We start from the raw sequence: 142,003 nt of genomic DNA on the forward strand, positions 1-142,003 counted from the left end.
TCATCAAAGCTACAAAGACATCATGACAAAGGACATATCACCCCACCCCTAACTGTAAGACTGCTGGGTGAGAGGCCTGGTACTGAGGTCCATCACCATGTCTTAAATTAGTGTTACTTTTGGTATTAAATGATTGCAATATTGTAACAAAGGTAGTCAGCGGAATATATAATATAAAATATATCCATTGCATATGTACAACGAGGTGATAGTTAGATGGATAGATTAGTGTCGCGGACGCACTATGGTCGATGATTTCTGACGGAAAATACTGGAGCATCGTATATTGCAGCCCGGCCCGGCAGCAATTCACCGGAACGTAAAAATTATTAATTCGTGGTCTGCTGGTTAAACACATTGCCTGAGATTTTGTCTTCTAAATGCATCTACTATAGCCATCTAAATAATCTACAATATTCTCGTTTTGGAAAGCCACAGCAATAATATTCAAACTGGCCTCAGATTACCTGTAGTTTAGATCACTAATGGATATCCAAAATGTGTAACTGTACCTAATGCAGTGTCCAATGGGGACAACTAAACTTGTTACTGCCTAGAAAAAGTAGAACATTAGCACCATCTATTGGATTAAAACGGACGCACGGTGCACTTTAGCAATTAACAGCGCCCCCTGCTGCCGCCCCTCGAAACTTTCAACATTGACCCCAACGTTTATATAGATATTTTTTCCCCTCAAACTGGATGCATTGCTTACCCCTTAATATACAGGCATTTTGCTTGCATATTCAAGATCAACCATGGTGCTGTCACGAACGGGTTTTGGCTCTTGTACTTGGAGTACAGAAAAATGTTGACAGTAATATTCGCTACAAATTAAAACCACAAATCAGTACCACCTTCCTGCATGCATTTTTTTTTTTTTTTTTTTTTACATAGAAACTGTTTTTCCTAGCATCAGTTTATGTCCAGGCACGGCGTGTTACACCGGAGCGAGGGAGTGGTAACGCACAGTCAGAAATCTTTTAACCCCACCACCATACCCATTGAGCAATTCGTTTTACATTCAAAAATGTTTTCTTTTTAAATTACGTTGTATTAAGAGGTTCAGGTTAAAATGTCCACTCTATTCCAATATAACTCCTGCTTCCATGGCTGTTTGTGAGCAAGGGGAGGGTAAGGGGGATACTCTTTACTTGCGCTTTCGAAGAAACATTTTTAGGGTAAAGATTTAATAGGCTTGTTGTAATAGGTTTAAATTAACTATTTTGTTGAATGTTCCGCGGCTAAATTAATTTAAAAGGACGTTTATATAGAGCAGTGATTCTCAACTGATTTTGTCCAAGGGACAATTAGCTGGAAAATAAATCACGTCTAAATAATAATTAAATTTTATTTTTAAAAATGTTACAATTATTTTCCATTTCCAATTTCGCGGACCACCTGCAATACCGCTACGGACCACTAAAGGGCCGCGGACCACAGGTTGACAGTGCCTCATATAGAGCATGCTTGTGCTGTTTATCATGTCATTGGTGAAAAAACGAGAACCTCTGATTGAAGAAAGTGAAGTCGATTCTTTTATCTCAAACACACGCATACACATGCACAAAAGAGCCCCAAGACTCGTTGTACCATATTTATTTAACTAATCTCATAGGACCAGAACCAGTGTAGGTAAACGCCACAAAGCGTTCACGTGTGTGCACTTGATTATATTAATTTATTTCCCCATTAGCGTTTTTTTCTTCTTCCGCTGAGCACAACAACGGATGTCCCGTCCGCTCGGAGTGTACTGACACACAAAACAAGCCACGCCATCTGGCGCTAACACCACAGCTGATTGGCTGATACTCTTTCGCGTTCAGACAGATTGTTGTTCGGCTGGAGCTCGATGAAAAATAACAGCTTGTTATACTGATTGTCGCGGATGATTTTTCCCTGGATCAAGGCTACTTTTAAAAAGTTAAAATGTAATTGATCTCGCTCGACTCATTCATATTTGAGGAGGAACGTGAGAATGTAATGTGGATTAATTTGAAAGGATATTGAAGTAGCTAATGTTAGCTGGTGTTGAATTGCTTATTTAAAGAGCTGGCTAGTTTGGCTAGTTGCGGTTAGCTTCATGGCTAACTCTCAAACGAGTTTGCTGTTTATTAAATGAATATGTATGTCATGTTGATTGTAATTAACAACTTCAACAACGCGCGTTAGCCTCTTGCTATCCGGGTTCGCACCGTCACTAAGCTACCTCTATCCATTTGTCTCCAAGGTGACGGGGCTTGTGCTTCCATTCATCTCATTCCGCCTGGTATCTTTCTGCAAGACGCGTGCCACTGTTGATCATTCAAGATCAACTGTGGTGCTGTCACGAAGACCATACTGTGGATGACTGACGTGACGGTGCTGCGTGGCTGTCGCCGCCGGGCGGGCCGATGTTAGGAGCGGAGAACACGGCGGAGTAGGTCGGTCAGGAGATGCCGGAGTGGGGATGCCGCTTCTTGAACACAATGCTGTAGTTGAGGGTATAGAAGAGTGCACCTACCTCTCTAAATCGGCACTTGGACACGCGAATCAACTTTTCTGCCCAACCAGTAGTGGCACATATATGGATGGTGGGGTCGCAGTATGCCCACCCCCTCATCTACCACATCAAAACAGACTGGAGAGAGCAGCAGTGCAGGAGAGGGGCCCATGTTTGCCAGCGCTTCCTCTTCTCTTAACTCATCTTTCCGGTTTGTCCCAGCTTTTCTTCTGGGTGTGGTGGCAGCAGTAGTGTTGCAGCTGTCATGGGGAGGCCTGTCCCTTACATCTTTCTTCTTGAAGCTCTTCATTTATGTGTCATTCGCCCTACTTTGTTTCCTGGCTGGGAGCTTTGTTCTGCTTGTCAGGAAGAGCCCTCTCAAAGTCAGCTGCTTTGACAGACACAAGAAACATTCAGTCCAACAGCTGGAATTCTTCAATAAGCTCATGGTAAGATGTCGCTACGGTCAGAAAATAAGACACAGGCTCCCTCCTTCAACCAGCCACGACATTTAATAATAATACATAAATCTTATATTTGCAGCCACTTGCACAAGGGACACTGTAGGAAACGATCTAATTTTGCTTAATTTGATTATTTATGAATTGCAGATGTATCTGTGCCTGTGCTATTTAGTGACAGGTAAATGAGATAAATATTAGACCTAAGATGCAGTGCCGTTCTACGTAGCAAATACCACACAGTAACTTTGTCTCAGTACTGATTGGAACTAAGCAATAATAACAGTGCAAAAGCTTTTTTATTTTTGACACAAGTATTTTTTAATATTCATTACCTGTACCGCTTGTCCCCATGGGGGTCGCGGGTTTGCTGGAGCCTATCCTAGCAGTAGGCCGGAACACCCTGAACTGGTTGCCAGCCAATTGCAGGTATTTTATAATAATCGTACCTAATTGTTCTGGCCGATTGATGTCAGACATTGTCGTGTAGCGCTGAGCAGAACTAATGCGATGGTTTCAGTGAGCTCAGTGTACATTTACAAGGTTTTCAATTTATTTCTGAAAAGGGACAACAAATAACAGGCTTGTGCAATTTGGCAGATTCGCAAAGGAAAGTGATAGTGTCTCCTCTGTCTGGCTTTTAGTAGCAACACTGTGTTTGTTCGCTCTTGCGCTCAATGACTTATGTTGATATTGTAGGAAAAAAATCGTATGCATTTTCTCTTATGTAAAGGCGTAAAGACAAATTTTCAATTCCATCCTACATTTGTAGCCCTAGTACATTTCCCCTCAACCTTCATATCAATATTTTACTGCGCCCCCGATTGAAGGGCATAAACTGATGTTTGACTGTTTTTCCCCAGACTCGATTTGTGGCCCCAGTACAAGAATCGAGCCAGACTCGGCGAGTGGTGGTGTCGCATAATTTGGACAAAGCACTAAAGGAAGGTAAACGAAGAATTTTTATTTCATTTTTTCGTATGGTGGTGCACAGGATGAAACTCAGGTTGTAAGTCATGTGCACCAAACTTTATTTTACGAGGAGCATAATTTATGAATGTCTTTAGGAAATCTAGTCCCTGTACTCCCATTGCTGTGTGTCTTGCATTTCTCATGTTACAAGTGTATTATTAGTCTTTCTAATTATAATATATTATATTTATAATGTATATAGAATATAATTATAATTCGTAATATATTTCTATTACTATGCCTACTACTTCATGCTGAGCAAATCTGTTGACCTGGCTTTGCTAAATTTCTCAACAACCTCAGCATCTAAAAAAACTGCTGACTGATGGATCTTTGTGCCTCCATGTCATCACAGCCAGACGCTGATATTGTAACTCTTAGAGCAGTGTAACACGTCTGCAAAATGAGTTACAAAACAAAGAAGTAGTTGGCTTCCTTATTTACACAGAGGGGTGTGCATTTGAATCTGTTGCATGCTTTTGGAAATAAATAACATTGGTAATATTAGGCTCAAAAGTTCAGAAGTCTATTTCATGGTGTTTACATCTAGATGTCTTAAACAACTCAGGACAGAGCACCTTTTGTTTGAAGCAAGCCACTTTGCAAGAGAGCAAAAGCAGCCACGCAGGCTCAACCCATGACTGTACTTGCTTCACGGATAAGTTTGTGTTTTTTGGCTCATAAGCAGATCCTTTTTTTCTCTCAATACTTTGGCCTTTCAATCACTTAGGTCGAGGTTCATCTTGGTCTCATCAGACCTTAAAACCTAGCATATGCACATTTGCTTGTTAGATAAGTGTATCATTGTAAAATGTGTATTTACACTGTACAGTAATGGGAATATATTTTTGGCACACAGTTTCATGAGATATTTTCTGTTGTCAGCCCTGATAAAGCTATTTTTTTCAAACCACAATATGTTTTTGATTAAGACGTTTGTTCTCCCCACAGTGTTGGACTATGCCTACAGAGACTACATCCTGTCCTGGTACATTCCTTTGAGTCGTGATGAGGGCCAGTTGTACTCCATGCTGTCAGAGGACTGGTGGCAGATGATTGGCCAGTTGAGATGTCGACTGGCTGATATAGATCTTGTGAACCTGGTGTGTTATGACACCGTCCAAATTTTACATGCACACTTCACTGGTCTCAAGGCTGCATCTTCAAGGTACACACTTCTCCCTTTTTTTTTTTTGTTCATACATTCAAACGACAAGCAAAAATGTACTGAATCCAGAAGTTGGTGTGGCTGTGTGTAAACTTTTAAGAAAAAAAAATTGTGTTGTAATGGAATTTGGTGTTGTAATGTAATGATGTAACTGTCACCTATTTTTTCCCGATCTGACTCACTGTCTCTGGAAATTACATTGTGCCCTCACTTTCTGTCACCTACATAAAAAGTGCAAGTTTTGGCTGATCAACTAGTTGCATTATCATGAAAGGCCAGACAAGCCTTAATATCAGCCCTTCTGTGTAAGATAAATGATGATCTTTAGTGTGTATGAGTTTTCATTCAGAACTCACTGCAGTGCTCGGTATTAATCTCAATAGGACTTTAAACAATTCATTACTGGGCTTATCCTGTTCCCTCTTCATTGTGCATCTTTTGTGTGGACAGACCGGATGAAGGAGCTCGGCCATTCCCTCTCCATCCGTGTTTGGTTAGTCCGGAGTCAGAGCTGACCTTCCTCCGCTGTGTTGCCAGAATACTGCTGCTATGTCTGCTGCCGCAAAAGGACGCAAAGTCTCACACACTACGCTGCTGCCTCACAGAAGTGATCACTACTAAAGGTATTTTAACTTGCTTGTCACTCACTTGCTTGTGATTCTAAGTCAGTACTTTTATAGTAAAACAGAAATCAAGTAATGCGATTTATTTGATTCCCATGTTCAATCTTGGGAGGGGTCGATCTTCACCTGGTAGTATTTGTCCATTCAAAAGTGCTCTTGAGTTGCCAAGTTTGTTAGAGCAGCACCCTTGTCAGCTCACCTCAGAGATTTTCAATTGGACACGGCCAGGCACATTGATGTGCAAAATGTTCATAAACCTATCTTGGTTCAATTTTAAACATCACCAAACATTGACATTTTAACAACAATTTTGTAATCATTTTTTTTCAACACCCACTGCAAACTCGTCACGTATAACACGCAAAAAGATTTGTCATCTATAGCATTTGGGAATAAACAATTGCAACAGCCAAAAGTATATGTAATAAAGTAGAGCTTGAATTGGAGATTCGTTATTACAAGATAATGCCCCGAGCACTTGTTTGTCCTCTAATGCTTTATTTTTCATGAAAATTCGATAACCAAGTCTTCATTTTTTGTGCATGTACTGCAGTGTTGAAGCCTTTAGTGGAAGTTCTTAGCGACCCCGACTCCATAAACAGGATGCTGCTGTCTCAAATGGAGCAGCGGGAGCAGCAGGCGGAGCAGCAGAAGAAAGCTTACACCTATGCTGCCTCTTATGAAGACTTCATTAAACTGATATCAACTTCCACAGATGTCATTTTCCTCAAGCAACTCAGGCATGGCACTAAAATAATGCACACTACATGCACAAGTGATGGAATGGAAAGACACTGCGAGACCTGCAGGTCTCGCTGTCCAATGTACTGAGTGCAATGTACACAAACACGCTTAGCAAACGGTGTTAAGGGCTCATCTTTTTGCAGCTGTGAGCTGATGTTACCATGGGAGCAGACAGTGCGAGGCGATTTGAGAAACCTCAATGGAGGAAAACAAATCCGATTTCTATTTTGTCTCATTAGTCCAAGATATTCTGCCAACTTCGGTCGTATTACTCATGTTCCAATTGCTTGCCACATTACATTATGATTCGAAAGATAAAGAATAATCGTGCATGTAATATTTGTTGTACATGTAATGCTGTAATAATCCTGACATCCAAAGACAGCGCTTTTGCTAAACAACCCAATTTTTCCTCCATCCAGGTATCAGATAGTGGTGGAAATTATTCATGCTACCACCATCAGCAGCCTGCCTCAGCTCAAGAAACAGAAAGGTGCTATTTGTTCTTCTCATTAATATCAGTGTTTTATTTATTTATTTATTTTTATTTAAAACATCATTCAGGAGTTTTGGATTACTTCTGATTTTGTGCCATTACATAGTACATATGTTAGGAATGGTGAAATGTATATCATATGTATCAAGTAAATATTGTATATCTACTACGCACCAACAGAGCGGCGCTACCGACTATGTAGTAATTATTACTACTTCAGTACGTTAATACTTTATTGAAGTCTTATCAGCAATTGGGTTTTGAACCCGCACAATCTATTGAACACGCGTGCTTTTGAGTAGAAAGTGACTGTGACGTCGCACTATGTAATTTTGGTGTTTCTCCATCTTTACGTCTTTCTCTTTCTCCCCCAGAGCGTAAAGGCAAAGAATCAGCAGCCATGAAGGCAGACTTGCTAAGGGCCAGAGATATGAAACGATACATCAATCAGCTGACTGTTGCTAAGAAACAATGTGAGAAACGAATCCGTCTACTTGGTGGACCAAACTATGAGAACAATGAAGATGGAGGAACTGATGACAGCGATGAGCCTTTAAGCCAGAGGGTATTCTTTTTTATTCTCTAACCATCTTGCAAAATGAAGCCTGAATTATTAATATAATTATATTGGCTGAATGTGCATGTGATTGGACCAAACCTCATGAGTCTCATAACAGTCTTCTTTCTCACATTCAGATTTTCCTCTTCGAGGACATCCTGTATAATCCAGGTTACAGGGAACATTTTCGAGATTACATGGAGAGAGTTGATAAAAGAGCTCTGATAAGCTTCTGGGAATTGGTGGAAACATTGAAAACTGCCAACAAGGTGACACGCATGCCAAAATATTCACTTTATAAAGTCGACGAAGGTTTGAATGCAATACAGTATGTGTGGGTGTGTTCTTATATATTCAAATTTCACAGAATGAGGTTCCCCAAATTGTCGGGGAAATCTACCAAAAGTTCTTTGTAGAAAGCAGAGAGATTCCAGTGGAGAAGTTGTTGTTGAAAGAGATCCAACAAAGTTTAGTGGGAAACAGAGGAACGCAAGTCTTTGTGAGACTTCAGGAACAGGTCAAATTTCCATAATTTCCAAAAAGTCAAGCATTGTCCAGACGAGACTACAGTGTTTATTCTGTTCTTGTCATTTTCTAGGTGGCTGAGACGATGAGCGAACGTTACTACCCTTCCTTCCTGGTTTCGGATCTTTATGAAAGGCTCATCAAATACGATGAGCAGCACAGCCAATCACGGTGTAGCACTGAGGAGAAGGAAGAAGGGGTCAGACATGCAAGCAATTTCTAACATGAATGCACACAATCCACTAATGCCTTGGTGTTTACATTCCTCTTGGGTGTAAACAAGGCTGGGCAATATAGTAATATATTTATCTCACACGCTTGTAATTGTTGCACAAATATGCTATACTGTAACCTCCGACTGCACCCCACAGAACACCTTGCAATTTGAGATCAGGCTTTTAATTTTGATTTTGTTGTTTTTTCCTCCTCGTGTTGTGATGTAGTGTCGGGGTCTTGATACTGGAGAGGAAGTGTGTGATGAGGGCAGTAAAAGAATCAATGAACAGGCCAGCTATGCTGCCACTAAACTTTGCCAGTTGTATGACAAATTGGAGTACAAGAGACAAGCCCTGGGCTCTATTCAGAATGCACCAAAACCAGATAAAAGGGTAAGGACATATTCATAAATTGTTACTGTTACAACTAATCATCGACCTCTTGATCTTTGTGAGGGTGTGGATACAATTAGTGCAATGTATGTATGCCAATCCTTTTTAACACAAACCACTTCAAATTGAATTCTTGGCATCTGCAAATAAATCATGAATGCTTTTACCAGACATTTACTATTGTACAAAATGTTTGTGTCCTAGATTGTGAGCAAACTAAAGGAAGAAATAGGAGCCATGGAAAAAGAGCACAGTGAACTCCAGCAGCATATCACCAGGACGGATTGGTGGTGTGAAAACTTGGGTCACTGGAGGGCTACAATTACTACTGCTGAAGTAATTGCTTTTTCATACATATATATTATATATATATATATATATATATATTATACATATATATATAATATATATATTATAATTCATCCTATACATAAGACACTAGCGTGACAAATTTAGCCAACTGATTTTCTACATCGATCATTTGGTAGGAAGAAACCAGGTGCATTAGATCTTGCAATCCCTTCACGGACTTATTTTTTCACAAAACAGTACAATCCCACAATGCTTCTCTTCAAAGCATTGACAAATGACAGTGTCTGGTACTATCTAATGAGCCATTGGAGATTTTGTGGGGAAATCTGTACCGTGGTCATTTTAAAAATGGTAAAACTAATTTCAGCTCTAATGTCGATCTGTGTGTTTCAGGCTACAGAGGAAGGCGGGGAAACTGTAGCCTGTTACAATGTGTGTGTTGACCTGTTAGAAGGTGAGGAGACGGTTAACAGCCGCTGGAGCGTCCAAAGAAAACTTAGTGAATTCCATATGTTGCACCGCAAACTGACTGAGGTAAGACACCATCAAACTCTTAATTCCAGTAACCACATCACTGCAATACTTGCAGTAGTAATTTGATGTACAATATCACTACATTCACTAATTATTGTCTTGTTCTCTCAGTGTTTTCCATCTTTGAAGAAACTCCAATTACCATCCCTCAGCAAACTTCCCTTCAAATCCATCGACCAAAAGTTCTTAGACAAGAGCAAAACTCAGCTCAATACCTTTTTACAGGTAAACCTGAAAACTGTACATTATGTGCAGTCACCCTTAGAACAATATTAAGAACAGAGGGAGGGATGGACGGATACCTCAAAATCAATTGTTTGAGTCAACACAGTTGGCCACATTGTTGGTGACCATATCAACAATTTTCATAATTTTGTATGTGTGTTTGCAGCGACTGCTGACAGATGAGCGATTGTGTCAGTCAGAAGCACTTTATGCATTCCTCAGTCCGTCCCCAGAACACCTAAAGGTAAGCAATTTTTCCTAATTTTTCCTCATACTCGTTAACTATGTTAACGAGCAATACCATGTTGTGATTTTCATTTCTGTGTCTATTAGCTAATCTTATAATTTGCTCTGGGTATTTTCTTAGTTTTGTCAGAACAGACCATTTTGATGGCAATACAATACATTCACGTTGTGCTCCTATCTGATGTTTGAAGGTGATGTCCATTCAGAAGAAGTCCTCTTTCTCTCTGGCCTCCTTCCTGGAGAAACTCCCTGGGGATTTCTTTTCTCATACAGAGGTAGCGACTCATGCAGCGCGTCTGGCCATCATTCGGACTGCATGTGCTGTCATTGCTGCTTACAGGAGGAGGCAGACGACGACAGCGACTTGTCAGATTATGGTGATGAGACAGACGGCAGGAGAGACGCTCTGGCCGAACCTTGCTTTATGCTCATTGGCGAGATATTTGAACTCCGAGGAAGTGAGTCCATCACTTCCTGTATCACCTTTGGTTATTTTAGTCACACTTTATCTTGATGTCAGGCTTACTTTTGTTTTTCAAATGCGTTGAAAAATTCATTCCTCTGTGTATACTATTTCATTTGAATGTGTGTATTTCTGTTCATCTACTCAGTGTTTAAATGGGTCAGGAAAACTCTTATTGCACTAGTCCAGGTGACATTTGGACGAACTATCAACAAGTGAGTAACAAACATTGTGTCAATCTGACGTGTGGACATGGTGTTGTGCATACGCTCTTCAAACTTTTTATCCTGCTCAACTACAGACAGATCAGGGACACGGTGAACTGGATCTTCTCTGAACAGATGTTGGTCTGTTACATCAATGTCTTCAAGGACACTTTCTGGCCCAACGGGATTCTGGCACCACATGTCAATGTCCGAACTGATGCCGAACGCACTGAAACCAAGGAACGAGCTCAACAAAAACTACTTGATAATATTCCAGGTAGCAAACAAATAGGAGTGTGTGGGCATGATATCAAAAAGATACAAGGAGCTGAGTGAATTAAGTATTTGATGAAGTTCAAAACCTAGATGCAAGGTGCAGTGACGGGGAACTTTTTCTCTTCTTTTACCTTGTATATCAGATGCATTAGCAAATCTAGTGGGCCAACAGAATGCCCGTTATGGAGTCATCAAGGTCTTCAATGCCCTACAGGAAGCTAGTGCCAACAAACATCTTCTCTATGTAAGAACACTAACTTTCTTGGTAATTCTTTTTTTTTTTTATCTCTGTAAGCGTAACAGTTTTGTCTTTTTTTAGGTCTTGATGGAAATGCTACTTAAAGAAGTGTGTTCTGAACTCAGAGTAGAAGTTGACAACATGTGAACAAGTATATTTTTATTTTCAGATATTTTGTACTAGTTTATCGTGTGTGGTTTGTGTGTGTGTGCGTGCGTGCTTATTTCATATTAAATGTGGCTGTTTATTTCATATTAAATGTGGCTTTTTCTTTGCAGAACCTGCTGCCAGAATTGTGATGAAGGGATACCCAGAGTTGGATAAAAACAGGGTTTGGATTTTGTTTCAGTGACAGTTTGGGTTTTGTTTCAGTGACGACCTTATTCATTAGTTTATTTTTTCGTCTGTCATAAATGACAACCTTAAAATGTTCCCTATTGTTGCGTGGGAGGAACATTGTGATTGTGCATCTCCAGAGCGCACAATGAGCCATTAAAAATGTTATTTTGTTGCCAATGACAGAGACAACAAAGACAGCCTAATGGAATTCTGAGTGATTTTCTACGACATGTTTTTTGAGTGGATGTATAAAAAATGGTAAACTGAGGGGACGTAAAAGCGCTATGTTGGCACGGACTTTGCCGTTCTAAAGTTAATCGCTCATTACCTACCAAAATAAATGGACAAAGCAGTAGTTGGCTGATCTAAATTGTAAAACTTTACTGTGGAAGGATAACATGCTGGACTGTGTTAATGTTGGTACAATGTGGAAATACATTGATTTGGATTATTTTCACCCAATTGAAACTAACGCCACAATTCACATGTGTGAATTAGCATTTTGAAGCTGTGACATGCTTGTTCTTCATCATTAGCAGTAAACACCAGATCTGTATTACTGCCAGCGAAGATCATTTCTTGATCTATAGCTCAGAAAATGGAAACAAATCGTGAAAGTAGAAAACTCGGTTGTTGAGTCATCATGTTCAAACTGATTATATGTAGACCTTGATTAAATGCAGCAAAACAAATGAGGTTCAGGTTGCTTGTTGCCTTTGACAGGTGACAAACATGTTGAATGCAACCTCTCAACATTCCTGCTACACAAAATCTGAGCAACACTTGTGTTCTGTGTTTGTTGTTAAGGCTTATAATTGTGCAATATAATGCCATGTAAAAGTCGTGATTATTTTATTTATGATAATTATTGATAGATTTTATTTTTACCAACAATTATTTAGAGAACATTTATATAAGCAATAAATACATTAAAAAAAAATCCATGTGGTATTTTGTCTCAAAAATGGTTTATAAAAATGTAAGAATAGTGGTAACAGAGCTTTTGTCGATCTGTATTTAAGTCTAACTACACATGTTATTCCAGTGTTTGATAAGTAGCATTTCCTACAGTGAACTACAGAGTAGCATTTTAATAAGAGTACTGTATGGATGCAGACGTTAGACATGCATTGAAGTCATCAAATGTATTATATTGCGATTAGCACAAGTCGACAAGATGAACTTAAACTATTTGTTGCGCTAACGCTATTATACAGCACAACCAGTTCAGTCTGAAATGGCTACTCTGACCATCATTCATGGTTCTATACAGTGTATAATGTATGGAGAAGCTGGGTAACAATCCTGATCATTTCAATCAGGGAGACAGAAAACATGCAGGACATCGGCCCTCGGGGACCGGAGTTGCCAACCCATGCTGTACAGCAGGGGTGTCCCCAGTCCTCGAGGGCCGCATTCCTCCATGTTTTCCAAGTTTCCCTCGTTAAACACACCTGATTCAATGATCAGGCTCCTGCAGAACGTGAGGATGAACTGATCATTTGAATCAGGTGTGTTTAACGAGGGAAACTTGGAAAACATGGAGGAATGCGGCCCTCGAGGACTGGACTTGGACACCCCTGCCTTACACTGAGTGCCAAAAGTCCCAATGATCGTGAGCAGCAGGGGGTGCCCCATTTCAACCCCTTACACTGAGTGCCAAGCAGGGAAGAAATGGGTATCATTGTTAATAGCTCTAAGCCTAACCCTAACCGTAGCTCTAACCCAAGCTCTAACCCTAACACTAACCCTAGCTCCAACCCTAACCCTAGCTCTAACCCTAACCCTAGCTTTAAGCCTAACCCTAAACTTAGCTCTAACCCTAACCCTAGCTCTAACCCTAACCCTAGCTCTAAACCTAACCCTAACCTTAGCTCTAACCCTAACCCAAGCTCTAACCCTAACACTAACCATAGCTCCAACCCTAACCCTAACTCTAACCATAGGTCTAACCCTAGCTCCAACCCTAACCCCAACCCTAGCTCTAACCCTAACCCTAGAGCTAACACTAACCCTAACTCTAACCCTAGCTCTAACCCTAACCCTAAACGTAGCTCTAACCCTAACCCTAGCTCTAACCCTAGCTCTAACCCTAGCCCTAACCCTAGCCCTAACCCTAGCTCTAACCCTAGCCCTAAAAGAAAGATAGAAGATTCAGTTCACTTGAAAACTGGAATGCACATCACTAGTACAAAACAATGCAAGCAATTGTAGACTGCCGGTCAAAATAGCTGACTGGTTACTGACTCGAGCTCTTGCTCTGTAAGAACTTGGTTCGATCCCAGGTTCGAGAAATTACCTTGATGTGCTTTTGTTGTGCAATTAACCCTTTATTTATTTATTCTTTTTTGTTTAAACCTTGTGTAGTGTACCTATTGAAGGTGTACCTACACATATTGTCATATAAAGCATGATTAAGCTGATTTTTATGTTTTAATTAGCGAATAAAGAAACAAGGAATAAAACACCAGACAAGTTTTAACATAAAATAATAATATTGAAAGCAAATTTCAAACCAGCTCGGCAAGACTTATGTTCGATCCCAGGTGCGAGGAAATGCTTTTGTTGTGCAATTATCCCTTTATTTATTCTCTTTTTTTTAACCTCGTGTAGTGTACCTACACATATATTGTCATATAGTTAGTATAGTACAGTTAACCAAATGTCTGATTTTTATGTTTTAATTGGCGAATATAAAAACAAGGAATAAGACGCCAGACAAGTTTTAACATAAATGTTTATTAAAAATAATAATATTAAAAGCAAATTTCAAACCAGCAATCTAATGTGAAATTGCAGTAGATATAGTGGATAACAATATTTAGGCGTATATAGGTATACACGTTATTTAAAAACGACTATAAGTCCTCCCACATTCCAAAAACATGCTTGGTAGGCCGATTGAAGACTCCAAATTGTCCCTAGGTGTGAGTGTGAGTGCGATTGGTTGTCTGTCTCTGTGTGCCCTGCGATTGGCTGGCAACCAGTTCAGGGTGTCCCCCGCCTACTGCCCGATGACGGCTGGGATAGGCTCCAGCACGCCCGCGACCCCCGTGGGGACTAAGCGGTTCAGAAGATGGATGGATGGATGGATGGATGGATGGATGGATGGATGGATGGATGGATGGATGGATGGATGGATGGATGGATGGATGGATGGATGGATGGATGGATGGATGGATGGATGGATGGATGGATGGATGGATGGATGGATGGACTATAAGTGTTATACTACGATACATGTGTTTACCAGCTCAGTGGCCTAAGAGGAGAGTGTCCGCCCTGAGATTGGGAGGTTGTCGAGTCATGCCAGTGACTATAACAATGATACCCATTTCTTCCCTGCTTGGCACTCAGTGTAAGGGGTTGAAATGGGGCCCCCCCTGCTGCTCACAATCATTGGGACTTTTGGCACTCAGTGTAAGTGTACAGCATTGGTCTCCAATCCCTGGGCCGCGGACCGGTACCGCTACGTAATGAAAAAAACATTACTCTCGTTATGTTGTTGGAGTACAGAAGAGGATTAGGGCCAGTGAAGAAGAAGTCAAAATTGTGACTTTAAAGTGACAATTCCCACTTTCTGACTTTAAAGTCAGAACTTTGACTTTATTCTCAGAATTTTGACTTTAAAGAGGGAATTGTCACTTTATTCTCAGAATTCTGACTTTAAAGTCAGCCCAGAAACAGTGTTAGTTGCCACTGTCACTGTCTCCCAGAGTTTTATTCTGTCATGATGAAATGTATCATAGAAAGTGCAGCATCGTGTTTTCAAAATAAAAGTTCTTTGACTTCCAGTCTGTCAGTTTGCCTCGGATTTGGCTCCACAATTTCCATGCAACGAGTGGTATGGGTACGACAGGAGTTTTTATCCCGTATATTTTCCAATAATGTACAGCAGAAACGTACCAAATCACAGTTTTTCATTTAAAATGTGTAAATCAACGTTATAGCGGTTTAAAAAAAAAAAAAAGTGCAACTAAGGATTCTATTTTGACAGGATACACAGGAATCTACATTGACATTCTCGCTTCGTTAGTGTTTAAGACGAACAAGGCGCCACAAAACAGCGCCACAAACCATTCCACCAGGTAAGTAGTTGCATCTAACGAATTTATGGTCAAGTTTGGTTAACAGCGTGAGACGTTAACGTCCCAATATTTTAATGTACGTGTTAGCTTTGTTAGCTTAAATGTTTGCCTTGATTATTTGGTTCAAGCAAAGAAGGGAGCTAAACCAAAGATATGGGGTTGGATTAGCTTGTACAACATACGACAAACCACAGTCTTAATTGTTAGTAGGCCTACCAACAAGATAAAAGCTGCACTTGCTACTATTTATAGCGTCTTAACGCTGTTTGTTGCTCACCATGGCTTACTGCGGTGCTACTGCATGTGGTTGCCAGACAACGGAAATATAACGAGGCAGTAGCCGGTGTTTTTGTTTTTTTTGTTTTTGTTTTTTGCGTGGAAGATGATTAGTGATGGACATTACAACTCTTGATTGAATCGAATTATTAAAATCAGTTCATTAAAAGAAATACTTCAAAAGATTCGCTCACTAAGTCGTTCAATTTTGCCCCACATCCACAACGGTTTGCATTTTGTCCCTAAAGTTCAATTTTAGTCTTATTTGACTAGAACACCTTCTTTCATCTTTATTGTGTCTCCCAGGTGGCTTGTAGCAAGTCGTGTATTTTGGGAGAAACGGTCTTCTTTTTGCCACTCTTCCATAAAGACAAAGCCGCCAGTCTGCCAACCTAAGAAATTCACGGCAGTTTATTTCAAATCCCTTATTTGTAACTTTTTGTCAAGAACTTTACCACAGGACGCCGTCACAGCAGTATATTTCGCAGTAGGGTTTTAAAAAAATTAGAAAGTGGTCATAAAAATTAAATACCCAATTATATTTCCTTTTGTGCTTCAACAACAATGCATTCAGCCACCTATTTTCTGAACATTTGAATGGCTCTTTTGGGGTAAGTTTGTTTTTTAAGCAAGGTGGTTAATTGTAGAAAATATGAAGTACAATTGAAAACAGACTGGTAACTACTGTCGTGCTGTCGCAGATGAAAATTTCACGGAAAATCCTAGGATAAATACAAAAGAAAAGAGTGGGAATGACATTTTCTGGGCATGTTTTTTTCCATGACAGTATTTTTACAATTTCAGGTGGTACGTTAATACCTATTGCCAGGTAGAGATGGAAGATGAGCTTGAGCTCTTCATCAGGGAGCGTAAAGCAAGACTGGCCCAAGACAGAGCTAGTTTGGAACATGACCCTCCATACATGGAAATTCAGGTGAGTTGGCATATTCATCCGAATTAGGATACACTTTTCAAATAATGACGATGATGTGATAACGTATTGTGATCAAAGGTAGTCAGCAGACTCAAATGTTTGTGGAAAAGCTCAAATGAATACTATATTATTTTAGATGTATTTTTATAAATGATCTAATTTTGTCGTTGAAAATATTTTCATCTGACAGGAAAGACCTCATAGAGGCTATGGGTCCCTGCTCAAGGAGAACATCCCCCCCGGGTTAACTGCTCAAAAGATAGGTACAGTAATTCTCATTGTAAATTTCAGTTCCCTATGATGTGTTTGTTGCAGTAAATTTGCCATTTCAGCAAATTTGTCACATTTTCATCAGATCTCCACAGTGACAATGGAGGTACTGCCTCGGCTTTAAAAAGGTCATCTGGAGTGGAAGGTCCTGTGGTTTATACTGCTCGTCTCCTCACATACTCAAATAATGTTAAGCAATCAATCAGCATTATAACACTTTTTTAATGTTTCATTCAAGTCATGTTTTGTTTGCAAATTTGATTGTTTAATGGGAAACATGCACAGCGACGGATTATATGAGCCAAGGATAGCCACTGTAAAATGGTAACATTTTATTTGTCTTGTTTTGAAATCCCTCCAATGAAGTCTATTAAAATATTGTTTGGTGTGTTTCTGTCAGTGGAAAGCAGCAATGTGGGTCTTCCCCTTGGTGTGGAGTACCAAAAGAAGAAAGACAGGCTTCAGCATGAGCTTCGCATGGACTACAGAAACTACATTGCACAGGTGACAGATTTAGCAGTGCTTACATAAAAGTCATGATTCCTTACAGATAAAATTCCCACGTGCCCAAATAATGACACTCGTTCTGTTATGTTCAACTTCCTCTGCAATGACCTGCAACTTGCACAGTTTGAAAAAATGAATTGATACAGCTGTGTTAGCCTGCAGTTATCGTCAAGATGTAATTAACCATTTACTAATGCACAAGCACCACCCATGAAATTGTGACTGCTGAATTTCTTGACCACTTGGAAGTTAAAAAAATAATACCAACAACATGAGGAATAATTGAACTTTATATCATTAAAAAGAAATCTGTGTATATCCATCTTTTTGTAGCAAGCGGGTGTCCTCAGACAGCACCCCCTTTCACGGAGGGATGTAGGCACTCTAACAGATGTCCGTAAGGAATCTTGCAGAGGTCTTTCTCCTCCTGAGAGTCCCACACATCAGGTCAGGCGACGAGAGACGACGCCTGTGGACCAGGAGTTGGAGGAAGAGCAATACACAGAGCTCAGAAGTCGCAGGCGAATGGGGTTGGACTGCAGTTACAACAAGCCACAACCCAAAAAGGTTCATGGCAGGTAGTTAGAATACATAGCTTTTCGGCTGTTTCTTTTTCTGTATGTTCTGTTAAGTTTGGGCTTTTTTTCAGGGAAGAGAGGGACAGTCCTTCAGGTTTTGTCAGCCAAGGCAGACGATCAAGAGCACTGATCAAAGCTGATGATGCTGAATTTTCGACCAGTCTTTTAATTGGTAAAAAGGACTTGTAGGACGCAGCTAATGAATGAAGTTTTTAATACAAACACATTTTTTCAGGAGAAATTCATACAGATGAAACCTTACAAAGGAGGAAAGAGCGCTACAGAGAGGAGCTGCAGGAACAGATAGCTGAGCAGCACAGAAACAAACAGAGGCAAGTCTTAACTGAGCTTGATTTTGACTGATTTATGATTCATGCTAACAAAACACACTCACATGTAAACAAGTTAATGTATCAAGGAATTTAAAAGCTCATAATGCTTGAACTACAATCACGAGTGCACTGAGCCCTGAATAAATGCACAAGTATGTTGCATGAAATGTATCTCAAAGTAAACACTCTTAAAACAGATTTGCTTTCAAAAAACCTACAACAGTAACTGAAACATCTCAAATCTGACAAAAGCCATGAAGTTGGTGGGTGAGCTGAAGCCTAGTCCAGCTGACTTTAGATGTTTTGCCAGCCAATAAGAGGGCACATAAAGATAAACAACCATTCAATGTTACATTCACACACATGGGCAATTTAGAGTCTTAAGTAAACCTTGCATGCATAATTTTGCAAGGTTGGCCGAAGCTAGAATCCGGTGGGGGGTTTATGCAAGCTCCACGCAGGAGGGTCTGAACTGAGCCAAACCCAGAACCTCTGAACTATTAGGGATATGTGCTAACCATCCAGAGTACATAACATGATACTATTCTGAAAATTATTGAAAATTGTATTGGATTTGTAGTATGTGGAATTAGTAAAAAAAAAGTCATTATGAAGAAAAAGCATATAAAAATTGAAGCACAGGTCATGTTTTTTGGGGATATTGAAAAAGACATTCACCCCGAACATCCCCCTTTCCCTAATCATGGGTGCGTTCAAAAATATGTTTGGAGGGCTGCTTCACTCTGACTTAGGAAAATCAATGTTCTGTTATTCAGAGTTAACCCAAAAAATTAATGCTGGAGCTCCAGTCTTTCAGGCACTACGAGGAAAGGAAGCATTTTTCAGTCTGCTTTCCTGCGGGGCTACAGACATCTGAATAGTTTCAGTTGAAAGTCAGAGGATTTGGATAGTTTTAATTTTAGCAGTGGTTCCCAATAATCAATTATTTGACAGTTAATTGATTTATTGGTGTGCCGCTCAAGTAGTATATGTTTAACCATATACTAAATGTATACTTTGTACAGGGAAAAAGATTTGGAGCTAAAAGTTGCCGCAACTGGGGTGAACGATCCAGAGAAACAGGTCAGCATATGTTTGACGTACCGCTGCACAATATAACATTTAAGCATTGTCATCGGAATGTACTGTGCGGACACGACATCACAGGTCCTGCGATGTTGGACGCAGATAAAATCAGTGTTCTATCTAAACTGAAGGGGTACCTGTATTTTTTTTTTCATCATAGTGCATGTGATCAGTTAATAAATAATGCTCCAAATAAAAGGCAAAACAGCCTTGCTTCAAGTCACTTGTCACTCCCAGCTCTAGTTTAAGTAAGAATTACGTCACTGCACAGTGGCACTCATGGGAAATGTGGTTGACTTAGGCCAAAACACTACCACTTTTGTCCTTGTGGCACTGCTATAATCAACAAAAACTGAAAAGCTCCCTAGGGGGGCTATAACTCTTTTTAAAATCTCGAATTGTGGTACAGTATAGTAGGGATAGGCATTGTTCATACTGCAGGTGTTATTTTGTTTTTTTGCCCAGTGTGGCGATTTTCCCCCCAACAAATGCCACGTCACAAATTGTTTGATAAGACAGTGTGACAAGTAATGATCGACAAAGAAGCAGAAAACAGTCGGTGGCAGGAAAAAAAACTTTTAGGGTTGATGAATATCTGGTGGACAGGTCATTTGAAGCACAAAATCCCTGAAATGGCCACAAATGCTTCACGACAGACCTACACGAGTGGCAAGAATTACTTCCATAAACACACTGTGCCGCGTGCCACTTGAAGGACCAATTCCGTCCACATTAAGTCACTTTTTCTTTTCTTCTTTTTATTGTTTTAATGAGAACGACCACACAAACTACTTAACAAAAAATCTGAATTGCGCATCTTTTCAGTGTAAACAAGTATATTAGTGGCCAATGTAAATGACATACGTTTAGGTCACAAAGCTTTTAAATGACATTTGCTCTTAGGTAATCATCTCCATGTCATAAAGCTTTAATAGCTACCGTCAGGCAAAGTGATTCACAAAGTGAGATGTGTCAGGAAGACTGAGACTTTGAAAAGGTCTTCGGGACACAAAGAGGTGAAAGACAATGTCCATGACAGGCCAAAGTTACAGAAAGTAACAACTGAAGTTTTCAGTCTTAGATAAGCAACTTTGGCAAGAGGCAACGAGGTAATTTCCTTTTGCGCCTATGAAAAGACACTGTATTCTCTTGATCTTCAATGTTGTAATGTAATTATTTGTACGTAGTTTCTATTTTATTTGAAGACTGCACACCAGCTGCAAATAAAGTGAAGCGCACATCTGAAAAATTGTTACCTAGTCTTTAAGGTCAAATGCTAAGAGCGCACCTGTACTGTATAAACTTGTCACCCATACCAGAGTTTAGGTTTGTTCAAGCATTTTAACATGATCAATTAGAAAACAGCAACGATCCCTACGTTTACAAAAAAAAAGCAATGCTTTTTTTTTTTTTTTGACAAGTATCAAATTTGTAGATTACATCTACACTGCCCATCAATACTGAGCAGAGCTTTATGGCTTATGCTGATGTGAGGTAGCCACCTAAAATCTGGTCATAGCAAATTTGTTTGTTTGTCTCTTCACATTAGCCCAACCGAATCAGGCAATTTGGACTGAGCAAGAGAAAAGAGTCTCAGCTGTCACGGCATTCCATGTTGGGTCAAAGCGAATCATCATCCAGCTTCCCTAATCATGATAAGACGAGCGTTAACGGCAGGCTGATGCCTCCACCTGATCTTGCCTTTCAATTTCCACTCATTGAGTGCCATGGAGATGGGCCAACTCCCAATAGACAGCCTGTTGGCCGCCCCTTCCCTAGAGCAATGGGCGCTTCCAGGTATGCATTGTTTGTAACTTTTTTTCCTTCTCTAATTGTTGGAAACATAACTTAACCAGAAGGGCTGCACCTCCTGATAGACGATTAGATCAGGGAGGGTAACCTTTAGTCTGTGAATTTTTGTTTGTTTTAGTTTGACCTGTTGCTGTAGAGCTAATGACTTAAAATCCTTTGAATATGACAAAAAGATTAATTCCACTTTGCTTCATTCTTCAGAATTCCTTTCCCCCCTCCTCATTCCGCTTATGCAGGCAATGAAGCATTCAGCGGTCCCTATCCAGAGCCCCATTACTACTACTACAACAACAACAACAGAAATCTGCCTGACCCAAACCTTGCCTATTGTGAGTATTAAACTCTTCTGTTGATTAGGAACCACACTTTTATCTTAAACAGTCAACTTGACAAGTTTGATATCACTCCCTCTTTAGACGGTCATTTGCCTTACCCTGCTATGGGACTTCCCCTGATTTACTACAACATGTCACCTGGAGGAGATGTGCCAAGTCGGCTTGGTGACTCAAGCCCCCAAAGTGGAAGCAGTTTCCCTGAGTCCTCTCCACTGTAAACATTCCCGCTTCTCTGTTTAAGTCAGTTTAGCCTCAATGTAATCCTTAAATGTTGTTAGTCTTTGAGGATACAATGAGGATCCAGTGCTGCACTTTTCTGCTGCCTTCCTTGTTAAAATAAAACTGACACGGCAGGACTAAGTTCAGCTACGTTTTTATTCTTTTCTCCCAACAACTAAACACACACCCTTGTGTGCCCTCTGTCTCTGGGTTCCATCATCATAGTTTCAACAAGAGTGCATTTGAGCCAGATCACATTACAAATTCTCAACATTGTACATTAATAGGTTAATTGATAGAGCCTTATTATGGGAAAATAAATGACCTTTGAATTGTAAATAATTATTTTTCTTCCTGGCAGGCCCAATACCGAGACTGTTACAACAGGTCCCCATACTGGGCTTATGCTTCCAGAGAAGTTCAGGTCAACAAGGGAAAAGACTTTGGACTACGCAGAATCCCTGAAAAAACAGGTAAGTTGTACTGTAGAAATTCATATCAAATGAACATGCTGACATTCAAACATACGTAACGGTTGTCAGCTAGTACTGTCAGCCTCATTGTATACACAAAAAACTGATGAAGGGATTTTAAAAATAACATGTTCTGTGTAGACAGTGTCTGCCTTCATGAAATGTTATTCTCGCCTTAAATTTCATCCATCCATTTTCTGTCCCACTTGTCCCCATGGGGGTCGCGGGCGCGCTGTAGCCTATCCCAGCAGTCATCGGGCAGTAGGCGGGGGACACCCTGAACCGGTTGCCAGCCAATCGCAGGGCACACAGAGACGAACAACCATCCGCACTCACACCTACGGGCAATTTGGAGTGCTTAATCAGCCTACCATGCATATTTTTGGAACGTGGGAGGAAACCGGAGTGCCCAGAGAAAACGCACGCAGGCACGGGGAGAACATGCAAACTCCACACAGGGAGGGCCGACGTTTATTTCAACATTTGCATCTGCTTTTACTTTGGGAAAACAATGCTGATTTTTATCACAAATGTTAGGGACCAAACCAGCAACTGAATCATCACATTGTTTGTACATTTTCAGTATTTTCTATATAAAATATTCTGGTTTTGAATAAGGGCTGGAAAGTAATGATTTTTTTTATTAATCAATTGTTTAAAAATAATTAGTTGCAGCCCTCATATCAGCCTGAACCTCATGGAGATATATTCCTAATTCGCAGCTCTGTTGATGACACGCATTTTTTAATTTATATAAATGGGAATGAATGTATATGACCAGCACATACATACTGTATGAAAATGTGAGGTGGTTGAAGAGAAGTTTGACGAGGTTGAGATTCATTGATTCATTGCATCTTAGTTTGCAACATGTTGGCAGAACGATGCCAGGGAAAGGAGCAGCAAGCTATTGAACAAGGTAAAATCAATTTAAGACCAGCCCTATACTATCCTTGGATCCCCACGTCTAAAGACATGTATTTATTAGATGTGTTTGTTATACTGTCAGATGTTAAATGCTCCTGTGCCACACCAACACTGTCCCAGTCCTCCTTTGTTTTTTTCTGTAGTGCCTCTCGTCATTTGTTGTGTAGGACCCTATTACTCCCGATCGCATCTTTTATCCTTGTATAGAAATGGACTTTTGTTGTCCAATGGTAGTTCTTAATGTATGATCTATTTATTTGGTCAAATGGAATAAAAAAAATAGTCTTGCCGTAAATATTTATGGTGAATCACTGGTTTGAGCATGCGTAGCGTTGCAGGATTTTCAGCTGACTAACGAATCGCTGTTTATTTTTAAGATTCAGGAGCAACAAGAGCGGAAGCGTTTAGAGAGGGAGGAGCAGGAGCGCTACGAGGCCAAGATCGAAGCTGACATGAAGAGGCATCAGCCTTGGGGGCGAGGTGGAGGTGGAGCTCCACTCAAAGACAGTACAGGAAATCTGATTGGTCTGTCCTACTGTTACCCTCAACGCTTTGCCTAATAATACCCAATTTGATAACTACACTACTCGCTTTTATTCACATATAATAATAAGCCTTTGTTTTCTCATGGCCAGCTGACCTCAAGCAGATGCACAAGTTGAACGTAGAAGCCTGCAGTAACCCAAAACAGCAGCAGAGAGCCCCAGCTGTGACAGCCACCTTCCCAGTTGAACACTCCAACCCTAACATCAGCATCTCTGGTAATGTACCAATGCAAATTATCCATGACAATAGTGCTGGAGCTTGTTTCCTTATTAATCCTTAACTGTAATTTATCTCATTCGCAAATTGATCTTCTACAAAAAACAAAACAACAACAAACCAATGCATGTAACTAGTATTTTGAAGGGAATTTCCTTTTGCAGGCCACCAGATAGACAAATTGATTGAAGACTCTCACACTAACCTGGAGCAGCAACAGGAAGCCCCAGTTGTGTTTGCAGCCGGCCCAGCTGAGAATCCAAACGACAAGATCTCTGGTACTGTAGAGAAAGAAGTATCCATGACGGTCATGCTGTAACGCACTTAAGTAATATTCTTTTTAACACTATAGCCATGAAAAATAGCATGAGAAGAAAATGACTATGATCTTGCTTGAAATACACTATGAAAAATATGCTGTATGCTGTATGTAAAAAAATCAATCCATGTAAACTTGTGGACTGCGTTCCCTAAGCACTAAACCTATCCAGACACAACATAAATATGTGTTTTTATAACAGTAAGGCCTACTGACTTTCCCCCCACAAATTAAAGCCTTTGTGATTTGGAAATTGCATTCTACTACACTAATTGTTCAGCTTTAAACTTCTATTTTTTTCCTTTTTGTGTGCGTACGTGTGTTAGGTTTCAACAATGTTCAAACGCCCCAGATTGCCCCGGGCACTGTGTCTAAGCCTAAACAGCAACAACCTGATAAGCAAGAATACAGAGCTTACCTGAAAATGCAGGTATCTCCTAAAGCTATGTTGGTTCAAGAAGTTCTTCCTAGAAAAGCTAATGAGGTCAATGTGGGGTTTTTTTTTGGGGGGGGGGGGGGGGGGGTGTTGTTCAAACTCAGAATTGAGAGTTGATGTTGACCTGAAAGACTGTGTGAGTGATTGCTACACTGCATACAGGTTTGGATGTTAGTCAGGTCCAATATTAGTCCATCATGTGGAGATTTTGTTGGGCTGCTTATGTACAGAGACATACAGATTGAAATCAGACACCATTGTCTTTCACAAAGATATTCCCTCACCCCTCCAAGCTCCATTTGGCGTACCTATCCAGAAAGCTGCTTCATGATTTTGAATCTAGGTAAAGATATTTTCAGCTGCCTTTCCTTTCAGATAGAGGAGAAGCAGCAAAAACAGGCAGAGGAAAGAGAACGGAACAGACTGGAGGATGAAAAGCTAGAGAGGAAAATGGCAGAGGATAGGGCTCGCATGAAGAGGGAGTATGAAGAAGAACAAGAGAAGCTGAAACAAAAAGTGCTATTAAAAGTGTGTTGACTTTTGTACAAAAGCACAATGCCTCAAAACTTGATTCTGGATCATTTTGTGAGGTGGCTGCAATCTGCATCACAGGAAAAGGCCAGGGAACAGAAGGATATAGAAGCCGAAAAAAAGAAGACTGAAGAGAGGGAGAAAGCAGTACAGAAGAAACGTGAACAAGAGAAGCTTGCTCAGGTATCTTTACTCTGGTCTTTGCTTGGTTACTTGTAGCCTGCAATTCATAGTTTAATAGCCATCATTGGTAGTACAGTATTAAGTGTCCTAAAAGAGAGAAAAATGTGTCACAATGAAATTTACAAGACTATACTAAATAGATTTTGCCCTGTGTGTCATGTTTACCATTTTTCCTGTGGCTTTAGGTCAAGCGGGAGTTGTCCACTCCAGTTCCCACTCTGCAAAAGAGCCCCCAGTCTCCCATTGTTGAGACCCGTCATTCCTCTCCTCCACGCTCAGTGAGTCTCACGTATGCGTATACAAACCATATAAACAAACCTAAGGTGAACGTGATTATAGGCTGCCTGTGATTATAGGCTGCCTGCAGTGAAGAGCAAGAATACTATAAAAAATAATGGGGTTATACAGTAGGCTTATTAAGAAATGACAAGTTTTCAAATTGTTTAGACGTGCCAAAGTACCTCGGCAGCACCCAGGGTTGCAGTTGTTCTGCATCGTACTACATTTCATACATAATGTAATTCAATATCTTCACACGCTGTAATTTAAAAGCCCAACATTTAAAAGCAGTTTGAGATTTACAAGTACTTTTATTTCTTCACTCCAATAATTAAGGGAGCAAGCAATCCATGTGACCGTATTAAAGAGAACTATCGAGAGAAGAACAGTTTTTAAGGCGTAATTTTGGAGGGGGCATATATACATGTGATATTCACAAGATTTTATGGTATGTTTCCTGTGTTGCTAACTCGTAAAACAGAAATACCTTTGTTTCACAAGTGTGACTTGGTCATTCTGACCCTTCCACTTTTTCCATTCATGTCTGAAGGGGAATTATTTTCCTGGCCACCAGTCCCCCCCTGTCCCTGCTTGCAGGAATCAACAACGAGCAGCAGGTGTGTATACACACTACGAGCTTTTGTATTATAAAGTAAAAACGCTGTAAACTTTTTTTTTTTTTTTTTTCCGCATCCATCCGGTGTTAAAGTTGAACTCCCTTTAGGGTACAATTTGGTTCGGTATTCAAGGCCCTTCCATTATACCAAAATGGGAACTTCCTATCCCGTGGTACTCTGCTTACGTTCACATAAATGCTTACGTTCACATAAATGCAGACTTATACAAAGAGGCTTTTATGATGTCCATTAATAGCACTTGGAGTTTTGACTATTTTGGCAAAGACTACTACCACACAATAATTAATAACCCATCTAGCCTTCTGTTGTCTTATACATATGTGACTGCTTTTATAAGAAAAACATGGAACAACAACAAAATGTGAGTTTTGTGTTCCCATTCTATTGTGGCTCTCACAGAATTGACGATATTATGCATTGTTTCTGTTTTCAGTCAATAAACGTGATGTGTACAGTGTACTGTCAGCTTTGCGTCGGGAGATTTGCGCTGAGCAAAAGCGACTTGAAAGTCATCTGCATCAGGGCGGTTATGATGAAATGGATTCCGGAATGTACCGAAGGTCAGATCTCTTTATGTTTCACAATAGTCCGTTTTCAATTACATCCTGGCATGAAACAATTTATCGAGTTGTGGGGTCTTGGAATGTCCCAATCTGATCATGTGATCGTAAATTGGGACACGGTATCGCGACTTTCGGCTAAATTTTTATTTATTTATCTTTTGTGTAGTATATGCAGTGATGGGCAGATGTGTATAGCAGTGTAAATAGAGTTTTAAATTATTAATTTCACTCATTTATCTTTCAAACCGCTTATTCTCACAAGAGTTGGAGGCGTGACCTATTCCAGCATCTAAAATCTTCCTCTCGATTAAAACAGACTTGTACGTCTGCTGGGGCTTGCGGCTCCAGTTCGAAAGCCCCACTCCAGAAATATGGAACCAAGTAATCTTCAAATTCATGACTCGCTTCAGCTCCACGCAGGTTGATGAACTTCAGTTGTTAATTGCATTTTTTTTCTAGAATTGATAACTGCAGCAAATTACGACTGACTGGTTTGTATGTGCATGCCAGATCGAGAATCAAGTCTCAGCTCCGTCGATATTGAGAGGATGGAGAAGCCCAGCAGCCAGAGATCCACATGCACCAAGGGTTCGAGAACAGTGCTTCTAATTAACGTTGTAAAATAGATAGTTTTATGTGGGTATGTGAAGCCCTTTGAGGCGTTTCTGTGCTTAACGCTACATTAATGAATTTCACATTTGACTTGATTTGTACCTTCTTGATTGTGTTAGTCTTCATGAGACTGCCATGTCCTGATGATAAAAAGAAAAATACAGGAATGGCGAATGTTTTACCAAATACAAATGTCTACCCCAATATTTTTACCAGCATTGTTGAACAGATGAGGTTTTCCATTTGTAATTTCTTGAGCGAAAACTGGGAGCCTTTTTTTGTAGTTGTGAATGTAATGTAATCAATTTGTTCTTGCTGCTTGTGGAAGCCAAAAAATAAACATGTTGTGTTTCAGACTATTTTGACGTATACCCAACTCATCAAAACGATCGGGTGAGTGACACAAATTGTTTGTTTTCTCCTGTGAACTTCTTGGAAACTGTTGGCACAGAGTTGTGAATGGCGCTGTCTGTGTTTCAGGAGAGCGTGATAGGAAGACATGCAAGAGGATCTCTCCTCGAGTCGGATAGTGTTTTTCTCGGTAAGAGATGAGCCCTGTACTTGAACTGATGGACTCAAAGCAACTTGCTGTGTTGGTTTTAAGAGCACAAATCATATATCATTCCAATGTCCTCGAGTGGCATTAATAGATTAATTTTCTGCTTTTGGGTATGCTCAGCTCCTTTGGGAGATGTTTTTCCTGTGCCAAGTTCCCCAGAGCCTGAAGAGACACCGCTCACAGCACGGGAAACGAGGAGGCTGACCAAACAGTCAGAGTATTCTTCGGTGCTCACTTTTACCTTACTTGATCTATGTATTTCCGATATTATGTTCATCCCAGTGTCCGTGTGACATTATTACTGCTGTAATGCGATATTGAGGAACCTTACTCATTACTCATCTTTTGTTTTGCATTCTTTAATGATTAGGAACCACTAGACAACACCGCCAACTCCGGTAGCAGGAAGCGGCGAGAAGCAGAGTCGAGCAGTGAGGAAAAAAGCCAGGAAAAGATGTCGCCATGTCGTGCTGCAAACACAGCAGGTACAGTTTGTGACTTATTAATATAAATGTTCAACGCTTTCGGTAATTACGGTGCGTGACTACAACTTCCTGATCTTCAGGAACGGTGGACCTGTCTGACGATGACTCTTTACTTCCCCAAATTTCTCACCTCAATCACAAACATCAAAGTTAATAGAATCCTTCTCAACCGATCCCTGGATGCGACCTTGTACTTCAGAAACGATCACCAAAGAGTGACCATTTGACATCGTAGGAGTCTGTTTACTCTGTCACTGACTTAGCAGATTAGATTTGAAGTTCCTGTTTAGTATTTGACAAACGACTAGGTCAGTCAGAATGTTTGGTCCTGATCAATAGCTTGGTGTCAAATGTTTTGTGACTTTACAGGGAAACCTATTTAATAATTTCTTTTATATTGTTTTCATGCAATGAAAGTTTAAATAAATTATTCTTCAGTATATCTTATGACTAGTTTATTTTATCAAATAAAATTATCATTTTGTGTGAGTGATTATAATAAAGAATATTACCTCCAAACTATTTTTTTTAAAATAGCTTAAAGCCAGTTTAAAGTTGTACTACACAGGTTATACGGACAAATAGGAACTGATCAAATTATGTTTAAAGCTGCAAGTGCAAGACTTTTAGGACGTGAACTGACAGTTGACAAGTTCACTCTGTAAAACAGTGCCTTGTTTCCACCTGACCACAAAGTTAACTTATTTGAAAATTAGCTAATGGTGGAATCATTTCAGCCACATGACATCGAGCGAGAGACAAATTATTTTCAGCAACAAATATGAAGCTACGCTACACAGTGATTGCAAGAAATTTTGGCTTGTGACAAAACGCATAGCCTACAGATGCTACACAAGATGTTTTTCCATAAATCCAAAACAAAAAAGTGAAAATGTGCTAATTGAGGATCCATTAAGTATTTTGTTTACAATCAGATGAGATTTGAACCCCCAAACTGCAGAGCTGACTTATGCCCCCCAAATGAAATTATTTTTGGAGTCATTATTTGATTCTAGTGATTTGTGTTACGAAAGACAGACTAGGGGGTGGGCAGCACACACGGACAATGATTCACGCTGACCATCACACCTATGGACAATTAGTGTTCAATTCACCTCCAATGCATGATTTTGGAATGTGGGAGGAAGCCAGAGCACGCAGAGAAACACGGCGGCACGGGGAGAGCATACAGATTCTACAGGAAAATCGTAGGGCGGATTCAAATCCAAGACCTTATGCACTGAGGTGCATGTGCTATCCAGTCATCTTGCGTAATGAAATAAAGTTCTTCCACTTTAAAGGCGCACTGACATGGGCTTTGCAGCAACAACACCGACCGTCTTCTGGGCTCCCCACTACAGTGTCAAAACACTCTTTAAATTTCGCCTAGTCCAACAGGAAGTTCTACTGCTAGCCTAGCATTGAATGATTTTTGGGTGGGCGTGGCCAAGGCTCGCCCACACTTTTTTTGCTTCACCTGTTCCACATTTTACATTGGGTCTTAGACGTCAGCACTTTAAGAACACATGCACTACATATATACATATAGTGTGTATATATAGATATAGTAAATATACATATAGCTCCCAAGCGTAAGGCACTCTTCTGATCGCAGTGCATCAAAGAAAAGGAAGACCATCACCATGGAAGTGAAATTAGACGTAAAGCGATATGTACTCTATATGAGCTCCAAATGTGCATGTGTCTGCACAAACGTAGTGGGGATGGTATGAGGGCCCGACGTCGTGCTGGACGCTTGGCATTTGCCAGAGAACACCAGGATTGGCAAATTTGCCACTGGCGCCCTGTGTGCTTCACAGATGAAAGCAGGTTCGCACTGAGCACATGTGACGGATGTGACAGAGTCTGGATATGTCGTGGAGGGCGATCATCTGCCTGCAACATCCTTCAGCATGACCGCTTTGGCAGTGGGTCAGTTAAAGTGTGTGGTGGCATTTCTTTAGAGGGCCGCACAGCCTTCCATGTGCTCCCCAGAGGTAGCATAACTGCCATTAGGTACTGAGATGAGATCCTCAGACTCCTTGTGACACCATATGCTGGCGCCCTGGGTTTCAGGGGCCCAGGAGTTGGCAAATGCTTTAGTCCAGGCTTGGGAGGAGATCTCAAAAGACCATCCACCACCTCATCAAGAGCATGCCCAGGTGTTGTAGGGAGATCATACACACTACTGATCCTCATTTTGGCTTACATTAAAGCTGGATTAACCTGTAGTGTATTTATCCACTTTAATTTGTGCATGACTCAGAATCCAGGCCACCATTGATGAATAAATTTGATTTCCATTGATGATTTTAGTGTGCACATTCAACTTTGTACAGAACAAAGAACTCAATGAGAATATTTAATTCATTCAGATTTGGGATGTATTGTTTGAGAGTTCCCTTTATTTTTCGGAGCGGTGTATGTATAGTCCCTGACAGACGTTCTGTCGCTTATACATGATGTAGAAACAAAAGCTCATATGAAAGCTGAAATTCTCCCGAATGAGATCGATCGATCGATAGATACGTTATTGTTCTCTGGGGGGAAAATTCAGGTTTCCAGCAGCGTTCATACCACAGAGTGGGTATATAAAAGACATACTGATGACATGAGTGCAACTCAAAAAGGCTGCCACTCACAACGGCGCCACAAAGAAAACCAATAAGTGCAAAAGTTATTAAAGCAAAGCAACAAAGACAATAACAAAGGAAAAAAGTAACACCAGCTGGTGAGAGGCTTAAATATTATAAATGATCCCGAGGTCCGCCACACAGCCCCCCTCAATACCTAGAAGAACACCCCAAAACACACAAGAAAACCTCCATGGGGTCCACAAACCAGCGTAAGGGCAGATTAGTTTAGCGGGCGAATCGCAGTCAACAGCCAACGGACCGTGGTTGTGAATTGTTAAAACGTCACAAAACAGGCAAACGAGGTGGAACGTATGAAAATAAATTTGCTTCACTGCAGATATATGAATCATTTCATGAACACAATGTGTCACAACATTGGTGAATGAAGTTGTTGTGCTATTAGAGCCATAGTTAATATTTGTATGACTTCCATGAGCTTGAAAGACTGCATCCATGCAGTTCGACAATGATTCATACAATTTATTGATGAAGTGATCAGGAATAGCAAAGAGTCCAGTCTTACATGCCTCCCAGAGTTCATCAATATTTTTGGGGTTTGTCTTCCAAGCTTCCTCTTTAATTCTTTCCCAAATATGTTCAATGATTTTCATGTTTGATTTTCTGGGTGAATCTTGCATCCATTTGTAGGCGCTGTGGTGTAATTCAACTTCAGATTCACCTACTGCCACTTTTCCAGCATCTATCCGTTTAGCAGGCAATGCGCCTTGGCAAATGCCACAAGGTTTTTTTTTTATCTGCCTTTTCTTTTTATTTATTATATATTTTATTACTCATTTATATTATTTATTATTTTCTTTTTCTTTATATTTTTATTTTATATAGATACATGCTATAGACAGTCGGGGGATGTATTGAAATACCCTGCAATTATATAGTTTATGGAGAAAAACAATTTAAAAGGAACATTCGACGTGTTGTCCAATCAGTCATATTCAAACTTGCGCAATGACGTCGGCATGCGGTCGCGGAGGAAAACCTAAGTTTTGGGGGAATTTTTAGCAGCATGGGTGATAATTAGAGGTATCAATGTTTATTATTTATGTCGTCGCTAACACACACTGGGCGATTATTAGAATATGGGCGATAATTAGAATAAATACGGTGTATGTATACATATAATATATAATAAAAATATAAATAAAATGAAAATAATAAATAATATAGCGTTTGTGTGTGTTTTTGTGCGTGTGTGCGTGCGTGCGCGCGAATCAGACACTTGCACATGCTCATATAATACTTGGGGTGTAGCTGGTTGAAGGGGTTAAGTTTATTTCCCCTTCCCATTGGTCGAGAGAAATGGAATCAGATGACGTAGTAGTTCCGTGTTTCTGAGTCCTTCGAGGAGGTAACTGTCGGTCATTGTGAATGGAGACACGAGTCACGACTCGCCGGTTCCCGCTGTCAAAGGTAAGAATGGGACCAGCATGGCAATTGATGGCGATCACTCGCTTGCTTGCCACTAATCTTATCAGTGGCTTTATCTGTTTGTAGAATGAAGTGGCGGTTCATTTGAGAGGGAAGCGTAGAATAGCTTACAATCAAAGTGTTCTTCGTCTCCGTTGTTTGGCGGGCATCAACGGTTGCTCAAAGCCGAGCTGGCACACTTGGACGAGCGGCGGCTTTTGTCCTCTTTGCTTCCGATTCTTCGAAAATAAACACAGGGCCGATGTGTTCATATTTAACTATGAATAACGTGGGGTGAGTCTGTTGTGGCGCAAGTGAACGGGAAATGTGGCAATGCTGAGACTGTGATTACTAAGGTCGCATCTTTGACGTAAAAAAATACATTGACTAATTCACTTGACAAATATTAGTCAGCCAATTTTCCGTAACGCAGTGACGTGTACACTTCAAGGCAGACCCAGTCGAGTCTTTTAACTTCCGATCAGAGTCATTATGCGATAATTAAGGTACGTTTTGTTACGGCTCCCGTAAGACAATTTATTTTGACACAATTTCATTAGCATCTTGCCGCATTAAAAACTGTTTCGTAGTTGCCGGGTCATCACCTGAGAGGTCAATGAGGAGGAGAGCTTGACCTTCGCACGATGGGCTGCGTGCTGCGATTGGTTGGAAGACGCTCATCCGTCCCAAGTTCCTTGGCTGTGCATATGGCTGATTACATCCAGTAGACACTTTTTTTGGGGGGGGGGGGGGGGGGGTTAGGGTTACAGTCCTTTAAAAACAACCATCACGGCATCTCTTGAGGATAAATAACTGGAAATTATGCTTGACGTTTCCTGGATCCTTTTGTACTGAATGTACTGTTTCCTCAAAATTGCCGTAAAAAATATGAATAATTTTGTAAATGTAAAGAATGATTTTTTTATTAGTATTCCTAAAATAACTTATCGCACCGCTCTCAGATCCTTTAAGTCTTGAAGGGCACTGAATCTAAAAACAATGCCTTAAATGGCATTACATTTTCAAATCAATCTTTCAAAAGTCTAAAAGAATGTTAAAAGCTAAGTAGAGTTTTATTATTGTAATTAGTCTCAAACCTAAAAATAACTAATGCAGAAAATTACAGAATGACTCTTGTAGTAAGATTGCGCAATCACAATGTTGGAAACAATAAAACAGCAATGTAGTTTTAGTCAGGATTCTTAAGAAGATCTGTGCGTCATATGTGTAATGTAGCAATTTAGGACTATGAGGGACTGTGGGGAGGTAGGGAAGTTGGCCTTCAATGTCATTTCAAATTGTATCAAAAAGTCATGAATCTAACGTCTATTAAGCTGTAGGAAGCCTATCTAGTAGTTACAATTCATTTTTAGGTGTGATTTAAAAAAATCTGATTTTGGTTCTCGTGGTTGTAATGGAGCGGATGTGCCGTACTCAAATTATTTTCTCTTTTCAAATATCAAATCATCACGTGTCAAAAAAATTAGCATTTATTCAAATGCTTTATCCTTTGTTCATTATTCAAAATGTGTTACCGCTCTCCTCTTCCTTGTTCTCATAGTTTGTCATTTACATAATGTAAAATCTAGAGCTTGTTTTATGATTTCACGACAGTCCTTGAAGGTTGAACACAACCAGTTTTGTGATGCAGGTAGACCTCCAATTTGTTGCAATATGCAACAAAGGAAATGGTGCAAGAGAAATAATCAAACTATGTGTGGAGGCAAGTCCGACTATGTCTAGTCGGACTTGCCTCCACGTAGTTTGGGCTCTGGTACAAGCCCTCTCGAGAGGGGCTCAACTCTCTTCCATCTCTGGAGTTACCCACGGTGAGCGGCATCGAGCAGGTGTGGGCATACTTATTGACCCCCGGCTAGGCGCCTGCACATTGGGGTTCACCCCGGTGAATGAGAGGGTATCCTCCCTCCGCCTTCGAGTGGGGACGGGTCCTGCCTGTTTGTTCCTATGCACCGAACAGCAGCTCAGAGTACCCACCCTTTTTGGGGTCCTTAGAAGAAGTGCTGGAGAGCGCTCCTTCCGGGGACTTCAATGCTCACGTGGGCAATGACAGTGAGACCTGGAAGGGCGTGATTGGGAGGAACGGCCCCGCCGATCTGAACCCGAGCGGTGTTCTGTTGTTGGACTTCTGTGCTTGGCACCAGAATTACAAGGAAATAAAGTTCCTTAGTTCCTGGTACAAAAAGTTCCTTTGTCCTTTGATTTTGTCTGCCATCAGAGAGCACCAGGCTGATGACAAAGACGCACTTTACAGAAACCTCAAAGCTTAAAAGGTCTTGAATTATGCGCTGAAGTTCCCATGTCTTGAAAGGGCATATTGACGCTTCTTGATTAGGTGTCAAATATAACGCTGCTTGTTGCTGCTTGCTTTTGTGACAGGCTTTTATGTTTTAATTTCAGTTCAATACCCTGGGATCTGAGGGACCGTGGACGTCGCGCCGTTGCTGGGCTTCATAGTTCCCCCCTAGCCTTTTAAGCATTTCCCTACCCAATTGAAGCATCCCTATCCCTCCCCCATCACATCCACCACGGTATGGCTTTCCAGTCAGATACTGTCCAGTCTGTCCTCCTTTTTCCAGTCCACCTTGTGGTGTGGCTCTACTCTGTCCTCTCCTTCCTACCATGGTACTACATCACCGGTGCTGGCCAGAGGAACGTCATGTCCAAGCGGGTCAAGGCTCGCTCCACTTCAGGATGCGCGGAGGGACCCTACCGCTCTGTGGACCACTTTGACACGCTGGCCAAGGAAGACCTACCGGGCAAGAACACTCTAGACAAGTTGTTTGCATTCGCAGTGGAGCGCTTTGGAGATTCGCCGTGTCTTGGCACCAGAGAAGTGCTGAGTGAGGAAAACGAGATGCAGCCCAATGGGAAAATTTTTAAAAAAGTTAGTACATACGTCATTTATTCATTTGAGGCTAACCTTATTTGTTTTGTGTACAGTTTTTGATGACTAATGGCTTCGCTTTTGTGACTCCCGTTAGCTGATCCTTGGTGATTACAAATGGCTCTCCTACAACCAAATTGACTCACTCGCCAGTCAGTTTGGAAGCGGATTGGCAGCCCTCGGACAGAAACCCAAAAGCACTATTGCAATCTTCTGCGAGACCAGAGCAGAATGGATGATAACTGCCCAAACATGCTTTAGGCACAATTTCCCATGTGCGTATTTACATTGTCTCTCCTGTGAATTGTGTCGAAAACACAGCGTATACATGTTCACTTTTCTCAATTTTTTTTCTCACTAGTGGTGACATTCTATGCAACCTTGGGAGAGGAGGCAATTGCATTTGGACTGAATGAAACTGGAGTTTCTCATCTTGTCACTAGTGTGGAACTGCTCGAGACAAAACTAAAAGTGAGTTTATCCCTCTGCATCATCATTACCATCCGCTTTGCCCCTTCTCAACTTGCTCTATACACTCCAAATAGTGGTTGTCCTAATAGACAATGGGTCTCAAATAATCACCACAAAAAATAAATATGAATTTCTAAATATTGAACTTGCTTTAGTTTTCACCCGCAGAGCAAATTAAACAGGCCTATTTCCAACATTTGCAGTTGTACCGGCTTTTGTACCAATAGCTTCCTCGCAAATATAAGCCCTAAATTAATTCAAAGCTAATAAAACAAGAAACTGTCAGGATGCTTTGCCCTCTCATGGTTTATTTCCATGCTTAAATTTCTGGTTGTTGGTGACAGCATTTCTCACCGTATGTGTGTAATTTCTTGGGGATTCAGTTTACAAGTCTCTTTTTACTCTACACAAGCTCAGTCAAGCTCCTAGAGAAACTGTGGTGTCCTGTACATAGAGACACGAGCAGATTCGGAGCAAAAAATAAATAAATCTTGCATGAAAGTATTTTGACTCCCCATTTGTGCTCTTGTTTGTCCAGAATGTGCTTCCAAATATCCCCAAACTGAAACATATAATCTATGCGGACCAGAAGAAAGTGACCACAGCAGGCTACCCGGCAGGACTCTCTCTCCACAGTATGCAAGAAGTGCAAGATCTGGGCGCACTGCCTGAAAATAGTGAGTGTTCTGTCACACCTTGACCATGTACAATACTGCATCAAGAGAAATTCTCATACTCAGTTTGAATGTGTGAGGTGTCTTAGCAACTTCAAATTCTAGTTATTTGTGATTGTGCTTTGCAGCAGAAAACACTTTGAGGTATATTTTATTGATTGTCCACTTGAGTGTCTTTGATTTCCAATTGTTAATTTATTTATCGCTGGTCATTGTTACTTTATTCAGGTTCTCCGCCGTCCGTAATTTCAGAGTCCTTGCCTGTAAACATTTTCCGTTTTATTGACCTAATGAGAAGAACTCTAATAACCGTGGGTTAGCAGCAGCAATGTTTCGCAAAGGCTCCAGTTTGTTTTGGATTCTGTGCCCTGTTTAGAGTTTCAACAGTAGTGCTTGGGGTTCATTCCAAGAGGTCAATTTTGGTCACTCCTGATCGTTGCATGCGATTCCAGTCGTCCTCAGTTTATCGGTTGCACCTTTGTGCTAATTGTACACTTGTTAATTATAATTGGTAATCATTATCAATACATCGCTTAAAATGTCAAAATAACGGAGATCAACCAGCTTCTAAATGTACGTAGACATCTCTACTTAGGCCAATTCAACCTCTGAAAACCAGTTTGCCTTTCCATGGCTGACTCCCCAGGTGCCGTTTCTGTCACGTCTGTTTGTTTTCTTTCATAAGTCACCATATTGTGTTTTGCACCGTCGGAAATGTGCACAAAGAAACGGTAAATATTGTAATTGTAGGTTGTTGGGGTTTTTTTTTATAAAAGGATGTGTCTGTTTTGCAGTGGAAAAGGAACTTGTGAAGCCGGAGCCGTCTGATCTGGCTGTGGTCATGTACACCAGCGGCTCCACTGGGCGCCCCAAAGGAGTCATGATTATCCACAGTAATTTGATTGCAGGAATGACAGGCCAATGTGAACGCATCCCTGGACTTGGGTATGTTCAAATATTTAGAAAACACAGCCTAAGGCAGGGGTCGGGAACCTTTTTGGCGGACAGAGCCATAAATGCCCATTCTTTAAAAATAATTTCCCGTGAGAGCCATACCATTAAAAAAAAAAAACGATAGGTGAAACACAATGAAATGCATGTATTTTAATTAAGAACAAATGATTTTTTTAGTGTACTAATGTATTCTTTTTAATAACGTTTTTAACGTCGCCAAAAGAGCCATATCTGGCTCGCAAACCATAGTTTCCCGACCCCTGGCCTAAGGAGTCAAACCTTGAGCTGTAATGGTGAAATCTGGATGGGTTACTTTTTAATAGTTCTAACGAGCGAATATAAACTACCAACCAGCTTCCCAAACTGGCTGCAAAGCTCGACATAAGGAGTTTTGCATCAGTTTCCGGGACAAAATTTGCATTTTGTGTTTCATTGAAACGCCTTAAATAGCTAAATTGAAATTCAACCATAGTCCCAAAAATTTTTACTGGATGTATGCGTGCATAGAACAAGACAATTTTGATGTGACTTTCCCTAAAAATGGGTCATTGTTTCCTTGATTGGTTGTCATGGGCACTTCTTGCTCAGGGGTCACCAACTGTGCTTGAATATTTTCCAACCACAACACAAGATGTGGCCACACAGATCTCACCTCTTTTTATTTCTGTGCCTAAACAGGCCCAAGGACATTTACATCGGCTATCTGCCTCTGGCTCATGTGCTGGAGATGACTGCGGAGATCAGCTGTGTCACGTATGGGTGTCCGATAGGCTACTCTTCCCCCCACACACTGTCTGATCAGGTCAATGTTCTGCTGGGTCTTCTTCAGTCATTTTGTGTGCTTGCTACACTTAGTCGTCATAGGCTCTATGCGGTGCGTTAATTTTGTTTCTTCTTCTTCTTCTAGTCCTCAAAAATAAAAAGAGGAAGCAAGGGAGACTCCTCTGTGCTTAAACCCACACTGATGGCAGCTGTGCCGGTAAGAATCATGTTGGTTTTTGCTCTATTCCCCTGCTCTTAGCTCATCGTTTCTTCTTTTGCCCCACCAAATAGGAAATTTTGGATCGCATAAACAAGAACGTGATGAGCAAAGTGCAGGAGATGAGCTATGTTCAGAAGATGCTCTTCAACCTGGGCTACCAGTACAAACTAAAGCAGATCAGGAGAGGCTACGACGCACCTCTCTGCAATGCGTAAGGAATTGTCTTGCAACAACTGTTTTCATGTTGCTACTCGCAAAGTACATGTAGAGTAGCAGGTTGAACTTGATAAAATTATAAGGTGTGACACATACGTGTCCTTGTTGCAGGCTGTTGTTTAAAAAAGTGAAGAAGCTGCTGGGCGGGCGAGTGCGGTTGATGCTGTCGGGAGGAGCTCCTTTGTCCTCGGCTACACAGAGGTTCATGAATGTGTGCTTCTGCTGCCCTGTGGGCCAAGGCTATGGCCTCACTGAAACTTGTGGAGCAGGCACCATCACTGAGGGTAAGGCTGTAATCGCACAATCACTGATCAGACTTTTTGTCTGTGTGTTTTGGCTCTGGACTTGCACACTTTTGCCTGGTAGAACAAAAACAATCTATTGATATCTGTCTACTGTTGTTCTTGCCAGTCAGCCCAGATATTTTATCATGAAAGTAATACATATTGTCAGGATGAAGTGCACAAAAAATTGTTACATTGCACAAAGAAATAACAAACTAAGACTAACCTAGGTAAAGTAACTAAATGTGCAAACAGAAGGGAATTCTTAGCCCGTGAGGTAGGCATCAACGTCGCCCTGCTGGTTGGCTCTTACTTACCACACAGAGACAGGCGGCAGGTTGCTTGGGCGAGCAGGCACAGGAGATAATTGGAGACAAGCACCAAGACCTTCCCCCTTAAAGGCCTCGGGCCATAACGATACAATACGCAAGTATTTATATAGCGTGTATAATCACTGATAATATATCTTCAAGCATTGCAACAAAAGGTTTAACTGTTTTTCAAATCTCAGTCATCTTAATGGCGGTGCCAACGTTTTTTTTAAATTTATTTAAACATTTGCGGACATTCAGCATATCTATGCACAAATGTAAATCGAACGAATTAGGACGGAAGCAGCCTTTTTTTTTTTCAGCCTCGTCTTTTTCCAATAGTGCTTCATAAGTGATTTTTTTTTTGTCCATGTGAACATAGATTTCGGCAAAACAATTGTGTATAGTGTAGTAGATTTTTTTGACCGCAGCGGATGTGGAGAGTTTGAAGACTAGCCAAAAAAATTGTCAAAGGAGGAAATTATTCTTTGCTTGAACACACACACCAAAAAAAGCAACCAGCAAGAAGTGTTATCTTTCAGTGACAGTGTGTACCTCGCACATGATACGCACATGAGTCATTCGTATAAAAGAAGAACTTGACCACTGAATCATTGTGTTCCCTTCCAAACGCTGTGGAACGTCAAAGAGAGACTGTTGACCTTGACTAGTCGACTGGAAATTCTGACAAAAAGGATACATCTGTTACAGTTTAACAAGGCTTGAAATGATAAAAATCAAGAACTTCAGTTTAGGAGCAGCTTTCTTGCTGTAGAGCTCTCCAGGTTAATCCCAGTGAACTGAAGCCAAGGTTTTATTAAACAATAAGAATATGAAAATCCAATGATTCAACAATTGTTTGGTTAGAGTTAATTGTTAAGCTAATTGTGTGTCCAAATACAATATATTGCATTCCCTCAGTTTCTTGACAATTCCTCACCTATCAGCTCTTAGTGCCACTCCTTCGCTTGTGCAGACAATGTCTCATTGGCAATTAGTCTGAGACAATTTACAGGTTCTTTCAGATAAACATGAGAACACACTTGAATTTTAATATTTATAAAGAAAGTAAAAGCTTGGATTTGCAATTAACAGTTACCGTCCCTCCAGAAATTTGTGCAAACACGGAACAATTAGAACTTGTCTGCTTGTAAGCAAGGGCATCTGTACCAGCTTTTCTTTGAGGATCAGAAACACCTTTCCATAAAATGCACATTACTTCATAGCTTTTGACTTTCCAGTCTTTCTGTAGAAATTCAGTCGTCTCCAAAAGCATTAGAACGGAAATGTCAATTCCTTTATTTTTGTTGCCATATCCAATACAACAACAGTACATTTGGAATGTCCTGAAAAAGTAACTACGCACTGGTGTACACAGCAACAAACGTTAAACAGGTTGCTCAAAGATCAACAGCAGCTGATGCCAGAAATGTGAGAGCTATGAAGAAACACCCAAATGCTGTTCTCGCAAGTAAGGCATATGCCACCAAAAAATAAATGTCATTCACTTCAAGTTAATTTCATAATGTCTATTTCTATACTCCCTTTAAAAAAAAAAAGGTGCTGTCCATGTACCATAAAACAAAAGCTAAACTTCTGAACTTGTCTCGCATGTATTTTATCTTTCGATATGAATCCCTAATGTCTTCAGTATAACACAAAAACAAAGAAACTGACCTTGCTGTTCCAATAATTTTAGAGGGGGAACATATAGTGATGATGATGCACATAATCAGTAGACACATGTTCTTTTATTTTTCTGCCATACAGTTGCAGACATTAGCACCGGCCGTGTTGGGGCGCCACTTATTTGCTGTGAGCTCAGACTGCGGGACTGGGCTGAAGGTACGGCATGTCTGTTGAACAGACTTGTTGCCACTTGTTGCACATTCCAGTGATACATCCGTCTATTGCTGCCTTATTGGATGTCTCCATTTGCTACTTCATTAGGCGGCTACACCAGCAAAGATAAACCTAATCCTAGAGGCGAGATCTTGATTGGCGGCCCAAACGTGACCATGGGCTATTTCAAGTACGAGAGTAAGGATGAGGACTTTTTTGTGGACGAGAGTGGTCAAAGATGGTTTTGCACTGGTGATGTTGGTGAGGTGCACCCAGATGGCTGTCTACAAATAGTAGGTATGTATCATCACAAAAATGACTTTGGATTGGCTTGCTTGTGTTAACTTTTTTTCTTTTTTCTATATCCTTGTTCAGACCGTAAAAAAGATCTGGTCAAACTGCAAGCGGGCGAGTACGTTTCTCTCGGCAAGGTGGAGTCGGCCCTGAAGAATAGCTCCCTCATCGACAACATTTGTGTTTACGCAAACAGGTGTGTCACATGCAACCATTGCGAATGTGCCAATAAAGAGGATGAGAATTAGCTCCTGTCCAAGTTCAAGGCCCAAATGTTGCATTTGTAACAAAAGCCAAAATCAGGTGTGGCTGTTGCACAGGAAAGGCAACAAGGGGAAGGACATTTTCCGTTTTAGTGAGGGCAAGTGACCAGCAGGTGGCAGCACTCTTCATAAATCATTCAACTGATGCAACTATAAAATCTGGCTTGCATGAGTCATTGGCTCAAAAGTCACCCCCATTTCCAACTAACATATTTTGAATGCAGCGTGTATTCAATTAATTTCCCTGTCTTCCTTATCCTACCCATCAGTGACCAGAACTACGTGATCAGCTTTGTGGTCCCCAACCAGAAGCAGCTGATGCAACGAGCCAAGCAGAGGGGGCTGGATGCATCTTGGGAGGACATCTGCACCCATGATGACATGGAGAAAGAGGTCCTGAAGGAAATCAAGGAGGTTGCTGCTAAAAGTAGGAGCTCATAGTCTTAGGACGATTCTATTGCCATCTTTTACCTTTTTGACACAATGAAATTGAGCCTGTCTTCTCATCCTTGTAGTTAAACTCCAGCGCTTTGAAACTCCCGTGAAGGTCCATCTGAGCCCAGAGCCATGGACACCTGAGATGGGTCTTGTCACAGATGCATTCAAGCTAAAGCGCAAAGAGCTTAAGAACCACTATCGCCACCACATAGAGAGGATGTATGGTGGCAAATAAGTCGCACTCTTTCCCAACCAAGAGGCTTTATTTCAGCTTGGCCGCTCTTTTTTTCCTGTAGTTTCCCGTAAAGTGTGTGGGTTTCTTTGCTGTCTGTGTTCCAGACGGACTTAAATGAAAGTGAGCTGAACGCAGAAGATGCAGCTTTTGATCCACTGGTGTGTAGAAGTAGGATGGTTAAAGATGACCATGGGTTACTGCTTTTTTGGAAGAAACCCTTAAAAACAATCATTCCTTCACACATTACAGCATTACAGTCATTGAACCATTACTGATAACGATACTCTTTTGTAGTTGGAGTACTGATGTTACTGTGCCTTCAGTCTGCAGCACTTGTCGTCAGTGGTTTTATGTGGCGTTTTGATCACAAATTGTTCAATGTATCGACAGCCATGCGAAAAGTTTACATGAAGCGTTAGGTCAACAACACCCCCTATCCAGAGATATGCTTGACAACCTTTACTTAATTTATTCTGGCTAATTTTATTCTTGCTATTTATGTCAATGCTGAAAAAGACCAAATGTCCAACCATAAATGACTCAGGAACACCAAGAGCAGATGTTTTATTTTGGGACAATGCCAAAAGGATTTTTGCTTGCACTTTCAGCACATGCTGAGCAGGTTACTTTGTTCACGATAAATGGCTAAAGACCATGCTTGGTGTCAGCACATGCTGAGCAGGTTACTTTGTTCATGATAAATGGCTAAAGACCATGCTTGGTGGCAGCAGCTTTAGCCTTGTAAAGGGGAAACTGATCAAGTATCGTGTTTGTATGAATTTCATGAACTTGTTTGTATACTGTACACAAACTACTCCATCCTAATCACAGGCCTTACTGTTAAAGCTATTCTTGAAAATAAAACCCTTTTCATACTAAATGTAGATCTCATTCCCCCTCTTCCCATTACAAATCTAAATACGTAAAAAGACAGTTTAGCTGAGGACAATCAGCTATTCCAGTCTTGAAAACGAAAACAGTCACTAGCAATCTTCCACACAGGTTGATCGTTGTTTGGAGACGCCTGAGCTGTTAAAAGAAAATTCTGGTTGAAGAAACGCTGCTTGTTCCCTTCAAACTTGACTGTTCCGCCGGTGACTACAAGTAGAGTCATCTGACCTTGAGTTGCTTGATCTGTGAGCCAAGGGAGAGACAGGTGATATTTAAAACCGCTGATCCCCTTAAAAAAAACAATAACACATTACTACAGGTAATCATTTTGTTTTATAGGGCTTTGCTAGATATGCAAAAAAGCTATTTCCAACTTAAATACTCTAGCAACAAAATTTCTCTATGCCACCGTGAATAAAAGAATGTTTCAGAAGCAAAAAAGTTTTTCTCTACTTTTCTCCTGCATCAAGGTAATTAAACATTTAATGATCCACTAGCCAGATTATGGTCCACCATCCGGCGTCTCAGGAGGGGGAAGCAGTGCAACGTCAACACTGTTTACAGTGGGGATGGCGTGCTGCTGACCTCGACTCGGGACGTCGTGAGTCGGTGGGGAGAATACTTCGAAGACCTCCTCAATTCTACCTACACGCCTTCCATTGAGGAAGCAGGGCCTGGAGACTCTGAGGCGGATTCTCCAATCTCTGGGGTCGAAGTCACTGAGGTAGTTAAACTCCTCGGTGGCAAGGCCCCCGGGGGTGGACGAGATCCGCCCGGAGTTCTTAAAGGCTCTGGATGTTGTAGGGCTGTCATGGCTGACACGCCTCTACAACATTGCGTGGACATCGGGGAAAGTGCCTCTGGATTGGCAGACTGGGGTGGTGGTTCCCCTCTTTAAGAAGGGGGACCCCTCCGGATTCCCCTGTGTGTTCCAATTACAGGGGAATCACACTCCTCAGCCTCCCCGGTAAGGTCTATTCAGGGGTGCTGGAGAGGAGGGTCCGTCGGGAGGTCGAACCTCGGATTCAGGAGGAGCAGTGTGGCTTTCGTCCTGGCCGTGGAACAGTGGACCAGCTCGACACCCTCGGCAGGATCCTCGAGGGTGCATGGAAGTTCGCCCAACCAGTCCACATGTGTTTTGTGGACTTGGAGAAGGCGTTCGACCGTGTCCCTCGGGAGGTTCTGTGGAGGGTGCTTCGGGAGTACGGGGTGCCGAGCCAACTGATAAGGGCGGTTCGGTCCCTGTATCACCGATGCCAGAGTCTGGTCCGCATTTCCGGCAGTAAATCGGATTTGTTCCCAGTGAGGGTTGGACTCTGCCAAGGCTGCCCTTTGTCACCGATTCTGTTCATCATTTTTATGGACAAAATTTCTAGGCGCAGAACGAATACAGTTGTTTTATACTTTGATTTTTCTGTATACAGCCCTCTGAGGAATCCATTTGGACACCCTCGGTCCACATTGTATTGCTATTTGACCTCCTGGGACGTCACTAACCGTGAACTGGTTGACAATCCAGTGTTTGGACTTGGAACTCGCTAGAGGGCAGTGCCTCAAAGAACTCTCCCAGGGCAACTAGTCCGGACACAGTGTTTCCGTTCCACACCAAGGTTGCCTTATCCAGGTAGAGTCTGGTGAGGTTCTGAGAAACAAGTAGTGAGACGTCAGAAAGCCGTACAGTAATGTGATTGTATGACAGGAAAGCACCCAGTGGTATACAGACAATGTAAGGACAAATAATCCCAAGTAACAGTAAAAAGGTTTGTGTCTACTTTAGTTGTACAACTTGCTGTTCTCCAGTATGTTGAATGGCAAAATTTGCATTTGATCTGAGAATGGACTAATACATTACTTAAAATAAATAAACATTTAAATAAAGTACCAATATAGAAATTACTAATAAAGACATCAAAGAGGAAAATGGCGCTCAACTTCAGGTGTTATGGTGTTCTTAAAACCACAAACTAGTTGAAATGGAATATACAGTGAGTCTGTTTGCGACGGCCAAGTTTATAACCTCGAAATGCACACAATTAATTTTAATCTCTTTCTAAAATAATTCCAGGATGACGAAAGAGAGCTTTTACATTGTCATTGCACCAATTGAACAGCCACTCACCCTTCTTTTCTTATCCATGCAGTCATAGTATATGTTGACGAACTCCTCCGAATACCTGCAAGACTGGTCCACATGAGTCCTGAAATCCTGCGGGATGGGGAAACGGTTTGAAAACAAATTAGTGTTATTGTTCATTAACACGTGCAAGTCAAATACTACGAGCAAGAGGCTAACTACATTGCCCTGCCGGTTGCCTAAAAAAGTTTCATTTGTAGCTTACCAGCATCGCTGCCATGAGCAAAAAAATGACTGCTATGTCTCGGAATGAAATAAAAGCGTTAGCAAGAGATGTATAACACAGTAATGTTCGCTGTGTTGTTTCAAATTGCTTGATTTAACGATTGCTTGGCCGTGGCATTGACTCTTATTTACTTCCTTCAAACGTAGCTTGAAGTACCAAAATAAAACACAGATGTGGGTCACATGCAATGCAGTTACCAAGTAGTATTGTTCTAGGCTTTTTTTTTAAATTCACATATTACTTATGTTTATCTGTAGTTGTAAAATATACAGCATTTCAGTGTAACACCTTGGAAAGATCTCGCCTTAGATTTTATTGTGACGAGTTCATGAGTTGTATGCGGAAGTAGAAGTTATAATTTCCTGAGTCATTCACCCGTGGTTCAAATTCGGCAGCGCATGTATATGCACAAGTTATTATTTTCCAAATACATTTCGGCACAGTATATTTAAGAATGGAAGGGTCCGTCTCAAACGTTGACGTGTGTAATTTGGCATATTTGGGCCAGTTTGAGAAATTAAAAGAGTGCATTACATCTGATAAAACCCTTGCGTGCAAAACGGACCAGGTAAAATTTAGTTTTATTTGACGTGATAATAGAATAGCAGTCTAAATGTTAAATTTTGCACGTTTCTCTTGTTTCAGGATCATAGGACGGCCTTGCACTGGGCTTGTTCGGCTGGCCATCTCAACATTGTTTCTTTTCTGCTTGACCTGGGAGTGGAAGTGAACATGCAAGATGATGTATGAATTAAAACACAGTACTGTACATTTAGATAAAATAATTACTCTTCCTACCTTTCTACTGTTGTCCACTAAAAGTTTTAGGCTGACTGCATACTAAAAAGACTACAGGATACAGATCCTCTTTTACATACTAAATAACAACAACGTACTCAAGCATATATAAATGTGTTGACTATTGGCTGGAAAGCAGTAAAATAACAAATAAAAAGTGACGCAAACGCATCACAATGATTAAAATAGGTACAAAGCCATGGAAATAATGATTGTCGAATGGAAGAACTCAAAACGACAGCCCTTGTTGATGTTATTTCCAGGCTGCATGGACCCCTCTTCACATTGCATCATCTGCAGGTAGAGAAGACATTGTCAGAGCACTAATAGCCAAAGGCGCTCAGCTAAATTCTGTAAATCAAAATGGATGCACTCCTCTTCATTATGCCGCCTCCAAGGACAGATATGAGGTAAATATCTAACTTTCTTAACTCTCCCTCCCGCTCTCTCCCTCTTCTCCCCTCCCTCTGACCTTCTCCCCCCCATCATTCTCTCTCTCTCTCTCTCTCTCCCTCTTTCCCCATTTTTCACTCTGTGTGTGAGTATAAATCAAATGTAGTTACAAATCACAAGTTATGGAAAGTGATGCAGTAGATATTGTGGTAGATGTATGGAGGGATACAGTATATTTAAAAAGTGGGGGAAAAAATGCACGCAATTCCATTAACGTAGTGATAGCCGGTAACATTACGTACATACTTTATTTGCTTCGCTGGGCCACAAAAAAATGATTGACAGCCGTAACGAAAACTGCATTTCTTTTCTCCAGATCGTATCCTCTGATGAATAGTAGTGAAAGTCATTTACATATGAGAAATCTTGAACTCGTATTTATCTCTATTGTATATATACTCAAACAGTATAAGTGAATGGATATTGAGATATAACTTGGAACCACTTTGGCAGTCTAAAGGAACACGCCATGTGAACAAAGTGGAAAATCAAAGCGAAGTAGGCTTATTTCAGTCCTCTTTCCTAGATTGCCTTGCTCTTGCTTGAAAATGGAGCTGATCCTAATGCCACAGACAAACTTGATTCCACTCCACTTCATAGAGCCTCCGCCAAGGGCAACTATCGCCTGATCCAGCTGCTTCTCAAACAGAGTGCCTCGACCAACATCCAGGACTCGCAGGGCAACACAGCACTGTATGTTTGGAGCAACACTTGTCCTACCACTGAACCATAAAAGCATGATCTAAACTACTTGAATCAAGCAATGTGGAAGTGTTAAATGACAAAATGTGTATTTATATTTGCAACTATTTTGCCATTTTGTTGAACCAGCCACCTGGCGTGCGATGAGGAGCGTGTTGAAGCAGCAAAGCTGTTGGTGGAACACGGAGCCAGCATTTACATTGAAAACAAGGAGGAGAAAACACCTCTCCAGATGGCCAAGGGCAGTCTCGGCAATGTACTTCGTCGAATTGTGGAAGGATGATGCATTGCCAACCTAAAGGTGCATTTTCAGCTTCACCCAGACCTGAGACAAGTTTGGCTTCCTCAGCGGCACAGATGGTAACATATCTGACCAAAAACACTGAAATGCACTGGCCCAAACGACAGACCACTCTTTGTGACATTTGATGTATTGCAAATTGCGTAATAAAATCAGTGTTAAGCTTGTTTATTTTGTGTGTTTTCTTTTGTGTACTCTGTTGCACATCCACTGCAATCTTGGTGGATGAAGCCAGAGCGAGGCACCGTCACATTCGCTTTAGTGTGGTGTGGGTCCACAAAATTTCAGTGAACGTTAACTGTTTATTCCACTCAGCGGCACAGTCTACAGCAGGGGTGTCAAACTCATTTTTTTTCTCTGGCCGCATTGTAGTCATAGCATCTTTCGGAAGGCCACTATGACTGTCAGCCCAAATAAATATATGAGCACCTCATATTATATACAGTTAAAGCTACAAAACAAACTGACTAATAAATCGTTTTCAAATGAGATGAGTAAAAACTGGTCAAATATTAAAAAACAAAAGATATTAAAAGAGAAGACAATTTGCAATTCTATAATGACACGAATTTGATGGACAATTTGTCTGACGATTTGTTGAACGATTCGTTTGAACGAATGTTTTGAGTGAACTGATTCTAAAGATTCAGTTCACTTAAAAGAACCGGAATGCATGTGCTATTGTGTCACGTGGGATGCGCAGAAGTGGAGCGCACCAGTCAACCTTTTGAGTAACTACTTCCTGAAAGGGTCGCGTCATACAATACACCTCTTTCATGTCACTTCTGGTTAAAAGAACTCAGTGAAGTTGTTGTTGGATTAAAGCGTGACGAACGGGACAAAGGTAAAACCTATTTTCTTGAACTCTAACAAACGAAAGTGATACCAAGCACATGTAGAATAGCTCGGGCTAGCATGTTACTGCTAGCACGAAGCTGTGAATGCAAAATGACAGAGTCCTGTCAGTTTTATGCCTGCGTGTGATATCTTATGTTTATTACTTCCCCAACGTGACTTCCAGCTCGCTCAAAGCCGCGTGAGTCGTTTCAGACGCTGTGGTTGGAATTTGTAATAACGCTCGTCTATGGAATGGAATACGTGAAGCCAGCAAATATTGACTTTACCCTTGTTTTTTTTTTCCCTCCCCACGCAGTTGCAGTTACTTGGCGATTTAGTTTTGAATGTGGAGTTTAAAGAGCAAAGACTGCTTATCGATTATTGTCTGTTACTGCTAGATGTACGTTCGCATCAATTAAAAGTAAGCTCTAACATCAAGTTTTGAAATGCGTTTAATAAAACAACATTCTTTACCTCCTGCCAATTATAAAATATAAAATAATGCAGTGCAGTTGAATATCACTCAAAACTACAGCAGCAATCATCTACAATGCTTTTCTAGTATGTTCGAATAAGAATTTGAGAATAATTGTCCAAAAAAAAAAAGGTACATGTAAAGCTCTTTGAAGACTGCTTGTGATTCGGGGCTATACGAATAAACTTGACTTGACTCGACATGCATATCAAACTTGGTAAGTCGAGTTAAATATTATTGGTCTGTGTTGACAGGATTTGTGTTGCTGAGTGCTACACCCTGTTCTCACGCGAGTATGAGTCGGAAGACAAACTTGTCTCATTCAGCCGTGCCCATCTCACACACACCCAACACGCACACACGCTATGTCCCAACATAACTTGGACAGGTTGTAATAATATGATAAAATGCAAAAAAATTGCATAAAAAATGCATTATTTTATTTTCCATTGAGCCCAATCTCTTTTAAATGACAAATAGAATATTTGGCTAAAGTTAAAGCCCCAAAGATCATCGTCACACACACATCTGGGTGCGGTGAAATTTGTCCTCTGCATTTAACCCATCCCCATGTGATTTTGATCCATCCCTGGGGGAGAGGGGATTAGTGAGCAGCAGCGGTGCCGCGCTCGGGAATCATTTGGTGATCTAACCCCCCAATTCCAACCCCCATTAATTAGTAATGAAAAGTTTTTTTGAGCTGAAAGTAGTTTTGCTTCACTTTGGTGCTTTTTTTGAGTAAACTATTTTCAGTTTTCACTTTCAAGATTAGAGATCTTGGTACTTTTTCTGAATAAACTATTTTCAGTTTTCTCTTCCATTTATTTTTCAAGATTTGAGGTCTCATTTTTTTCATGTTCAACTCTTTTTCAAAACTATTTTCAGCTCGAAAAAGCTTTTCGTATTTTTATTTTGAATTCGACTTGACAATTGACAATTGTTTTATTTTTCAACATTCAAGCTCAACACGTTTCTTTTCAGTTTCAAGTTTTATTTTTTCAAGTACGCGTTTTGATTTTTCAAGTACAAAACTTATGACCCAATCTACCCCAGTAGAACTCGAACCGGACTATAAATTGCACGTATGTTAACCACCTGACAAATTCAGAAGATATTATGAAGGCAAAAGGAAGAAACGACACCACCCAGCGTTGAGAAGATGAATTTGACGCAATACAATCCTTATAATTCTCTCTCTCTCTCTCTCTCTCGCTCTCTCTCTCTCTCTCTCTCTCTCTCTCTCTCTCTCTCTCTCTCTCTCGCTCTCTCTCGTGACCTCTCGTGACCTCTCGTGACCTCTCGTGACCTCTTGGGTAGCCCCCCATGCTACAGTGCCCAACTGCCCATGATGCATTGCCGTTTCTAGTGGTGAAAACATAACACTTAAAACATAGAGCAGGTCTGTCACGTGAAAAATGCATTATTGTTAATTGAGAATTTACCAGTATATTTTCAGATATAGGGCGGCTCGGTGGCGCACTGGGTAGCACGTCCGCCTCACAGGTAGGAGGGTGCGGGTTCGATTCCACCTCCGGCCCTCCCTGTGCGGAGTTTGCATGTTCTCCCCGAGCCCGCGTGGGTTTTCTCCGGGCACTCCGGTTTCCTCCCACATCCCAAAAACATGCTTGGTAGGCCGATTGATCACTCCAAATTGTCCCTAGGTGTGAGTGCGAGTGCGAATGGTTGTTTGTCTCTGTGTGCCCTGCAATTGGCTGGCAACCGGTTCAGGGTGTCCCCCGCCTACTGCCCGATGACAGCTGGGATAGGCTCCAGCACGCCCGCGACCCCCGTGGGGACTAAGCGGTTCAGAAAATGGATGGATGGATGGATTTTCAGATATAAGTCGCTCTTGAGGCAAACCCTGTCAAAACATGTAAAAATAGTGTGACATGTCGGCTCAATTATGGTACATGCATGAAATACGGACATGTGGAGCTGCCAATATGGAATAAAAACAGACTGGCAAATAACCCATGCTTCATTGCCCAACTGCCCATGACGCATTACATTGCTGTTTCTAGTGGCTGGGATTGAATGAGTTGAGTCAAATGCTGTTTCTTTCCCAAAGAACATTTTCTGACTTTTTCTGGTCTCTCTACACCCCCACCCCCTCCCCACCCACTCTCTCTTCTACTCCAAAGTAGCAATCCCCTGTTTGCTGCTATCATGTCAGACCTCGGAGAAGATGGTGTACTCGAGACCGATTTCATGGTCGACTACTCCCAAATGAGCGACCGTCTCCACTCATTCAATGGCTCCACTCTGGCAGAGCAGGTGCCCGCAGAGCGACTGGCCCGGGCTGGATTCTACTACACTGGTCCTGCCGATCGGGTTCGCTGTTTCAGCTGCAGGATGAATGTGGAAAACTGGTGCCGGGGAGACATACCCGTAGAGAGGCATAAGGAGGTAAGATGGCTTGGAAATGGGGGACACATCCTTCTTATGATCTGTGTCATCATATACTGCATTTGAACTCAATTTTAGGTTTCCCCATTGTGCAAGTTTCTCAGCTGCACCCATCGCACCAATTTCCAGCACAGTACACAGCTAACGGGCTCCAGATACAACGAAGACGACGAAGACATGGAATATCGTTTGAGAACAGGGGAGGTGGTTGATGAGTCCACCTACCCAATGGTCCCTCATATGAGGAGGGAAGAGGCCAGACGTCAGACTTTTTCCACTTGGCCAGCCACTGCTCCTGTGACACCCAGCGATCTGGCGCAAGCTGGCCTTTACTACCTGGGCCAAGGTGACCGGGTTCAGTGTTTTTGCTGCGGTGGCATGCTTGGTGGCTGGGAAGCTGGAGACACGGCCTGGGGTGAACACGGCAAACATTTTCCCACCTGCTTCTTCATCCTCGGCCATGACGTGGGAAACGTCCCATCCGAGGGGGGCACGGGACAGGAGAATCCTTGCAGTGCACCTCAAGTCAACACTTACAGCTCTATGGGGAGTTTCCAAGAGAGGCTGCGCAGCTTTGCAGGGATTCAGCACCCAATAGATCATGTTCGACTAGCAAGGGCTGGCTTCTACAGCACAGGTATGGCAGTAATTAACACATGTGCAATGCAACCTCCTCAGTTCAACATTTGAAGTTAATCACAAATGCGAGTCTTTACAGAGAAAAAATGAAAATAATTTCTACGAGAACAATAGGGTCCTTGCAGCGTTCGCAGCTCATGCCCGGGCCCTAATAATCATAATTGTTTTTTTCCATAATAGTCTAGCACCACTGTGCAACACAAACTAAATAATAAAGCAAATTACTCGTGCTTCTAAGACGCTTTGCAGACAAACAATCAAGAGGGAACAACTGGAATGAAGAATTGTAAAATTAGTGTAGGTACTGTATTTTCCCTTGCTGTTGATGTAATTGACTTTAATTTTTTTTTTTTTTATGGTTATTAAGCCTTTCCTGTTTGCCTCCACTCATACCCTTCTGTAGTAGTAGCATCACACACACACGCACGCGCAAAAACACACACAAACACACAAACACACATACATTTGTGGAGTTAATCCGAGATGCTTATGATCTGAAGGATGGTGGTTTGAATTTGTAGTTTGCTCCACTGGGTTCCTTTTGGAAGTTCCACTGGATCAACATTCAGTGCAATGAGGTTCTGCATTTACTCTTATGCCTGAATATCATTTGTTCTTCTGTGTGTGCATGCATACGTGCAGGGGAAAGAGACATGGTGATGTGTTTTCATTGTGGTGGCGGATTAAAAGGCTGGGAGCCTGATGAAGACCCATGGGAAGAGCATGCCAAAAATTATCCTGGGTAACAAGAACAACAGCAATTCCAACATGCATGCATTTTACTTTGTGTTCAAAGTCGGTGAATGCCATTCCATTCCTCAACTAGATGCAGTTTCTTGTTAGCAGAGAAAGGACAAGAATTTATCAACACCATCCAGCTGCAAGGTCCTCAACGAAACAAAGATGTGAGCCTACAATATGTGCAACATACATGTTTTGTTAATATTACAGTTTTTGTTTTCAAAGTGATGATAGAATTTATTATTTCTGTTATTGTTTCAAAAGATGTGAATCAATATGAGCGCAATCTGTGTACCTGAATCAGGATTATAATAGTTTGGAATTTTTCACCAGAGTTTGTTCTTATTTTGAAAACTTTTGTTTTTCAAATTCATTTGTTTTTTTTAATTTGTTTGTTAGAGCAGGTCATTATGTAGTCTTTATTCGTTTCTATTTTCAAAATACTTAGTTTTGGTGTAGTTTTTGCTAGTTTTAGTATTTGAATATTTTTATATATATATATATATATATATATATATATATATATATATATATATATATATATATATATATATATATATATATATATATATATATATATATATATATATATATATATATATATATATGGAGTATTTGACTGCAAGGTAAAATAAGTCACTAAGTATTGTTTGATAAAGTATGGTTATCTAAAATTTTCAAATGACTGACATTTCTGTACTTATTATGTATATGTCAGCAATACTGACAATCAAAACATTTGAAATTAACCGAAAAAGCTCATTTTTAACATAAAGTTGCTTTCAGTTAGTTTTACAAATGTAAGATGGAGTATCAATTTTTTTTTTTTTTAGAACCTTTTAGTTTTTATTTTATTTCTTCTTTATTTCTTCTAATCTTTATGCAACTCTGAGAATGGGTGCAACCTTTGCACACACTTATTATTATATTACTACATTGTACCTGAAAAGAGGTAGCAACAGTTTTATGTCAAGTTAATCTTGTGCTGGTCAATCTAGTTATTGAGTTTCGAAAAATCTTTTCTAACTATGCACGTGTTTGTTTTCAGACCTCAAGTCATCAGAATGGATTTACAGCATACAAAAATGGTAAATATGTACATTTGTGGACTAGACTCGCTCCCACGACTGAATGCAGCTTTTCTCTTTCACGTCACTTTTTTGAGCTATAGGATCCATGTTTTCTTAAAACATGGAATAAATGTGCATATGTATGTAAAACCAAATAGAACTTGCAACGGTATGCCTGTGGTTTAAAGATTAAGAAAAAATCCAGTATTAATCCTTTTAATACTTTTTATGCTTGCTTTCTGTTTGCAGAGGTTGATTGTACTGAGTTGTTGGGACTCGGGAAATGCACACACCTTTCACCGTGTTGTCAAATGTGACTGCACAAACAAACTACCTTGTAGCTGTAGATGAGTCCAATCGGAATAATTTGGCAGGTTTTACTACAGATCGTCAGTGGAATTTTGCTGGAATAATTTGGCAGGTCTTACTACAGATAGTGTGTGGAATTTTGCTAACTTGTAGACAAAAATCTGACATAGTGGGAAAAAAAACACCACTTTTGCAATCAGGGTGCCAATTTTAGTTTTAATCAGAATAAATCTCTAAATATTTGTTTCCATTATATCTAAGTCAAAGTCAAAGTCTGCTTTATTGTCAATTTGTTCACATGCCAAGACACACAAAGACATCGAAATTACGTTCCCACTATCCCACGGTGACAAGACATAGTTCACAATGTACATACAAGTAAACAACACAAGAAAAATAATTATTATAAAAATATTATCTCCCTGTTTTTTTTGCAGTACTATACATCACAAATGTTTTCTAACATTAATAATGGTGTTGTGCTGTACAGTTATTGTGCAATAATCAGTAAAATGAAATATAAGTGGGAAAACTTCAAAATACAAGACTATATGCAAGTGAACCAAAGTCCCTCCGCTAGTATCATTGTAACAATCAGTAAATGACAAAAATGCTTTCAAAAGGATTGTAAATTAAGAATGGAATTGGAAACTGCTCAAATTCACATTATTTACTTGAATCCTGTCGGAGGAAAAAAAAACATTGTGATGTAATTTTGCCTCTAGCCCTGTAGGTGTATTTATATACCACAAAGAAATAAAACATATGTTGTGTGCACTCATGTTGTGATGATGAGTAAACTTTTTTTTTTTTTGTCTTTCAGATGATGACCCATTGGAAACACTACGGAAACTGCAGAGGGAAAAACTGTGCAAAGTGTGTATGGATCGAGATACTTGTGTCGTTTTCATTCCGTGCGGTCATCTGGCCACTTGTGAGGAATGTTCACAGACTCTTATTAAGTGTCCAATTTGTTGCGGAGCCATTACGCAAAAGGTAAAAACTTACATCGCTTAAGAAATATTTAGTTTTGCCGATCAAGCTTTCTGTGCTGCGTTCTTACAATCCTTGACTGTGTTTTAATGTTAAGTGTAGATAGCCTGTAATATCGCAATAGACGGTACAACAACAAATAGTGGCTATTGAAAAGCGAATCAAGAGTATATTAAAATATTTTTAAATTGGGGAATAATTAGTGCAAAAACACCAAATATTTTTTCCCCCACGTTCCATTCCAGAGGTGCCTTTGACTGCTTTTCATTTGGTGTGTTTAGAACAGCTCAAAATGACCTAATGACTTACTATATTTATCTTGACTTCATTTGTGTGATTTTTTTATTAATAAATACTTTTACGTTTATTTATCGCTCCATGGCTATTTCTGTTTAAATAGACTATAACTTTGACTTTGAATCCATAAAAACTATCTCCAATTATCTGTATTTGAATAAATTTCAGCAATAAAAAATGTACTAATTGGTCATGAAATATGCTGTGATGCCTATTTATACACAAGGTCGGTAAATAACAAGCAAGTTTAAACATGCATACATGAAGTTACATAATTTCAAGATGTTTTAGTTAATACAGGGAAAGTGCAATTGGTGTCGATCAAGTACAGTAAACATTGTCTGACGTGCAATACTGAGCAATGGCCGCTAGGTGTCGAATCGTCGAGCGCCGATCGTGTGGCCGCTAGGTGGTAGCGCTGTACTAGGATTTCCTCCTCCCAGGTCGTCGAAACAACAAATTGAACTACGGAGCAAGCGGGTGAGAGAACGTTCGAAACCGCCTCTGACCGCGACTTTTAAACTCTTTTTACTGAATTTAGAGTGAGATTCGGCCGAGGCTTCTCGAAGTAGTTCAAGTTCGGGATCAGCTGGAACTATTATTTCTCAGCAAGGTAAGTTAGCTGTAAAATGGCGGAAAGCTATGTGGAACTTAGTTGATTTGTATTTTGCTAGCTGCTTGCTAGCCAGGCTAGTTGAAGCCTTGAGCGCGTATGTCTGCCTGCTCAGCCAAGTCGCCTCGTTAGCTCCACTGAGAGAGGCTAGCGCTACTCTGGTTGGTGGCGACCTAGTGCTCTCAATTCTTACCACAACGACGCAGAATATGTCGGTCAAAACACAACAAAATGTTTTGTGGTTTTGATGGACTTGGTTGCACTTCACAATAATTGTAAACAGTGTTTGTTGCTTATGCAATACGGTCCTGAAACTCCCGAGGCAAGATGGAGGACGCAAGGACGTGATGTTTTTTTTTAGGGAACGTTAGCACGTTCGGTTAGCATGGTTGACCAATCGGAGTTTATCGTGTCCGTGAAGTGAATCGTAATTATTGTTGTTCCTGGCATTAAACCTGAGCCTGGGGGATAAGCGTAGTTTACTGGCGAAAAACAGGTCACTGGATGGCGTTTGCTTCTAACGCCAGTCTCGCTAATATTAGCATGTGATTGCACCGTCGAGCTTGCGTCGTTGTGTTATTATGGTCGCCCTCCGATAGCGGTGACAAACGCGGACCAGTTCCCGTTACAGCTTGCCGTGGAAATTCAAATCAGACTTTTACGCGTAGGTATAAAGCACTTGCTTGTGCATTTCAACTCTCGAGAGCTCCAAAATTCACGGTTGCTAGCGCCGCTAGCACCACCCGCGCACCGGTGTCAATTTTGACAGGAACCGACGAAGAGCGTAGTCACGTCGGCTCGGTTGGAGTGAACGCGGGTATCTGTGTGCTGCTGCGTTGACTTGAAAACTCTTCAATATGGATCTTACGGCTCGTTTCTCTCCACGATCTTCGCCCCTAGCTTCGTGGTGGCAAGTTTATGAGATTCACTGAGTGATTTGGCGCCACTTTTTCAGTCAACACCCATTGAATCCCGTCATCTTGTCATGTAATATTTACGCAGTAACTCGCCAAATAAGCACATTAATCATGTTTTCAGATGACAAACAGAATTACTTTATCAAGCAATGCCATGTTACATTGCAAACAAAACAGCAGATTCTTGGAGTTGTTTCTGGTACCTATTTTTTACCTGCATTATAATCGTTGACACGGCCACACCATCGTGACAAATACGGGAGATTGTAAGCAGCGACAGGCCTGTTTTATTATGCATTATTTATTGATCGATCGATTTATTTAAAACCCTAACTTCTACAATAACGACTTGTCGTTATATGTTGCAGGATGCACGATGTGACACATTAACACGACTAAACGTGTGTAATTATATTGTTTAAGGGGCAATAGGCAAGATGACTTTGTTTCAAAAATTGCTGTCCCAATATTTCCTTGTATGTATGTGACACTTTTCCACACAGTACACACAGTTGTGTCCTGCAGTATCTTGTTGATGTTGGTAACGCGTTTTGATTGGTCGAAGTAAGTGTTGGGCGGACAGAGCACATCCATATATGGTCAGTGAGGAATGACTCCAATGACTGTAAAGCAAGGGGGACGAGGAAGAGGGAACCAATGCTTTGAGTGCTGAGTGCTACAAGAGCATCGGTACCGCCCACTGTTACCATGTGAAGCAAGAAAAAACATTTTTCATCTGTTTTTTTTGGTTTGTTTTTAAACACTTACTTTTCTAATTGGATATCTCAATCCAGGTTTCATGCAAGCTTCCGTGTCTTGTGTTTACTGAGCATTACAAGACAGTCATACATTGGAAGTTATCCAGAAGATGTTAGAGAAATGATAGCAGCACCAGAAATACCAGCAGACTTCCCCTATGCTCAGTAAGTGCTACTTGTCATTTTGGTTCTGTTAGTTTGCTTTAGTTAGAACCAAGCTCTCATCTATTTTCTCATCACTAGGGACACAGACACACAATTTTCTTCAGACACAGATTTTTCTGAAGATCCAGATGGGAGGAGTTCAAATCCAGTTAAAGGAAAGGTATGTAAAGCGGTATTGGCTTCCGTCTCTGTTGGAACTAACACACTTTTTAAATTATGAATTATCATGACAATGTAGACAATATAATAGACATAATAAACTAATCTAGATGCATTGTTGTTCATAGTCTTTTGATTGAAGGATTCCATATTGGCTGATCAGAGAAGCCAATCAACTGTTTTATTTTTGCGGCTAATGAGATAATATGAATATAAGTGTGTCCTTACCTGTTTGGCCTCCAAGCATGCCTTTTAGGCCACAACGCATTAATATTAAGTACACAACAACACTATATGGCGACTACATCTTTGCAACACATAATTTATGTATCTTATGTTGCAGATTGAGCCTTTAATTGGGCTGTGTTTATACTACAAGGTTCAAACGATACAATTCAAACTTTTTATCTGCTAAAAAAAACACACACAAAATCGAATTATTTCAGTTTGTAATCAGGCCTCTTCCAAATGACCAGGTCTAGGTTAAATAAGTCTATATTTGATTATTTTGTTTTGTTATTATTTACTCCCATGTTGACAAAAGTGTTGTTATTAATGTGCATTTTGGGCATCTTCTTCTTGTGTTGAGTAGATGTAGAAAATTCAGTGATGTGTAAGCAAAATTGTAAATGAAAACTGACAATATAAAAAAATATTGCTATTAAATCAAACATCCAGGCATTGACACGTACACTTGATGAACAGAACCGTTAGTGTTAAGCTGTATGTCTTCAAATGGGTGTCAAGATGTTAACAACACAACCAGAATACCCTTACTCTAGTAAATACTGCACCAGCTCTGAGCTTGACATGACCATATTGTTGAAGAGCAATAATTGTCGGAAAGAGTGTTTCATGTCAAATTTATTTATTATTAAACTTGACTTGAAGAGTGTTTCATGTTTTCCTAATGCGATTGGGTTTTTTTTCAGGGTGGAAAGAAGGGGAAGAAACCAGCAGGAGACAAAAGCAAGGGGGCAAAGGGTCCGGGTCGGATAAATGGCCACCACCAGGAGAATGGCATGGAAAACATGATGCTGTTTGAGGTGGTTAAGCTTGGGCGGAGTGCCATGCAGGTGGGATATGTTTAATCGTAAACACTGATGTTGCATTTTAAAATCAACCCCAAAAAAAAGCACATCAGAGAATTTTTTTTTCATATTTATTGAGTTATGGTTGTCCTTTACAGTCTGTTGTTGATGACTGGATTGAGTCTTACAAACATGACCGAGATGTTGCGCTGCTTGATCTCATCAACTTCTTCATCCAGTGCTCAGGGTGTAAAGGTATGTTAAATATTAAGTGTTATTTGACTGCTTCACAAATGCCGGTGAACCCTTAACTGCTCCGAGCTTTGTTGTTATCCTACTTGTATATATTGAATGTCGTTAAAGATTTTGTGTGCAGACTGCACCTCACAGTGTTTGGACCATGTTCCCATTTTGTGTGCCTTTAATAGTAGCTGTGATTTTCAACATGTCTCAGAATGGTTTCTCTAGTCCTTCCACTTTCATGGCATGTTTGTTCAGTGACGTGTGAAGGGGATTAACAAAACAATAATTTGCCGAGTTACAGTCGGCAAAGCAAGTACAATCTTAACCGTGCATATAGATTGTCATACATGAGAAGAAATATGTACTAGGGCCCGGCCACCTGTTAAATCAGTTATGGCTCTTCAAATATCGGCTAAAATTGTTTTTACCTTTATGTAGTCTCACCATTTACAGCAGTTGTACACAAGTAACACTAGTTTCATTATTTATTATAAATCTAAACCATAACCCCGTGTCCATACAACTACTGGTAATACAAACATATATATGACAATGATTAATGTTCTTAGATTTGACGCATATTAGAAAGGAAAAAAAGTAATTTATGCCTTACATTTTTTGATCGATTAATTGGTAGTTTTATAGTTTTTTTTTCGCCTGCCAAAAATGTATATCATTCGGGCCTTACTATGTACAAAGTCTTACTCTACTACTCGCGTATTTCTCGTTTGAATGTCGCATTGGATAATGCAATGTTTTTCCCCAATTGAACAGGTGTTGTTAGTGGAGAGATGTTCCGCAACATGCAGAACTCTGAAATTATCAGACGAATGACTGAGGAATTTGATGAGGTAATTTATTTTCACCCTTCCTGTATAATGTACATTTTGTACATGTTTGATATTTGCCTAGAACCAATCAATTTTTATTTTATGGTAAGAAATTAGAACACCTCCAGGAGCACCTCTTGGTAATAACGCTTCTCTTGTCCTCTGTGGATTTTGTAGGACAGTGGCGACTACCCTCTTACTATAGCGGGGCCCCTGTGGAAGAAGTTCAAGTCAAGTTTTTGTGAATTCATTTCAGTCCTAGTGCGGCAGTGTCAATACAGTATCATCTACGATGAATATATGATGGACACAGTTATCTCGCTTCTCACCGGACTATCAGACTCTCAAGTCAGAGCCTTCAGACACACATCTACACTGGCAGGTAAGATTCTCACTGTTTGAGATTGAATAGAAGGGCTACTGCATGTTGCACCATTATAGTACTGCTTTGCGGTACAACTACTTTCAAATTGCATTGTTACTTTGGCTCTGAAAATTTCCCTTTTTTGTATTCTGTCTTATTCAATAGCAATGAAGCTGATGACAGCCCTGGTGAATGTAGCTCTAAACTTGAGCATTAACATGGACAACACCCAGCGACAATACGAGGCAGAGAGGAATAAAATAGTCGCTAAAAGGGCCAATGACAGACTGGAGCTCCTCTTGCAGAAACGTAAAGAGGTATTGTCACTGTCATTTGTACAAATACAAATTTAGAATAATGTTAATTTTCAGTTATCATTAACAGAAAGGGTATAACCAGCCAACTGCCACAATATTTTTCCCATACACTTTGACTGCGACATGTCATTCGATGCTTGCCAACAGTTGTACAAATTATTATTCAGCCCTTTGTTATTGTTTGCCGGATGGATGGATGGGTTGGGTGGGTGAGTGAGTGAGTGAGTGAGTGAGTGAGTGAGTGAGTGAGTGAGTGAGTGAGTGAGTGAGCGAGTGAGCGAGCGAGCGAGCGAGCGAGGGAGGGAGGGATGGATGGAAGGAAGGAAGGAAGGAATTTATTTAAGTGTCGTATCTCTGCAGTGCCCTCGTGTGTTATTAATGGAAACTGCAGCGATTAATGTGTCTTCTGGGTTGAGGGTTAGCGAGGAATTCTGCAGCAGTATTTTTCTTTTGTTTTTTTCACACATTGTAGCAACTTTCTGCACGTCCCAAACGATGGCAGTGTTAGTATTGTATGCCCCCCCCCCCCCCCCCCACCCCCCCCTTTAAAGCCATGACAGAATTTCCCTAGGAAGCAATGGTTATAGTAAAGATACAGCATTTTGGCATAGTCATTTGAGGCATTTATGTTTTGACTAGCATTTTGGCATAGTCATTTGAGGCATTTATGCTTTGACTAACATGCATAGCAGTTATCTAGTGTGAATCACTTTTTTTCCCATATAGAATATGTGCCTTCCACTTTTGGCGGTCTAACGGTGATATTGGAGGTCCAAATATCTGCACGTTCATACCTGGTGTTATTCAGCTCGTGTCATCCGTTAATTGGGTTATAGCCCAGCAAGATGCATCTGCCTTTACACTGTACCGCTTTACTACAGCCTGCTGGCATATTTGGGTCCCACTTAAACGCATGGGCAATATTGATAGTACTCTTTTGTCTAAAGGAAATAAAACCCCGCAATGGTTACTGAAATAACTGACAACACTGAAGTGTCGTTCCACAAAGCTTGTGGGAGAATGTTCTTTGGACACTTTAAACAATTGGCGCTTTTGGCAAGTCACATCAGGTTGACACAAACTTGATCTTTACAAAGAAATTCTTAACCTTGTGCATGCAACCTCCTGCATGCCGATGCTTCGTTCTTTCCAGACAAGCTCAAGTAATTTACTTTGTTTCCATTTCAGCTCCAAGAAAATCAGGATGAGATTGAAAACATGATGAATGCAATATTCAAAGGAGTCTTTGTACATCGTTATCGGTATGTTTTTTTTCTCTGCGTAGCATATTTGTTGTATTGTCGTTTTACAGATAATTATATTGTTTCAACAGTGATTCAATAGCAGAAATCAGAGCCATCTGTATAGAAGAGATTGGAGTTTGGATGAAGCTCTACAGTGATGCCTTCCTTAACGACAGTTATCTCAAGTATGTAGGATGGACCATGCACGATAAGGTGGGTTAGCTCAGAAAGTAACTTTAGCTTCTGATTTTTCTACACCATATTCTTTCTTTTGCTGAACAAAGGCATTGTCCCCCTTTGCTTCTGTCAAATCAAACATTTCTCTCTCTTGGACTGCTGTCAGGGATGCCTATGTAGGAATCTCTTTTAGCCACCAAAATAAAAAATCTACTAATTTCCATTGTTCTTCCAGATATAAAAAGTACCACATACCACAATGAAACTAGGGCTTGAGCATTACAGCAAATCTACGGTACATTCTGCACCTTGGATTTTAGGATACAGTTTGGTGCAATTGCGATGCGTTTGTAGTGTCCTGAACAATATTACCTGTGCTGCTGAATGCTAGGTTTGTTGACAGGTCAACAGCTGTAAACAAGTCAATACACTCACCACACACACCAACTTCCTCTCGCTCCCCATTCTCCAAGCTAGCTGTGTTTTTTACCCCTTGCTGCTCACAAACCACAGTGATATTTCCCTGCATTGTTTTTACTTTTCTCACCACGCTGCTTGTGCTTGCACTGCGTGTGACGTAGTAAATATGTTCTTGACTTGGACTGGCTTTCAGCCACGCGATGACACCAAAAGTGTTAACATTTGTAGGCCCCAGCCAATTTGAAGAAGAAGCAACATTTCTGCTTCATCTGTAATGCCGAACACGCCGCCAGAAACACTCAATTCCTGTTCTATCTGACCGCTGCATTAGGTTAGGAATTAAAACATTGCTGAGATATTCACATTTTATGAAGTGACCAAACCACATATCTTCACCCACAAAAATGGCTACAAAACCTTAGCCTTCAAATATTCCAAGTAAAAGCGGTTTTATTTCATTCTTTTTTCTTTATCGTGGCCAGAATCTTTCTCAGAAATGTCATTTGTTTGACGTGAATGTGCGTGGTTATAAAATACATACTTTTTCTTTTTTCCAATTCTTGATTTTAGCAAGGTGAGGTACGACTCAAGTGTTTGACAGCTCTCCAGGGTCTGTACTACAACAGAGAGCTTAATGCAAGACTGGAACTCTTCACCAGTCGCTTCAAGGTCAGCGCCATCTGCTGGTTATTTTTTTAAAAACAAAATTTACACTAATTACATATTTGATTAAAAGCTTACTAGTTGGTATTGACATGTCTGACACTACTGATCAGTTTTTCTCAGATATTTCACTTGTACTGATAAGTGATCATTTTTTCTTCCCTATTGTTTTTCCCCAGGACCGCATTGTCTCCATGACCCTTGATAAGGAGTATGATGTTGCAGTACAAGCAATTAAGTTGCTCACTTTAGTTTTGAAGTACGTACGTTCTAAAATGTTGTCCCGGACTCGAAACACTCCATTTATTAGTGGAAAATAATTTCCTCAATGGAAACCCCCTATACATGCATGCACGTACCCATGCACACACATGCTTTTTTCATCCAGCACATTGGAGTAACTTAACATTTCCGTTTGTACCTTTTACTTGAATGGTTCTTTTGTTTGTTTGTTTCTGCAGTAGTACAGATGAGGTGTTGACCCCCGAGGATTGTGAGAGTGTCTATCATCTAGTATACTCAGCACACAGGCCTGTTGCTGTTGCAGCAGGAGAATTTCTTTACAAAAAGTATGTCAGATTTGACTTTAACAAAGTTTTTCACCGCCGAGCTTTTGTTCCATGTTGGGCGTGTCTTACCCGTGTCTTCGGTTTTATTGTATCCTACCTACCAGGATACATGGAATTTACCAGTATATCATTTTGTATGCCTGCTGTGTTTACATGAACAGTTTACGACCTATTTAATAACTAAATTTAGATTGCACAGAAGTTTAAAGGGTTTCGTGTACTGTGATAATACAGGAATTTACCAAGTTTCCCCACTAGGTAATGCCGGTACAAGTTACAACATTAAAAAACTACAAACACAGTGGAATTTACACTTGTGGTTTAGTTATTGTGAATTTAATTTGCGTATAATAACGGTGACATTAATTTAACGAAATTATTTTTGTGTGACTAAATGATTTACGTTACCAAATAATTTTGTTTTCACAGATTGTTTAGCCAGAGGGAACCAGAAGAGGAAGGCGCCCCTAAAAGGAGAGGCAGACAAAGTCCCAATGCCAACCTAATCAAGACCACTGTCTTCTTCTTCCTGGAGAGTGAGGTACACATGTTTTATTTCAGTTGCTCGTAATTGATTGCATGCAAACTATCAAATTATTCACCCATACTTTGTGGCAATATTCTTAGCTCCATGAACATGCAGCCTACTTGGTGGACTCTCTCTGGGATTGTGGTCCTGAGTTATTGAAGGACTGGGACTGTATGATCAGTTTACTGTTAGATGACCCATTGCCAGGAGAGGAAGGTATGACAAAAACCTCACGGTCACATGTTACAGATGTGGCTTGACGCAATTGTGTTTATTAACTGTGATTTTTTATTTTGTATTTGTGACATGCAGCTCTTACAGATAGACAAGAGACAGCTTTGATTGAAATTATGCTGTGCACTGTACGCCAGGCTGCTGAATGTCACCCCCCTGTGGGAAGAGGCACCGGAAAGCGGGTAAGTTGCACAGTGGATTAAGATGTACATAATTTTTTACATAAGATTTCGCCACATCGCAGTTTATTTTTTATTTTATTTTATTTTTTTTTTATGTTATAGTATGAAAGATTGGCACCTTAAAGCTTACATGATCAATCAAAGGCTTCAGCATCTCCAAGGCTGTTTTAAAAAAAACACCCTTTCAAGGTTTATCTGCGTCAGAGTTTACATCATGATTAAAACAAAAACATCTGAATCCACAGCAAACTTTAATACTTTTTTCTTGTTAGGTAATTATAAGATATTAAAAATCATTTTTTTCATGGTATTGGCTGTTTTATAATCAGGAACTAGTAATTAGAATAGAATATTGCCATTAATCTCATACAATTTTAAGGAAGATTGAGGTATTGGGGTATTAAGGTATTTCCCCCCCAAAATATCTGTTATTGTTTTTTGGGGAAAATGTATGTATCAAAAGTACTATTGGAAATGTATGTTTTTTTATTTTTTTTGTATCGGTCTGAAAAAAGTGGCATCCCTTCAAAGTTTATCACAATGTACAGTATATTGTAACTGATGACTGTTACTGGCGCCAGATAACTCCTTCTAATGTCTAAACAGAGGCTGTTCCATGTAGACGTTGATCGATTAAAAAGTTGCGGTTTTCTGGCACCATGTTTTTCTAGTTGCTATAGCACAAAGGTTTTTGACTTCCATTTGTATTTCAGGTGATGACAGCTAAAGAAAAGAAGACTCAGCTTGATGACAGGACCAGAATGACGGAGCTCTTTGCTGTGGCTTTGCCCCCTCTACTGGCCAAGGCACGTCATTACTTAGATACTTTGTTTTGTGTCGGTTATAACATGTAGCTTCATGTTTGCCCAACAGTATGCTGTGGATGCAGAGAAAGTGACCAACTTGTTGCAGCTTCCTCAGTTCTTTGACCTGGAAATTTACACCACAGGACGTCTGGAGAAGGTCAGCCAAATGCTCCTCGATTCCTATTATAACATTTAATGCACCACTGTGGATGACTGTATGCCAAAATGTTCTATATTACATTACAGTGAAACCTCTACTTATGAACACCTATACATACGAACGTTTCAAGATATAAAACAGAGCCTCAAGATTTTTTTTTTTGCCTCCAATTACGAACCAAATTTGACATCTGAACCTATGAGCGACTCTATCAATGCGTGTCTGGTGACATTGTGACGTGTGTGAGTGTCTCTACCCTTCGCTCGGCCACTTCCTGTGTTTGTCCTGGAGCTCGTTAGCATATTGACAAGTTCATTCGTAGTTTGTCCGGAGTTTTTGTCGTCAATCATGTCTCCTAATAAAGCTAGTGCAAAAAGCGGCGAGGGTAGTCAGAATCGGGTGTAGTGAATGTAGAAATTAAGAGTTTTTCCGCTCTCACTTTTGCAGTTAGTCTGAGATATTGACTATCTCCACCAGTAACGTGAAATATATCTTATTTGTTATATATACTCCATCTTTTACAGTTCATTATTTTTCATGAGATTCCTACTTGGAGTTATTTTTGATTATTGTTAGGTGATCTTGAATGAACGAAAAGGTGCCTACAAATGAAATTTGTTGTTATTGTACTTTATGAATATTGCCATTTAATCAGTACAAATATGTTAGGTGCCACGTCTTAGGCTACTGCTGACTATATTTGTTTACTTTTGACTGCAGCATCTCGAAGCCTTGCTCCGCCAAATCAAGGAAATTGTGGAGAAGCACACAGACACTGAAGTTTTGGAGACATGCTCGAAGACCTACCATGCCCTTTGCAATGAAGAGTTCACAATATTTAACAGGGTCGACATTGCCCGCTCCCAGCTGCTGGATGAGCTGGTGGACAAGTTTAACAGGCTACTGGAGGATTTTTTACAAGAGGTAGGAGTCAAGGTTCCTTTTTTGACTTAATGATCCTTGTGTTTTGGGGGGAGTTTTGTTCTTGTGCATACCGTTGAGTGTATTAACACAGGAGAAATAGAAAATAAACTGACAATCAATCCAGCCGCTCTCTGGACCACTTATCCTCACAAGGGTCACAAATGTGCCGAAGCCTATCTCATCAATTGCAGGACACATAGATAAACATTTAAATCGAAGGACAATTTAGAGTGCTCAATTGACCCTTCCATACAATCCGTGTTTGAATTGTGGGCGGAAATAAGAGTACCTGGCGAAAACCCACGCAGAGAACATGCACAATCCACACAAAAATTGCAGAGCCAGAATCGAACCCACAACCTTTGCTCTGTGTGTCGGACTTACCACCCGATCGCCTCCTTTACACTGCATCAATGCCAAATTGCACTACTAGACTATCAACAAGAACAGTAATTTGTATGAGCAGTGAGCACTTTAAATTTTATATCTGTTGGTGCTATATAAATATTGCTATAATGTGACCATATGGACAGATAACATTACAGCACACCGTCTGAAACTTAGAGGAGCAGGATGAAACAAGGAAATGAAAACAAATATCTTATTTACCGATATGAGATCAAAACACGAGGGAATCCTTTCTCCTCTAGTCTTTCGAGCTTCCTATCACAGTAAAGGGAAACAATTGCGTTTCAAAAGATGTCATCCTTTTTTTTTTGGCACCTCAGTGACAGGAAGTGATGGGCGATATGGGGGCTGAATCGGTCATGTGGCCTTTTCTTAAAGAGACACGCAGGGCATGAGACTTCACTTTTCTGATCTCGACACATGCGCCTAAATGCGCCCAGCGGTTTTGTCAGAACCATCACCAGTATTGTTTACTCAACTAAATTCCTCTTTCCAGGGTGAAGATACTGACGAAGACGATGCATATCAGGTCTTGTCGACTCTAAAGAGGATCACAGCTTTTCACAAGTAGGAATTTATTCCTATTGATAATCCGCTTTTTGCCACGTTTGTCCATGTTGATGTGTGCGAGTGAAAAATGTTTTGATTTTCTTTGTTATATTTCCTGCAGTGCACACGATCTCTCTGGATGGGACCTGTTCACCAGCAACTTTAAGTTGCTCAACACAGGCATAGAGAATGGCGATATGCCCGAGCAGGTTATTTATAAAATATTTGAAGATAAATTGTTTGAATGCTTCTATGAACATGTCTTCAGAATTCAATTCACTTATTGAGTATTGACAATTTTCTCGTTAATTTCTCTTTTGAGCAGATCGTCATCCATTCACTGCAGTGTACCCACTATGTAATCCTGTGGCAGTTGGCCAAGTTATCTGAAGGCAGCTCCCGAAAGGTGAGAGCCGACTCACCCAAATTCTGTGAAGCATGGCTGTTCTGCTAAACACCTGTCTGACTTTTCAGGAGGACATGGTTACCTTGAGGAAACAGATGAGGGCTTTTTGTATGATGTGTCAACGGTACCTCACAAATGTTAACACGGCTGTTAAAGAACAGGTGACATTTTACCTCATATTAGCACTTTGTATTCAAGCTATGAAAAATCCTTTACAAATTAACTGATAAGGAAATCATTGTTATATTTAACAAGGACTACTCCTCTATATTCATGCATGAATGTGTAACTACTTTTTCGTTTCTTCTCACTGCAGGCATTCACCATCCTTTGTGACCTCCTGCTCATTTTCAGCCACCAGATGGTGGCTGGAGGAAGGGAACACCTTGAGCCCTTAGTTTATTCCCCAGAGGACTCGCTCCAGTCCGAACTGCTCTCCTTCATCCTAAATCATGTCTTCATAGACCAAGATGATGACACCAATAGCACAGGTACAGTCGCATGCCCATCCACTGCTCTGATAGGTGTGTCGAAATCGATCTGCTTTTTTAGGTTATTTTAACTTAACTTTAAAATTACAGGTCAATGCACCAATGAAAAAGTCAAAACTGGTCAATATAAACATTAAATAAAGATCTTTTTAAGCTTTATGTGCTTAGTAGGCCTGGGCAATTTTGGCTGAAAATGTTTCACATTGTAAATATTTCATGGTCTATTTGTAAATGTCAATTTTGGCTTGAATGTATATATACATATGCAAATATTCACTCATAACTCTTTTTGAAATCCTTGCAAAACCTTTTGGCTGATTCTAGGCCAGTCTTGTCTAACAGTCCAACAGGCCTTAGCAAAGACGCTAAGTGAGTTGTAGGTTTTCATGCCTTTTCACTTGCTGGCAGCAGCCATGGCCAGAGGCATTTTGTTTTAACTTTTGTTTACATCCTATTCTTGTGAAAGTGATATGTATGATTGCCTACAAGGAATTTCTCCAAAGAATTAGGGAAGACCTGATTAGATTTTGAAAAGACCAAGGTCACTGTGACCTCCCTGAGTTTCATCTACTTGCCATTTATTTCTGGAACGCCTGAAGAAAAGGTCACATCTGAATCAAGTATAAACTCAAAGGCAGCGTAAATCTTTTGGCCACGACAGAAGAACAAACCGTCGTAATAAATCTACTTATAACTTCTAAGAAATGTGTTATCTTATTTGACAATATTTATCTAAATGTTTTATAGTTTGATTCATGATTTGGCTATCCATAGATTATCATAACTGATAGAAAAATGGGCCTACCGGTCGATAATTTACGGTGTGTTAACTGGTAATTGAGCGTTGCAGAAAACAAGGGGTGTATTATGAAGACTAATATTTGTGTCGTTTTCCATTTTTAGATGGCCAACAGGATGACGAGGCAGTGAAAATTGAAGCGTTACACAAAAGGAGAAACCTCCTGGCTGGCTATTGTAAACTGATCATCTACTGTGTGGTAGAAATGAAAACTGGAGCTGACATTTTCAAACAGTACATGAGGGTTAGTTAGTTTTTTCTCTCTAAATAATCATTTATTTCACTATGCTTCACGCACCATGCCCAGAAAACTAGCTCTGCAACTATTTAGCCTTTTCGATTTGCATGTAAAGGTCTTTTTTTTTTCTGTTTATTTTTACAGTATTACAATGATTATGGTGACATCATAAAGGAAACAATGAGCAAGACCCGACAAATTGACAAGATTCAGTGTGCCAAAACCCTCATCCTCAGCCTTCAGCAGGTCAGTCTTCAGTTTTGCTCAGTTTCATATTCTTTGTATTATTGTTTTTTTATGTATACAGTAATCCTTTGCTACATCGCGGTTCGATTATCGCGGCTTCAGTACGTCGTGGATTTAAAAAAATAAATAAATAAATCACAAATTCAAAATAAACCTTCTAAATTGAGGAATTATGGCACAAAAGTTGCCCACACACCAGCAAAAGGCAGGGAGTGTCCACACAATTGCTGTACGTTCACTTGTACCTTTTTATAAAAAAAAAAAAAGTTGTAATATTAAGAGTTCTAAAAACACATTTACAGTATTGTGCCTTGTTATAAAAAAATCTTATGACTACAAAAGAGTTCTAAAAACATTTACAGTATGTACACTTGTACCTTGTTGTAAAAAAGTTATTATAATAAGAGTTCTAAAAACATATTTACAGTATGTATACTTTAGCTACATATACATGTCACACACACACACACGTATCATACTTATATTATTTGTACAGCATTTTCTGTATGTCATTTATACGATGTATTAAAATAGTATTTAAATGTTTGAAACTATTAATGTTCTAATGATAACATATGCACTCATATGATTTAATACACACTTATTGATATACAAACAATTTATGTATATTTAAAAAAAAAAGGGTGACACTACTTCGCGGATTTTCACATATCATGGATGGTCTTGGAACCAATTATTTGCGATAAACGAGGGATTACTGTAGTCATTAAATTTATTGCAGAGCTTCCAATTTGTTTGAGCCATATTGCAAATGCTAATGCAAATGTTTCATTTGGTGTTAGCTTTTCAATGAAATGCTGTCAGAGCTGGGCCATGGGTTTGATCGCTCCTCCTCCGCCTTCTGTGGAATCAAAGAGTTGGCCCGTCGGTTTTCTCTAACGTTTGGCCTCGACCAAGTGAAAACCAGAGATGCCATCGCCATGCTACACAAGTATGACTTTTTTCATGTTTTTTTTCACTTTACACCTTGCAAGTACCACATCTATGTGCGCAACAAACTTTAAATCCTAATGTAAGATTTTGTCCAATAATACTGCCACCTGATTGACAGTTGTAGTCAAGCTTCAATGACCATTTTGTCCATTTGTAGCAACCATCTCTTATTTTAAAGCCATTATTCCCATTTCAATTTTCATTTTTCTTGTCCATCTTTGCTTGTTTCCTAGGGATGGAATAGAGTTTTCCTTCAAGGATCCAAGCCCCCAGGGAGAAGGTGGCCCACCTCTCAACCTGGCCTTCTTAGACATCCTCAGCGAATTCTCCTCTAAGCTGATGAGACAAGACAAGAGGACTGTGTAAGTTTGATTTCTGTCAGAGTCAAGGCAACAACCTAAAAAATAAAAAAAATCTTTCAAATTGGGCCTTGTCTTGAGTTTGGAAATTTTTTTGCGTCTGCATGTATTTATTTGTCTAATCTCAATCTCTTATCCATTTCTCCACAGCCACATGTACTTGGAGCGTTTCATGACGTTCCAGATGGCATTGCAAAGAGAAGACTGCTGGCTCCCCCTCATTTCATACAGGAATTCCCTACAGGCCGGTGGTGACGACGACACCATGTCAGTGATGAGTGGTTACTCCAGCAGAGGCTCATCTGTACGTTCGAAAAAGACGAAGGCTCCTGCTGCTTCAACTGGAACTTCTGCAGCAAAGCGAAAGCTTCCAGAAGGTAGCAAGCATTCGGGAATCTGTCTTCTCTGCAGTGTTTAATACTCAGAGCAAGTGTGCCACTTTTCCGTTACTTTAGTATACTATGTATAATCTAGTCGTTTGTGTGAGTGGCATGGATTAATAGATGGCTGCAATAGAGCAGTTGAAGCCCAGAAAAGCAAAAAATGTCTTCCAACTGTCCCAACGCGTTCCAAGCGTCTTGGCTCCGGCAAGTTGATGGGCAAAGAGATAAAACAGCAGATGGTTGAGAGCTGTCTAATTATCACAATTGCCACCTCATTTCATCAACAACAAGAAAATAAAATATGGTGCTGGATCATCCAAGGTGGTGACGGTAGTGGAGTTTGGATCAAGTTGCTGTCATCACAAGAATTTTGATTGAATTGTTCACAAAGCCCGAGAGCCATCTGTGCAAAGCAAGTCTGTGTAACAGAGATAGAATCGCTCAGTGTTAATGTTTCATGTGTGTATGTACTTTGTCTAATAAATTTTCTTCCCTTCCAGAAGAAAGCAGTAGCAGTGAGGTGTGGCAGCAGGGCATTCAAACTCCAGTCATGTTGTCATCCCCCCACCACACCTCCACTGCCATGCGAGACCCGAAAAGGGTTCGTGATGACACCTACATGGGGGTCTACGCCCTCCCACACGACCAGCCACAGCCCCACCAACACCCACAACAACACCACCAACAGACACCTCAGCACCACCAGACCCCAATGGATTACAAGTATGGATAACTCAGTATATCAACTTCACTGTCAGCCACAAAGTTTCACTGTAGTCATTGAAGTAGTTCCAAATTCAGAAAATTAAATGTAATCAGTCTTTATTTACCTGTCTAACACAACAGAACACAAAACATTTGGCAGTTAAGCTCTTGTGATGCTTACGGTAATTTTTTAAATGATTGTAAATTAGGCTTTCCTACATGTTGAGTCTTTGCTTCGTGCTGTAATTTTACAATTGTTATTTGTAATATTTACTAATTGCCAATGTGCAGCTTCAACACTTTCATGCGTTCTTGATTCCTATTGATAATGGTCTCATTCTTTAGTGCATGTCATCTCGGATCCTAACATTCTTAATATGTTTGTTGTGCCTATTGAGTGGAATTAGAAGTTGACTGTAAATCTCAACAGCCTGCCAAGTGCTTTATGGAAGTAGTGACGTTTTTTTTTTATTTATTTATTTTTTTTATTATAAATTCTGGCCAGTGAGACAACCAAATTATATTTTTTTAGCTAGTTGGTGAACAGCAACAGCTAATTCATGTAATTTGTCTAGTTCCCAAGTGACGTGGATGCTGGCCCAGAGACAGCAAGAAGAGGCTCGTCAGCAGCAGGAAAGAGCCATGAACTACGCCAAGCTCAGGACAAATCTGCAGCATGCTATGTAAGAAATCCACCCAGCAGCAGGGTGACACCGAATTCGTTTAATGTCTTGAAAGAAAACAAAAAACAAATCCAATTTCAACGACTGCGTTCAATTGTTCAGACGTCGCGGCACCGGCCTCATGGAAGAAGATGAAGAGCCCATTGTGGAAGACGTGATGATGTCATCAGAGGGTCGCATGGATGACCTCAATGAAGGCATGGACTTTGATACAATGGACATTGACCTGGTGAGAACCATTTACCATTAATTTATTTCAAACTCCTTAAGTAAGTGCAGCCCTATAGAGATTAGGGTTGCGAATTGAATGGAACTGGCACCATCATTCAAGTTCTCCTGGAATCATTCGAAATGTCAGTGCTAAATTTTGTTTCTTAGTTAGCCACGTGGAAGAAGCAAAAACAAAGAAGGATCGATAGATAATGTGTGCGCTCGGTGTGGGTGCGGCATGCCCTTCCCAGCTGTGTCGCCCGCTGGGACCCTGCAGTGGCAGCGGTCACTCTTTGTTCACTCCGTTTCTTCGGGGAAGGCTAAAAAAAAAAAAGGAAAACCTTTTACGTGAAGAGAGGGAGTGTTCAATTTAATTTTTTCGGGTTGCATGTGGCAGTAGCGATTTAAAACTAAAAATCCCTCTGAGTGCAGCTTTAAGTACAGAGTTCACACATCTTGTCAAAAAATAACTCAAATTGAAGAATCAGAACCGGAATTGTCCAAATTGAAACGATGCCTAACCGTAATAGAAATATTCATTGGGGTTTTCTGTTCTGTCAAGGTCAAACCTGTTCTACGAGATAATGTAACAAATGTTTGTAAATTTACGCAGAAGGCAGCAAACCCTAGAGCTGTTCTTTATTCTTTTGTTTATTTTGCCTTCATTCTCATGCAAGGCGCTAGTAATGGACTCAATTCAGATAATTGCATCAGGTCCTCTGGAATTATCACACTATAGGTGTTCTATTTCATTTGATTTCAAACACTATGTTCACCCTTAACTGGTTAGGTCATTAGCTAATTCAGTCAAGCTCATGCTAGTCATGGTCTTAATTGCTCTTACATTTGTAGTCTGTTGATGTGCAGCGCCTTCACAAAATGCCTGCGACAGGCCTTCGAGGTCACAGCAGTGGTGGTGATTGAGCAATACAAATGCTGTTTTTTTCCCATCATCTGGTCAAATGTATCAGCATGTGCTTTTAACTTTTACTGTCGCATTTTAACGCTCATAAATCTGAGGTTCCCTAACAACATCCTACAGTTGCCCATTTTCCTTTGGCAGCTGTTTCCCCAAACATAACCATTTAATTTATTTCATCAGCACTTGTTCCAACAGACATCTTTCTTTGACCCAGATGACACGAGAGCTTTACTGAAATCCTTTTTGAGGCTCCAGTCAGTCAGAGAAGACTGATTTGTTAGGCCTGCAACAATTACCATAGAGCATCTTGTGTTGATTTTTCAATGTCGTTTCCAAATGCGAAAAGAAATGAACTGTAATCATCAAAAGTTTTGTTTTGGCTCCGCGTAAAAGGCCCTCTGTGTGTTGTTTAATGAAACATTGTGTTGACAGTGCGTTGCAACATCATGACCAATTTATTTGACAATTTACACCCGCTCCACAAAACCATGCATGATGAGTGTAAAACCAGAACTAACTGTAATCCAAAACATATGTCTCCACTGCATACCAAACGTCAAGTTGATTTCACAAGAAAAGGACCTACAGTCATTTTCACAAGTCACTCCACCTATTTTAAGATGCATAAACCGACCTGAGTGACCTATGTCTATGAAATGTGTTTTTTTTACCCTCCCCTCTAAAGTCACCTTTCATCACACTGTCCTCCTCTCCTCTCCTCTAGCCTCCATCTAAAAATCGTCGTGAGAGGTCTGAGCTCAAGCCGGACTACTTTGACCCTGCCTCTATTATGGATGAGTCGGTAAGGCCGAGTCGCTGCTTACACGTTTGACGTTTTGCATGTTGATAAACAAGTCTTTACTCATTCCAACACAAACCTTGGGCCACTCTCAGCCACGGTTTATTGGAGTCGTTGACATGAGGCTTATGAAACGTCTTTGTACGAGCTCAGTTATCTGAGCTGTGTGCACCGTAGCCAAAATTCCTTTACCCTTGGCCTTGAAATCCAGGTCAGACATCAAGCTCTGAACAATGTTCAGGAGTACTTTGTGTCAACTCCAAATGATTCATTACTCACATTTCTCATGAACATGTTTGATTTGATACTTGTTGAATGAAAAAAACAGCATACCACAGATGACTATTTGCCAGTGTGGTTCTCATGGAAATTTTGTCACGTTTTTAATACAAAGTCGTTTAATTAAATTAAGTATAGGTTGAACGTGATTTGCAAATGATGGTATTCTCTTTTTATTTACGTTTAACCCAACGTCCCAGCGTCATTGAAAATGGGCTTGTATATATTTTGTGATGTCTTTTTGGTATGCGGGCAAAGAGCAGATCATAAGGAATTTATTTTGAGAAAACACAACACCTAAATAATATAATAGCTAAAGACTCATTTGAAATGCAATTGTATGGTTTGATTTTAGTGATATTTTTGTCTTTGAGTCTGTCTGAACACTTGACAATGTGTTGGCCTTTCTTCCATCTGAGATGTCGTCTCAGTGAATTGTTTTTCCCCTCTCTTCTAGGTCCTGGGAGTGTCTATGTTTTAAACTAATATCCAAATGATTTTGAAACTGGGATACGAGAAGAGGAGCTTTGTATTTAAAGAGAATTTTAGATGCGAAAACAAGTGTGTTTTCTGTAAGAAAAAGCAAAAATTAAAAAAAAAAAAACACGTTTTGGCTTGTACTCCATGTGGACCAATGATGACCCACACTCAGTGTTGCTTGCTCAGAGAGGACTTCAAATATATACTTTTATAATCTTAGTTAATATCTTCCTGTTCCAAAATAGTGAAACAGGCTACTTCCAAACCTATTAAAGACGATACGTGTCAGAAGAAAAATCCATAATAGCTTTTTCCCTCTTTTATTTTCTTTCCCAGTGCAGGGATGGATTGGTGTGTTTTAACTTAAGGAACATTCTGGTTTTTTTTTTTTTTTTTTTTTGTCTAACCCTTTTTACATTTGTAGTAAACTACCAGGTGTGATGTAGTAATTTATAAACAGACTGTAGTAGCTTGCCTGTACCGTGTTAGCCAAGTGGATGGAGAGGTCTTTCTGTTCTTGTACTTTTTTTGCCCTCCTTTCTCTTAAGTTCATCTTCCCTCTTTAATGTCCTGATAACCACTGGTGGTTAAGATTGTGAGATGTCATGTAGAATCAGTCTCAATCCTTGTTTATGCTGTGAAGAGTCCCACAGTCCAGTAGTATGTAAGTCTCGAAGCTTAACCTGAGCTTTGGACCGCTCCTTGCCGGCCATCTGCTAAGAGAATTGTTCCCTTGAACAACAAGTAGCCCGGTCCAATGAAATCGTTTTTTTTTCTTCTCTTTCTCTCACTTTCTGAATCTAGCAGCATCATGTCAAAATGGGTATCTCTACATTTTAAATAAAAATATATATATGAATTGGTGCTGATTTTTATATATGTGCTTTGGTTTTCTTATTTTCGACCTTCAGTCACAAATGAAAGAAATGTATAAGAAACTGAAAAATTGAAAGCATGTAAATTCATGCAGCAAGAAAGATTTTTAGATTTGTATTTTTGCGTTTTGATTTTTTCTTCCTTTTGTCTTGATAATGTCTTCGGGTTTTTACCTTCTTTCCTAATGTGTAAATTAGTTTGGATAAAACGTATGAAATTCAGCTTTAAGAGTTTCTCAGCTCGAGTCCTGTCACGAATATACTTAGGAACTTCCAATGTTATTAAACGTGGTTGTCTATGAGAAATTACTGAACACAAGTTATTCAGCAGCGATGTGGCAGCTAGACAAAGCTTAGATTTTGACATGTTTGTCACACATGACTTTTCATGAACTGTTCTGTCTACTGAGTTTTTTTTTTTTAAGTCATTCCATGCTAAAGCCTTAAACATGCTTCTTCTCTCACGCTAATCTTCCATGTCAGCAGATTGGTAATGTTTGAAGGGTGGATAATTGGCTTCTTAGAAACATGAGGTGGTCAAATGTAATGTGATCAAGTAGATGAGCAGTCAATGTGTGTTTTGCCTAATTATTTTATGTAAGTAAAAAGAAAATTCTTTTAAGGAAAAAGTACTGTTTATTATTTGTTGCTTACCACTACATTGGTATAAATCCTTATTAGATATTGTGTATATATTCAAATTCTAATTTCTTTTGGGCTATTTTGTGTTCCGCACTCTTCTCTTGCCTATACCCTGAGTTGTTTATTCTCCTACCCTCTTTCAGTCACTCTGTTTTCTGATTTGTACTTGTCTGGAGACAGTAACTTTTGAATAAAAATCAACACACAATTACACCTGTCATAAATATTTGCTCAATTTACCGCAAACCAAACATTTACTTCAAACCATGAATACAGGCCGTCGGATTTGTTTTCGTGACTGACTCCTAGCTGGGAATGAAGCAAAAGCTCGAGTTGCCACTTTTCATTATTTGGTTTTATTTTTTCAACAATCATACAAATTCATGACTATAAACTAGACCAGTCTATTCAACTGTAAATAATTTTGAATATACTAACATTTTAAAATGGTATTCAGATTATCAGCCATAAAACTAAAAATATAAGAAAAATACTGAATCTCTCAGTACACTTCTACACATCTTGTATGTCTTTCCCCATTTTCTCATTTAATTTACAAGTAATTTACCCATTTTCCCCCCTCCCCCCCCGCCCAAAAAAAAACAACAACCTTGGAACTTGACTAGTTTGATATTTTTGACGGCGTTACAGAACGCTTGATCCAGCTCTAAGCCATCACCCCGCTGAAGTTCACTTTAAAAACGCATGGGGGCAATGGAGACCAAGTTGTAGTTAACCAACAGTCCTAAAATGGCACTGATGTCCTATTTATCAAATGTCACTTGGTATTTTGAATTGTTGTCACTGTTCCATCACAGACACAAAATAACTGTTGATAGATTGTGTGGTATTTATTTGTCTCATATTGTGGTTGTCTTTAGTTGTGTTGTCTGTACCATGCTTAGCCTGTGTGTGTGTGTGTGTGTGTGTGTGTGTGTGTGTGTGTGTGTGTGTGTGTATGTGTGTGTGTGTGTGTGTGTGTGTGTGTGTGTGTGTGTGCGTGCGTGTGCGTGTGTGTGTGTGTGTGCGTGCGTGCGTGCGTGCGTGTGTGTGCGTGCGTGCGTGTGTGTGTGCGTGTATATATATATATATATATATATATATATATATATATATATAAACAAACATATATAATAAAATATATATGCATATGTGTTTATTTGTAATGAGTGTGTGTATGTATATATAAAATGTGTGTATGTATATATAAAATATGTGTGTGTATATATATATATATATATATATATATATATATATATATATATATAAAAAATGTGTATATATATATATAAATAAAATATATATATATATATATATATGTATATATATATATATATATATGTATATATATGTATATATGGGTTGGAATTGGGGGGTTAGATCACCAATTGATTCCCGGGCGCGGCACCGCTGCTGCCCACTGCTCCCTTCGGGGATGGGTTAAATGCAGAGACAAATTTCACCGCACCCAGTTGTGTGTGTGACTATCATTGGGACTTTAACCTTTGACTTATATGTGTGTGTATATAGAGAGATATATAGATATATAGATATAGATATCTGTGTGTGTGTGTTTGTGTATTAATCATGTGCGGAAGAAAATCCTTATCACCCCATGGTGAAAGGCATTTCTGTAAAAGTGAAACCAGTTGTGCTTGTAGCTGAAACTGTCAAGCCAGTTTTCAAATGACTACTTTGCTTTTGCGTCAAAACAAGTTTCACTTGTTCAGTTATTTGATCACACAACAATCAAGTGTTGTGCTAAATTGAGCTTGTTGAGTTGTAACGTGGCTGCAGACCTAAATCTGAGCCTCTTGAGTGGCTTCTATTTACTCCTGATAACCTCCAGTCCTCCACAGGCCTATCAGCATAGGCCATGTTAAGACTTCAAGAGGGTCAAGGAGGACTGGCTCCCATGCTTCACACATGTGACTTCACAGCTAAAAGTCATCTTATTGGAACCGTACTTCATGAAAATGTAAAATGCACTTGGTGTATGTTCAAGACAACCTTTCTTTTCATGTGCTGAATGGCAAATCTCAGGGGCTTTTCAACACAGACTGAGACTTCCCAGAGTCTGCGTGAAGGCAAACCCAGAAAATGTCGAATCCAGTGAATAAATCATTAATGAGAGTTCCGGTTGTAATCTGCTTCTAAAGGCAAAGCAGCTGATCCTGGAAAATCATTCACCGGGCCCTGCTCAGATTAGAACGCAGACACAGACACAAACTCAACTGATTTGCACTTAGAAAGCGAGTGCAATAAGGTATTTCTTTCCACACCGAGCACAGGTATTATTTTTACATGTGTACATAGGGTTGGAAGTAATTTAGTCAGATAAAACCTGGTTTGCAGAGAAAAAAAGATATGAAACCTGAGAACAAACTAAGTTAGGGTGCCCCACCACACTGTGCAGTCTGCAGATATGCTAACCACTAATTAACCATAAAACACAAAGAGCCATTGCAGAATTTCTGTTTAGAATAATGGGTAAACATTAATTATTTGCCAAAACTAATGCCTATGCCCTAACACTAGCCGTATATGATGAAACTGATATTTGTGTGAAATGCCAATTACCCACCTTTTTTTAACATTTGTGTAAGAACTCATGTTGAAACAACAACATATTTACATTTACAACAGTAGCAGGGGTTGTCCTCTAGTGCTAACATGAAAATGATTTTAGTTTACATTTACATATCTTTATTTTGGTACAGGCAAATGGTCTGCGGATTAAATTTTTTATTTTATTTATATAGTATTTATATCATGATAGTGACTTGTAACAGAGCAATAGTCAATGAGGACGCGACCTGAAGCTCGACAAACATAAAGGAGCAACCGGTTGAATTGAGGGTTCGTGACTCACAAGTCATTCACCCACCACAATAAGAATGACGAGAAGAATTTATGTACAGTTACAATCCAATTACCAAATAAGCTAACAGTTAGCCTCTTCTATTTCTTCTGTTTTCTGACAGTCTGGATGCCTTGTGACAGTCCTGGTTTGGGGGAGGAGGCTCCCAATTGTCTGTCTGTGCGTGGTGTCGGTCATCTCGACCACACCACTATAATAGCTGTAAGAAGACACATGGCGATATGTGTGGGGTCTTTCACATTGGGGGGGGGGGGAAAAATCAAACTGTGCCAATCAGTATGCTGCTTTTTTACAGCTTCTGGCACAAGTACTGTGGGCTGCAACAATGCAGTAAAATATGTGTTGAGCAAATCAAGTGAAGGAATGTGTTTTGGATCAGGGGGAGGAAGCACTGTTAATGTGACTGTAAAGTGAGTAAAGGATCAGTGCCCTTCAATGGCAAGGAGCAGCTTTCATGAGACAGGCCAGAACAGGTTAGAGATCATGAATAAGAGCGCCGTGGGAACTTCCAAACTGTGTGCCGTTGGTTTGCTGCTCATTGACACACAAGCGTCAACGCAGCTAAAGGTGTGCACGAGTGATAGGACCGTTGACCTTAGAGGACACAAGAAGCAGGATTAGCGCCGAGGCCCGAGATGGTCCAAGTGTGTGGAGGGAATCTGTCATCGGCAGAGCTGCAGGTGGTCCGAAGGTCCGAGCAGGCCATTCAGCCCCGCCAGGCGAGAAAACAAGAGCACTTTTCAGCGGGGACTATAGATGGATATTTACCCTGGAATCGGATTCTCTCCAGCTTCTCGCCTCACGTCACATTATTGTTGTCGGGCCACTTTCCCTCGTCCCGCCGGGTCTGAGCTTGAGCGGCGAGGATTATAATGACTTCTCATGCAGAAAGAAGAACCACTATAGTCATTTTACACTTCAAATCATGCACGCGTTGGCCGCATGAGACCTGCACTTCTACGCTTCCCTAATCCCTCAAAGCTCATTCAAAGGTGACCCGCGGATGACTGAATGCATTGGCGGGCCAAGCAGCTCGGCTAAATCATTAGTCTCACTAAAGTTTGGATGAGTGTCTTATAAGGAGTGATGAGACAAGTCCCATAAAGATGACGAAGAGCTCACAGTGTCACTAAGCCCCTGCCAGGAAACCCCGGTGATTAACGAGAGCCGGGACACCTCCACTAATAAGACTCCTCTCTTTAATTGGCTCTATGCTCTATGTGTGAAATGGCGCAGGGCACAGATGTGTGTTAACGCAACGTCTGTCTGCGCTGGCCGTGCACGTGCCAGCGATTAGCTTTTCACTTGTGTGTGACTGTGAGCCAGCGACGAGGTTAGCTTGCCTCATTAGAACGAGAGCACTTCAACGGATGGCCGAGATTTAACGCCCCTCCCGATACGGATTCATTCATTCTATTCTTAACTAATGCTTGCGCTAGTAGACAGAAGTTGGATGATGCATGCGTGTTACTATACCGAGTGTGACTGTGATATGATGATGATTATAAATCCAAGCGAGAGGACAGATGGTGAGGTACTTTCAAGGTTCAAGCAGGTATAACAACTCCGCAGAGGCGGTGGGAGGGACGGGGTCAAATTAGCCAGAGCCAAAGACAAGACGAGAGAGTGCAGGCACAGTAAAGGGAGAGCTGGTCCTTGTTAGCACACAATTCATCAGCCTCGGGAGGTCAGGGTTCACACAGCCCTGAGGGGGCAGTGTGTGACCCCTCACCTTTCACCCATGATACCGATCCTAGCACCTGGAGCTGCGGTATTTCCTCATAACATTTACTCGCAACATTTTGTCTCAAAAACCACATTGGTGACCCAGGGGCTTTTTCGGGGCTCATGTTCGCTTTGAACTGTTAAGTAACATTCGACAGTCTCATAGCGGGTACTGGTTTCCACTCGGAGACTGGGTGGCATGGAGGGAATGGAGGTAAAGCAGCAGTAGGAGTGGGGGTGCGATAAAGAGATCACAATGAACGATGTTGCTCGAGTGTGAACGTGAGCAAAATAAACACCCCCCTAAAATAGCTCGGAGACTTGTTCATCTATCACCTGTGTCGTTTCTGTCACGTGTGAGCAATGCAGTGCTTGATCACAGAGCAGGAAACGGGAATCGCTGACAATCTCCCAAACTGGGTTAACATTGTTGAAAATCCGTCCAGGGGCACTGATGGTACTTAGGTGACACATTAAGTGACACAACAATTTTTCTTTGAGGTTTTTGTATAGCACACCATATGGTTCGCAAGTCCACTTTATAGTTTTGTGGTTTGGAGTCAGAATCCCAGCTCCGGCTTTCTGCGTGGACTTTGCGTGTTCTCCCCTTGACAAAATGATCACTATTCACATAAACCCCCCCAAAAAGGCTGGAAATGCTTGAGAAAAAGACATTAGGATTTTCCTTTCCACCAGATCCTCTGTGTCTTATAATATAGTTGTGGCAAACCTCAAAATATCCCAAGGAAAAATAATTATGGAATTTAGCATATTTCTTGTCATGCTTAAATGAGCTTCTTTTCTGGGCGGATCTGTCACATGCGCTCATTCCACTCCACATACTGCCTGGCCTGTGGAGGTTCCTGATGTTAACCACCGGTCTGCATCTCATTGGTGTTTTTTTTAAATTCATGAAGGGTTAGGTTCACTCAAGGACACATTGCCAAACACAGCCCCCCCCCCCCCCCCCCCTACCCCCCACCCCGCTCCTACCACTGTCTCTACTGAGCAATCAAATAGTATATCAAAAGAAGAAACTGTTATCTAATGCTTACGCTAATCTGATACTGTATTTGGGCTTGCAGCTCTGCTTACCTTGCGTGAAGCTACCGCAGGCTAATTTAACTTTATTACCCCACCCTTATAATGAGCATCCATCACAATATGGAAACATCTTAGCTGGACATGAATATAACATGATTATTAGAAGCTAATGCAAGCTAATGTTGGAATGAACAGGAAGATGGATGCAAGTGACAGACGCAGGGTGGAGAGCAGCTTCCAGGTCTTGATTAGCCCACTATGCACGGCCGGGAATGATATGTCTGTATGCAAGACATGGGAATGATCTCAATTGTGACCGCTTTAGATGGAATGCTGTGAATCTGAAACATTTCTTAAAAACGTCTCCTAAGAACTGCAACTTGGGCAATGAAATGAGTGATCTTGGAAAAACAATCCACTAGCCCGAGTATAACAGAGATGCCCCCAGAGTCTAAGTCAAGCCAGTATGCTGACAAAGCAGACCGAATAGGTGGGGATAATGGTTTGACATGTTTCCAATTTATTTTGAAACCGCTTCCAAGTGTACCGTTCCAGGGTAAAATTGTTTCCATTTCATAGAGGTCTGAATTGGCAACTGGGATTGGAACCACTTTTTCCATTGATTGGAAGTTGGTTCCAATTATGGCGTGTAATTCCAAATACACAACATATTGCAAAGAAAAATGTTGATTTGCGTTTCCCTGTAAGGCTTTCACACAGAAAGTTTCAAAATTTCAAATTGGACAAATATACTTTTTGTCCTACTGATGACTTTTCAACATTTAGTGTTTACATGGAAACCCTAACTGCCCGCTTTAACATAGTTGACATACTATTTTTAAAACTCAGTTCAAAGTATTGTATGACAACAGTTTGCTCAACAGCTCTAATAAATATGACACAGTGGCATTCACTTGCATGGCCTTCACCCGCTGACCGTTCAACTCTGACCTTTTACCCCAACCAAGGTTGTTGACCTTTTCCTTCATACTCATCCTCATTTCCCGTGAAGACTTTATTCACCCTTGCTGCTACCAGCTTTTAAAGTATTCTTTCTTGCTGATTGACAGATTGCAAGAGAAATGAGCCAAAATGCTTCGGGCTAATGAGACAAGCAGGGACACACCCTTGCGTGTCCCTCTGCCAATCTTTTTTTTTTTTTTTTTTTTTGGTCCGCTCCTTCCTCTGCTTCCTTCTCTTCTTTCTGGTGCCCCTCCCGCCTTTATTTATGCCTGCAGAACCACTTTGTTGTGCTTTTAGAGGCCGGGTTTGTAGTTGGAGCAGATGCTGAGGCTGATATTCCCAGATCCTGCAGCGAGCAGAGATAAGAGCAGATTTATGCCAGAGTGAGGGAGCATGGGAGTAATTGCTAATGCTTTGATGGTGAGGCTGAGTGTGCTTGTGTACCCTCAGCTGCTTACTAACAAGGACACCTTTAGATTTACAACTTTGTATTACCTTATTTTTTGTCTCAATTGCTTGATGGCAAAAGTGCACACATTTCTATTTTCACTATTTCAAATAGTCATAGCCTCCCTGATTTGGGAGGGGACCCAAGATCTTGTGAGAAGGCTGCAGAGGAAGGTTGTTGCTGTAATGGTCTTTATTGCCATATATAGTATCAAATGTAAAAAAATAAGTTAACCCCTGTAAAGTATATTGATCAAAATGATGATATTTAATGACAAGCAACCAGTGTCAGAACGGCTTTCTCACATATACATTTTCAGAAATAGGTAGAAACATAAAGATAGCCATTGTTGTTAATTTTGCACTTGATTGTTGGCCCAAAGACTCAACTCCATTTATTATAATACGTTGCTTTTCGTAATAAATGACAAAGGACATGATGATGATGTTGCAATACCTTTAATGTGATTCAGTTTCTTCAGTGAATATCTCTATTTTTCATCTGCACCTCTCAAATTCTTCTTCCGTCTTGCTGCGTTGTATTGAAAAATTGCAACCTAATTTGACGTTAGGCAATAATTTCATGGTTTTATCGTTTTGTTTCTCGGTACCACTCAAGCAAATTTGCTGTGTTTTTCCTCATGTCTAGCCATTTGCAGCATGTGGGCACTGCCTTCAGGAATGTTCATGGCCATTGTATTTATAGCTGCACTGAAAACGCATGACATCATCAGAACAACGGATAACATATCTTATGATAAGGTTATCCTGGTGGGGATTTTCTATGGCTCAAGTACAAGTGTATTTTCCCAGAAGCAGATGATGGCTACTGGAAAGATTTGAGGGGAAAAAAAGGCACATATGTATGAAATTAAAAATACATATATTAAAACAGCTCCTATTACAACTTGGCATATAATTAATATGATCAAAGCTGCTGTGGGCCTCTTCGCTGCACCTTCCAGCGTAAAATAGAACTTAGATAAGGCGACTTTATTCAGTCCTCAGATTAGAGGTGGAGTGTAATGGCTCTTGAATTCAGTTAAGCAGTGAAGTGAGATGAATCATGTGCTCCTGAATCCTGAGTGATGATGTCACCGAGGATGTGTCAGTGACACCAGGCAGCAACAATGACATCTTAAGCCAATGAGCTTTGGAGCCTGACCTGACTCTTGACTGCTGTAAGTGGACTCATACTGGACGGATGCACACACAATTGCATGCACACACACACGCACACACACACACACACACGCACACACACACACACACACACACGCACACACACACACACACACACACACACACACACACACACACACACACACACGCACACACACACACACACACACACACACGCCCCTCATACAAATCTTATCTTCCCACTTTTGGCTTGGCCCTCACCCTCGAGTCTTCCTGTTTATTCCCACAGCCACTGGCAGTCGAGCTGTAAGAGGAAACATTTTGAAGAGGAGAAGGTGGAGATAAGTGGATGTTCATCAGAAGCCCACGCGAGATGGAATAATTACATGACTCACACCACAAGATCTTATAACACAAGCCAAAATCAGTACGGAGACGGGAATCAAATTAGATGCTAAATCCCTCTGTGTCATTTAACACCAATCATGTCTTCAGCACGTTAGCTCTGTTTAGGCTCCTTCTTTTTCTTCAGGTCCTGCCAAAGAGAGCCAGCGCTCAGTTCAGAGGGAGGGACGTGAAGAAGGTTGGAGGAAGAAGGGGGGGCAATGAGTCAGATCCTCCACTCCAATTATTTCTGTATCCTGCAATGCGCTCTTAAAAGCATAACAGCCTTATGAGTAAGAAAAATACACACCCACAAAATAGCCACACTTTGAAATGCATGATTATTTTCCTCCCCCAAGAAATGCACGCAGCAGATCGAAAATAACACGAGAATCGCAGACACACAAACACACATTAGTTGAACCGGAGCTTGTTGACCATCACACAGCCGAGGGACCGTGCTGGGGGGAGGGTGGCCGAGGGGGCTTGGAGAGGTCGCTTTGAAGTTTCTATTCAGGTCTTTGTCCCATTCAGGCTGCTGGCAGTAGACATCTCTACGAGAGGTCGGCTTCTCCCATCATCACACCGTCCCGCCGCACACACACACACTCGAAAAGAATAGCAGACACGTCTGCAGGTCCTGTCCATCACGCAGAGCGTAATTAGGATAGATTCAAATGCAGCCCTTTTGTAGCTTTCTCACTCTCTCCTCTCTCTTTCACCCCCAAGCGCCACTCACTTCACTCTCCTTCACCAGCTCCCTCCCTGCCACTTTCTCTCATTCCAACCTCACCCCCTTTTCTTACTTTTGTTGCCTTCTTTTCTCGGCAGGGAGCGAGGCACCTCTCCAGACGTTTTTCTCTCTCGCTGCCCTCAGCCCCCTTCTATCCCCTTCTTCTGTGGGCGCTCTCCCACTCGTTTTGGCGCTGAGTGTGACCTAATGTTTGACAGACAAGTAGCCCCGGAGAAAAGATGCATCTCTCAGAACCTTGTAATTCTATTAGAATGGACAGAACATCCCCCGCGGGCAAGAATTTGGCATATACTCTCCATCAACTTCGCTCTTCCCCAAGCCCTCCTGGCTGCAGACCGTCAAAATGCAGTTTCACGCGTACAAATAATCACACAGTTAATAAAATGTGTGTTTCTGCCAGCGCGTGCCCTAACTACCTCTCTTCCTTCGTCAAATTTGTGATATTCAATTTCAAAAGGACAATTTCTCCTCTTGAAATCTCATTTGAGCTCTTTAAAAAGCTGTAACGGCGGGAGCTGTGGTGAGTTAAGATTAAAGGATCACAGCCATCCACTAATTAGGATTGCTATCAAGAGCCGCCGCCGTATGTTTATATGTCGACAAAAATGGTTACACAGAAAACATCTATTGTCTGGGCTTGCCATCAGATCTGATTAGTGATGTGACAGAGGAGGGATAGGAGGAAGGGGGAGCGATGCTTCCATCTCCTGCCGGGATGTTCCAACCAGCATCTGTTTATCAGAGATGATTATTCGTCTGTAATCAGCACTTCACCGTCAGTCATGAGATGATGGATGGGAAAGATGGAGAAGGAAGTGAGCCATCGAGCGAGGAGGAAGATGTCTGGCCGGCAATCAAGCGCTACACAAACAGGAAATGTACGTCTGCGGATGGGCCCGGCTGTTTTGTTTGGCCTTGCTGGTATTCCAGTAGAATCAAAGTGGAATGAAACGACTCGTACGACAGCGCCCAGAATAGCCCGTTTACATGAACCGAGTTTTCCCACTCTTTCGATGGCTTGCTGTTTGGAGAGAATCTGTGTTGTTTATGGCCGTGTGTATCCGGCACTATAATAGAGGACACTTAACTCAGCGTGAGACGGATGGCAAACGGGTGAGTGTAAGTGTGTGTTTTTTTTTCAGGATTCTTTGTGTTGTCTCGGTGGTTAATGGCCGCTGGATATTGATTACAGCTGGAACGTCGGAGTCGCATGTTCCTCGTCCTCTCTCAGATAACGAGGGTTAACCACTTGACCCCGTGCATGCCGACGGGCTCGGCTCATAGCCGCATCCACGCGGCCCGATAAAAAGGCGCGGTTAACGGAGAGGCTACGGCCCGGCGCGCTCCGAGCCCGGCCCGTAGATCACGGCGGTGTCACGGAGCCGCACCGGGGGGAAATGTGCCAGACTTCATTACGGGCAGATTAAAAGCAAGAGAAAGCTACTTAAACAGTGATTTATTTTCACTTTGAGGTTGCTGGCCTGACTACCGGCTGGCTGCCTTATCCAGGAATGATGTCATGCTTTCTGTGTTTGTTTAGTGCAGATATCAGATTGGACAGGGACTATGACCTTTGGTAGCGAGGGTTCATCTAGGGCAGCTATGGGCTAACTACGGCCCGCGGGCCACATCCGGCCCACGGGACCATTTAATCCGGCCTGCCAACCCTAAATAAATTGTATTATTAAACTTTTTTTTTCTCTCTCGGTCATTTTGCCTGCAATGACTGCGTTGCCCCAGTAGATGGGGAACCACTCGCCTGCGCATTTACTACAGTCAGAAAGCTCGGTGCACACTCACAAGTGCGTGTACGTACTCAGCAGTACGGAAATGGCGCACTCGCGCTCTATTTGTAGCAGTGCCGAATTTAGAGCGTGGGCTGTGACGACAGCATTGTTGTAATTTGCGCGCCGAGTTTTCGGATACAGTTTTACGCTAAAGCCACCCACAAACCTTCCCTTGGAATCCTTCCATTAAAATGAGTCGCCCAAGGAAAAGCAAGGTGGACACTGAGTGCCGAGTGTTTAAAAAGAGTGGCCAATTTGGCTCGACGTACGCGACTGTCACGTCTTGCTCCACTATGTGTCTGTTGTCTTGGTTTCTGTCTGTGGCTCGCCCCTCCCCTCCTGTGTGCCCATGATCAGTGTGATTGTTCCCACCTGCCTCTCGTTACCTGTCGTGTATAAAAGTCCTGTCTGCCCCTCACTCCCTGTCGGATCATTGGTTGCTGTCGTTCGGTGTTGTCGTACTGTCTTGATGCCGTCATGTCCTGCTGTCTTCTTGTTTCACGTCCTGGTCAGTCAGTCAAGTTATTGTTTGTTAAGTCATGTCAGTTTGCCTTTTGAGTTGCTTCAATAAACCCGCGGCCGCTATCGGAGTGCCCCCCGGCGCCATCGGACTCGCGGCCACCACCGGGCTCCATCCCAGCGTTGCAGGACCTGCGGGCGTCGCCAGAATTCGGGCCAGCTGCGCCGGACCCGCGATCGTCCCTGGCCCCACTCCCACTGCTGTGGCGCGTGGTGGCTCATGCTGCTGCCACAGCTCCGCCATCCGATTGACGCTGATCGGATCTGGACTTTTAAATGCCGCCGATTGCGGCGCTGACTTTCGTATGCCGCTGATTGCGGTTCTGTTTCCCCGAGTCGCCGCAGAGTGCGGTTGTGTTTGCGTGGAGTGCGGTTCTGTCCCCCAAGTCACCGCCCGAGTGCGGTTCTGTCCCCCAAGTCGCCGCCAGAGTGCGGTTCTGTCCCCTAGGTCGCCGCCCGAGTGCTGTTCTGTCCCCGAAGTCGCCGCCCGAGTGCGGTTCTGTCCCCCAAGTCGCCGCCAGAGTGCGGTTCTGTCCCCTAGGTCGCCGCTGGAGTGCGGTTCTGTCCCCTAGGTCGCAGCCCGAGCGCGGTTCTGTTCCCCGAAGTCGCCGCCCGAGTGCGGTTCTGTCCCCTAGGTCGCCGCCGGAGTGCGGTTCTGTCCCCTAGGTCGCCGCCCGAGCGCGGTTCTGTTCCCTGAAGTCGCCGCCCGAGCGCGGTTCTGTCCCTGAAGTCGCCGCCCGAGTGCGGTGTGGTTCGGTTCCCCAAGTCGCCGCCCGAGTGCGGTTCGGTTCCCCAAGTCGCCGCCCGTGTGCGGTTCGGTTCCCCAAGTCGCCGCCCGAGTGCGGTGCTGTTCGGTTCCCCAAGTCGCCGCCCGAGTGCGGTTCGGTTCCCCAAGTCGCCGCCGAGTGCGGTTCGGTTCCCCAAGTCGCCGCCCGAGTGCGGTGCGGTTCGGTTCCCCAAGTCGCCGCCCGAGTGCGGTTCGGTTCCCCAAGTCGCCGCCCGAGTGCGGTGCGGTTCGGTTCCCTAAGTCGCCGCCCGTGTGCGGTTTGGTTCCCCTAGTTTTTTTTTTTGGGGACATCGGGAGCCGTCCCTTGTGGGGGGGGGTTCTGTCACGTCTCGTCCCCAACTGCTCCACTATGTGTCTGTTGTCTTGGTTTCTGTCTGTGGCTCGCCCCTCCCCTCCTGTGTGCCCATGATCAGTGTGATTGTTCCCACCTGCCTCTCGTTACCTGTCGTGTATAAAAGTCCTGTCTGCCCCTCACTCCCTGTCGGATCATTGGTTGCTGTCGTTCGGTGTTGTCGTACTGTCTTGATGCCGTCATGTCCTGCTGTCTTCTTGTTTCACGTCCCGGTCAGTCAGTCAAGTTATTGTTTGTTAAGTCATGTCAGTTTGCCTTTTGAGTTGCTTCAATAAACCCTGGTCCAAGCTGCACTTGGTCGTCCTGCTCCATGCCCCACCCGACCGTGACAGCGACGTGATGTTCAGCCACATGAACATCAACATCAAATGAACACTGAAAATGAAGGGGAGGCTTTCAAGTTTGTTGTAAAAAAGTACATTTTGAATATGATCTGTACAAATAGCAGGGATTGAAACTTAGCGACCATTCTCATTTTCAAACAATGCAGGATGCTCAAGGACATTGATGCACCACCTGTTTGTGACTAATCTTAACCTGTAAAGTTCTTAAGGCTTACTTTAAGGAAGTGTTTCCCGTTTCCTCACCTCTGTTACCAGGTGTTTGTGAGTTAAAACTCTGCTCTGATTTTCAGATATCCCTCACCGTGTTGCCGTTTTGATTACTTTATTTGGATGTATGCTTTCACCGATTCTTCAAGATGATAGATTTGGTCAGAATGTTTGCCGTTTGATGTGATCTCATAAGATAAACATACATCTTTCATTAATCTGACCTGCAGGCACTGAAGTGATGGAGACTGTTATTCATAATAACTGTCATATTTTATGAGAATCACTGATAGCAGTTTTTTAGGGATTTTTTTTTTTTAATGCTGTTAATAAATGCATTTGTTTTCAAAAAACCTTTTTTGAATATCCATGCGTTACTACCTACTAAAGGCCAAAACCTTTTATGCAATGACCTTTACAGGTCATTTATATTACTTCACACAAACACTACATCCATCTGCTCCTGGTTCGGCCCCCCGGTCAAAATTTAGAACCCAATTCGGCCCGCAAGTCAAAAAGTTTGCCCACCCCTGATCTAGGGGGAAGCAAAAGAGTCAAAGAAAGCCGCTCTGCTTTCATTTGATTTATGTTGCTCGAGTAATCGTTATTAGAATAATGGAAACACATTTTCAACACACGATTAAATTCATGTCTATTTGTTGCGGCGGCTCCAAAGTTAATTTTGTGGCTATTAATAGAAGCACTAATCACCGCCAAGTATACACATTAACATGATGACCTCATTACAGAGAAATGCCACCATTTCTTAGACGACAGTCTCTTCTGTGTGTGTGTGGGGGGGCCACGGTGTGTAGGGACCTGAAAGCATCGTTCAACACTCCTTTTTCCCTTATAAGCACATCGTTCTTTGTTAAGCCGTTGTGTTTTTCTCCAGATCTTTCACATTCCTTCCATAATCCTCGAGAAATAGATACAGCGACTTGTTGTTCTTGTTCCAGTGCCACGCGTCATGGTAAACGCTCAACATTCATTTTGATTGCTTCCCACAGCAATATTGCCCTTGGCAAATAAATGGCTTTTGATCCCAAGCTATGTAGCCTGATCATGGTAGTGCAAGATGTCGACTATTAACGCCTTGGAGTCCCATTCCTATTGGACTGCTACCACCGGCTGTGGTACACCTCAAGCTCTTCGATGCAGGCTGCTTTCGACAAGATCAGGTGACAATCTGAGGCTCTGCGCAGCAGAGGTATCAGGTTAAGCCCAAACGTCAATGTCTTTAGGGGCCGATATAATTAGTTTCTGAGCTATTTGGATAATGTCGCTTTTTATTTTCACTACATTAAAAAAACAAACCAGATTTCGTTTTTTGGGTCATTAAAGTCTTGACTTGCTGTGGCAGTATGTTTAGGGGCATTATTCATTCATAGCGTTTTGCAGCATTTGGCTGGATAAGAACGCATACTGCTCGATGTAATGTGCAGAATTGTCATTCAGAGCTGGAAGGCAGTAGGAACATTTCACTTCTAACATAGTTCCACTAGTATGTCTTGAATGAATGAATGAGCAACTTCTCTATTTGTGTCCTGTAACAGCACGACCTTCAGGTCACTTCCCAATGGCAAAGACGCAAAGACTCACAGTTACGGAGTCCCAGGTGTTGACCACACACATACGGATTTCGGAGCAGAAATATTGGACATGTCCAACATTTACGATTATTGGCTCAGACTGTTTTCTCAACAGATCAGGGAGGAAAAATGGGGGTAATAAATCAGGACAAGCTTTTAGCGGCCTGTATATGATCAGCCATTTGCTGACTTAATCCTCCTCACCCTCATACCGACCGGCATGTGCGTGTCCTGTTTAAAACCCATGCTTATTTCATTCAGAAATAAATTAAAAAATACAAATTGAATTATCTTTCTGTTTACAAAAAAAAGTAATTCCTTGGATCCGTGGGTCATTCTCAAAATCAAATGGGTTGTTCCTCTGCCCACGCCTGTCACGTCTCGTCCCCAACTGCTCCACTATGTGTCTGTTGTCTTGGTTTCTGTCTGTGGCTCGCCCCTCCCCTCCTGTGTGCCCATGATCAGTGTGATTGTTCCCACCTGCCTCTCGTTACCTGTCGTGTATAAAAGTCCTGTCTGCCCCTCACTCCCTGTCGGATCATTGGTTGCTGTCGTTCGGGGTTGTCGTACTGTCTTGATGCCGTCATGTCCTGCTGTCTTCTTGTTTCACGTCCCGGTCAGTCAGTCAAGTTATTGTTTGTTAAGTCATGTCAGTTTGCCTTTTGAGTTGCTTCAATAAACCCTGGTCCAAGCTGCATTTGGTCGTCCTGCTCCATGCTCCACCCGACCGTGACAGGATGATCCGACCATCACAACGACCAGCGCTTGGACCTCCCTCCACCACCAGCTCCCGCTGCGACGCCCGATCGTCGTCCGAGCTTGTTCCAGCGCCATGGGCTTGCAGCTGCCATCGGATCTTGCTCCAGCGACGCCGGACTCACGGCCGCCATCGGAATTCCCCCCCGGCGCCATCGGCTCCGCGACCGTCTTCGGACTTCACTGCCGCGACGCCGGACCCGCGGCCGCCATCCGAGTTCCTCCCGGCACCATCGCCTCTGCGACCGTCATCGGACTTCGCTGTCGCGACGCCGGACCCGCGGCCGCTATCGGAGTGCCTCCCGGCGCCATCAGACTCGCGGCCACCACCGGGCTCCATCCCAGCGTTGCAGGACCTGCGGGCGTCGCCATATTTCAAGCCAGCTGCGCCGGACCCGCGATCGTCCCTGGCCCCATTCCCACTGCTGTGGCGCGTGGTGGCTCATGCTGCTGCCACAGCTCCGCCTTCCGATTGACGCTGATCGCGATCTGGACTTTTAAATGCCGCCGATTGCGGCGCTGACTTTCGTATGCCGCTGATTGCGGTTCTGTGTCCCCCAAGTCGCCGCCCGAGTTCGGTTCTGTTCCCCAAGTCGCCGCCCAAGTGCGGTTCTGTCCCCCAAGTCGCCGCCCGAGTGTGGTTCTGCCCCCTGGGTCGCCGCCGGAGTGCGGTTCTGTCCCCTAGGTCGCTGCCCGAGCGCGGTTCTGTTCCCCGAAATCGCCGCCTGAGTGCGGATCTGTCCCCGAAGTCGCCGCCCGAGTGCGGTTCTGTCCCCGAAGTCGCCGCCCGAGTGCGGTTCTGTCCCCCAAGTCGCCGCCAGAGTGCGGTTCTGTCCCCTAGGTCGCCGCCCGAGCGCGGTTCTGTTCCCCGAAGTCGCCGCCCGAGTGCGGTTCTGTCCCCGAAGTCGCCGCCCGAGTGCGGTTCTGTCCCCCAAGTCGCCGCCCGAGTGCAGTTCTGTCCCCCAAGTTGCCGCCCGAGTGCGGTTCTGTCCCCCAAGTCGCCGCCCGAGTGCGGTTCTGTCCCCCAAGTCGCCGCCCGAGTGCGGTTCTGTCCCCCAAGTCGCCGCCGAGTGCGGTTCGGTCCCCCAAGTCGCCGCCGAGTGCGGTTCGGTTCCCCAAGTCGCCGCCGAGTGCGGTTCGGTTCCCCAAGTCGCCACCCGAGTGCGGTGCGGTTCGGTTCCCCAAGTCGCCGCCCGAGTGCGGTGCGGTTCGGTTCCCCAAGTCGCCGCCCGAGTGCGGTGCGGTTCGGTTCCCCAAGTCGCCGCCCGAGTGCGATGCGGTTCCCCTAGGTTTTTTTTTTTGGGACGTCGGGAGCCGTCCCTTGTGGGGGGGGGGGGGTTCTGTCACGTCTCGTCCCCAACTGCTCCACTATGTGTCTGTCTTGGTTTCTGTCTGTGGCTCGCCCCTCCCCTCCTGTGTGCCCATGATCAGTGTGATTCTTCCCACCTGCCTCTCGTTACCTGTCGTGTATAAAAGTCCTGTCTGCCCCTCACTCCCTGTCGGATCATTGGTTGCTGTCGTTCGGGGTTGTCGTACTGTCTTGATGCCGTCATGTCCTGCTGTCTTCTTGTTTCACGTCCCGGTCAGTCAGTCAAGTTGTTTAAGTCATGTCAGTTTGCCTTTTGAGTTGCTTCAATAAACCCTGGTCCAAGCTGCACTTGGTCGTCCTGCTCCATGCTCCACCCGACCGTGACAACGCCAAGTTCAGTGAAGACAGTGGTCTATTCTGTGTTCTTGTGTTGTCCCGCTTCAACAAATAAACAGACTACTTGATAGAGGTAACATATAATTGTGAAAGCACGTTAGAAAAAAAACATTTTTTGCAGTGTGGCAGAACTCGTCACTCGTAGTTTTGAAAATCCACACCGAGTGTATTGTTGTTCACAGCCAACAACGTCCAAGCAGAACAATTAAATGCTCTTTCAATACTGAGGTGCTTAATCGACTTGAGTACCCATTTTTTTGTGAGATTTTTTTTTTTTTTGGAGTGGATGGTGTGCCCTGTAACTTCTCGTATGGGCCTCGGCTCAATGAAATTTTGACCGCATGCTCGCCTCACATTCTTACCAACCATCACCGCCGTTAGGGGGCAGCATTGCTTGACCAAAGCTGGTCAAAAGTGAGGAGAAACTCTCTCCTTGCGTCTTCCAAACTAAACACACACGGCACACTCACAAAGGGGGCACAGACATGGACATGATCAATTATGTGTCAAGCATTTCTTCCTCAGTGAATGAATGGCCTGCAGTGACTATAGGCTACCGGCCTGCTATTGTTTTTAAACACTGGAGGATAAGTCCTCATGCAGTTCATTATTCCGAAAGGGGACAACTCGAAAGAGATCCAAAGAGGCCATTAATCACCATTCCCTTCAAAGAGGGGAAAGACAGGACCAGAATAACTGCCACTGTAATCCTATACAGTCACTTCGGAACATTTGAAACTCTTCAAGCGTTACAAATTTAGACGTTTTGTTTACATAGAAATGATAGTCGCTCACTTAGATTTATTTCAGCGTCAACATTGGAGATGTTCTAGCTCAGTGGCCTAGTAGTAGAGTGTCCGCCCTGAGACTGGAAGGTTGTGGGTTCAAACCCCAGCCGGGTCATACCAAAGACTATAAAAATGGGACCCATTGCCTCCCTGCTTGACACTCAGCATTAAGGGTTGGAATTGGGGGGTTAGATCACCGAATGATTCCCGAGCGCGGCACCGCTGCTGCTCACTGCTCCCCTCACCCCCAGGGGATGGATCAAAATCACATGGGGATGGGTTAAATGCAGAGGACAAATTTCACCACACCCAGAGGTGTGTGTGTCGATGATCATTGGGACTTTAACTTTATATGTTTATGGGCAAGTGTTAAAGATCCATTCCGGCAAGTTTGAATTTACAGGGGGCGAGAGTTTAAAGTCCACCAGGCTGTCACCCCACCAAATGCCATCGCTTCTTGCTTGCGAGTTGAGACGGAGCGATGTGATTGGCTGATACGCGCGTGATGGGCGGTCCCTAAAGCCCAGCTCGCTTCAGATCGGGTTACAGTCAGGCTGGAGCCGCGGAAGAGGTTGGGATTTGGGCACAGCCAAAGAAATACACCGGCGTGCAAGAAAGCGCTTGGATTGTGAATCACTGAGCAAGCTGACTTCACCTTGTTTTGTTTTATTCACCCGCACGAGTGCTTTATTATTGTTATTATCATTTTTATTATTTTATTTCTGGTCAAGGAGCGCGTCCGAGTCGGAGCACTTACCCGGCGGAAACGCACACCGAGCAGCCCCTGGAGACCGGAGGGGTATTTACAATAGAAACTCACTTCATTCCCAATAAGAATAGCGGGGAGTGACAAAGCACCCTGGAATGTCTTGGAGCTTTTGGACCCCCAACTGGACTTGTGACTGATGGATGGATGTGGAGGCAGCGACAGGTACCAGTAGACCGACAAAGAGCGAGATTTGACAACGCTGTCTCGCTGTGCGTCCCTAGCCTTTAAAAGCTAAAAAAAAATTCTAGTTTAATTCTCTTGACCAGAAGGTCGCCGCTTGTGCGCCAGCAGCCACAGGCCGTCCAGGACACTTGTCGTGCACCGAAAGCGAGGGTTCAGTCAAGGACACTGGGCCCGGACTAGACCTCACGAAGTTGGCACAAGGACATGACTGTAATCGCGAGCTCACATGCTCCCGACTGACCGACGCTCACCTTCCCACCGGCCCACACTCTCATAAAGGCTGTCCGATTCCGCGCTGCCGTGCTGGGCTTTGAGTCCCAACCTTCTCGGCTTCCACTCTGTGTGTGCGTGCGTGCGTGTACATTTATCAGCATGGCACTACTGGCTTGTTGGAAGTATTACCTCTGGATCTTTATCTTGACGTGTAGAACGGGGCTACTTTCAGCCAAATCCCTGGAGACCATCATTTGGAGCTCGCAAAATCAAAAGTAAGTCTCTTGTTTCATTTATTTTTTGACTCATCGGGTGCGTGCGTAATGGAAGAAAACTTGCCAGGGCGCAGTCCTGTTTTAAATGTTCTGTGAAATATGGCAATTATTCACAGCTAAACTAAAATTTTGTGGGGTTTTTTTGTTGTTGATTAATTTCAACCAACCAACTACAGGCGTGCACACTATAAACAAAACTTCTCTACAGGCGCCATGATAAATGCTTCATTATAACAAATTGTAACATGCACCTTTATACGCCACATTAATAAGAACATTTTGCTGTAATCACGGCTATGTGGGAGTTCTTAGAATTTTCCACTCATTTCTCCTAATTGTTGTAATCAGCAGGATCTAGTAGATTACAAGTGGAAAGGTGCAAGCCAGCTAAATGAATCAAGTTTGGTCCAGGTGTTCTGAATACTGGCTTATTGGAGGGCAGCTTTGCACCCTTCCAACGCCGACCCACGGGAATGTGTGAAGCCGTGCTTTCGGATAGCAGGGGAATAATAAGTGTTTTAAACACTTGGGAGCTGAATTGCACTTGGATCCAATTTGAGGTTCTGTTCATCAACTCAGGGAAATCAGGGGTTAGGTTCTCTGATGCAAGCTTCTGGGAAAAGATCCTATTTTTCTCATCAAAACACAGCAGTGCAAGCCCAGACGGCTTTTAATAAAATACTTTCTGGTAGCAATTATCACCCACTCAGAGTCAACTCCCGCGTTTGCGTGGTGTTGAATCGCACACGACTTGTGGGAAAATTTAGTAAAAAAAAACAAAAATAGCCTCTATGTGCTAGAGAGCTGACCTTCAGCAGCAAGCGAGGTCAGAATTGATTTATCCCCGAAATGTCACATGTCATAGGAGCTTGTTGTGCAGCCAGTGGGTAGGAATATTAGTTGTGCTCATTGGTGTATTTATATTTGTACAGAACGTATAGAGAATGTGCATGAGGTCTGAGTCGGAGCCTAAAGGCCACACGGTGACCCGCTCGTCAGCCCTGGTTGCCTTCAGAAGCAATAATCAGATACTGAAGTTAAACTCATTTAAACACCCTCGGCGGGTTCTAGACAAATAAAGAACAATGTGACATTTATTACTTTTATTGATTTATTGTTGATGTCACCTGAAGGGATTTTCTTCAAAAGTTGCCACGCTGCTTAAGGGAGTCAAAGATTATTCTTCCATCTGTTTCCCCACTCCGCTCTACTTCAATTCCCCCCGCTGACCGAATATTTCATAAAGTTCACAGTGGAACAATAAGGCGCTCGGCAAAGTGTTCTCCCCCAATCTAATTATCCCGCTGCTGTGTGCTTTGAAAACAATAGACAATTATCTTGCCGTTTGCAGGCTTGGCAATAACAACAGACAAACCTGTTTTTCTTCTGAAACGTATCCGTCAGCAGCGCTGTCTGACGGGCAATAAAAAAAAGAATACTTGTACAGCAATCAGCATTATTTTTTTTTCTTCTTCAAATAAATCCGTCCGAGTCGGGGCCTATATCGCTCCGCTGTGATAACGCAGCGATGTACAGTACAGTACACTATCAGGTGACTTATCTCGATTTATGATGTCCTACTTTCCGGTCCCAGTTTGGGGAAAACTGCTGTCTAGGCTAATAAATTAATGCAGCCCTCTGCTTGCACACTGTACCACATATACACACCAAATAACACAATACCAGCACCTCCCCGCAGGCCATGAGTTATGAGCCTAAGTATAGGAAAGCAGAAGGGCTGGCCCTGTTATTTTTATTTAGGTGTGTGTGTGTGTGTCTGCATTTATGTTCACGTCGCTGCTGGTGCTCCATTAGTTATAGATTTTAATGTGTTAGAACTCTGGCGTCTGTCTTATCAATAATTGCAAGTCTACTTAATTGATTTCTTTTCAGTGTGTTTGAACAGCAAACATACATCATGACAAAAGTGCATTGTGGGAAAGAGTCAAACAAACTTTTACTTCAGGCTTGAGACGGTAATCCATTAACTGATCATTATAAATTCTGTTGTTTCCATGGAATTGTTTGTGAATTAATCACTGAAACTGAGGCCAAATGAAATGCGCTCTTTGGTCCAAGCCAGCAGGGGTGCTGTTGATAGTCTCCTCTGTGCGGCATTATTTCAACTATGGCATTGTTACAGGAGTTCACAACATTCAGTATGAATTCCTAATACCACCATTAATAACAACAAACTGTTGAAGAGAAAAAAAATAATGGTTAATTGATCATTTATTTCCCCTCATAGTTATTGAAGGACATTTTCTAAAATGGCCATTCCTACTTCAGTATAGATAATTGAGATAGTGGAGGAGAAGCAGTGCAGGAGCTTGGATGCTTCAGCGTCTTGGCTGGTAAAAAAAAAAAAAAAAAAAAAAGTAACATTTTATCAGAGCAAATCGGATTAGCTCTCATTTAGCTGAGTGGGATTACTCCAGAAAATGTCACTTTCTTATGACTGATCACGTCCTCTCGCTATGGCTGAAACCCGTACAGCAACACACGCGCACACACACACACACACGCACACACACACACAGGCGCACACACACGCGCACACACACAGGAATACTGCAGCGATGCCAATTTCATGATAATCTGACAAGGTTGCTGCGAGTGGCTCCCACACGTCCTCTAGTCCAACCCTGGCAAGCTAATATTTACCTCATGACCCGCAGTCATGGTGGCCTGTTTGCCGTAGCTCAGGAGGCAAACAGCACAATGGGAAAGGCTGGGAAACTTTCTTGCACACCTCTGAAATAATAAGGCAAGACAACGACTGCAGGCTGGCCGACAGTCTGGTGCACTGATGTTGAACTCGCATTTTGCTGAGGCTTGGAAACACATTTTCTTGGCCTCTGACTTGCATTTGAAGGCCACAAAAAAAAAAAAAAAAAAAAAAAAAATAGCATAAGAGGGTTTTTGTGTTGAGAAAGGTCAACACTAGCCTCTCTTGCTGTGTCGCTCCTTGTAATGCTGCTGTCAATTGGTCTTAGCTGGCTGACTCACTTTAACAGTTGACTGCTCTGGTTTAGTGCATGCTTAATGCTTCACTAAATTTCACGACTAATGTGGATTTGATTAGCACTGGTCTTTAATATCTTATTAAAGGAGAAAATAGCATCTTGATAGTTGTTGCAAGTTGAAAGTAAAAAAGGGTGATGAAATTGCTTTCTTCTTTCAGATTGCCGTTCTATTTAAAGTTCAAGTTTTTCTTCTCTAATTAGCTTGATAAGGTAAAGGGGAAAATGTTTTTACAATGAGCAATTAGTCCAAAAGAACCTATCTGTCTTGTTTTTGTTTTCTTATCAACCTCTTGTCAAGGCACGCTGTTTGAAGGCACGCCGGTACATTCTTGACATCTAATCAATATTCAAAAGACTGATCTGTGCCAGCATTCCAAACACAATTTCAGGAGGAGCTTAAAAAGAAAAACTTGCTCGCTAAACCCGAAACCGCCATAACCTGTTGAACAAGAAGCAGAAAGAGCCCAAGCCCAGCAGGAGGATTTGGTTGATTGCACGGAGAGCTCCTCTCTGCTGCTGACTGCTGTGCGGGTCACTGCTGAGAGGGTCAGAGGCCTGCTTGCCCCCCTTTATCCCTGCGATATGCACCTTAGTGCCCCGTTCACTCTTAAAACTGGGAATTGTGTGTCCCTCTGATAGAGATCTCATTACATGTAGAGCAGGACTTAGAGCCCGAGCGCCATTCCGAGAGCTGCCGAGCGGCTCCAACCAATAAGAAATACTTTTGCAAAGCAACTGGCGCAAACTGCTGCAAAGGCACCCCGTGTCTCAATACGACGACAGCTGCGTTTGCTTTTATGTGCCTGCACTTCTGTGTCGACATGTCTGTTGTTTCAGGGCCGCGTAACGACACACACACCTGGGCCCAGAAAAGGAGTAGCAGCTCCTTGGGATATTTCGGGAAAAAAATGTTTTCTTTTCCCTCATGGTTTCAATCCAGATGGAGTCACTTTATCCGCTGGTGGTTTGGCTGCCGCGTCACTGAAAACTGATCATACTGATTTTCTGTGCTATTGATGAATCATTTTGCTTTATTCACGCAGTTGCACATTCCCAGCTCAGTTCTGCTCTGTGAAACGAGTTGCATTCACAAATCATTTAAGTTGTTTTTCCCCGCTTATCCCCTGTGCGTAGTAGTCCATGTGTTCCCGGACGGCCGGCCGGCCGACGTGACATGAGCTACAGTTGGTTTTCTTTGAAGACATATTATAGGACTGATTCACAACTGGAACAACAGCTGAATGTAATAAATGACTCGGAAAGACAGGCCTCCGCTGGCCTGATTCATCTCATATTAGTTACTTGATGGACAGAACATTAATTGAAATGATCAGCTGCCAATACTGAAGTCATTCATGATTTTGATACTTATTTTTTTCCTCAAACTAAAAAAAAATGGTTATACTTTACTGCCCAGACTGGGTGACACTACTTTTAGCTTTATTCCTTGACTGTGTGTTGCCAATCATTTTTTTTTTTTTTTTTTTAAACGAATTGCGCCATTAGAAAGATGATACTGTCGCCATGTTAATAAAAATTAGGATGGGAAGCAAATGTAGTGAATGTATAGTACTCGAATTTGTACATATATTTTAGGGACGTATTGTTAACCTTTAACACAATTTGACATCAAATAATTAAAAAAGAGATATAACAATAAAACATAAATTAATTTAAATAGTTCTAGTTCTTTAACAAGTGTGTACTCTAACTTGTAAGGTAATCATGTCATAAAAATCTATTATGCATTTAGTTGTTTATTGGGGAAAAAAATCCAGTTGTTATTATTGTCAGTTTGGTGATGTGGTGATTTTCCTTGCAGTTAAATTTAAATCAACAAATGATTTAAACTTTAGGAACACATTAATAACACCCAAACCTTTACGACAATTTTGAGTCCTCCAAATGACCATTATAGAAACTCCAAGTGTTGATACCGGAGCACTTCCCGGTTGACTGTTGAATTTCGCACATAAAACGACACCTCAACACTTTACAATCCTGCACATTATTGAGAAGGTATAATTACCATAAAAAAAACTGCCAATTTGGTTTAACTGCACTGCGAGGACCACTTGGAACGAGTAACGTCAGTACAATTTCTGCCACTGTGCAAGTTCACACTCTTGCTAAAAAACACGAAGGCTGCATGTGAAAGGGGCAAGTGTAAGCTTATGGCAGGCGGCAAACGAGTGCTTGAGAATGTCTCTGCGCTATTGTTCTTTGTTTGGCCGCAGTGGAACATTAAGGAAGTGTGAGGAGTGTGCCAGTGCGCCCCTGTGGAAGTGTTGAGGAAGAGTGCGGAGTGGCTCAACAGGGGCTGCCTTATAGGCTGTTAGCGAGCGGCCTTCATTAGACAGAAACCTGGCCTGGCGGGGAGTGGGAGGAAGTTCCCATCAGTCTCGCCAATGCCAAGCGCCGGTACGGCCGCGGGAAAATCTTCCTTGAATATTTTCTACTTGCCTCCTCGACTGAATTAATTGAAAATGTTGGTATGCCGGGTTTCAGGAAGTAGGGAGAAAGTTGAATGCGCAAAGTCGGCCTTTGTTTGGCCATTTGAGTTCTTTTACACAAGAGCAGATGAAAATGAAGGGGATTAAGCAGCAGAGGAAAGGAAGCTAATATAGAGCGTTGAAACACAGCCCTGGGCTCAACCACACATCCTTTCAGACCAGCGTACAGCTCCCAGATTACTTCCATGTGTCAGCGCGAGGTGGAAGGCGAGGGAATAAAGAAGCAGGGGGACACGGGGAGAGAAGTTGAGGGATTGAAAAGCGAGCAGCTTTGGATCGCTGGAGATCAGCGCCGGTGTTGGACAGTGGAACGGATCTGTGTGACAGCCATCTCTAAAACCATTACCCTTGCGGCTCCCGCCGGAGAACTCGTAACCTCCTCAATCGGACTGACTTCATCGTCTCTCTCGCTGTGCAGCTGAGGCCGACCTCATCTGAAGCGGGCCCAAAGTGCCGGGCAGGGCGACCGGCAACCTTCACAGCCGGCCGCGCTGCACGTCCAATAGGACGTCATGACTCGTGATTGGCACGGAGGCGGGGACGGATGTGTTTTCCTCTGGTTAGCGGCACCACAAAGACTTTTGTGGGGACGCTGCTATTCACTGTGCTTGGACTCGGGGGAAGGGGAACTACAGCGTCCAGCAAGGAAGCATTGGAAGGACAATTTGTTTTCCAAAACCTTAACTTATATGGCTCTTCTCAGAAAAGTGTCACTCTCACGGGAAAATGATTTTCTATTTTTTGGAAACATTCAAGTTATTTGTCAAGTTTAGGCAGTGTATATTGAAATGGATGCTACACGCCGGATCTCAAGGGTTTTAAGGAAGATTTCTCCCAGACGCACACCAAAATATAAATTAATGAGAAAGTTGCAGTGAAAACAAGGGAAAAATACAGTATTATGCGAAGTGATTCAAATGGATTAAATGATTGGAAAAAGTGACTAATGTACAGGGTCGGCTCGGTGGAGCACTGGGTAGCACGTCCGCCTCACAGTTAGGAGGGTGCGGGTTCCACCTCCGGCCCTCCCTGTGTGGAGTTTGCGTGTTCTCCCCGGGCCCGCGTGGGTTTTCTCCGGGCACTCCGGTTTCCTCCCACATCCCCAAAACATGCTTGGTAGGCCGATTGAGCACTCCAAATTGTCCCTAGGTATGAGTGCGAGTGCAAATGGTTGTTTGTCTCTGTGTGCCCTGCAATTGGCTGGCAGCCGGTTCAGGGTGTCCCCCGCCTACTGCCCGTTGACGGCTGGGATAGGCTCCAGCACACCCGTGACCCCTGTGGGGACTAAGCGGTTCAGAAAATGGATGGATGGATGAACTAATGTACAGATGAAATGTTATCAAAAGTTCATATAACAAATCTACCATGGTTATCAGAATTATCAAGATGTTGCCACAAAAATATCAAAGCTACACTCACCAAAAGCATTGCAAAAAGTTCGGTCTGTTTGTAGGTCCATCTGTCCATTTGTCCCACGCTCCTCTATCTATCTATCTATCTATCTATCTATCTATCTATCTATCTATCTATCTATCTATCTATCTATCTATCTATCTATCTATCTATCTATCTATCTATCTATCTATCTATCTATCTATCTATCTATCTATCTATCTATCTATCTATCTATCTATCTATCTATCTATCTATCTATCTATCTATCTATCTATCTATCTATCTATCTATCTATCTATCTATCTATCTATCTATCTATCTATCTATCTATCTATCTATCTATCTATCTATCTATCTATCTATCTATCTATCTATCTAGTATTGTTTGAAAAACACATGGTATTAATTTTGTTTGAAAAACACATGGTATTGCTGCTTTAGTACTTTGGATTTTGTGCATTTGAGACTGTAAACCAACAAAAATGAATTTCCCAGAAAATGTACTTAAAATGACCACAGTGATATATTTAACTGAAGACTGAAGACAATTGTCTGTTTTTTAGCCCAATTCCTTTCTTTTTAACCAAGGTCAGCAAAGGCACAATTATTGGGTGGCTATCAAGATCATCTTGACGATTGTCTTGTGGTGTGGGTGTGTTGATTCTTTTTTTCCCTCTCTCAGCAATCTTTTATGAAAACAGGTGGGGCCAACAATAAAAAATGTTCGAAGTTAGTGATTAAAAAAAATGTGTGTGTGTGTGTGTGTGTGTGTGTGTGTGCGCGCGTGTGTGTGTGCGCGTGCGTGCGATCAACACTGAGATTGGACAAGGAACAGACTCTGTTTGCGATTTGAAATAGAAAGTAAATCAGAAGTGAGGATTACTTCAGAAAGGACATTCATTGTTTACATAATTTGTCCCCCCCCACTGCCCTCCAAGTAAAGAAATGCCACATCGCTCATGTCGTTACGAACAGACAAACAGCCAGCCTAGTTTATTTCCACTTCTTTTTTTACTACTGCTTCTTTGCAGACCGAATGTCCTGTGGCATCATGCTGCCCGTCACAGGTCATTTCATTTATGACACCAAACGTCTGGTATAGAGGATAAGCCTCTTGATTCGACCGTATTGGTCAGTTAGTGTTTTGCATCTCTGCCACACAGTCAGGCGATCCATGTTTGAATCGCTTTTTAGAACATCTCTGTGCATAGTTTGTATGTTCCTCACGTGCTTGTGCGGGTTTTCTCAAAAAACATTTTGAAGATGTTAATTTTTTTTTATGTGACTATGGATACAAATGATTTTTTATATTAACATTCATATCTATTTGTGCCCTGTGAGTGAGTAACCCAGTCTTAAACCCTGCCACTTGCCTGAAATTAGCTGGTCTAGGCTCCAGTTACCTGTGACCCAAATAAGGACAAGCAGAAAATGGATGGATAGACTCTTGATTGTCAGTGGAGGTATTGTGATGTGTGTTTTGGTCAGTACACCACTCAAAATAATAATAGTAAGAACACACATGCTGGTGTTTATTCTTGTCGTGTGTGGAGTTCTCACCTAGAAAAAGAAAAAAGGGTTAAGGTGCTAAAACTGTTGTCTTGATGAACAATTTTGTGTGTTAAGTATAATTATTAAAAACAAAAGAAATATTTTTATGGTAGCCTGTAAATTTTTTCTTTGTATATATATAAATATAAAATAATTCTACACAGTCCCCCTGTATTGATTGTATGCCATAAGATTGTGGTCATTTCGTTCAGAACTTTTCTCAGTACTTGTGCGCTGTTGAAAAGAAAGACAAAGTAATTACCATCAAAGTACTTCTGACTTCAGATATGGCTGTAAATCCTGGAAGACTGAATGAATCATGGCCGCACGAAATGAGCTCTGAACATCTCATCAATGATCATCATGGAGCTCTTTGTTCACTGTTATGACTACACTAATGGAGTGACAGTGTAATTGAATGGAGTGGTAAGATAATAGAATGATAAAGTAATGGAATAGCATGGTACAGGAGCCCGCTTTTACCCAAGGGATCCCCCAGTAAAGTATGTCAGCTCGGTAGATGGGTGGTCTGTAGTAACCCCCCTCTGTCCAACACACACAGCCGTGGTAATTATAAAGCATCATAATCCATCTACAGCATACAGAGGCAGAACATGGAGACTATTAGTGAGAGCATGGCAATGGCACAGTGTATAATCCTCACGACTTTGCCACCATTAGGCTCCCTGGGCCCCCAGCAAAAAAAAAAACAGTCATTCCTCCAGTAATTTAGTTGTGCCCCCCCTCCCCGCAAGCTACTTCTGTCTCATGTGTGTGGAGCAAGAAATGTTTCCCAAATTTATAGATGAGTTGATATTTGTCCTTCGCCTCCACCATGCCCACTGGCAACAGCCCCGAAAGCCTTTGAGTTAGTGTGTGTGTGTGTGTTTGTGTTAACCCATTCTGCCAAGTCTTGGCTCAGCCTTTTCTAAGCAAACTCCCAGCATGAAGCCGCTCCCCCTTGTGTCAGTGAGGAGCTGGAAGAAAAGGCCTACGGGACTCCCGCCGCTCCCAGCCCCGGGCCCGGCCCCTCTTCCCGCGTGGGCCGGTCCTGGGATTTGCTGCGCGCCGAGGCCCTGCGTGGCAGCTGTGACTGACGCTTCAATCGGCGCTCCCCAGGACACCGCAGTGCAAGGCCGCATTCCCTTTCACGCCTCGGAAACGGCGGAGAAAGACAATTACACACATATTCAGCAACCTCCTCTCCTCAGTCTCTCCACAAGCACGCATCTGTGATGTACAGCCATTTAGCAGATCAATGAAAAACCTCTCTCAAGTTCCTTATGTTTTGCAAATAAGAATTTGCAAATTAGTTTAGCCATCCAGTCTGCCTGTCTGCAACTTGATTGAAGTTGTTCTTGTTTACTTTATCCCTTGAATTGTTCCCTGCCAAAGTAAACAGCGTAACTCAGCTCTTTCCTTTGAATGTCCCGGGATATTTAGAAAATATAAGTAATGGAAAAACATTTGAGCCTTAAAGTGGAGTTAATGCTATCATGTATGGATTGTCCGTAAATTGAGTTTGTCTCTGGCCTGGTGGAGGGGGAGGGACTCGCCAGCCAGCAGGATTTGAGTCTCTTAATTGAATTATTTTGATTGCCGACTTGATTGATGGAGTCAGATGTGGAACGTTTTCCGTGAGTTCTGTCCCGCTAATTTGTCTTCCAATACAGCCATACCAGACAGATACAATAGGAACCTGCTATCAATCACAGCGACAACCCGGAGCGTTTTGTTTATAGAGAAATGGGCCTGCCATGAGCTCTGAGTTCCACAAACCTTCCAGACAACATAAAACCAACAATGACATCAGATAGCTGAGCACTCTAAAGTCCAATCTTCATATAATGCCACGCTAAATCCCACAGAGACCTACGGTGGGGAAAATGTTGTTTTTTTTTTTTTTTATTTATTTTTTTGCCCCTGTGCTCTGCCTTCCTCTCATGGCCTTTAGTGCTCTGTGTGTGCGTGCGAGTGTGTGTCCTCGCATGTTGGGAGGCGCGACCAAGAATTCAAGAGTGAATGGAGATGTCACTGTCAGACACTGGCCTCCTCATGAATCCCCTCCAGGATGACCATATTGGCAGCTGTGTGTGTTGAGTGAGAATGCATGTCGGGGGGCATCAGCCCCCTGCCCCTCCTCCATAGTGCCCTCCACCCCCTCACCTCCCACGCCAAGTTCTTACGGCGGTGATTGCTGCGCAGTGGGGCACACGTCTATATTTCATCCTATTCATATGAGGGGAGGCTGCTTCATCCCTTGCACATGTGCTTCCCATTAGATGGGTGTTTATTCTCCCCCATGATGTGCACGGCCATGGAAGCCTCTCATCGTGCCTATATTGGAAATAGCAGAAAAGGCCTGCTAAAGCAAACACAATGTCTTCAATCTTTGCAGCCAGCAGATGAAACGCACAGAGGACTTATATTGGAAGTTGTTGCTTGGACTCAGCTGTGGTCATAATGCACACTTTAATATCAAATAGGTTTGCTATTATGCGGCGCTCTCCCTGCAGTCTCATCTTCTCCTACACTGAAAACTTTGACTACTTTTAACTGTTGTGCTCATCTGTCTCCCACTGTGAAACATGACAGGCCACACCACCACATCACTCCTGTGCTCTCTTCCTCTGTCTCCGAGATGAAAGCCCTTCTCTGCAGATGGTCCCTTCATGCACGCTGGGCTTGGCCCATGTTACTGCTTTTTCTCATTTATTTATGCACGCCCAATCGCTGCACCTCAAACTTGTCGAGACTTTGTGTGTGCGTTAAGGTCTTTTATGAAAACTTCATAACTATGTATGTATTGTGAACTTTGTCATATTCTGCCGCTGCCCTGCTCGGGATTGGAGTGGAGACGGCCGGCCCACATGTGGCCACCAAATAGAGCTGAGTGGTGGGTCTTTTGCACAATGAAATGGCAGCAGGACGGGAAATGATTTCTCTTCTTTTGAAGGGACTGCGGCAGTCGCTTCAAAGCAGCATATCTGGCTGAGGCTTTAAGCGGCCTTCCCCCCGCATTAGACGTGCGTCCCGTGATGAGCCTTTGAAGGGAGCGAGCATTCCTGGCGGCGAGATTGCGCTGCACGGGCGTCGGGGTTCGACCTCTTCAACATTGTGCCCTCCGCTCCACTGAAAGTAAACGTGTTCACCCGAAAGCTGCAATGTGACAACGGAACAGCTGCCGTGTCACGTTTGGATGTAGCGGAAGGTGGCGTGGACGCGAGCGCTCGCTCACGAGTCAGCTGTGGTCGGCTCGCAAAGATTAACATTTAAGTGCGCGCTACAGATGGCGGTAATAGCGATCGGATAGCGCTTGTAATGGAGACGACCCACTTTGTAATGGCTTCCTAAAACAACACATGGAGCGTCTTTACGAGGCCGCAATCCGCCCGACTATTGTGGCGCAAATGAATGGTGTGAATGGGAATAGCACCATGTCAAACAAGCTATTTATTAACACGTAGCCACGTTTCATTTTAATACCGACAGCCTGCGTCTGGCCCGCTGAGTGTTATCAGACTATAGCAGTCAGGCCGTCGCTCCCCTTTTGCATTCACTGTTAATGAGCCTAATGATGTGTGTCTGCGTGATTGCATCAGTCAATAAGGTGTTCAATAAGGCCTCTAGAAACCTACTGACAACTTAGGCACGTCTGCTGGGATAAGATCTCTAGCCAAGGGAGGCGAGAAAGATCATTTGTCTGGCATTAGGTAAGGACATGCGTAACTGTCTTTTACTATCACGACTTGAGAGTAAACAGAAAATAGACTTGTCACTCAAATTGTCTGATAAGAGACTTGTTTTAAGACACACAAGGCAGCTGTGTATTAAAACGGTACCCTAGTTAGTAGAACACGGGCTGGCTATCTCCCATATGCAGATTTGGCTCCATTTGTTTCATGTAGTCAGTGCAATTCATTCTTTTTTAATTTCAAATAGTTTTTTTTAATTACGTCACTGCTTGAAAAGTTGCTTGTGCTTCATTAGGCTCACACTTCTTTTATTTTGTATAGTTTGCTCTCTCTACCAAAATAGGTCCCTTTCCACAATCAAAAATAACGAGCAAATACCCCTGCCAGTGTGATAAAAGCCGCTTCTATTATAAAGCGCACAGCATTTGATTGATCTGTCCCACGCTCTTGATCCCTGGGCTTGGCTGATTAAACCTATCCATCAGCTTCCCTTATCAGCGTACTCACAGATCGACCGCAGGACACTGAACTAAACCCCTCGTATTGTTGTTACACCGAAAAAAAAGTCAAAGGCTAAGGACGGGGAAGGGAGAGGTTTGCCAGCCAGAACTCTTTTCTTCAAGGCCAGAACGAAGCAAAAAAAAAAAAAAAAAAAGTCATGACATTGTTTTAAAGAAATGGCGTTTGTTAAAAGGGGTTTGAGGTAACTATCTGTCATGGGTGGCACGCTCAGCGGCGCACACTTAGCTGCTGCACATATTGAAATAACCTTTCAGAAGAGGTTGAACAGCAGCACTGCACATTGTGACAAGAGTGTTTCCCCTCTAGAGGGAAATCAGAAAGTGATGTTTCCTGTCCACCGTGTCAGCTCGCCACTGGTGATGTGACCCCGCACCTGCTCGCCACTCACACACACATCACAGAGATAATAACGTCTCTTTCACTGACAAGCTGTCATTCCCACGGCGGTGCACGCACATGCACACGCACGCAGGTATTTGCTTGAAAAGGAGGGCAGACAGTCGGCGTTATGAATCATCGCAATGATTTGCAAGTCAAATAGGCATTTTCATAAGACGCGCCAGTTGTTTTTTGGAAATAAATTTGAATTTCCCATCATCCGAGTGACTGTAAAAGCAAATACATCCAGGCTACTAAAACCGGGATGATTGCATGTCACTTTGCTCTCATTTACTTGTGAACATCTATCGCCATCATGTTGTCAAGTAGATGAAAACATTGGTGTAAAAAGCCTGCAGATGGGCTTTTATGACTTTTAAGGGCCATTTCGCAAAAGATAAAACGGCACGCATTGATTTCAAATCTGAAAAAACAAACAATTTCACAAAGATCAAGTCAGGCTCTTGCGGCAGATGACGATCATATCGCAGCTTGCATCGTCGCATTCAAATCAGATAGCAGTGTCACGAGTTGACAGCTTTCTTCCCCACAATCTAAACACTTAGTTGGAATCTGATGTTGACAGGAAATGGTTTATTGAAATCAAGTTGCAGCGCGCCTTGCGCAGGCAGGTGGGGACCTGCCAGTGAATTTGTGGCAAAGGGGGAGGCAGTGTGTGAACTTCCCCCCAAATGCTAGCTAAGAGAACTTGCCCGCACGGCACATTCATTAACCTGCGAGCCTAGCTAATCTCTTAGCCGATTCATTTAGTCCTCAGAGAACTCCTGCGTATTAATATCCTCTCTGTGTGGCTACTCGTGGGATGCAAAAGGAGCGTAGCCATGGCGATGATTGTGTCATTATTTTGCAGTCACATGAGTGATATCCCAGAGGGCTGAAGCTGGGTTGTCCAGGCCGGTTGAGAGGGACTGATTAGAATTGCAAATGTCCGCCAAGTGTTGTGTTTATTGTGTGTCTCAATATTGGAGACAATCAGGCGAATCAAAGCCCTCAGCTGGAGAGATGGGACCGAGGCACGGTGGGCCTCTCTGGTTGGCACCGTGTCCTCACTGCTTCCTCCCCTCCCCTCGCCTCCCCTCCTCTCCTCGCTGCTCCATCAACTGGGCTGCGCGTGACGGCTCTGAAGTACTCGGACACAGCTGGAGAAAGACAAGGAGACGTGCGGAAAGAGCCACTAAATCTTGCGTGCTCAATCACTCGTGACGTGGCCGCCCTCTCGCACGGCTCGGAAATATTAAACACGTTTTATGATAATGAAAGCGCCGGCAACAGACATAAATATCCCGAGCAAAGTGCTCAAGAAATTTAATGTCTTGTACGTTTGCTCAGAACACAAATTTGTCATTGATTTCATCGCTTTTTGAATCATTAGAGGCATAATTATCAGCTTTTCATCAGTGGAATTTCTGTTCCACCCCGCATAGGCAAGCTTGCAAGAAGGAAAATGGAGTGAGTGAGTTCACATCCAGACAGTATTAAGGACTCAGGACACCTGCACGCGGTCCTGGAAATGGATCCTATTGGCACGGTGCCTTCATTATGCCGGGTGACAGGCGGCGGGTGCCCCAAGCAAATCACTTGTGAATGCTTCTTCCTCAATGACCGGCCATTACCTCATTATTGACTCAGTGTTTGTACAAGATTCCACCAAATCCATCTGAAAGCCATCCAGTGGTGTTATGTGAGTCAGGAAGCTGCTGCTTCGGCTCCGACTCCTCTAATTGCCTCTGTCAGTTGCACTTTCAGAGGCCCATCCTCTCCCGTCTTGCCACTGTTGGACTTGGAAAGAACATGCGGGCGCATACTGTAAAGTCATTACTCGCGCAGGGACGTGTGTGAGGGTACGTGCATGACCCTGGTAAGTCCTCAGGACATACATGCTCTCTGCATGACCAGTCCCGACAGGAACGGAGTGACTCAGGTACGGGCATGCATATTGAGCAAGTTTGACTACAAGGAAGTGACTGTTCAAAATATCTTTCATTGCACTTGTTCCGCTTAAGGCAAAGTGAAAGTTAAGGGAAAGAAATCACTCACATTTGGAGTGACTTGCGAGGCCATCGTTCGACATTTGTGCTCGACGTGATATGATCAAGAGTCAGCAGCCATGAAACATAACGCTGACTGTAGCTTTTGTAGCTTGTGGCCTGTTTTGTGCCTTTGAGCTTGACAAGCAGCCAAGAGAGCGAGTCTTAGAATTTTCTCAGTGTGTGTGTGTGTGTGTGTGTGTGTGTGTGTGTGTGTGTGTGTGCAAGGAGAAAAAAAGAGAACGAGAGGGAAAATTGTGTCGGATCGCAGACGTGGCGGGCTTGCAAGTGTGTGAAAGCGAGGAGAGAGTTCATGAGGTGACATCTCATCAGCTATTTGACTTTTCTCAGTTTCCCACGGAGGCACTTTTAAGAACAATGCTGACGGGAAAACAAACCCACCCAAGAGCAACGATTCAAATGCCACAAAACATCACTGTTTGTCATTCGCCTGAATTATTGGTGGCGCTCAAGATTACAGGCAGGGGAAATACATGAGCGACTAGCCCATGTGTAGAAAATACATATCAGCGAGCAGACTCATCCAGCTATCCATCTCCTAGTGCAATACAATAGCCGGAATACATTAAAATAGTGCTTGTCTGAAGAGAAGGGCACACAAGATAAATATTGTATGTTCCTCCCCCTTGCCGCTGTCCCTCACATTGACAGGAGAACAATGAAAGTATTTTGAACTTTGCTCTCTGATATTTTACATCTATCTTCAATACAATAAAAACCTATTTCAGTCTGTGCACTTTGTCTTCCTTTTGTTATTAAAAGTAAATTTAAGTATTTTTTTTTCTTTAGTATTCCGCACTCTTTGTTATACGCATTAACATATTGACAGTATATGATATCCCATAGTACCATGAACGTAAGTCATCCCCTCCACCAATTTATAAAAAAAAAACAAACAAAAAAAAAAACAATTGAAGTAAAAGTACTGTTTCGACATACGTATTCAAGTAATGGTAACAAGTATGTTGTTTCAAAACTACGCTGGAAAGGACATTTTTTCCCAAAAGTTACTTAGAATCAAAAGTCAAAGTCAAAGTAAATGGATAGCACCTCCCCTGTACACACATCCTGTGCAAGGTGTACAGTATGGCACTGAGAGAACTGACACATTCCAAGCAGAATTTGGGAACATTAACTTCAAAATGCAGCTTTTCTCCCAATCGCCCCGAACTGTGCCTCATTATTCAGTCTAAAAGTGTGATCCCATGTGTTTAAATGAGCCATGCTGAGATAGCAGGGCAATTGTCAAAAATTGAATTTAACCGTGACTGGCTCTATTGAAGCCAAAAACAATTAAAGTTGCCAGGGCAAAGCCGTGTGTGCGTCTGTACATGAGCGTGTGTGCTTTTATTAGTACAGTGATTTGCTGATTAGGTTGCATCATTAAATGGCTGGTTGCTGAGAGATGGTTTGCTTATAATGGCGATACGGAGAAGAAAATGGCTGCTGGTTAACAGCCTATGCTGTCTGCTTGGCTTTGATAATGGTTATGATTCTTCCCCCCCAGTTTCTTCCCTCAAGTGCGAGTGAAATTCAATCTTTTTGGAGAGCGAGATGCTATTGTTCGTCTGGGAGGTCTTCCTGCTCGCTTCCCTCGTCCTCTGCTCAGTGCTGATTACAACCTCACATGCACGTCCAGCTCTTGACTTGGGCTCTGCGGCTCTTGGTCCTTAGGGGTCTGTCTCTGTGTGACTGTCAAGAAAACCTTCTCCAAAAGATCTGTCTCTCTGTCTCTCTGTCTCTGTCTCTCTCTTTCTCTCTCTCCCCCCCACATCCGACATGTGTGTCGGGCAGGCTAACACAGAGCTGCTCAGACATGTTCAGGCACACATATATCTCCAAACACAGTCACACATTCAGTGGGTTCTCGCCAGGCGGGTTTTGGCAGCCACTGTAGACTGGGCCTGTGGAGAGATCTTTATGGAGCAAGCAGAGCCCATCTGTGGCTGCTCCTCGGGGATGGAAGGCAGCTGGCTGCATGTATGTGTGCGTGAGACAGAAAATGTGTGATGACCAAGCCTTATGTGTGTCACAGAGGAATGAGGCTAAACTTGAGGAGATACACGAGATATGTTCCTGTCTCAGACGCAATAAGCAAAAAGCTACGAAAAAAATAGAGACCATATAAGAAAGCAGTTGTATGCCACTTCATATCAAGAAATCATCCACTCTAACATTCAATCCAAAGGACAATCTTGAATGTTACCCAGAGAAACCCCCCACAAAAGTGAGGCAAATGTGCCACCCACTCATCCACCATGCCGCCACACTGTAATGGCTTCAACTTTACATATCATACTTTGGCCAAAGAAATATAAATCAAACCCCTCCACTGTTATTCATTTTTGGGGTCCGAAAAGGCAATGCTGCATTATGCAAACATTCATCATAAACTAAATAGGACAAGCCAAAATAAACATCTGGCCCCCAAGAAAGACTAAATCTGATGGCCCATTTATTTATGTTCAGAAATTGGTAACAGCATGTTTGAAAATGTGCGGTTACATAATACATGACAATGTTCAAGTTTTTCTTTCCAATGTACTTTGGCGTTTTCCAAGCCTAGAATCTTTACTTTTTGTTCGTAATGAAGACAGGTAAAAAATCAGCTACATGTTTTATCTGCATGACTGCACAATTGTTTCTTGGAAGTATTGGAGGTCAGAGGTCCCCTCTGCTCATAGGGCCGATGGATGCTAAGTGGAGACACAGCGAGCGAGCGTCTGGGCCTCTTCTCGCTGTCATCGATCGTGACGATGACGTTCAATCATGACCGCACACAGCCCGTGTTTAACTGGCCTGCTCTTAGAGAGGGCTGGGCCCGACTGCGAGGAAAACCGCAGAGGCCATGAGAAGAAACAGATTATGCTCCTTGGACTCCGTAATGACTCCTGACACTCGTCTCGCTCAGCAGTCCTCTTCAGCCTGTTGGTGTACAAGCCGGTCCACTTGTTTCCTCCTCGTGGCAAGGCCATCTGGGTGTCATCTTGTTAGCTCATTACGGCACCGTGTTAGCCCCCCGTGTGACAGTGATCGAGAGCGAGCATGTACTGAGCTTGTTTGGTGAACATGAGAAGTGTCTCTGTGTGTATGTGTGTGCACGTTAAAGCTTCTCTATGTGCGACTGTTATGAGCCACACAGAATGTGTTTTTCTCTGTGTGCCAGCCTGTTGACTAACTCAAGAGTGTGTGTGTGCATACGTGAGAAAAAGAAGGAGGGTGTCTGCCTTCACACGTACAAAAGAATCCCTCTGCAGGGTGATTGGGCTTCTTCTTCAATTCATTTTTGCTTTTCCATCTCTGTGGTCACATCCTACCCATAATGCAGTTTTGTATAGCTCATAGGTGATCCAATTCCGCTGCAGAGTGGGGTCTTGAATAGGGATCCAGTCGTTCTTACTACGCTAAACAACTCCTGAGCCAGATGGGTTTTGTTTTCTTTAATTTGAGGATGCTTGTCTGTGCCGCCTCCTTGTGCACTCCCGTGGAGGTGACTTGTTTACTGTGTTTAATGTGAGGAAATCTACATGTGTACGCTGCAGGCCGCGTGTTTATACATGCGAATGTGTGTGCGTGTAGTCGATGGGATCATCTGCCTCCGTGCCAGTCTGTCACAATCCAACTATGTAGTATATCAGCTCTTTGTGCTCACAAGCTTGATGAGCAGCATGCTTTCTTAAGACGGTAAGTGCTAGAGAGAGACACACCTTTGAGACTGGCAGCTCTCAGGACTTTGAAGGATCCACTCAAGCAACCCGGCAGTGACAGCTTTACCACGCATGTCTTTCTCCGTAATATGAAATGATCACACCAGTCAACAACTCTCGGTGGATCTTAACCACACATGAAGTGAGACGGTTCACACGCCACTGCTTGAATGTTTCTATTGTGTGAGCATCACTCTATCTCTGGTGGAGCTCATAACAGTCTGACAGATAATTATTTCACATTGATTTTGAAGGAGGACAGGCTGAACCTTGTGTACCTCATGATGAAAAAAAGGCCCTGGCCGTTACAGTGTCATTTAATCGTCATTTAATCTGGCTTTCATTTTGTACATATTACTCAACACTCAAGTTCTATACTGCAAGACACAACTGAAACGCCCCACAATCGCTTCCCGGCGACGTTGCTCGATACATTAATCAGACGGCGCAATGCGACGCTCGCACGCTTCCCGACATCGAATTGGTCTATGCAGGCCTATAGACCGGATGACGGTAACATTTCATGATCTGCCATTAAGGAAGTACGTCCTCGGAATCTATGGACTATTGATTGACACGGTCACCCTATGTGAGGGGTCTTTAGTGATAATGTGCAGGGCGAGAGTCAGAAGCCACACTGATTGTGTGTATAATGTGAAAGAAATGGTAATTGGCTAGCAAGACTTTTCCTGGTGTGATAATTAGCACACTGATAGGGAGGAGAATGAAGTATTTTGTGATGTGGACTGCATTTGTGTATGTGGGTTGGTTTTCACACTCTCATGTTCATTTCAAAGGTCATCCGGCAATCCCGAAGCCATGTTGGAGAGCGTGAGAGGCTTTTTTTTTTCTTTTCTTTGCTGTACCTGCATCTGAGCTGTTGACTGATAACCCGCTGGATGTGTTGTGGAGAATTGATTTCTATCTATATGTGTGACATATTCCTGCTGCTGCTCAGGAGGAACAAATCAATTAGATGTTGTTTTGTCGATATGGAGTGTCTCTGGCTCTTCCTCCCCCAGTTCCTGTGTTTTCGGGTCCATCCATTCAAGCAGTAAAGGCTGCCTGCCAGCGTGGCACTCGGGGCACCGGCCTGAGTTGACTGGACGGAGGCGAGGGGGGGGGGGGGGGGATGAGGGCCGCTTTGAGGCTCTGTGAGGGGTTCTGAGTGGGCCTCGACGTAGGCGGTGTTTTATATAAAAGTCGGCGAGGGCAGGGCGAATGAATAGGGGTGGCTGGGAAGGTCCAGGATGCACCCCACAGTGCTTTTGTACACTCTTACATCCATGTGTGTGTATGGGAAAGTGGGAGGCTGAAGCATATGTGAGATCATGTGCTCATATTCACCAGTGGAATGTAAAAAAAAAAAAAATTGTTTTTTGGGGGCGTTTGGAGGCAGGGGTCGGCTCTTTTCCTCCGCTTGGTTGTTTTCTGTTCTCTGTTCTGCGGTGTTTTTATAAGCTCTTTACAGGATTGAGCTCACATTGAAGCCATCCAGATGAAACAAAACCAACCTCTTTGGGTTATGAAAATAATTCTTTCTATTTTGTTTGGTGGGGGAAGATCCACCTAATTTGACATTAGGGGATAAGGCCTGTCTCACATTGAAGGATTTGCCCCCCCATGAACTTTAGTTTATCTGCACGGCTGTTCCTCTCTGCACCAAATGTCCTTTCATCAACATCTCTTACAAAGTCTCTCGACATCATGAATGAAAGATGCAATTCAACCTCCCTTTTCAAACCGCTCTCCCTTTTGACCCCCTCTAAAGTACAATAATCTTCAGTCCCACATCCCCTCCTCTCCATTGCGTGGCTGTTTGTAGCAATGGATTGCTGCTGATTAAGCCAGCCGAGAGACAAACGGGCGACAAAGTCGCAGCCCCACCAGTTTAGTTTCACATCCTGGACGCGAGTTGGCATCGAGCTTGCCAAGTGGAGGGCTTTTAAACTGGGCTAAACGCTAATTGCTGCCCTATTTCTTTTATGTTGCTTCTTTCCCATCTGCGATGGTGCTTCCAGACCTCCGCCGCAGCCAGAGCCTCATTACAGCAGACAGTTGACAAAGACTGGGAAACAGAAGCGGGATAGCAATCTAACCGCCGACTACAAGACATGCTCGGAAAATTGAATCAATGACAGGGGCCAGCTTGTGATTAAATCCTTGCGGGATATTAAGTCGTTGGGATTTGGGAAATCTTAATTATTCATCTTAATGGTTGTTGCTGCCTTTGATACTGAAACAAGTGGTATGTTAAATTGACAATCGAGATCTGGGATTGGTGGTCTTTTGAACGAGAACACTTACAAAAGCAATATCTGCTCAAAGGACTAGAAAGGACCTACTTGTTGAGTGAGACAATTCAAGGTCTGCTAACTATGAAAGTCTTTCTTTTCTCCCCTCCGGTTTCACACTTGTTTGTCTGCTATATGTTTTGTCTGTACAGAAAGGACAAGTGGAGGGGACACAGCCAGAGAAATGTGGAGAAGGTGAATGGGTGAAAGGATAAAGCAAGAGACGATGGGATTGTGGAGAGAAATAAAAGAGAGGGAGAGAGCGTGAGGACTAGAGGGAAGGTGGGGACTGGGGAGTAGATGGGATGGTCAGCACAAAGCCCAATGTTGCCATGGAAACATGTTTATGCCTCACTGATGCATCTTGTAGATCCAATTAGGGACTGATTGTGTCCAGGTCTTCATAGACTCACTTACGTGAACCTGGGTATGGTGTGTGCGTATACACGCACGCACGCACACACATGAAGGCTGGCTGTTGCTGCTGAAATGCAGAAAATCGTTAAAAGACATTGGCCAAAGGATTCTCTGCGTTCTCACTCTTGTAGGCCCTTGAATTAGCGCAACCCCCTCACCTCACCCTCGTGAGCCATGAACAAAGGCGATGCACCCTTTTTCAAATTTTGGCCCTCATATCATGACCAAAAAAGAACAAAAATGCAACGTTAGAAGCACCTGCGCGGGCCGATTTGGTCAATTCCATTTCACATTCCTCCTTTCATGTGATTGAAGGCATTTATTCAGTAATGTCTCTCTAAGAAGGATGCCCATGAATGGTGAAAGGCCTTAATCCGATCATGTTCATTGTCATGGAGAGTTATTCAACGGAAATGAGACTTTTGAAATGATTGCTTTGTGCCATGGCTGACCTTCTGCCGTATCCCCATCATATAGCACTCACATGTTCTTCTGTCTTACTCGTATTCAAAGTACTCTACCCAGCCCATCTGAAGTGTCAGTTATTTAGTGGGCCATGATGAAATACGGGATGCAGATAAGGTGGGAGATTAGAGACAGTGCCCCGGCCCCTGATGTCTTGTTAAAATGTGAGGGATCAGAAATAACAGCAAATGCATTGCACACAGTTAAATCCTGCTAAATCCGCCGGCATGGGCAGATCTTACTGATAGGCTCGCTGCTGTGCTCACTGTCTGCGACCATAACACACAGATACACACACGCACACACACCCGTGGTCAGTCCGGCTGTCTGGGTTAATGCTTGGCTAACTGGGACAGCAGATCTGAACCATGTTGACATTTTAAGCCTCAAACAAGTCCAGAACAATGATTCAGCCCAGTCTGACCCCCCCACAATCTCCCCACCCCTTCACATCAGATCGCAACCTCAGCCCGTTTTGCTGAAAAAAAAATCACACGCACACACACACAAGCAAACACATGGACAAGCATACACACACACCTTTGTACACACACGCACGCACGCACGCACTCGCTCACATGCTGACCTGTATAAACACACACACACACGACTGCCCAAACACACTACAATTCCACGGTGTAGCCCTGCCCCCACTTGTCACACACACTCACGCACATACTCGTCTCCTGCTCACAAGCTTTTGTGAATAAAAGAGAATAGAAGCTGATCTGATTGAGTTGGCAAAAGCAAGCGAGGTGGAGCGGTACAGTAAGGCCAAATGGATTATCTTAATCCCCTAGCAGATGATCAGTCAGTGGGAAGATGAACCAGGAAGCCTGACCCCGCACTCTGTTTGCAACCTCATACTGGGACCACTGTTGTCAAATAGATATCATGTTCAAACCGGCCTATTATGTCAATTATGTTTACAGTATATTTTGTGCCACTCTCCCTCTAATCCTTTTCATGGCTGCCATTTTGTGTGTGTAGCCCGCTTGTTTCCTTCCTTCCTTCTGTGTGCTTTATTTCCAACCTGTGTATGAGAAGGAACCTCTGAGGATTTGTGTGCCTGAACATGGTCAAGCTGTAACTTGTCATGTGTTTGCGGGCCCAAATTAACGGCTCTACCTAAAAGCCAATGCTCAAAGACTTTAAAAACATTAAAGCCTGAGGTATTTGGACTATATAAACTGTTTTGAAATTATGTGGCTGCTTCTCTGGACATCTTTTATGATCTCTTACTTACAGTGTGTCCTTTTTTTGCCTCACAGATTCGTTGCTGGCAAAGGCCTGATTATCTACCCAGACATTGGGGACAAGCTGGATATCATCTGTCCCAGAGCGGACCAAGGCCGAGAATATGAATACTACAAGCTGTACTTGGTCAAGAGAGAGCAGGCGGAGAGCTGCAGCACGGTCCTTGATCCTAATGTCTTGGTCACCTGCAATAAGCCAGAGAAGGACATCAAGTTTACCATCAAATTCCAGGAGTTCAGCCCCAACTACATGGGCCTGGAATTCAAGAGGAACGTCAACTACTACATCACGTGTAAGTTTTCTACGAAAGACGATGTATTGCTGTCGTGGTTTAACATTCACTTAAGCAGAGAAGCTTGACGGAACAAGTAATACACTCTGCTACACACTCTGTTGAGCGTTGACATGTGTGACAGGGGGCTCCTTAGTTTAACTGTCCTTTAATGGTGACTGCGGCATCACCGTGGCAACAGCCCAAAGTCTTGTACTTGGTAGTTGTTTAAGGTCAAAGTGGAAGTGGATTCTTAGTTGATTTAATGTTTTGTATATTATGGGCATTTCTAGATCAGTTAAAAAAATCCCATTCATCATGCTTTTACTTAAAATATGCTGAGGTACTTGTGGGTTTGAAGGTAGAAATATCGCACTGCTTATAAAGCACATAAAGAAAACATGCATTCCACCACAGCCAGCGCCAGCATTTTACTACTGTTTACATTATAACCCACCCGTAAGAAAAGCAATGAAATCCTACACAATGTTTTACTATAAACGTCATGAAACTCAGCATTTAAGGTTCAAGAAGTCTTTAATGACTTCTCATAAATAAGGCCATTGTTGAAGTGCCTTTGAGCAACTATTGTATACGCCCCTGCATCTTACAATAAGGGCAGAACTTTTTGAGAGCTCTCCTTGCATGTCTGCAAAGTGTGTGATCTTATTATTTGTGTTGAGTGCAACACAAATACACAGCAAGTTGAACGTCCTCATAAGGAATTATTATCAGTATTTTAAAAATCAATAAAATTCAAATTAATACCAGACCTAAAATATAGATAGAGAGAATTGTTGCTTGGTAAAATATAATATCATTGTATCACGCTGATAGAAACCCACAAGATAGTATGATTTGATTTATGGTCTCATCTCATATGAAACAGAGCTATTATACAGCTTTTTTTTTTAGATTGTGCTGGTGGTCCGAAAATAGTGGCTACTGTGTATGTTAGAAAATAGTAAATACATTTAAAAATATTTTTGTACACGCGCTAAAGTTGTGACATATAACACTATTCATCATAACGGGTATTTAAATTGTGCTGGTGGTCCTAAAATAGTGGCCACTGTGTATGTTAGAAAATAGTCAAATCAATTTAAAAATAGTTTTGTACGCGCACTAAAGTTGTGACATATAACACTATTTATCATAACGGATATTGTACCATATAACAGCATATTATTTACATATACAATGATATTTATTGTGTATGAACGAGTTTGTATATATGAATGACAATAATAATATATGAATATTATCGAAACACATAAAGCGATACCAGATAATTTCCATCTGTAGTCCATCTCTTGTTAGAGTTTCCTTGTTGCTACTGAGGGAATGGAATGCTATTATTTCTTTTCCTCCGCTAAGTATTATACTTGCGCCGATAGGGATTTCTTTTCTCATTCACATCATTTATAGAACCAACGTGGCATCTATCCGCTTGTCAACATTATTTTTCCGGGAAACTGTATTTTTCCTTGGCGCTTATCCACGTACTCCTTTTACATTTTGATGTTCATCTAGGACTTCAGAACAAGGTGACAATATTGTGTTCCTAAAACGCAACCTCTGAAACACTTCATTTATTAGTGAATACATGCTAAGCATGGGTGGATGTTACTTAAAGTATTTATTTCCATTTTTTGCACTTAACTGCATTCCTTGGAAAGTGGTTGAAGTACCAAATATTTTCAGTGGTATTTATTTGGCCACTGTATATTTGTGTTTCTTAATCTTTTATTTTATTTTATGGTCTAGATAAAATGTATTTTATAAATAAACAGAGAAATGATTCCTCCCAAAATGCCATAAATTTCATGTAACTTTAAGAAAAAAATATTATGTTGGGATATTTCTTGTTATTGCAATATACATTTTTGTCCATAGTGCAGCCCTCATACTTGCAATTTCGTAGAGAAATAGACGTGGGAATGTTCATCTATGGCCTACTTACCTTTCACAGTCTTATAAATAAACACAGGTGAACATTTTGATTGGATGTAGATGTAATCTGACATCGACAAATGGCCTCATGTTTGAACGACCAGTAAAACTAATTTACAGAATAATCTGGTGCATAAAAGAGTGTGACGTTTCTACACTGCTTGTCTCTTAGAGTATGTTAGCACCCCCTGAAATAAAAATTCATCCACACTATTTTAGTAAATACCGCATTTCTCTCCCTTTTTTTTCTGAGGAAGTTCCATTGATATTTGTGAACTCAAAGGCAGAGTTTAAATGAGGCATGGTGATGCTTTTAAAGGACTACAGTGGCCAGGTACATATTATGTGGGCCGGTGGAAAAAAAATGCTTTCATTTTATTTTTAGAATACCCAAATGACTTTAGGGAACCCTTATGGTATTAATGTCTCTGCTCCTACCGTTTGTTGCTGTTTTAATGCTACATTTACTTTATGATCCCAGCAGCTACCTTTCAAGCATGGTGAACAAGAGGGGCTGGGTTTGAGACAATGTTGGGGGACAGGATGGGAAATGTTGACAGGCTGTAATCCCCGTTGATGCCTTGCCAGATTTTTAACCGTCAAAAACTTTGACAAAGCAGTCACGGGGTGAAAGAGAAACTTGATCTGTCGTAGCAAAACGAAGTGAATGCTATAAAACATTACAAAATGGAATAGGACGTAACAAAACTTGGAAGTGGTCTGTAGTAGGATGTTCCACTGTGAGTTTTATGCTAAGCAAATTTTCAATTGTTTTACTAATGATAGGAGAGACACCGATTGGTGTTTTTTGATTTGATATCAATAATTAAACTTAAACAATGACTATGATTGTTAACAAATAAATAGCTTCAAAAATAGAAGAATGGGCATTTTACCCCACAAGGGAATAGTAGAGCTTTCAGACAGGAGGAGGATTTGAAGAAACAATTTGTGTTTGTAGACTTGACAATAACAACTTTACTGAAGCTCTCTAATGTCTTTGCTGTGTAAGAGTGTATTGATGGGAGCAACTCAGAGTACTTGCCTGCAGTGTTTCGGCAGACGCGCAGGTTCCATCCAAGTGATGGTGCATCATTATTAGCCTCATATACTGTAAGTTTCCCGTGTCAGCAGCAATCAGATGTTGTATTTGTCTTTGCTGTATGTTAATGCTGTTGTCCTTTGCAACAGGACGAGCTGGCTTGATTTCTTACTCTGCGGCCTGTGCATTACACCGTGGCTCACTTCATCTATCATGTATGCTGTACATACAATATAATGACCATGCCAGCCACATGCAGTGTGCATTTAAACCCCCAAGAGACAGTCAGTGATAGGTGAGCACATATCTGCGGCTTTTCTGTGCTGTAGAGTCCACTGTATGTTTGCGTACAAAGGCTTGCCTTGTAAATGTCACAAGTGGGAATGTAGTCCACCCACTCGGCAATAGGAAGCAAATCTAAATCAACAGAGTGAGCTTATCTGGCCTGATTTATTGTCAAACATGGGGGAGAGATGCAATGCGAGAGCTCATTTTAAAGGTCCATCTGCACTTTGACCCTATGGGTCTTTTCCTTGATCTACTTCACTGCCCCCTCCACTTTATGCTTCATGACTGAGGCTGAACAAGCAACAAAAGGTGTGGGGTAAAGTAAGCAACAAATGGTGCCTGTTTATGTGGCTCTCTGTTGGCCTTGTGTCACTGCAGGGGATGTCCGCCACTTGGTTCCGTGCATCCCAGGCAAGCATGTGTGTGTGTGTGCATATAAAGGGTCACAGAGACACAGCAGGGGTCAGTAATGACAACCCTGCTCTGATCTAAACTCAAACTCCAGACCAGCTCCAGCAGCCTGAGCCATCCATCAGTACTCACACACACACACACACGCACACATGAACGCACACATGCACGCACGCACGCACACACACACACACATGCACGCACACACACACACGAACGCACACAAATAACCAAACAAACTGGCTGCATTTCATTGTGTTGTCTAAACATGGGATTTGGAATGAGATGTTTGTGTGGAAAATAGCTGTGTTGAGTTTAAAGGTTGTGGATTGCAGAGAAGTGACTTCAGACTCAAGGCTTTTAAACTAAATAAATTAGGCCAGGGAAAGGGGTTAGGCCGGTCAGCTATTGCTGCAGATAAACATTTGGAGTTGCCTTTGTGGTGACGGTCCAAGATACATTTCTGACAAACATCGTTCTGATGAAAGGGGAAGCCTTGTTAATTTCTAAGCTAATCTAAAACTGACACGACTAGAGTGGAATTAAGTGCTTGGCTGGTCCAGTTCACTTTTCTCAGACGTTTGGCTGGAAGTGCGTTTAAGTGGAGAACATCTAACTTTGAACAGCAAAATAGCAGGGAAACTAATATATGTTTGCCCTCTGGAGAGCAAATCCACTCGCTAAGCAAAACTGGAACTGGAGATAAATTACAGTAGACCAGGCTGTACGTAAGCTTGAAAGTACAATATATTAATATAGTATAAATTATTAATAATATTCAGCTGTAACAAAGGACTGTTGAGAACATAGAACATAAAATAACAAAACAGTCACTCACTTGCTCATGTTATTTGTTTGTTTTTAAAATAGAGTCCTGGGTTTTCATTTTGAATTGTTGTCATGTTGTCAAAATAAAAAAAATAAATAAAAATACATTTAGCTTTGCTTGTATAGGCAACAAGAAAATAATTTGCTGCTATACACAATGCAAATTTAAGAAATAAAAACTGTTGATTAAAAAGAAAACCCATTTATTCATTATATTGTCACATTTTTGTAGTTTGTTAAAAGCCTTGTTTCAGGTACCGGAATTAGCCTAGAAAAAAAATAACACACGACATTTATCTGTATATTTCGAGCCTCGATGCAGGGTAAGTTTGTTCATTTTTACTCTTTGATAGAGTTCTCTTGCTGAAATAGTCGCATAAGTGCTGACTATGACTGTGTTCTCTAAGGCTGAGGCCGTAAGGCAATAAACAGAAGCAGCCAGTTCTCATACACCCCTCTAGTCCTTTCCCTTCATTCCTTGTGTAGCTGGCAGGGTAAGCTTGATCCTTCCTGACATCTGTCACTCCCCATCTCAGTGTGCCGTCGTGGACTCAGACTTCCAGAGCGGAAAACTGCCGCAGCGGGGCACATGCTCCCTCACCTTCGGAAGACTCGCGTCCTCGTAATGATTTGCAGCAAACGGCGGAGATGTTTGTGCTCCTGTCACTCAGTGAGTTTGACGCTAAATCCCGGGAAACTATCTCAACTACGAGCAGCAAGGGAGAGCTAATGTGTGTCCACAAAAAACCTGTCACGTAAATATTTAGAATCACCTTTTCTTCTTCCTATAACCCACGCATGGTTGCTCAAGCCATCTTTAGACACAAGCCGACATTTGACAGCTGTTATTTGACACTGTAAAATGATTTCTGTCGTGCTCACACCTGACAGGGTATTTTTTTCTTAGCGTGGGTTTTATTTATGATTAACAACCTACACATTCAAAGTTGCTGTTCCTTCCCTTGCCGCGCCATTGGCTTCTGCAAACACTACAAATAAATGTTATTTTACAAACCATCTTGTTTTTGGGCTGAGTTGAAGGTCAAGTATGAAATCCCTGGTCAGGGTTTCATCAGATCGTTCCCCTTCCCCTACATTTGCCTGGAAGTAAACGTAGTATGTCCAGATCATGCTCACTCGCATTTGGTTTGATATAAACTACATCAGGCCTCGATTGAGATTCTGCACAGTGTTTCTAAAAAGAATGTTAGATGTCATCTTTTGGAGTTATCAGGAAATTACCATAATCAAATCACAGCCCCCTATTCAAGTGACATGCATTTGTCAGCTGCGCTCTTGAAAAGACAAAGGCATTTTGAATGTCAGATTATAGAGATGCAAATGACTCGCACATTTTCCAACTTGCAATTAAATGGGTTTTTAACATCTGGTAACCTCCCTCGATAAAATCACGCAAAGATTTGAATTACAGGAAAGAGACTGCTGCAGATTTTCTTTTTGTCTGAATGTTTGAGCCTCATGCATGCTTTTTATCAATGTAGAACAAAGGACAGACTCTATTGTTGCACATTTATCAGACTGTAGACATTTCAAATCACTTACAGAGCGAGCAGCGTGATTAGATGTTCTTATTTTTGACAAGCATCGTAAATGGATGAAAAATGAAAAGCTACACCTCCCATAACAGTGTTTGAATGCAGTTTTATAGCCAGCATACCAGTTTGTGTTTGGAGTGTAAATGCTCAGTTAGCCTTCAATGCAAACATCACCTGAAGAAAATCCAAGTTGCTCATTGACTCGAGCTGTCACTGATGTTACCGATTAGCGTTTTAAGTTGCTAATCGGTAATACTTAACAGATTTCCTTTTCAAAGTAAACCCCGCTAACAGCGAGGTTAGCCCCGGTGGAGCAGCACGGCCCGGGATAAGGAGATTTAACCCCCCCGTTTTAGTGTTTATGGAGCAGCAGCGTAATATGTGACTTTCTGCTTGCTTTGCAAATCTATCCAGGCTGCCTCTGGTACTTCTCCTTTGGATATTTCATTCTGAGGGGGTTAGCAGGCACCGCATTATTGCCTTTCGTTTATTACAGAGGAGTTTGTTTAGAGTGGGGTATGTCGGGGGGATGTCGAGGGGGGGCGGCCATGAAGACTTTGTTGCAGAGACAGGCAGGCCTGCTTACGTGGCCAGACAAGTGAATGGTTGTCATTGGTTACGACTAAAGCCTTCCATCCTCGATGATATATTCATGTATTCATCTCAATTAGTCGCCTTCGTACGACTCCTAACACACTCAGCCGAGCTCCACACTTACCTTATTAGAATACTTTACCCCACGCCTCGCTGTCTACCCCCCCCCCCCCCCCCCCCGACCCCCCCAAACTTCTCTCATCATCCCAACCGTCATTATTCAGCCTGTAAGATCTCTAAATGTGTTTGTGAGCCTTGCTAAGATTGTGTTTGAGTCACTCTCTCTAACTGATAGCTTGGATCTCCTTACAGCACAAAAGCACACAGACAACAACACTCCCATTCATTTTTTGTTTTGTATTTCTTCTCCACCTCATTTGCCAACCTCTCACACAGTGTTCCTTTTCTCCGTTAGCTCTTCTCAAAAGTTGAAAGTAAGCTTCCTTGTTTCTTTTATTTCCATCTGCAACGTCAAACCCATCCTGGTGCATTTAAAACCTCAAAATAGCTTGAGGCAAAAAGAAGAGGAGACATTTTAAGACAGCTGGAATGATTAATGTTTGGGGAAGTGATTGCAAAGAGTAAATGTTAGAGAAGAGCATCATTGGCCTTATGGTGAAAAACTGCGGTTTGTTCCTGAATAAGAACATATAAGCATGATGAAACAATGGCAGCTTATGCTCTTTTTAACACATGCAAATGGATGTTTCCTCTTCCAGTTCATATGTCTGAGGTTGTTTGCTCTGTGCTTTGCCAACAACACATATTCTTTTTTTTCAGGGGCCAATGGCTAAGCTAAAATCATAGCCCTCTGTCAGATGCCCCCCCCCCCCCCCCCCCCAAAAAAAAAAAAAGAAAAATCAGCGGTTTCTGTTTTCCAAGGCGCGTTCTGAAATGACTTTGTTTTCCAACAGCCGCTCTGTTGCACCCTCACGGCTCCTGCCAAGAAGTCCTCCTCCCGGAGCTGGAACCTGAGCTTGTTTTCTCAATCTCATCGGAGAAATATGGATTTATAATTATGGACGTTATTAGTTTTAATGCCTTATCCTTTTCTGAGGAAAACCGCTGCCTGCTCGCCGTTGCCGCAAATGAGCGGTGGTGTGAATATTACTGCAGAAAGCCAATTTTTTTGGGGAGGGAAGCAAGAGGAAAGAGTCTCAGTGATGAAATTGAATCTGCTCTGAGCAAAGCAAACAAACATGAATCACAAGGCGGTGATAGAGATTGCTGTGGTTCTCCGACGGATAAATAGGGAATATAAATACTGTTGTGCGGGCCAGGGCTGAGCCTGTTTCTCTGAATTCAGCTCAGTGGCAAAATGTCCATGTTCCATTCCAGCCTGACCACAGGCGCACAAACGCAGCAACAGGAGGAGACAAACGTGTGCGTGCAAACACAGGAATAAATATCCTCAAAGCCACATCAGCAAATTCAAATCGCTATAAACTCATAACCTCACACTCACATGCAAATAGAAATCCGGAAAAGAAAACAGCAAACCTCCTGCCTACCTTGACTAGCAACTGCTGTGCGTATGTGTTGATAGGCATTCAAACCACGACAGGATATTTTCACTCCGATTTTGGGTGTGAATGCTGGTGACCACAGTTTGTTCACGTTGATGGATGGATACTGAAAATAGTGTCATCAAATAAGTATGCGCTATATAATTCAGCCTCTGATGGCATGATTTGATTCTAATCCAAACCCGCTAGTCCGATTTTGTTCCCTCATTGTTTTCCTTTTCTTTTTTTCCTGCAACATAATCTTGCTCAACTCTCTCCAGCCTTTCACTCTTTAGATCCTCCCTACCTCTCCTCTTCTGCCGCGCACTGACAGATCCTTCAGGAAATTGTTTCGAATCTGCCAGACATTTTTGTGTTGTAGCTGTTTATTTGTATTGGGAGGCTCAGGGGCTCCAGGGCCCCCGAGAAGCCGTCGCTCCCTCCTGTATTGGAAGCGAGGTTAAGCTCCCAAACTCTTTAACCGCCCTGCGCCGAAAACGCTGATCCTCGATCAGCATGGCTTTATCGTGTAACCGATACCGGGGATGAGGTGAGAGGAGCACCAGGGAGGACGTAATCAGTGTGTGTTTGCGCACCAGCTACAGGCTTGGTGTGTATTAGGATGTAATCAGCATTTTCTCAAATCGTCTGATTGGACTTTTGACAACTACTAAACAAAGGAAAGAAGAATATTTTTCTTTCCGTCTCCGTGTCACAGAATGACCTTATAGAGCAGGGGTGTTCAAACTACGGCCCGCGGGCCGCAATTGATATATTTTTTTTAATTGGCCAGTTTTAGTTGGCCTGCAATACATTCTATAAATAGAATAGAATATGGCCCACACTTCAGCTTTTGCCTGAGTGTATTGTATTTTTTTAATTTTAACACCAGGGGAATCTACTGTTTAACAACCTCTGTTGTCAAAGCAACTGCTCGACCAATGAGGACAAAAGTAGACAAAGAAGAAATTTACCGTACCCAAGATACTCAACGTGGCAGAACCAAAGAAACCGAAGTTTGAACGTGAGTGAAGATAGTTTTAGACACATTGGTAGAGTGAATATTTCTCCAAAGAAAAGGCTACAATGGCCAGCTTCGTGGTTGCCCAACTCATTGCAAGAAATGGCAAGCCTTTTTCAGACAGAGACCTCATACAAAACTGCCTCGTTAAAGTCGGTGAAATAATGTGCCCGGAAATGATGCAGGACTTCAAAAACGTCGGTGCCGCTCCCAATTAAAGTGAGTAAAATATATATTCCACAGTACCCGATCTCGAAAAGTTCGTAAGTATTCGTAAGTAGAGGTACCACTGTAGATTGTTCGTTGATTTTTTGGCACGATTGCCATCGGATTATCACTGTAGCTAGATAGCCCGATTTACATACCCAGCGCAGCTGATGCTGACCAGAATCATTTACTAAAATTATATACACTTCTGTTATTAAGTCCAGTTCAGTCATCAGTCAGAAATCTGTTGCTGCTGTTCTGAGAATGAGCTACCGAAGCTTTTTATGAATAAATCAATAAAGATCCATTCATGGAAAGCAGTGATGGATGCAGTGTTGCCTTTAATTATATTCAACAATATAAAATATTTGACAACTTTTAATTGATTTTTTTTCAACTTTAATACACTAAAGTTAAGGCTATATACCGAGTAAGTGGCCCTCCCACTCCTATTTGTTTCTGCATGTGGCCTTCTTTGTAAGGGTTTGGACACCCCTGTTATAGAGCTTCACTGAAGTTAGTCAGCTGTGGGCACAACATCACAAATGACATCACTACATTTGGATAAGAGCTTGTGTGGGTATTAGAGACCCTCTGAATTGTGTTCAATTGTGTTCACTTTGTGTATGCTAGCAGGTAGCTGTCCCCTTGGCTTTAGGTACGGCATTGAATGCACATGCTCGGTGATGGGGACAATTGTAAGCCCCACCACCACCACCATACACACCATGTTTTTTTTTTCCTCTTGGGCTTTTATTTTCTCTTCCTTACAATACTTGGAATCTTCCAAGTGCTGTCACTTCTAGTTGATTCCATTGGATTTTATTCTTAAAGCACCAAGTCAGAGTAGCAATTATCTCTTGTCATCCAGCGCAGGATTAGGTGCACCTTATATAATTAAAGAGACCCTTTGAATGAGCATTTGGCCACAATGGTGAAAGAGAAAATCTCCTCTAGCACAGAAAAAACCCAAGACACTAAGAATTGATCAACTAAATATATGTACGTTGATGTTACAAATTCTATTTTTGGCATACTACTAAAACTAATAATATTTTCTTTTAATTATTGAACATTGAAAAATCACTAAATTCTACACACTGTCCCTTTAAAGAAAGCGGACAGCCAAGCATTCATGCGAATCAATCAAGAATTTGACCTTATCTTTTTTTTTTATCTTATTTCTCCCTGAATCAGAATTCGTCAGACATTTTGGACAATTGTAAGCTTCCATATTGTCAGGCACATTCCAATACCTCGGAGCAAGGAAACTGGAAACATGCTGCCAAGAAGAGAAAAAGTATAGATTTTCTCACAGTTTTATTATGCTTTCTACTTTTTTTTCAGTTCCACAAGCCACATATGAATTAATAACAGGTTATCGAAAAGTATGATTTGATGTCGCAAAACATCTATGAAATAATGATTTCTTTCACTCCTATTTTCTTTCATTTCCACTTCTTATTTTTGGTCAGGTAGCCCAATATTTTTGTACCTCCCTGGGTCTGTTTTGCATCCTCAATGTGTGATGGCCCGCAGTGTGTTGTTGTTTACTTATTTCTGTGCCATCCTTGACGTGTGTTATTGCGGCGAGGACGGCCCGACCCGCTTGTCATAATTCAGCCTGAAAAGGTCAGTGACGATGAAGCACCCTTCTCCTCGATGCATGAACAGACACAGTCTTGGAGCAGTGCATGCACATGAGTCATACACACGCACACACACACGCACACGCACACACACACACACATACTGAAATCCCAGCACATTTGCATAAATGCACACACAACTGCATTTTTTTACACACATAAGCGCTTGTGGCGAGTGTGGATATTTTGTCTTTGTCTCTTTGTTAATGTGTTCCAGCTCCTTGGCTCTTTATTTTTTCATTCAGGAGTGGGGGGTGGCGGGTGTCTTACTGCTGGGGTATTGCTCACAGATGAGCTCTTTGGCACGATAGATTTTTGGAGCCTTGTGGCCTTTGACATGCCACTACTATCTCCCATCACATTCCGATCCATCCCACTGCTCCTTTTATCAGCACAATTGGCTGATTTGTGGCTCGTGGACCTTTCCAATGGAGGAGGGTGACTTATTTTTGGAGTCCAGAGTCCTAACCCACCTTTTATTTGAAAGACAACTAAGACCGGACAAAAGATGAAGAGGATCAGTTTTATCATCGGGTGGGATTTACTGAGTGAACCAGCGTTCACCTCATGTGATTATCAGTGCAAATGAGGCCCAAAGCGCAAAACTTCAGTTAGCCTCCTGCTGGGAACAAGCTCACCAGGAGACCCTTTGTCTGCATGTATCTGTTGATTACATAACCAGACAATAGAGCATGGCTCACAAATGTGGTGTTTTGTTCTAGCAGAAAACAACAATTAAAGCTTTTAAGACGAGTTTTTTAATAAAAAAATATAGCTTTTTATCCTTTGTCTTTTTGATTTATTTATTAGCCTTTATTCAAACAGGTGCTCTAAAAACAAAACAAACGAGGTGATGAAATTAACACGTACAATGACACGTTCCAGGAAAAGAATGCGCTAATGAGGAATTCAAAAGTAGACAGGGGACACATTCTTTAATGAAATCAACATTTCCACCCCCAATAGCTTTTCATAGCTCACATACCACAATTGCATGCAGTAGAGGTGTCAGCCTCCTGCCATAAGCGCCTGTAATGAAAGGTTGTCATAAGGAAAAGAAGGGGTTTCCATTCGACGAGAAGGCATCGTAAAAGATGAAGGCCTGGATTTATTCATGCCGCAATAAGAGCCTGTCGCCTGCAGCTTGTCATCTCATCCTCCTCTCACTGATCTGCGCGCTAAAAAAGACGATAAACATCTGTATCGCCATATAAATCAATGATTCCTCTCCGAATACTCGGTCTAAAGCATCTCAGGTCTCTGAATGTTTAAAATCCATGACTCAGTTTTCCTCCTCTTTTATTCTTCTTCAGACCCGAGCTGGCATGCTTTTGTCGTCTTAAAGTGAGAGAATCTAAGGAGGAAAAATCATTCTTGAGTGAAATTGAGAACTCCTAATACATGGCGAAGGGTCACTTTGGATTTATTTTACTAGGTGTGCTAATATCACCATGTAAAATGGAGCACTTCACTTCACTGTAGCAGCTTTGTAATAAAAGGAGGGCATATGCTCACTTGAAAAGCAGCACTTGACGACCAAAATGTTCCTTTGACATACAAAAGTGCTCCAGCTAAAGAGTATGTGACATGGAAGTGTCAAGAGACTGCATTGTCTTTGTCTTTAATAATCCCCATGCTGAATTTGCTGTGTCAAGGCTTTCTGTTTTGATTGTTTTGGAAATATTTACTGCAGCCGCTACGAGTTATTTCATTTCATTACAAGACTCTTTCAGTTTTCCCTCTGTGGTACTTTCCTTTGGTCATCAATTTTCTCCACACATGTGTGTTTTTATGCTTAATAGAGAATGAAAATATAATTATATGCTCAATTTAACCGTGTTCGCCATTTTGTTTGAAGCAATGGTGGGAGGGCTTATCAAAATTTTCAGTAATGCGCCAGTGCTGATGACAAGCCAGTGGTGTCAATTGAACTGTTGAAAGAATAACACTTCCCCTACTGCTTTCTGTTGTAAAGAATACATTGGACATACATATACATATGATTACTGGGTCACTAACCCTATCCCTCCCACGACCCCCCCCCCCCACACACACACACACACACACATACACACACAGGATAAAGCATTGTGTATTTACTATTGGCTAGACACGCTCAATAAACAAGCCTTGTGCATATACTAGTTGAGATCAAGATAAACAATTACCAGCAAAACTCATATGAACAATATTAACATTTTGCTTTTGAGTGTGTGTGTGTGTGTGTGTGTGTGGGGGGGGGGGGGGGGGGGTGTAGGATGACATCTCTCCCCCTGACCCAGTTTTTCCTCTGCTCATTTCTCTGAACACGCAACATTTCCAGTGCCATTAGTTAAGCCATGTCACCATCTGAGAAGGGAGTTTACAGGCAAGTACGTGCACTGGCTGTATTTTTGTCTTCTAGTGCTTGTGTGGGTTGTGTGCTGCACTCAGGGTATGTTTGTTCACCTGCGTGTTTTATGTATTCAAGGGCCACCAGGATTCCACCAGGGCTGAACCATTTAGAGAAAAACAAAATGATGGCCATGTTAATAGCAAGCATAAAAAAAAAAAAGAATCCCGATCAGAGGTTACTGATGCTATGATATATACTGAGGGGGTCCCGATTTTCTAGGCAATTTGGGGGCAGCGTGATTCTGATTTCAAATTAACAACTATGCCAAAGACATTACCTTTGGATGATACTCCTCATTCCTGACATGACTCACTAATATATCATACAGCATCTTTTCTGGCTGGCAGTGCGCATTACTGTCAGACATTTGCGTACCACTATGTTCCAACTGGCCTACCCTTTGCACAACCATCTTAAATGTTTTTTTTTTTCTGGAGCAGGCACACTTTGTATAATAAATAATGTCGTTTTAGCTGTTCATTTACGTAGTGTCCATTTTTTATACCGTAATTTCCGGACTATAAGTCGCGCTTTTTTTCATAGTTTGGGTGGGGGGGCGACTTATACTCAGGAATATATGTTTTATTTCACAAATTTTTACTTGAGCATTAAGTCCACTTACTTACAAGTATAGTTGACCACTTCCCATGTTATTTTTAGTATAGTTGATCACTTCACATGCTTTTATATCTTTATCTTGAACATATTCAAAACATAAAAAATAGAGAAAACATCAAATAAAGCAATTAACACTTTAAAGCACCATATCCAAGTCCACTGTCTGCTGTATGTACACTTGCTCTATTTTTGCTCCTTATATTTATTATTATTATTTATTATTATTTGGCCCATTCTCAGCTCTTTGTTTGTGTTTGTCACGTTAGCATACCTATCGTTTAGCCTGTTGTTGCTATTTAATGAATTGGAGTGACACCGATGGTTTTATAAACATGTTATTCATGTAATAGTTGTCCTTAATCACTCTATATGTTACGTCAGGCCCGTTCTCAGCTCTTTGTTTGTATTTGTCACGTTAGCATACCTATCGTTTAGCCTGTTGTTGCTATTGTTTAGCCTGTTGTTGCTCGTTCATGACTGTTTTTGGTGTGGGATTTTGTCGAATAAATTGCCCCCCAAAGTGCGACTTATACTCCGGAGCGACTTATATATGTTTTTTTCACTTTTTGGGGCATTTTATGGCTGGTGCGACTTATACTCCGGAGCGACTTATAGTCCGGAAAATACGGTACTGCTAGTGCAACTAGCCGTGATGCTTAACTTTAATCCAGCAACAAAGCATTGGTCAAGATGGGCAAGCAGTATTCATTGCATTTTGGCAGCTTTTGTATTGACCTGGCATATCAGTGTTGTCAGTCATTTTTGCAGGTGCAGATCTGCATTTGAAACCTGGAAAGTACATAGAAAACACATTAGCACACATGAATCAAAATATTACTGCAAGCCTCAAAGCCCTGTTTTAGGCTGCACATCATGTGGATAAAAATGCTGAGGTTTTCGGAAGCTGGAGCTCAGTCGGACTGAAAAGTGCCATTAGGGACAATTATCTACTCTGTCATTAGGGAGGCTTGCGTAGGCTCCTGCCAATAGATTATATTATTGCTGAAATAGCTAGTAAAGGTGAATTGTGAAATGTTCCGTGCAACACGGCCATGATGGGCTTACATATCACATTCAGGGTGATGATGATATTATGAGTGAACATTTCAGCAGCTGTCATGCTCTTACATTAATATTATGCACAAGCATTAATGAATCTACACAGCCTCCTGCGGGACTTTCTATTTTATTGTGCCAATCGACCATCATCAAAATTCCACTATCCTCACTCCCCTTGGCGCATTCCTGTCAGATTATATGGGTATCCGCTCCGAGGCATGCATGCACATTTTGAGCAGGTCTCATTCCGTGCATAGTTGCGTGCGCGTGTATGTGTAGAGGTGGCAGACGTACAGGGGGAAGCTGGAGGATGCGATGTGCTCCAAGATGAGTGGGTCCACATCTGTCATGTTGGAGTGGGCTCAGTCTGCTCCTGTTTGAGACAGAGATGACTTATTCCGCTCCCTGTGGTCGTCTTGTTATTCAGCATCCTTTATCTCCGACTGATCTGACAGGCGACCTGCGTCGCATGCACATATTTTATTTCCTCATATCCGTGCATATGGAAACTTCCGATGCGATATTTCCTGGCGCTTGCAGGACAATGCTGTCTTCAGGTGTTTGTGTCACGGATGCTTTGTGCAATGAATGAGAGCAAGGGGGTTTTGCAGCATGCTGAGTTGGGAAATGGAGAGTGGAGAGTGCAGTGGTGTTAAAGCTCTTCCCTGCTGGATTCAGCACAAGGTGACACAAAGACACCCGCAGCTAAATGATGCAGAGTCTCTCTGTCTGCTGGCTGATTCCTCTATTCAGACCAGCGCAACACACACACACACACACACACACACACACACGCACACACGCACACACACACACACACACACACACGCACGCACGCACGCACGCACACACACACACACACACACACACACACTCTCTCAGACACGTTGGGAGGTGCTGACAGGCCCTCCGCAGAGGTTAAAAAGCTTTTATGGGCAATCCTGAAGAACCAACTTGATAAGACTGGCACTGAAAGTCCTTAGCTACAAGACCAAACCATTACCAAGAAAAAGAAGATGGGCATATACTCAAAGGTGTCGCCACGCATCATGAAGAGGCCTGTCCAAGCATGCGCACACGCCCTAACATACCGATGCAGAACGCAATCACAACCAAATATAGCGACGAGCAAACACAACCCAGAGAGGAGAGTAAGAAAATTGGTTAGTGTGAAAGAATCAAGTTGGCAGACATTTGTTTTGCACGCGTGCACGCACACTTGCGCACGTACACCCACACGCGCACGTATGCTCCCTCTGCCTCACAGACAGAGAGATCACCTCCCACTTGGTTTTCGCTCCAAACTAAGCTCACCTCCTCACTTCATCACCTCCTTTCAAATTTCCCTCACCGCCATATGCATGCACGCACATGGCGAGCCCTCCTCCGCCTTGTGCACGCGCATACATGCAATCACACAAGCGCACTTCAGACAGATCAAGTCTCACTCCTCCCTGACTTGCACACTCTGGTGTGCTTAAAAAAAGGAATCACCAGCTTCCTCTCTTCTGCTGATGATTCTCACCCAGCGCTCCTCTTTCAATCTATCTCCTCTGCCAACACCCCCATCACCACACACCCCTTCCTCCCGCCCCCCCTCCCTCCCTCACCCTTCCACAGCACCTCCACCCACCCCGCGCAAGCCCATAGTGCTCTCTGCTGGGAGGATTTAGAGGTACCCTGTAATTTCGGTGCCGGAGGAGCTCTTAAGTCCCTCCTGATCTTCTGGCTACACAAGCAGCCAGCCTGCGGTGTTTGTCTGGGTGTGTGGATTTGTGCGTGTGCATGCATGCATGGGTACATTATACTTGCTTTTAATGTCTTCTGTACATTTTTGGTAGCTATTTTAAGTGAACGTTTTTCCGTGTGGGACTGCGAGTTTATGCACTTTAATTTGTGTGTTCATAAGCATGAGCACAAGAGTCTAATCAGGTGACCCCAGAAAAGGTGTGCCCCTTCAGGCTGTAGTTTGCAAGCAACAGTTGTGCTTCTATGTCCTAGTCTGCAGTATGTTTTTTTTCCAACCTACTGCCAGGATTCATTATGGAAAAGAAACACCATAATGAAGTACAAATCCGGCTGCGCATTCCTAATTCATCAGCGCTGATATGAAAAGTCAAATGTATTCTTCTCGCGCTGCAGCAAAACCTGTCTCGAATGCTATCCTAGAAGAAACGGCGAGCAAGACGCTCTAGGTTGATTGCATATCTCCATTTCTATTTCTAGGACAAAGAAATGAAGGTCTGATAGTCTGGGACATCTATTTAGCTCCATTTCATTCAGGCGTAATCAGGATTTGGCCCTGGCCTAATACTCAGGATTAGAAAGGGTTCAAAGTGCAAACATCCACATTCTTTATATTCCAGTCTGCTATTCCACTCAACATGTCATGTGTGTATGCGTGCAATCGTGCGTGTACGTGCGAGCATGTGTGTGTGTGTGTGTGCGTGTGTGTGTGTGTGTGTGTGTGTGTGTGTATGTGTGCCTGTGTGTATACATGCTTGTATGCATGTCAGGGCTGCAGAGAAGAGGGTTATCTCTGGAATCATGCCCATAAACCCAATCTAACCCTCTCTGTGCTCATTCATGAGTGAAATATTTGTGCAAATAGCCTCTTTTCCCCCCCCTCCCCCGCTCCTCTTATGCTTTGTGAGCGTAAATAAAAATGAGATGGAAATATGGCAGGTATGAGAAGTGGCCATTTCTGTTGTGATGCAGTGTTTAATGCACAATCCACACTCCTGAGTGCTGCCTGCTTTGCCCGAAATGGCCAATGTTTTGCTTTTATGCTAAGTGTGGGTTATCAGATTGTGTTGTTTTTTTTCCCAGTCCCCCTCGCAAATATCGACATTATAATGGGCGGTTGCTGTGACTATGAGGTGCCTGCTCAGCTTGCCCAAGTGTAAGTCTGAATGCTGTGCAGAGCGTTAGTGGTGCTGATGGGAGGGAAAAGGGGAGCACTGTGTGAAAGGTAGCCAATGAATGTCACCCCTCATCCACTTTCTCATTAAACAACCTGTTCTCTGTCTGTCACATGGGCTGTCTCTATCCTCTCATTCTGTGCTTTGGGCAGATGCCGCACACACAGGCTCACAAAAGTAGATGTATACACCACACACAAGTACCCACACAGACAGCCGACTGCGCTGTATGGAAGCGAGCCCCTTGGGCTGGACAGGAATAATAAGCAGCAGATGATTCATGATCGAGATAGGGAATGTATTCAGCAGGACCACCTGAGTGACCTCATTTAGCAGACCTGAGAATAAATATAGAGCAGTGCATCACACTCTGGCCTTAGCTGGTGTCGTTTGGGTCGGTCAGCGCATCATCTCTTATACGTCACTCGCTCTTCTGCTTGGATCACCCCACCCTCCCCACCATGAATACCTAGAGAGGGATTCTGTGCATTTGTTTTGTGATTCATATACACTACTGTGCCAAATATGGCTGGACAATGTGACTGATAAATATATCCTGATAAAAGTCATTTTTTTCAGGTGATATCAATACGCAATACACATTTTTTTTAATAATTAGTGTTTTTTTTTTTTAATCCAACATTTTACTGAATGCATTTTCTCGATTGATCAAGTGTCTGTCGCGATACATATTGATATTGAACTATTATCACAAGCCTGCAGTCATCATCTAATTTGGCATTGGCAAAACTAAAATTACAAACATTGACACAATTTGAAAATGTGTTGATTGCTGTAAATTTATTTTCAAATTCAAAAGAAAATTATTACAATTATTTTTTTTCCTCCTGCTTGAGTGTAATGTCATTATTACTGCTGTGCAAGCAAGATATGACTTTTGCACAATATGGTGCAAGGTTTAATGCCAGAGTGCAATTTCTGAATTGCTAGCAAGGTTTGAATGTATCCTCACTTCATTCCCTGCTTGCACTTCATTCTCTGCCCAAAGAAACATCCCTTGCTCACAGCAACTACATTGCTAGCATGACTTATTCATGATGGTTTATTACCAGACACGAAATGTTCCTGGTTAGATTTTTGATTAAACCAAAAATATAATATAATATAATTTTACCCAAAGTCCCATTGCGGCCGTTCTCGGACTCTAGTGGTATGTATTTTTATCATTGAGTTGAATGAGAGAGCTGTCCATCTCTTTCTTTTTAGCTTTTGTTAAATACTCCCATAAATGTTCAAAGGACTCCTTGACGAGAGTCTGTGTGTGTACCTGTGAGTAGGGCTATTTAATTATTTACTAATTATTATTATTATTTATCTCAAGAATTTTACCAGAAAGTATGAAAATGCCAAAGTGGCTGCACTCTTCAAAAAAGGTAATAAGAAAGATTTTTTTTTTTTTTTATTACAGACCCATATCTATTACCACACATAAAACCTTGGAAAAATGTATAAGATTGGATTGAATACATTTATAGACAAGTATAAATTTTTTAGTAACAGCCAGTATAGATTTCTCTGGAATCACTCTACTACTAGTACAGTATAAATTAGAATTGACTGAAGAAATTGCTACATCCATGGATTGGAAAAAAAAAAAAAAAAACGCAGTTTAGTTAGTGTTTTTGTTGATCTTCAAAAGTATCTGATACCCCAGGTTTTTAGCGATGCAGGCAACATTTAGTGTGCAGAGAACAGAGATTAAAAGGACAACTGAAATCAAATTTCTAGTTGTCATGATGACAAACATTTAACTTGAAAAGTTCACATAGAACATGTTAAATCAAAAATACCTCAAACAATTGCTGTGATACACAAGCTAAAAAAAATCACTTAATGCTTTGTTTTGGTCGTACAATCCAGTGATTGTTCCATATCTGCGGTTCGCTTGAGCAACTGACTGACAACATTCCACCGTCGCGCCTTTGTGACAAGTTTGAAAATAATAATTACAATTAAGTTAGAGAGATAAAATGGGTCCAGACAAGGATGCATATGCCTTTTTTTTTTTTTTTTCAAAACGGCAAACACTACCTTTAAGGTTAAACACTAGTCAGTTTGATAGGCTTGGTAACTGCTTTGTTTGTATTGGGACATTTTTGCCCATTTAAAATAAAGAAAATACTGTATAAATAATCATCTCCATTATTATTGTTATTTTTTTAATGTGTAAACCATTGTTCACTTCAAGCAAAACTTACACTTCTTCACCCAGTACAATGACACATGGTAAGGCAGTTTGAACAATCTGAAACGTTAACATATATTGTTCTTCTCTTATTCTTCTCAATTCCTAACATGAAAAAGTATTTTTTGGGCCTATTCAAAAGACACAAAAATTAATCAAAAGCAAAATAGGCGCAAAGGTAATGCTTTGATATTTACTGAGCTGAGATCTCACTCGATATGCGAAGTCTGGAAACACATTCCAAATGTACGACCTCAGGGGCGTTTGACTTTAGAAGTTTCGCTGTACTTATTATGAATGTCGACACAAAGTAATGTGTGCATCTGTAGCATTGGAATGGAAAGCTTTGTTCAAAGCCAGCTTTTTCTCCCGTTAGGCTGTGTCTTGGCTCCAACATGTGACTTTAGATATTTCCCATCATGGACGTTTGGCACCTGGTTTCTCTTATGACTTCAGCAGCTGTAGATCTTTTGTTCTCCCACCAGTCACTCTGCGGCCAAGCATCCACACCCACAAAGAAAGCTTTAAATCATACTTCCATAAACAGCTTTGGAACTGACTGCTTTATTTTAAAGAGGAACATTTCTTCATACAATGACTACCTCTCTCTCTATTCTGGGCCGGGCGGCCGGCCGCTGAAGTTAATCCATTTTTCTCCGTCATTAAATCATTAACAGAAGGCTGTGAGTTTCTTTGTTCTTCTTTTTATCCCCCTGTGTCTTTATCTCAGTGGAGACTCAGGAAGACCCAATTCCCCACTCTCCTCTTTCCAAAACACGACATGACCGACGAACTGGTAATATCTGGAAATCCCGATTTGGATTATCATCAGTGTGCAAGGATGAAATGAAAGAGCGGAAGAGGGTTAGATGGGGAAGGGAAAAATAGAGTGAGAGGAAGAGGAGATGGAGTGACTGAGAGGCTTTCAGATTAAATGAAAAGCTGACAGCGTGTCC

The 142,003-nt window shown here is 42.1% G+C and overlaps 8 protein-coding genes across 21 annotated transcripts in view; 7 read left to right on the forward strand and 1 right to left on the reverse strand.

Annotated features, from left to right (window-relative positions):
* The first annotated feature begins 1,770 nt into the window (after positions 1–1,770).
* On the forward strand, positions 1,771–12,251 carry snx25 (sorting nexin 25). Of its 2 annotated transcripts, none has more exons than XM_049742321.2 (23): positions 1,771–1,931; positions 2,231–2,931; positions 3,807–3,891; positions 4,867–5,083; positions 5,534–5,706; positions 6,260–6,446; positions 6,873–6,943; positions 7,321–7,511; positions 7,643–7,774; positions 7,873–8,022; positions 8,104–8,229; positions 8,474–8,638; positions 8,843–8,974; positions 9,344–9,484; positions 9,596–9,709; positions 9,876–9,953; positions 10,147–10,230; positions 10,296–10,413; positions 10,567–10,633; positions 10,720–10,901; positions 11,044–11,144; positions 11,220–11,289; positions 11,417–12,251. In XM_049742321.2, the coding sequence occupies exons 2-22, from the start codon at positions 2,587–2,589 to the stop codon at positions 11,283–11,285; spliced, it is 2,925 nt and encodes a 974-aa protein (XP_049598278.1). In that variant the 5' UTR covers positions 1,771–1,931; positions 2,231–2,586; the 3' UTR covers positions 11,286–11,289; positions 11,417–12,251. The 2 variants fall into 2 exon arrangements, with proteins under 2 accessions (XP_049598278.1, XP_049598298.1); XM_049742341.1 differs by having other exon boundaries at positions 1,772–1,931; positions 2,231–2,423.
* Positions 12,252–15,308: 3,057 nt separating this feature from the next.
* LOC125979335 (centrosome and spindle pole-associated protein 1) lies at positions 15,309–29,123 on the forward strand. 10 transcript variants are annotated; one of them, XM_068653329.1, is made up of 31 exons: positions 15,309–15,327; positions 15,475–15,565; positions 16,646–16,775; positions 16,966–17,038; positions 17,131–17,190; positions 17,446–17,549; positions 17,886–18,130; positions 18,202–18,302; positions 18,366–18,462; positions 19,488–19,545; positions 21,098–21,345; positions 21,562–21,689; positions 21,777–21,909; positions 22,276–22,387; positions 23,250–23,306; positions 23,692–23,839; positions 23,950–24,075; positions 24,241–24,354; positions 24,722–24,825; positions 25,207–25,359; positions 25,444–25,545; positions 25,731–25,823; positions 26,375–26,441; positions 26,896–27,022; positions 27,342–27,445; positions 27,536–27,613; positions 27,993–28,030; positions 28,118–28,178; positions 28,317–28,423; positions 28,567–28,681; positions 28,762–29,123. In XM_068653329.1, exons 1-31 carry the CDS (start codon positions 15,324–15,326, stop codon positions 28,833–28,835), a joined length of 3,252 nt encoding a protein of 1,083 aa, XP_068509430.1. In that variant the 5' UTR covers positions 15,309–15,323; the 3' UTR covers positions 28,836–29,123. The 10 variants fall into 10 exon arrangements, with proteins under 10 accessions (XP_068509430.1, XP_049593810.1, XP_068509476.1 ...); XM_049737853.1 differs by having other exon boundaries at positions 17,131–17,151; XM_068653375.1 differs by lacking the exon at positions 25,207–25,359.
* Positions 29,124–32,588: 3,465 nt separating this feature from the next.
* Positions 32,589–43,491, forward strand: acsl4a (acyl-CoA synthetase long chain family member 4a). 2 transcript variants are annotated; one of them, XM_049745100.1, is made up of 16 exons: positions 32,589–32,745; positions 35,161–35,291; positions 35,411–35,647; positions 35,745–35,922; positions 36,009–36,118; positions 36,657–36,795; positions 37,587–37,737; positions 38,425–38,548; positions 38,654–38,725; positions 38,800–38,939; positions 39,056–39,228; positions 41,310–41,384; positions 41,490–41,678; positions 41,757–41,871; positions 42,208–42,365; positions 42,454–43,491. In XM_049745100.1, the coding sequence occupies exons 3-16, from the start codon at positions 35,420–35,422 to the stop codon at positions 42,609–42,611; spliced, it is 2,010 nt and encodes a 669-aa protein (XP_049601057.1). In that variant the 5' UTR covers positions 32,589–32,745; positions 35,161–35,291; positions 35,411–35,419; the 3' UTR covers positions 42,612–43,491. The 2 variants fall into 2 exon arrangements, with proteins under 2 accessions (XP_049601057.1, XP_049600270.1); XM_049744313.1 differs by having other exon boundaries at positions 35,161–35,647.
* Positions 43,161–46,009, reverse strand: nxt2 (nuclear transport factor 2-like export factor 2). Its single transcript, XM_049747424.1, has 4 exons — positions 45,842–46,009; positions 45,622–45,708; positions 45,000–45,144; positions 43,161–43,745 (listed from the first exon to the last, which is right to left on the reverse strand). The coding sequence occupies exons 1-4, from the start codon at positions 45,854–45,856 to the stop codon at positions 43,561–43,563; spliced, it is 432 nt and encodes a 143-aa protein (XP_049603381.1). The 5' UTR covers positions 45,857–46,009; the 3' UTR covers positions 43,161–43,560.
* A 201-nt stretch (positions 46,010–46,210) lies between these two features.
* psmd10 (proteasome 26S subunit, non-ATPase 10) lies at positions 46,211–48,283 on the forward strand. The gene is made up of 5 exons (XM_049746249.2): positions 46,211–46,430; positions 46,508–46,606; positions 46,924–47,070; positions 47,640–47,806; positions 47,945–48,283. The coding sequence occupies exons 1-5, from the start codon at positions 46,317–46,319 to the stop codon at positions 48,096–48,098; spliced, it is 681 nt and encodes a 226-aa protein (XP_049602206.1). The 5' UTR covers positions 46,211–46,316; the 3' UTR covers positions 48,099–48,283.
* A 539-nt stretch (positions 48,284–48,822) lies between these two features.
* Positions 48,823–55,953, forward strand: xiap (X-linked inhibitor of apoptosis). Of its 2 annotated transcripts, none has more exons than XM_049735455.2 (7): positions 48,823–48,960; positions 51,570–51,834; positions 51,913–52,471; positions 53,116–53,215; positions 53,300–53,378; positions 54,263–54,302; positions 55,417–55,953. In XM_049735455.2, exons 2-7 carry the CDS (start codon positions 51,595–51,597, stop codon positions 55,608–55,610), a joined length of 1,212 nt encoding a protein of 403 aa, XP_049591412.1. In that variant the 5' UTR covers positions 48,823–48,960; positions 51,570–51,594; the 3' UTR covers positions 55,611–55,953. The 2 variants fall into 2 exon arrangements, with proteins under 2 accessions (XP_049591412.1, XP_049591422.1); XM_049735465.2 differs by having other exon boundaries at positions 51,573–51,834.
* A 339-nt stretch (positions 55,954–56,292) lies between these two features.
* Positions 56,293–77,827, forward strand: stag2b (STAG2 cohesin complex component b). 2 transcript variants are annotated; one of them, XM_049735440.1, is made up of 35 exons: positions 56,293–56,363; positions 56,425–56,496; positions 58,208–58,336; positions 58,415–58,496; positions 59,428–59,571; positions 59,685–59,781; positions 60,544–60,620; positions 60,777–60,981; positions 61,129–61,280; positions 62,469–62,542; positions 62,614–62,737; positions 63,692–63,790; positions 63,964–64,043; positions 64,246–64,353; positions 64,783–64,894; positions 64,981–65,098; positions 65,195–65,298; positions 66,012–66,104; positions 66,172–66,261; positions 66,985–67,188; positions 68,093–68,163; positions 68,267–68,354; positions 68,471–68,551; positions 68,620–68,712; positions 68,868–69,042; positions 69,946–70,085; positions 70,224–70,325; positions 71,129–71,277; positions 71,513–71,641; positions 71,789–72,015; positions 72,522–72,744; positions 73,302–73,409; positions 73,512–73,638; positions 75,266–75,343; positions 76,077–77,827. In XM_049735440.1, the coding sequence occupies exons 3-35, from the start codon at positions 58,293–58,295 to the stop codon at positions 76,098–76,100; spliced, it is 3,822 nt and encodes a 1,273-aa protein (XP_049591397.1). In that variant the 5' UTR covers positions 56,293–56,363; positions 56,425–56,496; positions 58,208–58,292; the 3' UTR covers positions 76,101–77,827. The 2 variants fall into 2 exon arrangements, with proteins under 2 accessions (XP_049591397.1, XP_049591405.1); XM_049735448.1 differs by having other exon boundaries at positions 56,311–56,496; positions 72,525–72,744.
* Positions 77,828–96,335: 18,508 nt separating this feature from the next.
* efnb1 (ephrin-B1) overlaps positions 96,336–142,003 on the forward strand; it is a 63,010-nt gene continuing 17,342 nt past the window's right edge. Inside the window, exons 1-2 of the mRNA XM_049744887.2 lie at positions 96,336–97,234; positions 120,538–120,815. Coding sequence (XP_049600844.1) covers positions 97,119–97,234; positions 120,538–120,815 — 394 coding nt within the window. The 5' untranslated portion in view covers positions 96,336–97,118. The remainder of the gene's footprint in view (positions 97,235–120,537; positions 120,816–142,003) is intronic.

Source organism: Syngnathus scovelli, chromosome 1 (assembly GCF_024217435.2).
Source record: "Syngnathus scovelli strain Florida chromosome 1, RoL_Ssco_1.2, whole genome shotgun sequence".
NCBI classification, from domain to species: Eukaryota; Metazoa; Chordata; class Actinopteri; order Syngnathiformes; family Syngnathidae; genus Syngnathus; species Syngnathus scovelli.

What these genes read in the sequence shown, in the direction of transcription:
- snx25 (XM_049742321.2), top strand. Translation starts at nt 2,587, where the DNA reads ATGCCCACCCCCTCATCTACCACATCAAAACAGACTGGAGAGAGCAGC. An exon ending in CTACAATTACTACTGCTGAA is followed by an intron (nt 8,975 to 9,343) that starts GTAATTGCTTTT and finishes TGTGTGTTTCAG; the next exon opens with GCTACAGAGGAAGGCGGGGA. An exon ending in CGTCCCCAGAACACCTAAAG is followed by an intron (nt 9,954 to 10,146) that starts GTAAGCAATTTT and finishes TGATGTTTGAAG; the next exon opens with GTGATGTCCATTCAGAAGAA.
- LOC125979335 (XM_068653329.1), top strand. An exon ending in CAGTACAGGAAATCTGATTG is followed by an intron (nt 23,840 to 23,949) that starts GTCTGTCCTACT and finishes TCTCATGGCCAG; the next exon opens with CTGACCTCAAGCAGATGCAC. An exon ending in AACAAAAAGTGCTATTAAAA is followed by an intron (nt 25,360 to 25,443) that starts GTGTGTTGACTT and finishes TCTGCATCACAG; the next exon opens with GAAAAGGCCAGGGAACAGAA.
- acsl4a (XM_049744313.1), top strand. Translation starts at nt 35,294, where the DNA reads ATGGCTTTCCAGTCAGATACTGTCCAGTCTGTCCTCCTTTTTCCAGTC. An exon ending in GGGCGCACTGCCTGAAAATA is followed by an intron (nt 36,796 to 37,586) that starts GTGAGTGTTCTG and finishes TCTGTTTTGCAG; the next exon opens with TGGAAAAGGAACTTGTGAAG. An exon ending in GAACGCATCCCTGGACTTGG is followed by an intron (nt 37,738 to 38,424) that starts GTATGTTCAAAT and finishes GTGCCTAAACAG; the next exon opens with GCCCAAGGACATTTACATCG.
- nxt2 (XM_049747424.1), bottom strand. An exon ending in GCATGGATAAGAAAAGAAGG is followed by an intron (nt 45,145 to 45,621) that starts GTGAGTGGCTGT and finishes CTTGTTTCTCAG; the next exon opens with AACCTCACCAGACTCTACCT. An exon ending in GGATTGTCAACCAGTTCACG is followed by an intron (nt 43,746 to 44,999) that starts GTTAGTGACGTC and finishes CTTGGCTCACAG; the next exon opens with ATCAAGCAACTCAAGGTCAG.
- psmd10 (XM_049746249.2), top strand. Translation starts at nt 46,317, where the DNA reads ATGGAAGGGTCCGTCTCAAACGTTGACGTGTGTAATTTGGCATATTTG. An exon ending in TTGCGTGCAAAACGGACCAG is followed by an intron (nt 46,431 to 46,507) that starts GTAAAATTTAGT and finishes CTCTTGTTTCAG; the next exon opens with GATCATAGGACGGCCTTGCA. An exon ending in TCGCAGGGCAACACAGCACT is followed by an intron (nt 47,807 to 47,944) that starts GTATGTTTGGAG and finishes TTGTTGAACCAG; the next exon opens with CCACCTGGCGTGCGATGAGG.
- xiap (XM_049735455.2), top strand. Translation starts at nt 51,595, where the DNA reads ATGTCAGACCTCGGAGAAGATGGTGTACTCGAGACCGATTTCATGGTC. An exon ending in CCGTAGAGAGGCATAAGGAG is followed by an intron (nt 51,835 to 51,912) that starts GTAAGATGGCTT and finishes ACTCAATTTTAG; the next exon opens with GTTTCCCCATTGTGCAAGTT. An exon ending in GTCCTCAACGAAACAAAGAT is followed by an intron (nt 53,379 to 54,262) that starts GTGAGCCTACAA and finishes GTTTGTTTTCAG; the next exon opens with ACCTCAAGTCATCAGAATGG.
- stag2b (XM_049735440.1), top strand. Translation starts at nt 58,293, where the DNA reads ATGATAGCAGCACCAGAAATACCAGCAGACTTCCCCTATGCTCA. An exon ending in ACACACATCTACACTGGCAG is followed by an intron (nt 60,982 to 61,128) that starts GTAAGATTCTCA and finishes CTTATTCAATAG; the next exon opens with CAATGAAGCTGATGACAGCC. An exon ending in CCACAGGACGTCTGGAGAAG is followed by an intron (nt 66,262 to 66,984) that starts GTCAGCCAAATG and finishes TTTTGACTGCAG; the next exon opens with CATCTCGAAGCCTTGCTCCG.